Below are 142,897 nucleotides of genomic sequence, written 5' to 3'. Positions count from 1 at the left end.
GCGTGACCGCCTCTCGGCTATTACGAATGGGGTGGTGGAGGGTAGTTCCTGTCGACGCAGAGAACGGTCAACTGGGCATGCGCGAAATGCCTCCGCCGTCGCATCCGCACGCCCCGCTAGGATTCTTAAGGAAGACCCGCCCCTACTCTGCGTCCGATTGGCTAACTTTAACCCTAACCCCGCCCCAACCCTAACCTACCCAAACGACGGAGGCGACGAGTACTTGCGCATGCTCAGTTGACCGTCCTCTGCATCGCTGGGGACTAGCCTCTACCGTTATGAGCGATGGCCCCGGCAAACTAACTGGTTTTAGGGGGCGAGGTGGGTACGGATGTGGACGTCTGTGAGGTCTGGATGGGTTCTGTCGGAGCAGGGGGCAGCGCGGATGTGCGGTACGTTGGCGTCTCTGTCCGGTTCAGGGTGGGGGGCATGAGGGGGTCCTGTTTGTTGCGAGTGGCCTCCACTGCGGTGTCCGGCGGAAGGGCGTGGGCTAGGGTGGGCTGCGTGTCTCTGCAGCCGCCCGTGTAGCAGCCTTTAATGGTGATGGGCTTGGGCATGTGCATGCAGAGCAGTGGGCTGAGAGGCTCGGGATTAGAGGGCCCCCTGCAGGACACAGGTCGGGACTGGATCCCATAGCCGCAGGACACCGAACACTGGCAAACAAAACAAAACAAAACAAAATCTCTCTTTAACAAAACTTTTGCATTTACCCATTTAGCAAATACTCTTATCCAAAGCAACTTACAAAAGAGTCAGTAGGTAGCTGACTAACTGGTATCACAAAGTTTTATATATATATGTGTGTGTGTGTGTGTGTATGTATATATATACACATATACATATATATATATGTGTGTATACATATACATATAGTATATATATATGTGTGTATATATATATATATACATATATACACACACACACACACATATATATATATATAAAATCTCAAACCATCAATGGTGTTGGTAAGAGTGCTCAACAAATGAGGAGCGGAATATTGAGATAGTTGTAGGAAATAAAAACGTTAATTATAATCAATGATAACTTTAATTCATAATTTCATTCATAACTTTAATTCATAACTCTGATTAATTTTCCCACATCTGTCTTAGATGTAGGGGAAAATGAATTAGTTATGAATTACAAATAAAATATAAAAAATATAAACATATTATGAATATATGAATTAAAGTTATGATATATATATACACTACCGTTCAAAAGTTTGGGATCACATTGAAATGTCCATATTTTTGAAGGAAAAGCACTGTACTGTTCAATGAAGATAACTTTAAACTAGTCTTAACTTTAAAGAAATACACTCTATACATTGCTAATGTGGTAAATGACTATTCTAGCTGCAAATGTCTGGTTTTTGGTGCAATATCTACATAGGTGTATAGAGGCCCATTTCAGCAACTATCACTCCAGTGTTCTAATGGTACAATGTGTTTGCTCATTGGCTCAGAAGGCTAATTGATGATTAGAAAACCCTTGTGCAATCATGTTCACACATCTGAAAACAGTTTAGCTCGTTACAGAAGCTACAAAACTGACCTTCCTTTGAGCAGATTGAGTTTCTGGAGCATCACATTTGTGGGGTCAATTAAACGCTCAAAATGGCCAGAAAAAGAGAACTTTCATCTGAAACTCGACAGTCTATTCTTGTTCTTAGAAATGAAGGCTATTCCATGCGAGAAATTGCTAAGAAATTGAAGATTTCCTACACCGGTGTGTACTACTCCCTTCAGAGGACAGCACAAACAGGCTCTAACCAGAGTAGAAAAAGAAGTGGGAGGCCGCGTTGCACAACTGAGCAAGAAGATAAGTACATTAGAGTCTCTAGTTTGAGAAACAGACGCCTCACAGGTCCCCAACTGGCATCTTCATTAAATAGTACCCGCAAAACACCAGTGTCAACATCTACAGTGAAGAGGCGGCTGCGGGATTCTGGGCTTCAGGGCAGAGTGGCAAAGAAAAAGCCATATCTGAGACTGACCAATAAAAGAAAAAGATTAAGATGGGCAAAAGAACACAGACATTGGACAGAGGAAGACTGGAAAAAAGTGTTTTGGACAGATGAATCCAAGTTTGAGGTGTTTGGATCACAAAGAAGAACGTTTGTGAGACGCAGAACAAATGAAAAGATGCTGGAAGAATGCCTGACGCCATCTGTTAAGCATGGTGGAGGTAATGTGATGGTCTGGGGTTGCTTTGGTGCTGGTAAGGTGGGAGATTTGTACAGGGTAAAAGGGATTCTGAATAAGGAAGGCTATCACTCCATTTTGCAACGCCATGCCATACCCAGTGGACAGCGCTTGATTGGAGCCAATTTCATCCTACAACAGGACAATGACCCTAAACACACCTCCAAATTGTGCAAGAACTATTTAGAGCAGAAGCAGGCAGCTGGTATTCTATCGGTAATGGAGTGGCCAGCGCAGTCACCAGATCTGAACCCCATTGAGCTGTTGTGGGAGCAGCTTGACCGTATGGTACGCAAGAAGTGCCCATCCAACCAATCCAACTTGTGGGAGCTGCTTCTGGAAGCGTGGGGTGCAATTTCTCCAGATTACCTCAACAAATTAACAGCTAGAATGCCAAAGGTCTGCAATGCTGTAATTGCTGCAAATGGAGGATTCTTTGACGAAAGCAAAGTTTGATGTAAAAAAAATCTTATTTCAAATACAAATCATTATTTCTAACCTTGTCAATGTCTTGACTCTATTTTCTATTCATTTCACAACATATGGTGGTGAATAAGTGTGACTTTTCATGGAAAACACAAAATTGTTTGGGTGATCCCAAACTTTTGAACGGTAGTGTATATATATATAGTGCATGTCATGTTGAATGTGTTTAATTCGCCTTGGGTCATCAAGAGAGAGAAATAGGGAGGTCGAAATACAAAATAGATTAATATTGCCACAAAACAGCAAAAATTAAGAAATTCTACCATGAGCTCATAAAAAGGGCAAGTGCAAGTAGAAAAGGGCTCATGGACAGCGGTAATGAAGATGTTTAAGTATGAAAGGGTACAATAATAACAGCCGGCACCAGTTCGTAGCAGTCATTGCAAACTGCCACCGGAAACCATTTAAGGATCAAGGTAGATGTTGAAGAGCATCATTTCTAGGCTTTTCTCGAAAGAAGCGAGGAAGTCAGTAGCCCTGGTGGAGGCCGGCAGTTTGTTTCACCCTTTTGGGTCCAGGCGGGAGAAAAGTCTGGATCTAGAGCTTTTGACTTTTGCAGAGGATAAAGATAATAGTCTACCAGAGGGAGATTTTGTATACAAGCAGGTTCAGTTTTGGGTACGTCAGAGACACTCAACATGGCCGTTCATATTTCATCTGGCATTGTTTCTCCCCAACTCTGCCAACCTTACCTGGCTCCACTCTTTCACCTCCCATCTGAAGGTGCAGACCTGGACCAGGCAGGGCACGGTGGTGGTGGGTTTGGTGGCTGTATGGCATTTTACCTCAGGCACCACACATTCCTTGCCATGGATGAATTGGACGCAGGACACTGTCCTCTGGGCTACCCCCAGGTCACAGGACACCGAGCAGGGCGATGTTCTCAAAACCTTCCACCTGGACAGATTACATTGACAGTATGGTATTATGTCCGTGTGTGTGTGTGTGTGGGTGTGTGTGTGTGTGTAAGTGTGTGAGAGATTTACAGAACCTTGCTGGGCAGCTGTTGGTGTTACACGTGACCACAGCTGTGGGTTTTGGGAAGGCATTGCACTCTGCATCCTCCACCACCACCTCTTCCTCTTCCACCTCTCGAGCGCAGTACAGCACTCTGTTAGCCACCCCCCCGCCACATGTCACGCTGCAGACTCCTTGCTTAGACCGCCATCTGGTGGGCAAAAATATACCTTGTTATAATTGTCGTTGATCATTATTTTCCACTGTGTCTGCGTTAATACATGGGTGTAGCCAGTCTAGTAAAAGGGGTGGATCTTTTTTCCCTCAAAAAATGGACCTTTTTATTCTGACCTTATTACATAAGGCATTCTGAGGGATACCTTATGCAACCATGGCTACAAATACACTATATTGTATACATAAACTTGTAGTTGAAGGATCACCATATAACAGATCACATGGTTGTGACTTTGGGCATATTTTGTTTCTTAGCTAACTGCTGCTTGGTTTCATTGAAAACACATTAGTTAGGACTTTTGGGATTTTTCATTTTTGTGGGGTCGGTCCAAGCCCCCCCCCCCTCGGCTCGGTTACACCCATGTAAAATAGACAGCATATGCTATTAATAACAAGAGCATATAAGTTGTATACATTGTATACATGCATGAAGCCATTATAGATAAGAAATATTAATTGCATGTGAGCTCACGTGGGAGGGCAGGGAGATGTGTTGCAGGCCTCCGTGTGAGGCTGTGGTTTGCTTGCGCCATCACAGTGGAAATCAGGCACTCCGAGCTTAGTCTGGTGGTCCACACAGGAAAACCAGACCTGCAGCGATCCTACACAAAAACCAGGCTTTGGTTGACCTTATCTGTCGAGGGCACGGCTGTCTCTGAACGGACATGAGCAAAAAGTCCTCGCTTACCGTTGCCACAGCTCTTCGAACACTGGCTAACAAGCGGACTCCAGACGTAAACAGGGAGCTGTTTATAGCGCCGCATCAAACCAGATGACCCAAGAACGGGTCGATCCTGGATAACCAAAACAACATTGTGTCCGAGCTTCTCACACCTTGGGAAATAGATTTTTTTTTCTTCCAAACAGGCCTTCAGTACATGCAGTGTAATGTCTTTTTAATCTAATTTTACCTGTCCCTTAGATTCCCAGCCAATTGGACATACATCCACCACACAAGGAACAAAGTCAGGGGGTCTGATTTCCTTTGAACAGAAGCTCTGATCCACCTCAACCTCCTGACCGCCTTGGGGCCGGATGCATGACACCGTGCGCTTCGCCTCTCCTGGCCCACACACTGCTAAACATTCACCCGGCTCAGACACCTGCCATCTGCAAAATACCAAAAAAAAAAAAAAAGAAGAAGAAGCATATCCAAATCCATTCATTTCATAAAGGCATATCTTTCTGATTTGAGAGCGAGACCACATGACAACAGTTGGAAAAAAACCGCAAGTTCACATTCTCACAGTGGCCAGGCACCAAGTCTTTTTAACTATTTTAACTTTCCGATCCCTGCTGTTGACTGCCTGTAAATTTTGATGATTCAGGAATTTGGTCTCATTTCACCGTTGCACGAATCCTAAGTTGCTCTAAGAACAAGCAACTTAGGATTCAACTTAGGAGGTGAGCTAACCACTTAAAAAGTAAATGATGGGGCGTCCGGGTAGTGTGGCGGTCTATTCCGTTGCCTACCAACGCGGGGATCGCTGGTTCGAATCCCTGTGTTACTGCCAGCTTGGTCGGGCGTCCCTGCAGACACAATTGGTCGTGTCTGCGGGTAGGAAGCCGGGTGTGGGTATGTGTCCTGGTTGCTGCACTAGCGCCTCCTTTGTTCGGTCGGGGCGCCTGTTCGGGGGGGAGGGGGAACTGGGGGGAACAGTGTGATCCTCCCATGCGCTACGCCCCCCCCCCCCCCCAGATAGCATCTGGATGTGGGACACTTCAGGCAATGATGCGGCACTGATGGCCTTCTGGCCCTGACATAATGGATGTGAGCCTGAAGTGGCCCACATGTGTAACAGCAAATATGGCCCAGATATGCCAAATCAAAAGTGGGCCTTTTTTTGGCAAAGACGCGGTGCTCTCGGCAACATGTAATCTGGATGTGACCCTGAAGTGGCCCCGTGTGGTAAATGGCGAATATGGCCCAAATATCACAAAACAAATATGGGCCACCTTTGGCAAATATGTGGCACATGCGGCATTGCTATGGCTCGGTTCTGGCCCAGATCTGGCAAACAGGAGCGGACCGCCCAAGTGCCCTCATTCCGTGCGGTATGTGGGCCGGATGGAAGTGTCAATGTGGGACGGGTCCGGGCCACCGCCATTTTGCTATCTGGACCTGGTAAAACTCCCCACTGTCAGGTGAAAAGAAGCGGCTGGCGACTCCACATGTTTCGAAGGAGGCATGTGGTAGTCTGGAGCCCCCCTCGGATTGGCAGAGGGGGTGGAGCAGCGACCGGGACGGCTCGGAAGAGTGGGGTAATTGGCCGGGTACAATTGGGGGGGGGGGGGGGGGAAGCCACAAAAAAAGAGTAAATGTTGACATTTGATAAATGGATCAGTCGTCGGTAGCGTGGAGAGGACGGTATACCTGGCAGGACAGTGTTGAAGGTTACACTTTTCCACCGATTCGGGGGCTGAATCAGGCGGGCATTCGGATACTGGAACCTCAGCAAACTCAGCTCCTCGTCTCTGAACGCACCTCACGGGACGCGCTCTCTCTCCTCCGCCGCAGGAGGCACCGCATGGTCCAAAATCCCCCGCGTGCCACCTGGGAAGGGGGGAGACGGCGATGATTGATATTACCCGTTTGCAACCGGCGTGCCCGTGTCAGCTGAGTATTGGGTGAATATGAGCTTCACCTGGGGGGACAGGCCGGGAGCTGGCAGGTCGTCTGCCGCGGTACAGACGAAGGAGGTGAACCGCAGTACTTTTCCTCCAAGTGGTCATGGGACTCTTCATCTACACAGACGTGTACATGCTTCTGTACGCCTGCAAGAAACCATTACCAGCAAGGATTACCATTATCCACCCATTGCCCGACCCATTATCCTGCTCTCAGGGATGCTGGAGCCTATTCCAGCAGTCATTGGGCGGCAGGCGAGGAGATGCCCTGGACAGGCCATCACACACACACACACACACACACATTCACACCTAGGGGGCAATTGAGTACGGCTGATTCACCTGACCTACATGTCTTTGGACTGTGGGAGGAAACCCACGCAGACACAGGGAGAACATGCAAACTCCACACAGAGGACGACCCCCCCCCCAAGGTTGGACTACCCCGGGGCTCGAACCCACAACCTTCTTGCTGTGAGGCGACCGCGCCACCGTGCCGCCCATAATCGTTGGTCCAATAAGAATTTCCTTTCAAATTGAAAATTTTTATTTTTATTTTGGGGAAATTTTCTCCATTGCGGAGGTGGGGGGGGGGTGATTTGGGGCAAGATCCCTCCCTTACATGCTCAGAAATGGAGGCTGCTCTAGATAGTGAGAAGTTTTGGAGGATTGAAATACAGTATATAACACCACACATCCCTCCGTACGGCTTACGTTGCAGTTGAGAAGCTTATATTACGAGGGAGCCGCATGTGTAAACAAGGTGTCCCGACGGTCTGCTTTAGTTTATACGCTCTTTCTGCTTACTCGGTACAACGTGAGCTCGGGGTTTGTTTTAAGAAGGCGCTGCTGTGATAACCTCTGCAGCCAGCAGAACTCAGACAAAATAAGCTTGTCTATACTGAATACAGCGATGTCCTTAAGATAGATTATCATGTCTGGGATAAAAGCATACAGTAATCATTAACAGTGTCAACTATTACCCCCCCCCCTCCTCCTGCATACTTTGCTTCGAATACTATTTGTTCGGGAACTTAAATCCAAAGGTATTCCCCTGAAATGAACAAGGAGGGTGTTTATTTATGACATTGGGTTGATAGGGACATCTTTTGGCAGTGAAATTAAACCGTTTTGTTGTTATTTTTGTGTGTTTCTGTGCAGCCTGCGTCTTACCTGGGCCACACGTGACGGAGCAGGGTGTTGCAAGGGCGACCCATTTACTCCTGGGTTCGGCTTCTGTCAGGTCAGTATCACTGGCGGGTACATAGTACTGGTAGCTGATGTTGGGGTCGGTTTTCCCTCCATACTCTTTCCCATATTTACGATAAACCTGCAAGGAGGAATACACGGTGGTGTGACTCTGACATTATATTACGGCACATCACGTCATATCAACGTCAGACCAAAACCAGTCGTCAGATTTCACTTTTCACGTCTTCAAACCTTGTACATGGCATAATAAAAGATTCAGGAATATTTTTTTCAATTTGCAAAGGACAAATATTTTTCATTTATTTATCCAGAACTGCTCTCGGCTGTCTCAAGAACTGTGCAGCAGTAGTCTAGTCCTCATTAATATTCATGAGCTGGCATTTGAGTGACAAGTGCAAGGGGTTGTAATTAAGCCTCACCAAAAGGTACGCCACTCCGAATGTGGCCACTAGGGGCGCTCAAAGCACAGTAGGTGTAAAGTGAGTATAGAGGGGTTGATGGGCAAATTTCACAAAATCACAAACCATGCCAGTTTTACAGAATTAGCTTTCTATTAGCTGTCTAGATTTTGCTCGTTCCTCTAAATACTAGATAATTTTCATTAAATGCAACTGACATATAACTTATATGCATAGAAAATCAGCTTTTATTCTCTCTTATTGCACAGGTGACGCCATCGCGTCTCACATAAAGTCGTTGAAATGTTGATTTTGATTGCGCCCTGTCCAACCAACACGGCCAAGCGAGCAGTTTTTAGAAGCAAGCGTCTGAAAACGTGTAAGGTTGAGACTCGTGTGGCCTCGTTGATTCATGGCGCTTGAGTGTATTTGGACATAGCATCTTCCAGAACCTAAAGAGAGTATATGAGATGGACGGTTGTAGAGTTAAGCATGTTTTTAGCCATGTAGTCGTGCCTCAGCCCTATTTCGCCCATTCACTTTCGGTGCGGTTTGAACTTACTAGTGGTTAAGTGTGCTCGCAATTGAGCAATTGATGATATCAGGAGCATCGGGAAGAAAAAAAAAAGACTGGCTGAGAGAAGCTGAAGAAGGGGGGGCTCTTTTTAAAAGGGAAGTAGGAAATCTGAATTCCACCTTTTATACTTTTAGGTACGGCCCTGTGATGGCCGGGCGGCCTGTCCGGAGTGTCTCCCCGCCTGCCGCCCAGTGACTGCTGGGATGGGCTCCCGCGTCCCCGCGACCCTGAGAGCAGGATAAGCGGTTTGGGTAATAGATGGATGGATGGATGCTTTTTGATGTATTTCTTCTCTCAGTAGAAAGAGTGCAAAGTGCGTGACAGTTAACGAGACAAGCGATGTCCAGTTTTGGTGTGATGATAAGTGAGCCCTCTATGTCGCTGTACAGTTGTTTGGTTACGATGAATTTGTCCTCCGCATTTAACCCGTCCTATTGTATCGGAGCGGTGGGCAGCTGCAGCGCCCGGGGACCAACTCCCGTTCTTCTTACCACTGCCTTGCTCAGGGGCGCAGGCAGGAGCATTAACCCTAACATGCATGTCTTTTTGATGGCGGGAGGAAATCGGAGCACCCGGGGGAAACCCACGCAGACACGGGGAGAACATGCCAACTCCACACAGAAAGGGACCCGGGACGGCCCGGGGGTCCGAAACCAGGACCTTCGTGCTGCGAGGCAACAGTGGTAACCACTGGGCCACCGTGCCGCCCGTAATCGTTGGACCAGGGGGGGTCCGGCTGTTTCTGCTGACCTGTATATGCATCTCCCGTTGCACCGGTCCGGCTAGCAGCAGCTCCTCCATCCGGGGCAGAAAGTCAGGGCTCAGGAAGAGACGGTACTCCAGCCGGCCGTCGTCCAGCAGGGAGGGGTGGGTCACATTCAGCGCCATGTCGCCATCCCCGGCCACGACGTACTGATCCCCGACCATCACAGCTGCGAGCGAGAAGAGCAAACGCGACTCCTGTTACTCGCCTCACTGATCCCGCGCCATGCGCTAAACCTGAACCTCCTGTAAGCCGATAGGTCTTACCGATATGTGTGAAGACGGGCGCATTGTTAACAACGCGCACTTGCGTGGCGTTCAGTGGCAGGGAGAGGAAGGTGATGTACTCTGACCAAAATAGAGGATGACGTTAAAAACAGGTGGTCGAACAGGAAACTGACACGAGCACACAGGCGTACTTGTCATTTTAATACCAGCTGGCGTGAAAATACGAGAGCGATTTCGCAATTAAAATAAACGAGGGACTAAAAATAACTTGAAAGGAGGGGGAAAAAAAAGCAACGGAAAAATGGGTCTGTGTGACAGCGGGGATCCCTCGCACAAACCATGACGCGCCACGAAAAGCATTTTTAATAACTTTTAAATTGATTTGAGGCTTAAAATGCTGCGCTTACTTGTATTCACGACCGCTCGTAACTCAATTTAATGGTTTTTAATTATCATTACGCAAGTGCAACGACACCGAGTCTGCAACTCCGAAAGAGAAATTTAGAAATACGTATAAAGTTTAAATCATCTAGTACTGAATTAAAACTAGGAAAAGATACAACAAAAATGTTGTGATGTTGAGAATAGCTCAAATATTGCAGATTATTCGAGGTAGCAGGGTGTATTCTGCACTAGTGTTGTGCCACACGTGCTAAAACATGTTCAAGTCACATCCCTGGCGGGCGTTAGATAGATAGGCTGCTGCATGTTGCAGGAAATAACGAACGCCTCGGTAAGATGTCGGTATGCATGCTCGGTAATCCACGAAAGACCTGAGTAAAACGTTTTGATTAACGGAAAATGTTGCTTTATCTTCTACCTCTGGCCTGACCGCCGCTGTAGGAGTTGGAGGTTAAAGTGCAGGATGAGCCATCTCCTCCACACACTCCGCAGACGTCCTCTACTTTGCCAGAATGCAACACGCCATCACACCCGAACAGCTGACAAGACAGACAGACAGAGAGAGAGAGAGACCAGGACCGTGACCCCCCTCAAGTATTCAAAAAGGCAATCTGATGACATCTAATCCCATCTCATCCCGGTCTTCACCTCGCATTTGCCTCTCAGACAGGCAGCTGTGGATCCCAGGGTAGCCGGGCCATCTGGCTCACACCGAGTCCCGTCCACAAACTGAGAGCCGCGGCTCACGATGAAGTTTTCCCCGTCTGACTGGCATACGTATTTACATTGCTCGTCCCCTGTGCATGACGGGCAATATGGCAGAAACAAGACAAAAGAAGTTAATACAATACCGACAATGTTTGCCCTGTTATTATCGTGAGACTGCGAAAGGTTGACATGTGGCAGGCTGTAGTCAGCCTGCTAAAAGAGGAGGCCCCCCCCACCCCCCCACCCCCAAACAGTACACCTTTTTATTCTGAGCACAGGAGGCTTCATGCAAGCCGGCCTTTGGCCTAGTATGGCAACGGACACACTATGCTAAAACTTCTAATCTAGTGAAAGGATCAGCACATTGTGGATCAACGAAGGTTGAATCGGTTCATCTGGACACATCTGGACACATCTGGAACCGATTCAACCTCCTTTGATTTTCTTACCTGGGTTATTGAGCATGCGTCAAGACACATTATGGATGTTTCAAACGAGCTTATTTTATTCCCCATTTTCTTCCCAATTATACCCGGCCAATTACCCCATTCTTTTGAGCCGTCCTGGTCCGCTGCCCCACCCCCTCTGCCGATCCGGGGAGGGCTGAAGACTACCACCATGCCTCCTCCGATACATGTGGAGTCGCCAGCCGCCTCTTCTCACCTGACAGTGAGGAGTTTCGCCAGGGGAATGTAGCACGTGGCAGGATCACATTATCTCCCCCCCCCCTTGTTCCCCCTCTCCCCTGAACAGGCGCCCTGACTCCAGAGGAGGCGCTAGTGCAACGACCAGGACACACACCCACATCCGGCTTCCTACCCACAGACACGGCCAGTTATATCTGTAGGGACGCCCGACCAAGCCGGCAGTAACGTGGGGATTCGAACCAGCGATCCCCGTGTTGGTCAGCAACGGAATAGACCGCTGCGCCACCCAGACGCCGCTTGTTTTGCTCCTGATGTAACTGCTGTTTGCTTTCACTGAATACACTTCAGTGAGACTTTTTGGAGCCTTCGTTTTAATGGTAAGGTCAGACAACCCCCGCCCCCCGGCCCCCCCGCCTCACCTCTGACAAAACCTACGGCAGGGATCCAGGTATAGAACGAGGCACTGTTGGGCAATAGGTGGAGTGGCTTGGGGTCTGTTTGGGAGCACTGCTCCGCCATGAAGTCTAGCTGGGTGCGCTCGCATAGCTGCAATACAAGAAACGGGAAGATTTTCACTTTTACAGTGCTGACACAATGTGTGCCCATTGTAGTGCCTCTGGCAACAGGTTCACAATCTTTTTTTCCCTCCCCGGTCCCCTTCGTTTCCCAGGCTAGATGTGCATCAGTTCAGCTGGCTTAGACGCCATGTAGTCTAGCATAGCTCTCCCCTTATCTGAAGCTGTATCTGAAATACTTATGCGCTGCTCACCGGGCTCATCTTTAAATCATCCTTCTGAATTTCCGAGGCCTCTTATCTCGTGGTATCCCCCCTGATATCGTTCAAGGCAACCCAAGCATGTTTAGCCCCCCGGTTGTGAACCACTGGCCTATTTAATAATCATTGAAACTGGGAGGATGATCCACTGTGCAAACAGTGCTGACCTACTGTATGGAGGCCCACGGTAAACAGTGAAAACTAACCTCCCGGTGACAAAGTTCAGCCTCCATATCCCGACCCTCACACTCCTTCCCTCCGAAAGCGGGTCTGGGATATGACAAAGGGAGAGGGAAAATATACGGATGTTCACATAATCAATATTGAACATTTCCGGTCACGGAAGATTAAAATCCTGGACATTTGAATCTCTCGATGCTCGCGTCATATTCGTTACCTTGGGTTGTTGCATTGTCTCGTGCGGTAGCTGACCCCGCCGCCGCACGTCCGCGAGCAGGGGGAGAACCCGGACCAGCTGGACCAAGAGCCGTGCACCACCACCGAGGAGCTGAGCTGCTCCGGGGACACGCAGCGCCCCTTCAGACACCACTGTCGGGGACGGTGCCATCTGATTATGCCGCCGCTGTGACTTAAGTGGCTCATAAGTAATACGACTTGCCCAAAAGGAAGGCCGACCTTCGCGGCTTATCGGCAGGGCGTTACCTGATTGGGCGCGCACTCCGTTCCATCCAGCAGCGGGACCAGGAGCCGTTTGCAGGTGCTGTCATCATTAGGGTTAATGTGACAGGAGAGGACGCGGCACACTGGCTAACAGGAAAGACCAGCACCGTTAATGCAATAAACACGACTGGTTTGATATTCAGGATGTAAAGTCCCACGCGGCAGCGTTAAGCTAGCGTAGCGGGTCTCTTACCATGTCGGGGTTGGTGAAAGAGCAAGCTCTAGCGGTGCTTCCAAAAGCGATGCGGCACTGGTCGTCAATACCGTAGTACAGGCCTGGCTTCCAGTCTTGCAGGGAGCCTCCCAGTACAGGAAGGTCTTTCGCACATTCGGCCTTCCCTTCGCTAGTAACCCCATTACATAGCGTAGCACGTCATTCACCAGGCTCAGAAAGTAAGAGACTCACGTACTGTAGTATATCGCAATAACGTAGTCTACGGTAGTGTCGGATGACAATAAATGGGAAGAAATCACAGCCCAACACTTCAGGAAACGCATAGAAATATAGTATTTAAGTCATTAGATGTGTACTCAGAGCAAATCGCGTTAATTGTAATGGAAATTTTTTTTTTCAATTTAGAAAAAGTGTTTAAATCCAAGATTGAGACAAAAAAAAAACTGCGCTTGTAACCAACGAGGTAGTCACACAGGACTTTTCTGATCACCGATTTCAGGGCTGTGTGACTCCTCAGAAGGGGGCTGTATTCATGCACGGCTGCAACTAACCCGGCGGGGCCCACCTGAAGAACGTGACGAGCTCCTGTCTGCTGCACTGGGACCAGGTCAGATCCACACTGTTGTAGCCGCCGTCCGAGGCCATGATGAAGCCACTCCTGCCGCAGGTGTTCGCCTCGCCGTCGTGGATTAACCCGAAACTGAGGAAGAAGAACGGACGCTTAAAACGGATCCGCTGGGAAAAAGAAAGCGTGGCGCCGCCCGAGCGGGCCGTGCCTCACCTGTGGCCGATTTCGTGAGCGATGGTGATGCCGAGGTCAAAGCCCGTGTCCTCCGTGATGACACAGTTCTCCTCGCTGGAGCAAACTCTGCCCAGATGCGTCACGCCCCTCACCAGTTTGTTCCCGTTGGGCAACACCAGGTCGTACCTGAGTGGGGGTTAAGACGTCGTGTTAAAACATGACATGCGTTTCCCCGTACAGCATCGGGCATCTCGTCGGCCTCCCCACAGCGCACCTTGTGATGTACAGCAGAAGGTCGGCGTGTAATGGATCGGTGTCATTGGTGGGGTTGATCCTGCGGCCCCAGTCACACACACTCGTAAGAGAAGAGGTGATGTTGGTGGACATTTGGATCTCTGGCTAGAATAGAAACCACAGTGGTGAGAGGGATGGCACATGTTTAGGACAGCTAAGCGTGTAGAAGAACCGTCATGGTACACAGGGGGACTCCTTATAAAGACCTTAAAGTAATAGGCTTGGATAGAGCTCATCATCACCATAACCACTGACTGCTGCCTCGTCCACCGTGTCCATCGACAACCACGTAGCCCTCTTAAGTGTTCTGACTAGACTCTTCTTCCTGGTTATCCAATAGTGAGGTGTTCTTGCATTTCAATTGGGACAGAAGAGTCACCTGCTATCTTCCAGCTTAAGCTTGAAATGTCCATCCATCCATCCATCCATTAGCCGAACCACTTATCCTGCTCTCAGGGTTGCGGCGATGCTGGAGCCTATCCCAGCTGTCATTGGGCAGCAGGCGGGGAGACACCCTGGACAGGCTGCCAGTCCATCACAGGGCCCACACACACACACACACACACACACATATTCACACCGAGGGACAATTTAGTACGGCCGATTCACCTGACCTGCATGTCTTTGGACTGTGGGAGGAAACCCACACAGACACAGGGAGAACACGCAAACTGAACACAGAGGACGACCCGGGACGACCCCTAAGGTTGGACTACCCCAGGGCTCGAACCCAGGACCTTCTTGCTGTGAGCCGACTGCGCCACCGTGCCGCCCTGACATGTGCATCCACTCAATAATAGTACTGAAGAAAAACACTGTGACTGCTATCCCTAATCTGACTTCCATCGCTTCCTGTCTTGCATGCTTAATCAACGGCGACACGGGTATTTTGTCACACCTTTCCTCAGGGTGCCATGGCCTAGACCCCATCACTACACACCACCGACCCCCCGGAAACATTTAGCATTTAGTAATCTAGTGTTTCTTCGACTGTTGTTGGGGGGGGGAAAAGCCTTGGCTGAATGCCTGGATTGAAATGTAATGTACCAGGGTTTCTACACCACACAAAGAAACCACTCGCGTGAATGTCACCGGGCGGGGGGGTTTTTTTTCTTTCAAGTTTTCCTCAAGGAGCTATTGACCTCTGGTTCTGACAAGATGATCATGCGGACCAGATGCACCCTCATGTTGGCCCCCAAGGTTTTGTCCCTCAACAGCTCCGAGGCCTGAGGAGATACGGGACATAAACACATTGCAGAAGATGAGCACTCGGTTGGACTTCACCGTTGGCTATACAGTAAGGGCATTTTCAAAAAAATTTTTTTTTTATCTCAACACGGCGAAACTCCCCGGGTCACCATGACCCCATATAACAGTCAATGATATTTCAACTGAACTTAAACTCCAATGAAAACGACTCCATTTTATTATTGTTATTTTCATTTCAGGCCCGTCATGGTGGCGTCAGCATGTACATACGTAGCTATGGCATGTTCTACCAGGCTACGACCACCAGGTTAGCCATACACAGATTCCCTCAGTCGTGAAAGGGTAGTTTGCTTGCATACTCACAATGTTGAGGTTGGTGAGGACATATTTTTCAGTGTCCTGTTTGTGGACCTGCTGGACATCTGGCCCCACCACCACCATCAGTTCCAGGTGGGTGATGTCGGGCATCGGAGCCGAGCGACGCGCCCGCTTGTCACCTGCAGATTGAGAGAAAAGGCACCGTGCATATAAGGGCTGGGTGGCACCTTACGATAAGACACACTTTATAAAGGCTCTGTAAGTGGTTAATTACTTCATTAACGCTTAATAACTCAACGCATTACAAATCAGTTATAAGATATTAGGGCCCATTGACTTTGGGTTGTCAGGTTTGGTGCCCACATTTTCTCAGTATGAGAGGATCTCCATAGACAGTCCATCAGAGGGGTTGTCGGGTCACATTCTCAGAGAGGCGTATGAGTAGCATAGCTCGAAAAGGAAGTGTAGTGCATATGCAGATGTCAGGCTTGGCACAGCAGTGATAGTGACTAAAGTTACAGTGGTGAAGTTGAGGGTTAAGGTTGGGTAAAGGTAGTGGCTAGTGAAGCTGCCATACAACGATTCAGCTATCTTCATCTAATCATATATATATATATACATATATATAGTAACACTTTAGTATGGGGAACGTAGTCACCATTAATTAGGTGCTTATTAGCATGCAAATTAGCAACACATTGGCTCTTAATTGGTCATTATGTACTCATTAATGCCTTATTCTGCAGGGCCTTATTATACAACCAGTAAGCCATTAACTATGAGTTGTCCCTCTATAACCTCAGAAGTATTGCTTATTAGTAGTACCATCTCAATATGCTTTGCTTAGTATGGCCTTTATAAGGTGGTAGTACCAAAAGAAGAGTTATTCTCCCTTACTAACACTTAATGAATATGGTCTGTTCCTACATAACAACACACAAAACTACAAGTGTTCATAGTGTTAAATTACTGTAAATTAAGTTTTTGTTGCTTAGAATATGTTCCCCATACTAAAGTGAGATCTTGATCATTACTAATTCACTAGTAATTAAGTTTTTGTTACTTAGAATATGTTCCCCATACTAAAGTGACATCTTGATCATTACTAATTCACTAGTAATTAAGTTTTTGTTACTTAGAATATGCTCCCCATACTAAAGTGACATCTTGATCATTACTAATTCACTAGTAATTAAGTTTTTGTTACTTAGAATATGTTCCCCATACTAAAGTGACATCTTGATCATTACTAATTCACTAGTAATTAAGTTTTTTTTATGTTCCCCATACTAAAGTGTTACCATATATATATATATATATTATTTATTTATTTATTTTTTGAGAAATTGTTTATGGAGACCCTCCCCCACATGGGCTCCAGACACGACAACCCCAAAAAAGTGCATTTATCAATGCATTTTAACATTTCCCTCCCTGTTTGCAACCCATTTGTGAATGATTAAATCATGAAGTAATTATGAACCCCTCGTAAAGCACACCTTGTTGTTAAGCGCCACCGAAGCGTGTGGACGACTCTTACTGCATTTCAGTTATTATGACCAGAAAGAGCTGGGCTGCGTAAATTTGTCACACATGGGAGCATGGGACTTCATTTCACGACACAAAACAAACAAACATGCAAAAAAAAAACTAAATTAAACCATGGCACTACACCACACAAATGGTTGTTCATTGCACCACCCTTACCATAGGGCAGTGTTTCTCAACCCAGTCCTCAAGGACCCTCCCTATCCTGCATATTTTCTTTGCAACCCTGAGTAGGTACCTGTTTGTAGTTATTCAACCAATCAGCAATGAATTTTGTCAGACGTTGCACACCTTGCATAATTAAGTGCTGCGAGATGATTGGTCGAGTAAGTACAAGCGGGGCTACCTATGCAGGGTTACCATGAAAATCTGCAGGATAGGGGGTCCTTGAGGACTGGGTTGAGAAACACTGCCATAGGGCAGGGGTAACATGACACTTGCCCCCTAGCTCTGACTTGTACAGTAACACTGTGACTTGTGGAGTTGGTTGTCCCCATTTGGACGCGAACGTGTACCTGAAACAACCGACGTGGTCGCAGCAAAGGCAAGCGTGTCCCTCTGACTCGGGGAGTGACGAAGGAGCTTTAGAGGACACAAAATGAGGACACGGGTCTTTGAGATCTTCAGACACAACAACAGCATTTGACTCATTCTTGCTCGTCGTGACTAATTGCAGGCCTCCGGGCCCATATTCCTAACAGTAGCTTCTTGCCACGGGGTATCTGAGGAACTTCCCTGCCCCGTGTCTTCATATGAGCTTGTAAAACATGATTACGACCCTCTATGGGCTCGGGTACCGAGAGGATGAGAAACAGTTGGAAGAGTTCAATGTGTTTTGCAGATGTCCGAAGCGAACGAATCACTAACCCACGGTGCTCCTGAACACCCCCTCCCCCAGTATTTTCCACCTACCTCCTTCAGTGGAGATCTCATTAGAGCACCAGAGGCAGGCGCGAGTGACATCAGATAAAGCAGTGTCATAAATACCATGTTTCCCCCTCTCCCCGTAGGCCTGGCAGGCCTCCTCAGACGCCCGGAGACGCTCGGAAGCACAACGGGACCCATCTAGTAACTCGGCTGAATTTGCCACATGTGTCAAGCGTGTTTACATAGAAACCAAGGGGGGCAAAGTTGATGAGTGACGCGTCGTGCGCGCGTGCATTGCTTCCCCCGCCCCCGCTCCCCCCCCTGGCCCCCAATAATCTGATAACGTCACAGGTCACCTTCCTGCTTGATTTCGTTGTTTCAAACCGAGCCACTCCATGTGACATGTGGTCTAGTCAGAAAGGCGCGAACTGATGAATTCCTCTGGACGACTATGACCCGGATGAATGAGAACGTTCACAGACACTCGCATGTATGCTTACTCGTCCTCGAGATTGCGTGTCGTGTCGTTGTCATCATCGGCCGCTAGAGGGCGGAAGTGATCCGGTTTTTGCTGTGCCCCTGTTGCTCACGTTGCAAAAACGAAAAACTGGGAGGGAGCGGAAGTGTGGCGGCCTACTCTCCCCACGCTTAAGTGTACCCTCCCAGAAGCAGGACCTGCAGCCTCGGTTCTGAGCTTTTTAAGGCGCAGCGGACCCACGTGACTCGGTAAAAGCCACGATAATGGAGCCAGAGGCGAAGCTGGCTTCCGTTGTGTCTTGTGGGCCGTAGGTTAGCGGTAATTGTTCCCCCCAAACTGGGTCAGACGAGAGAGGGTCTCGTTTCTCTCTAGAGAGTATTTTGTTTATAATTTGGAGAGCGAAACATAATTGGACACCCCCACCCCATTAGTTGTCTGCTCTTTAGCACGAGCGCTATCTGTACCCTTGAAGATGGGTAAACATGCCCGGCCTGATAGAGCTCAGGACCTCCTTTAGAGTGTTTGGCTGTGGGTACGTCACTGGCCTAGTTTCTGGACCGTCTCAAAGAATCTGGTTCGCTGTCCTAGGAAAGAATACACAAGCCCCTCGTAGAAGATGCCCCCTCCTGCTCCCCATCAACACTTGCAGAAATGATAAGTCAAACAGCCAAGCTGTTGTGTTGTTTTCACGTAGACATTTCAAAGTTGTAAAACTGTGTTGGGGATATTGGTCATCCCCCTCCTCCTCCCCTTCCTGCTTTCTCTCTGTTTCTCTCCATCCAGTCCTTCCTGGGGGCGTATAATTTATCTCCATAAAGCTGGGATTCAAGGCCCATCTGCCATTAGTCTGCCAGATATCTGGCCGTTGTCAGTCCGAATTAACAGCTGGGTGTCTCATGCATTAAACCAGCATCTCTGCTGTACTAAAACCTCGGTGCCCCGCTGGATTTGCAGAGCACAACAGACTGGGGGGGAAAGTGTCGTTTGGATCCTCATACCCATTTCCGTGACCAGGAGGCCAGGGATTGTGTATTCATGATTCTCTGAATTATACATAGAGACATATGGGATACTCAAGTGGGTCCAAAAGATACTTCCCCTTTCCCTCTCACAAAACATGTTGTTAGGTTGCGATGGCTGCGGGGGGAGAAAGTTCTTCTCGGGCTGAAGTTAATCACGGTTAACTAGCGTGCCTTTTGCATGATATTCTCGCACAGACATTTGCCCCGACCGACACTCTTAAACGTCGGTGTCAGGGCTTTTAAAGGAAACGGTCCTCGCGTCGCAGATTTATTTGTCAACCGGTCAGAGCAACGTCTGAGACGCTTCCTCGTGTTTTTATAACGAGTCGTAGGCCCACGAACCGTGTGCAAACATGTGAGGCAAGCCATGAAAGTGTTGTTTTAAAGTCAGTTTATCTTGACATATGGTGATACATTTATGTGGAGGGGATTTGACTTGACCATAAAGTGGTCCCCATTCATCGTCTGCCCTTATTTACTCCCCCCTCCCCCCCCATCTGTCACACAGGTGCAGACCATCCACGGACCCGGAAACCCTGAAAGCGCAACTTACTTTTCATATCGCTTAATCTCTTTGGCATTTTTATAATGTGTGGATTGTAAAAAACCAATGCCAGCCACAACGGTTATTTCTTTCTGTGCAATCTCGTTGGATCCATGTGGAAAAAAAGAGTATTATTTGAGCAGTTGACGCGTGTGGCCTGCCAGACACAGAGCTGCCACAAGTAGAACCAAAAGTCAAGGATCAAATCCCTCTGCTTCCCACGCTTAGTCTTCGTTTCGCCGTTTAAATGCTCAGATTCGCTCGGTTTTTATCGGATGTGTTTGTTTTAGGGACACTCTTGTCAAGTTGTAATACGAAGAATCAAACCACAAAAAAAAAAGCCCCATGAAGGGGAATCTTTGCAATATTTCTTGCAGCTTTGTGTGTATGAGCTGAGTGTTAGCTGAACTAATGCAGCATTGATCCGGTGGTAGCAGTACAGCTTTGGACCATATGCGAGTCTATCGCAGTGGTAGAGGGACAACAAGAGGGAATTAGTAATGCTGTGTGCTGACTGGCAAATTGGAAAAATAATTATTCACAGGCAGGGCCTTCTGTAATTTGTGCCTGTATGAGAGACTAGGGCTAGAGAGAGAGAGGGGGAGAGAGAGAGAGAGAGAGAGAGAGAGAGAGAGAGAGAGAGAGAGAGATGGGGGGATTACTTCGTTAGCATTGACCTTGTATGTTGATTTGTCAAGATAATGCCTCTCTTTCATGAAACGGGTTGTTAAGGTGGGCCTGTGCCATGAAAATAGCCCAGAAAACCAACAATACAGGGACGAAAGTGTAATTTCCTCCAACGACACTGTTTTGCGTTAAATTACAGTGATTTTGCCCTCAACGGGACAGATTTTGCATTCCCCCCCCCCCCATTCATCTGTTAAGCGCTGTGGCCACATTTTGCTGATTTCTGTGCCAGCTGCTGAAGAACTAAGCCACACGCCACACGCTCCAGTTCTACCAGGTGCAGAAGAAGAAGAAGAAAAAAGGTTTTCAGACCAACCAATGTTCTTGAAATCACGCGAAAAATCTTCTGTTTACTCCACATTTCTGACTTGGCCTCGTGCTCCCGTGCTCGGTCTATTCCTGCACAGCACCCCATCAGCAGTTGGCTGCAGCGAGGGGCTGCAGAAAAGGCCACAGAATACGAAGACTACATTTATAGATGCCCGATATGTACTCTCCCCCCCCCCTCACCTCCCCTCCCCCTCCCCCTCCTCTCATGAATGGGTGGAGAGATTCCTTGCAGCCTATAGGGTTACAGTGCAGCACTTGTTAACGGACAAATCCTATGACTGGACGTCCGTTGGCATCCTGCTGACTTGCGTTTAAGTGCATGACGGGATGAGAATTTTAATTGGCAAGCCGTGAATGGGTCTAATAGCGATGGGTGGGGGGAGCAGACCGGGAGTCAGGCGGAGTCCCCTCAGAGCTCCTCGGTGTGACTCTAATGGAGGAGACTCGAACGTCGGCGTGTTCCAGCACTTCTGCCCGTTTACCTGTCAACATAAATATGCACAGTGTTTTTATACTCCCGTGCCCTCCCCCCCACCCCACCCCCCCCACCCCCCGATTCACCCCCCTGGGTGTCGGTAGGGTTTGTAATCAGATTCGACTCGCTGCCTCCTCGTCATCTTCTTCACCTGCACGTGAGGCCTGGGAGTGACTCGGTTGGAAATTTGTAATTGATTTTTTTTTTTTGCAAGCCCGGTCCGTCACTTAGTCTGAGGAGAGGGCCACAAAAAAAAAGAAAGAAAAAGGCATAAACAAACTTTCCCCCCCTCCTCTAATTCTTATTTCGACTGAAAGTGTTTCATTGTGAAACATCCTGTAAAACTACCTGAATATAGACAAATAACATCGGCTTTTGCGAGATGCTCAGCAGCAGCCCGGGGTAAAATACGCACGATGGGATGAAAGAGGGTGAACTGAGTCGTGGTAACCAATAGCAACGCAAGCCATTTTCCGGTTGTTTTTTTTTTGGGGAAATAGAAAGGAAGCGTATTCTCAAAAAGACCGAAGATCAGGATGGGAGGGGGGAGAGGGGGATATGGGGGGGGTGACTGAACGACGCCAATCTCATCTGGAAGCAAGTTCAAGCCCGCGACGTCACCGGAGCGGCGGCGGCGGCGGCGGCGGCGGCAGGAAGCCGTTCTGGCGGAGGCGGCGCTCAGCGGGCGGGTCGGGCGGACGTGCAGCCGGCGAGCTCCTGCCGAAGACGGGACGGCGACTTCCTCTCCGCTAGGAGAAGAGGTAAACGGCTACTGTTGATCCCGAAACGTGGACGGGTTTGCTTTGTTTTTATTTTTTATTTTTTTTTTTGAGGGGGGTGGGTTTGTTTTCCGAACGCAAAGACCGATTTCCGCACCGGAACCAGCTCCAGACCTCCGCTGACCGTAGCGACCCGCGCGGTTGCCAACGCCGCGCCGCCGCGCAAAGAGCCCGTGCTGTTGCCATGGCGCCGCCGCGGTCGCTAACGTCCCACCTGCCGCTGCGGCGCAGCGGGTACCTGAAGCGGACGCGGGGACGCCGAACAAAAGAGCCGCTGCCGTTGTTCGAGCAACAAACAAACAAAAGTGAGATAAGACGCGTTTCTGCCGGCAACTTCTCTCCGCGGCCGTCGGCTGTTTCCAGCTGAGCCGAACGCGCTCACGGGTTGAGGGGAGACGCAGGAGTGAAGACGTCTCCCCCCCCCAGCCGAGAGAATGCGTCGTTAATACGGCCGTGGGTAGTAGCGGCGCCTCGGCTGCCCCACCTCCTCCCTTGCCTTCTGGCCGCGGCGGACGGTCAAAAGTCATGTTCGTCTGTTCAGTCTTTTCCCATTCAAGTGCTCACGCTGGCTGTGGTCTTAAGTGAAGAACGCGGCTCAGGAACGGGAGGGCACGGTAGTACTGCGCTTGTTATAACTGCTCTGTGTCTCCTTCCCTCCCCTCCAGCATCTGAACCATAGCCAGGACCTCAGAGCTGGACCGTCACAAAATGCCGATTACCACAGTGGCCTGCGTGAGGACAGTCTTGGCCACGGGAAGAGAAAACACCAGACGTTTGGAGTGAAGGTGCCTAGTACATGTTCTCCCCCCCCCCACCACCCCTGTTTTGTGGCTAGGGCAGTCGCTGTGGTTGTGTGTCAAGGTGTGCCGGCACCAAGCCTGTGCCACAGAAACTCCATTACTCCTCCCCTCCAGCATCTGAACTATAGCCAGGACCTCAGAGCTGAGCCGTCACAAAATGCCGATTACCACAGTGGCCTGCGTGAGGACAGTCTTGGCCACGGGAGGAGAAAACACCAGACGTTTGGAGTGAAGGTGCCTAGTACATGTTCTCCCCCCCCCCACCACCCCTGTTTTGTGGCTAGGGCAGTCGCTGTGGTTGTGTGTCAAGGTGTGCCGGCACCAAGCCTGTGCCACAGAAACTCCATTACTCCTCCCCTCCAGCATCTGAACTATATCCAGGACCTCAGAGCTGAGCCGTCACAAAATGCCGATTACCACAGTGGCCTGTGTGAGGACAGTCTTGGCCATGGGAAGAGAAAACACCAGACGTTTGGAGTGAAGGTGCCTAGTACATGTTCTCTCTCCCCCCCCCACCCCTGTTTTGTGGCTAGGGCAGTCGCTGTGGTTGTGTGTCAAGGTGTGCCGGCACCAAGCCTGTGCCACAGAAACTCCATTACTCCTCCCCTCCAGCATCTGAACTATATCCAGGACCTCAGAGCTGAGCCGTCACAAAATGCCGATTACTACAGTGGCCTGCGTGAGGACAGTCTTGGCCACGGGAGGAGAAAACACCAGACGTTTGGAGTGAAGGTGCCTAGTACATGTCCCCCCCCTGTTTTGTGGCTAGGGCAGTCGCTGTGGTTGTGTGTCAAGGTGTGCCGGCACCAAGCCTGTGCCACAGAAACTCCATTACTCCTCCCCTCCAGCATCTGAACTATAGCCAGGACCTCAGAGCTGAGCCGTCACAAAATGCCGATTACCACAGTGGCCTGCGTGAGGACAGTCTTGGCCACGGGAAGAGAAAACACCAGACGTTTGGAGTGAAGGTGCCTAGTACATGTTCTCTCCCCCCCCCTGTTTTGTGGCTAGGGCAGTCGCTGTGGTTGTGTGTCAAGGTGTGCCGGTACCAAGCCTGTGCCACAGAAACTCCATTACTCCTCCCCTCCAGCCTGCTGTGACAGAGAAGATGAAACTGTCATGGGGTGCTGCCGTGAGGCCAGGAAGGAGGGAGAATTATGACTCAGAATGGAGGGAGAAAAAAAACAGAACTGTCACTCTTTAAATCCCTCCGCCTGTAAGACGGGCAGACGGCTCACGCGCTTATTTTGGGAAGTAGACCAGATCTGTTTTACCGCCGTTGAATTGGCATCTAAAACTGGATTTATAGTTCTTCTTCTTATGGCTTTTGATAAATTGTTACTCAAAACCCCGCTCTTGCTCTCTCCTTAAGTGATTATGTCTCTATGAATTCCAGGGATTAGAGTCGAAGCGGAGTGAGTGCAAAGTGCGGGCGGGTTCATCCTAGGGATGCTCTGTTCATTGTATTTTAGTTTACACATCCCCTTATCGGAGCTGTCAGAGGGAGGATTCTCCTCCACAGTGAGATACCCGGAGCAATAGAGATAGCAGTGGGGGGGGGGAGAGAGGGTGAGAGGAGGAGAAAAGAGGATGAAGGAGGAGTGAAAACAGAATAACTGCGAGGAGGTGAGCGTGCACAACCCAGCCACTGAGAGACTCCTACATCCAAGGACGAAGGTACCGTCGCATCCCTAACGCCGCTCTTCCCCGTGGACTGCTGCGAAGAGAGGAGAGGCAGACAGACACAGACGGACAGGCACTCGGCACTCAAACAGAATCAACAACCTCTTAGCTCCTCTTCGTAGGGCCTCTGGGGTTCGACCTAGCCCTTAGGAAGATCGAGGCCGAAGACTGAACAGATCATGACCACATCCAGGGAGGAATTACTTTGAACGATAGCTGTATTTGGCTTGAGTTGGACTTCTGCCTGTTTCCGGAAAACTGAAGATAAAAAAATAATTTAAAACACTAAGTAGAAAAAAAAATTCAGGGCATTCTCATCATGCTAATTTGCTGTCCTTGCGCCTAAACTGGCACGCGTTTGTGTATGTGTTTGACAGAAGAGCAGTCTGGAGAGGAGGGAGTAACCGGTGCTGTGTGCCAAGCTGGATTTGGAGGTGTGGAGGAGAGGTGCAGACCATGGGTAAATCAAACAGCAAGCTCAAGCCAGAGGTGGTGGAAGAGTTGACTAGGAAAACGTACTGTAAGTACCTTCTGGATTTTTCCTTGAAGATATCTTATAGATAAGATCAAGAAAATGTTGTTCAGACCCTATTTTTCAGTTACGGTGGGAGCTATTTAGGGAACATTCCATCCACAAATAGAAGACATCATGTTAATGATATCTAAAATATGAAATTTTTTTACCTGAAATTCAATTTACCAAACCATTATTGTTGCCCTTCCACGTACAGACAGAATAGTAAATAGCCTTGTCTGCTCTCATATGTTGAGATTATATACCAGTTTCTTTTTATCCACAGACCCATGGTACGATCTAAACGTCAGCTTGGAATAGGCTGCCGGTTTGATTTACATTTCAGTGCTGTGTAACAAATTGTGATTGGCTCCGGTCTTGCAGAAGTTGTAATCAGCGTCTTCATTTGACGCTGAAGTGCTCTATGAATATTGAGGTTCATAAGAGAGTTTTTTTCAATTATCAAGCTGCGGGCTCGCTATTAATTACAATCTCATTTCTAGTTCCTCGGCTTTAAAGAGCTCTTTTGCGGGAATGCTCTGGCGAGTTGGGGTGCAGCTGAATTCAAATCTGCTTTGAGCCAATTAAGCTGACTCGACAGGTGCGACCGCACCCCACTCGCCACAAATGCATTCACAGCATCTCTGCTCTGTCCTCCATTATTCTGAAGAGTCTTACGATAAAGATGGGACAGAGAGAGGGAATGAACCTGATTGCAAGGTGGAGACCATGATAATGAAGCACATGGACCACGTTGCATTGTTGATGCAACACATGGATTGTGTTAAGAACTTGTCCGTTTCACATTGTCTTGGAGTATATCGTTTGTTTCCTTCCAAAACTAAAATGCGCCTCTCCCATGCCTAGATTCCTAAATCTAAAACATAAACTGTAAAAACAAAATTATCATTTGAGAAGTGCCGTGTGCAGGTGTGGAGGGGAGCTGACAGCCGGTGCCTGTGTAATGACAGCATTATTGGTGTGGTGGGTCCTTCCGTGGCAGAACCAAGGAAGGCTGTTGTAGCACGAAATTGCTGTGGGGGAAGATTGGTTATCATGCTGGGCTGGGCTGCGTCCTTTTCTCTCACCCCTTCGCTTCCCTTTTTCTCTCATGCTCTTTCACGTTCTCTCCCCCTCTCTCGCTTTCTTTTTCGCTCCCTCTCTCCCTCTCTCCCTCTCTTTATCCCCTAATTGCCCCCTTTGAGCAGGGAATGGAATAGTATAATTAGGATCTTATCTGGTTAGCATTGCTTAGAGGGACACCAAGCTTTTTCTCCCTGCATGATCATTCTCCCTCATTCTGCTCTTGCTTTCTTGAGACTCTTATCATCTCTCCCTTCATCTTGTTGCCTCTTTTCTCCCTCCTTCATGAGAGGGTTCGTCTGCACTAAGGTTTCTTTTGGTTGTTGACAGATTGGGGACTTAGTCAATGCCTGCCCATGTGTGGCGTCGTTTGAAGCGGTGGTAAAAGTACATTAAGCTTCAGTTTTTCCCAGTGATTAATAACCTCTGTTGATGGCCAACTAAACAAGGCCTGGAAAAAGTTTCAGGCATGTTAAGCTTAGCCGTTCCTCTCAGAATTGTCTGTGAGCTCAGATGTAATTTAACTTCCTTGGTGGTTGTGCGGTAGAGAATCCGAGGATGCTTTTTATAGGTTTGGAAAATGCTTAGGACATTCATTATTAGCCAAGATGTTAATCATTACAGCATTGAGCTTGTCAGCCAGAGAGAGCGAGCTAAGCTAAGCCATGAATGGCCAGCTTATATTTTCCCGTAAACAGCGAAAACAGTTTGGGAAGCGGTAAGAGTGTAACTTGTACTGGAAGCCAGACTAAATGAGCCTCAGAAATGTGACTGGTCGGGAATCAAATTGAAAGTCCAACAATCCTATTAACATTCCTGCAGGATGTAGTCAAAGCCCACGTATTAGTGTGCTGATTTTGTAAGTTGTTAGAGCCACTTGAGGAAGTTCGGTGTGACAAAGTTGGATATGTTCAAGTAGCCCTGGCTATCTCCTGCATGGCCTGACTGCATGACTGCCCGTTGCCTCCAATGTAGTTGCGTAACAATTTTTCTTTATTAAATCATGGCCATGGTAAATTGCCTCAATCTTTCATCTGCATTGACTTTTGGGGCCGATTTAATGGTCGCTTGGCTTCGACAGTGTGTGATTGACCCTGACATTTATGCCCTGGGAATGGGTCAGAAAATGGGTTTCGCATTGAAATGCCGAGCATAGTAAATTGGGGTTGAAAGGTATGCCGACATGGACTGCCCGACCTGACAACCTTTTTTATATCCACTGTATTGTGCTGCTATTACCCTACATCCGAGGTATTATGAAGTGCATTGAGTAAAATAGCTCAGTTGGTCCAAGGCCTGGGGGTAAATACCCTAATAGCCTATGTATTTCTGCTCAGATGAACCGGACCAGTATAGTGTGTTTCTCTCTTTTTGTTGTCAGTGGGTGCTGGATGCAGTTGTAATTTTCCATGTAAAACTTTCAAGACAAGTAAAAGCCTTGAACTTGAGATTATGACATTTTCATTTACAGTGATCATTACTACTACGCTACCCCACACTTAGTTACTATGTTACCCCACAGTAACATACTGAAGACATCATAAATTAGGCTGCTGTTGTATTTTGTGGTCACCAAAGCCATTTTTTATAGCCTAGGTCATCTAGGGGTTGTAATGATGGATTTTTATCCTTAGATCTGTAATGTGCGTTCATGGAGTATCTTCCCTGGGACAACCGGGTTCAATTAACGCAATTGGTTTCAGGCTCGTGTTTTCAGCGGTAACCCCAGGGGTTGAGAAGATGGAAATTGCTTTGGTTACTTGAGAGAGAGAGTAAAGAGACCAGGGAGATCCATAAGGGATCGACTGGATGCTGGTATATAATAATGTTTTTGCGGGCACGATAACACATCTTGCTCCCTGGATGGTCTATTGTTAATCTTCTTGACCAGCCACATGGCTTTTCACCCTCTTTTCTGTGTTTTATCCCTACTTGTACCCTGGCATAGATAAATTATTAACTCATCCTCTGTAAAACTATCACAGAATAGGGGAAATCTAAATTTGAAAAGATGAGGTCATTGTCTTTGCCCTAGTTGCGTATCAAAGCTGCTTCTCAGTTTTTGGTCTAGATTGAGTGTGAAGATGGGTGTAAAACAGGATTAGGTCAAAATGGTCAATGGCTATACTACTTGGGACTTTTGCACCTAAGAGTAGCAAGCTGCTTTTTTTTTTTTATAAGCCACCAAAAGTTCATTTTCTTTCTCTCTACTGATGCCACTTTTCCCTCTCTTACAGTTACAGAGAAAGAGGTGCAGCAGTGGTAAGTCTCAGTCATTCATTTTTCACAATAATTTCTCCATTCCTGATGTGAGGCCAGTCATAGCTTAGGCTATGCGTAGTTACAGAGGACTCTCACAAGTAGCAGGGCACCCTGTCTTGACCCAATTGCAAAACCTACTTTTGATATTTGCTGCCCAAAAATGTTGTTTCGGAAGTCCACGTATAGAATATTTAAAGTTGGTTTGATACTGTACTTGAAGCCAGCAGTCTTCAGCGTTGCACTGCCCCGAAGACAGTCGAGCTCTGAAAATAGAAATGACTTTGAAGCCTGATGATACTAAGACAGAGTGACTTTGAAGCCTGATAAAAAACGGTTCCATCATACATTCCTCAACAGCCTCTCTGCTGCGCAATTTGCAAGTGGTATTTCTGATAATAGAAGAATGGAGGGGGGGCAAAGGGTCGTTTTACTCCAAGGCCCTTAATGACCACACGGCGATAGTGCCTCCGCAAGGTTGTCCATGACTTATCTGACCTGTGAAATTCGTAATGACGCCATTAATCTGTGTGACACACCGGGTGGTTGCAGCATCGCTTTCCTTTCTGAGCCTGCGCTTATTGTAACACGTACGCTGGTCTGTCTGGCCAGAGCAGGTCACATAATCAGGGCCACTGAGGGGAATAATTTCCGTTTCGCATTTCTGAGTGTACATTTTGTCAGTCACAAGCGAGTGGATGAGAGGCAATACATCCTGACGACTTGAGCCCGGGTCCATCCACTACTGTGCTGTTAGTTGTTTCTGTGTGAATGAAAGGGAAAAAAAGCCAATAGAGGAGGAAGCATGTAATGAAGTGATAATTCTTCCATACTCACACTCCAATTCTCCAGCTTTGGTTGCCTTTCACAGCCTAATTCGGCATGCATGAAAAGAGCAGTGCCTCGTGAGCTCGTAGCGCTTCATGCCCCCAGTTAGAGGGTTATAAAGTGGAAGGAGCCAGGTCACGTTCACAGCCACAGAGCAGCAGCACCAGCGGCAGCATTAGACACCACTGGGCATAGGCAGGTCCAAAGCCTCAGAGCTGTGCTGTCCAAGGGGCTGCCTGGGTGCACTGGGGTAGAATATCCCTCTGGCTGTGCAGCCAGATCACCAACACTCCGTGTTTGCATGAGCCTTCACTTTAAGATTGGCAGCAATCAACGCGGCTGAGTGTGGGGAGGATGAGGGAGAATTTTACCAGGGGTAATGCCAGATGGTGTGTAATTAGAGCACAGGCGCAGACACACAAGAATTAGCAGGGTTAGATAAATGTCTGTGTTGTGCATTAAATTTGCTCCTCATTCTAATTTTGCTCTGAGGGAACATCATTAGTATGCTTGGAGCTCACTTGAAATCAATAACAGAATGCCAAGGCTGTGTGATGTTCCTGCCAGTTAAGCAGGGGCAAGAGAAACGTACTGCACAACACTTCAGCAACCACGGGGGTTGATGCCAAGTTGTAGAAGCCATTGCCAGTAATAAATACTTTATCTTCAAGATGGCTCCCTGACTTGTTCTGACGCACGTTGTCACGTATCTACTTTGTCAGTATGAATATAGTGATCACAGTAATGATGTTAAGCCTGCAGTTAGCTGATACTTGGTAAACATTTTTAGGTTGTTTCTGCACCACACTGCTGTGCTGCATCTGTAACACCACTTATGAAACATGATCCGTTACTCAGCTTCACAGGTGTCTATGGGTGTCCTAGGTTAGACGTTTGAGTTAGAAAGGATAAAATACACTTTCACTATCCCTGGAAGGAAAAGCAGGTGGGGTCAGATATTGTCACAGTCACAGATGTAATTAAATTCAGATCCTAAACAGATTAATGTGACCTGCAGGCCTGGTAAATCTAAAAAAAAGTCAGATGAAATGGGTCGACTTTTGCATTACAATATGCATTGTATATCCTTTACTATAACTACCAGTTAGATTGAATTCTGCATTGAAGAAGACCAGGCTTTCATTTCCATGCATATCTCCAGATAATGCAAATGTAAGGATTACATGGTTCTCGTCTCCTCTCGCCGAACCTTTCTTAGCCGTTTCACTGAGCCACTCTCCATCTCTTTGAGTAAGAGGCTGGCTTCATTATCTGTGAGGCAGATTAAAAATAAAGAGTTTTAGAACGAGGAGCCAAAGTGTGAGAGATCTGTCTTGGGCTTCGCTCTCCTTTAATTACAGTCTCGCTTCATTTTGAACAACCTTGACTGAATCAAAGATGAGCAAGTTGTGCAACCAACTGTCAGCTCTCGTTATTGATGAAGAGAATGCACTTCTTATGGCCAGGGTTATTTTCTATCTGTTTTGTTTAGGCTAGCAGCCGCTTTCTTGCTCCTCGAACCGTCAAGGTCTTGTTGTTAGTGGACTCTAAAGCGGTGTTTCTTTATCGAGCTTTACAAAATAAAATAAATGGCCCACCTTTTGAGTGACTGCGCTTGAAATTGCTTATGAAACGCTTCTATATTTAGGCTAACTGAGATGTTAAGTCACTCTCTAGATACGTCATCTCCAGAGGCTAGAGGAAGCTCTCAGACTCATCTATCAGTTATGCATATTATCAAAAGAGGACGGGAGAGTAATTTGATTAGAGTTAAACACTCTCCACGCCTGCTATTGGATTAAGCCCATCGTCTTATCTCATAACAAGACAAATAGCTCTGCACTGTACTTTTTTGATCTGGCATGCTCTTTCAAACCGGATCACTGACATGGTAGCAAGTGACTGAAGTCTGAATCATTTATCGCTAATTTATCTCCAGTCCTTTCATGATTCTGTACGCTTTTGCACAAAAAAGATGTTGATTGACCAGTTTTCACGGGGGACTGTGTTGTTTTTCTCAGGTACAAAGGCTTCATTAAGGATTGTCCAAGTGGGCAGCTCGATGCTGTGGGCTTCCAGAAGATCTACAAGCAATTCTTCCCCTTCGGAGACCCCACCAAGTTTGCCTCCTTTGTTTTCAACGTCTTTGATGAAAATAAGGTTGTTGTTTTTTTTTTTTTATCTTTTCTATTACTTATGTAAGAAGTGACTGTTAGTAAAGCCTTGAGGGTGGAGTTTATCTATAGGTTTTGAATTAGAGGTCGAGTCAGTCCAGGGAAACAAGAGCCCCTTATATCTGGTCAGCCAGTGGGGGGAAAAAAAATACACAATGCTATTGCTGTTCTATATAAGTATAGACATTCTACTCATTGAATGCTTCAAATATTTGTTTTGGCCCTTTTGGTTTCAACGGGGTTGAAGCCATTTTGCCCCAACCACTTGAAGAGGCATGGGACTGTGTTGAGGATGTAGTTCAAAGCTTATTCACTATAACAAATCTAATGTGGTAGCATTTGGAAGTGCTGTGTCAGGTCTGATTTACAGTTTTACTGTGGAATTGTGGATCTAAGCATTTCCAACTTGAGAATACACTTTTAGGGGCATCCGGGTGGCGTGGCGGTCGATTCCGTTGCCTACCAACACAGGGATCTCTGGTTCGAATCCCCCTGTTGCCCCCGGCTTCGTCGGGCGTGCCTACAAACACAATTGGCTATGTCTGCGGGTGGGAATCTGGATGTGGGTACGTGTCCTGGTTGCTGCACTAGCGCCTCCTCTAGTCGGCCAGGGCACCTGTTTGCGGAGGGGCTGGGGGGAATAGCGTGATCCTCCCACGCGGCACATCCCCCTGGTGAAACTCCTCACTGTCAGGTGAAAAGAAGCAGCTGGCGACTCCACATGTATGGGAGGAGGCATGTGGTAGTCTGCAGCCCTCCCCGGATCGGCAGAGGGGGTGGAGCAGAGACTGGGACAGCTCGGAAGAGTGGGGTAATTGCCCGGGTACAATTGGGGAGAGAAAGGGGGGGGAAATCCCCCCCCCAAAAAAGAATACACTTTTGCATTGCACAATTGTTTATTGTTTTTGTCCATTTGGGTGACCATTTCGTAAGTGTGATTCTTTTTTTTTAATATACAAAGTGCTTCTATATTTTTCAACCACCATAGTAACTCATGATGTTTTTGACCACTTTCCTTCAAAATGCTGCATCCCCATTTTGCAGTAAAATGTCCCCTTTATTATCGACAGTTTCACTGTAAAAACAAGCAATTCTATTACACGAGTATTTTGCTGGAAGGATCTCAAGATGACTCATGCATTCATTCAGCAGCAACCCATACTTTCATGCCAGCAGCCATTTTTGTAAAGTGCCGTGGTTTGGAAAAGGCGGATCTCTTGTTTTGGAAAGAGACCCGCTTTTATTATGCAAGCATATTCTTGGTAGCAGGATCGCAGGATGTAGCACGGTTCAACTAGGCGTAACGCTCGACGGCTAGATGTGTCAGAGCAACACACCCAAGTCGACGGACAACACAAGCGTTTTTGATTCAAAAGATAAGCTACGGATGAACATCTCCTGACAGGCCAGTGACCCCCCCCCCTCCCAGGGGTTTATTGATTTTGGGGTAAGAGGCTTTGAGTTAGGGAGATCAGAGCGCTCCTTTGTCTGATGTTTATCTCTGACCTTCATTAGCGTTCGCCACCCTGTAGTTAGAGACGCCATTGATCTCAGTAGTTTTTCCTGGCCTGTGTAATCAGGATGAATTCTCAACGCAGCGTCTCTTTTGCATTGCCGGGCCGGTGAGGTGTCTGGCTGAGATTTAGCTAACCTACCCCGAGGCCATAAAAAGCATTTGGTACACCTACCGAAACAAGGCAGCCGCGACTTACGCTGGACTCGATGCGTCCGGGTCATGTGACGAGGATTGTAGGATGCAGAGATAGCCTTTGTGATGATCAATAATGGCGTCACTACCAAATAGTACACTTACATGGGCTGCTAGTGGTGCATGAGTTGTTGCTTCGACACACAATACAGATGGCGTTGCTGTTTTAAGGGGTAAGCTCTCGCCGAAGGGTATGTCTTACTGATGCTCTGAGCTCCGAACTTGGTTAGTCCAAATTAGCGGTCTGTTTTCACAAGTAGTGCCTGTCTGTTTTATTTTTAATATACCATTATCTGTGTCAGCAGACGTTTTTATTTGCTACGCAGAACGAGGCCTCACGGCGCTCTCGTAGTCATGCGCTGCAGGCTACAATTCCAGGAAGATAATTGGAAATGTATTACTGCTGTGATATGCTGTGGCATGCCAGTAAAGCTGCGAGAAAAGAAATGTGCCAGGACGAAAGGTTTTTTTAACCTTGCAAGACTTTCAGCGGCAAAGTCTATTCATGGTGCACGATCGCCGAGAACCTGTGAGACATTTTACCTCCAATACTTGTGTGTGTGTGTGTGTGTGCTGTAACTTTCAAAGTATGAGCCCGCAGCATCCATCTTACTAATGACTGAAGGTGACATATTTCTGCCTTAGGAGAGAGCCAGGTGCAGGGGCAGAAATAGCAGCTGACTCGGAGCCAGCGTCTGACCCCATTTTTTTGCAGGATACAACAAGGTGTTTCAAAAGTACAGCGAGTGTAAAGTAAAATGCCCACCCTCTCTCTCCGGGCCACTGACGCTGACCTTCCTCTAACTCACGTTCTCTCTTTTTGCCTCGCTAAAGGACGGACGTATCGAGTTCTCCGAGTTCATCCAGGCCTTGTCGGTCACCTCTCGGGGAACCCTGGATGAGAAGCTCAGATGTAAGGAGGCGACCTCTCCCATTAGGCGCCGACCCCCGGTTGCAGTTTGACACTCAAATAACAGGATTTAAGGTTGATTGTTATGCACTGCATGACAAAGAGGATTGGCAGACTCCTAGAGGACAGCAAATAAACGATTGTTAGACAAGCTACTGCAGGATTTCACAGCCTTGGGGGTCAAGACCCCACATGTGGGTCACTTGTTTAATGTTTGGGGTCCGTAGCAAAACCTATGATCAAACTAAAATGTCTGTGACAGCGTGTGATTGTGAGTTTAGTCGACCCTCTAACAGATTGTTAATGTAGTTTGGTAAATGACGCTGCCTGTGCGACGGGCCACTAGATTAATGACAGGATGGCCTGATGTCCTCCAGCCGCTCACATGTGGGTACAGCGGGTCAGGACATGGTTTAAGGTAATTGTTTGAGTTGGTCTCTTCTAAAATTCAGTGATAAAGTGCCTCTGCAGTTTGTGCTGGTCCCCTTCAGGGATGAGACACCCTCTTAATACGCTCTGTCATAAAAGTGAACAAAGTTTTCATTTGTTTTAAATGATGTTGTCACAGGATTTTTTCACCTACTTAATGTAATGATAATAATAATAATAATAATAATAATAATAATGATAATAATAGCAGCTTTCCAGAACAAGGTTTACAAGGTGCTTTATAGGATAAAAACAACAAAACACCAGGGGCCTCGTGTATCAGTCGTTACTATGGGCAAATTTGTGCGTACACACCCATGGAATTTTTGAGCCCTCAAGGTTGTGTGACCGGCCGTTTGTGTGACCGGCCGTAAAGCATGATGGTTATTTGTAATTCCTTCCTCCTCACAGCTGTTGTCTACCTCTTGCACCCAGGCCTGCAGAGACATCGGTGTTAACCAACCGGTGTCTCAATCCAGGGGTTACCCAGGTTCTACACCGGCCTCTGAGACAAACTTCAGGGCTAAAAAAAACCCCATGCGTGTGTAGAACAGATTTGCCCACAGTAACGACTGATACATGAGGCCCCAGGAACCATGAAAGTGTAATCATAGCAACAATGAGAACAATAGCGCCATCGGCAAAACAGCAAATGGAACAAAGCAATAAAACACAGTAATGAAACTTAATAAAAAATTAAAACAACAAAACAAATGGTGTGGGAAGATAAAAGGCTCACAGGTGCGTTTTAAGAAGGGACGTAAATGAAGAGATGTAGAAATACGGAGTCACCTAGGAACAAACAAAACTGAACACCCGAGCAGTACCGTGCCGTTAAACCTCACCTGTTTTGAATGTTTTTCTCTACACAGGGGCTTTTAAGTTGTATGACCTTGATAACGACGGCTACATCACCCGTGATGAGATGCTGAACATCGTAGATGCCATATACCAGATGGTGGTAAGCTATACCAATTATCTCCTCATTATCATTCATACCTACCTACAGTCATTGGAACAGCCTACTCAGCCGTGGCATTATGTCTCAGGGGAACACCGTCGAGTTGCCGGAAGAAGAGAATACGCCAGAAAAGCGGGTGGACCGCATTTTTGCCATGATGGACAAGGTATTTTTTCATGTCTTAATGATAAAATACAAAGGACTGAAGTACTATTACTGATGACACACAGAAGCCGCACACATACCAGATGTTGCTCTCCAGATTGTAAGGCTCTTTACAAGCTACAAATTCAGGCGATGCTTTTATATGAGTGCAGTAACGGGTCCTTGTACTTGACTGTTGAAGGGGGACTAAATGTGCCTCGTTGCCACCCTTGGGGCTTCCGATGCAGAGGCACTATAAAGTCTAGAGCTGTTAGCTGTACCCAGTGCAGCGTCACTAACGCCGCACGCAGTCTATAAACATCCTAGACAAACTCCTCCACCGCCAATGCTGCCCAGGGATAATGGCAACTCCCTCAGCTCTCAGATCCTCCCTCCGTCCTCGCTTTGGTGAAAGATGAGAAGGAGCCTGCTCGGGTGCGCTTGTCAGCCACATTCTCGCTGGTGCCAAGAGCGACCCACTGGACTAGCTGTACAGCACAGCAGCGCTCAGTCATTTGTATTGGCAGAGGAGAGGGGCTGCTATCCAACTTCATTGAACTACATCAGTCAGTCCAAACGGTGTTTACTCAAGAGCCTTTCGCCCCCTGCTGGCAATGCGTTGTAAAAGCATCCCAATCAATCAGGCCTCGCTTTCACTGTGTCCTGTTTCTGTTCCAGAATTCCGATGGCAAGCTGACCCTGCAGGAGTTTCAGGAGGGTTCAAAGGCAGACCCCTCTATTGTTCAGGCTTTGTCTCTCTATGATGGACTTGTGTAAGAATGCAAGGTGAGTTGGCATACGAATGATCAAGTCGCTGCGTAATTCTCAGCTTTGATTTCGTTCCATTCCAGGCCGTGCTTTCATTCTAGACAATACTGATAGGCTCTTAACGTGTCTGAGGGAAATAAAAGAAATGAAATTCAGGCCGGAGGCCGGGAAAAAAAAGAAAGAAGCGGCGTCGCCATTGTCTGCTCCCAGCTTGTCCTTATGAATTATTCAAACTTCCTACTTGATCGCTGGCAATCAAACAGTTTGCATTGCTCAGTAAAGCGAGAACCAGCTTTTCTCCTCCCATCACTTAATTCAATACGCTGCCCGCTGCTATGTGTTGCTGACATCCTGCTCAACATGTGGCCGGCTCAGCGGGGAGCTCGTGAAGACACGCTTTAATAATGTGGTAGCACTGTTTCGTATGTAGCTTTAGAAAAAAAAACCCAATGAAATAAGAACTATTTTGTGTTTATAAAGGTTAGCAATGCTATTGACATGCACAGGCTTTGTTAGATAACTCTGCACAATCAATTCTGCTTATTGACCAAAATGGCAATTTCTCAGATGGTTCCGGCTCCGCATCTTCAACCCTGTAATATTCCAGTCCAGTGCCATCACAGCTGTAATGGGCCGAAGCCTCCAACATAACTGCTCACCAGGAGATGGATCGCCTCTAGCCGGGTTTTATCGCACTCCCATGCAGCATTCAGTGTCAGCAACTGCAAATCTACATTTCTACCGAGAATTGTGAACAAGTCTGTATCCTCTGATGTCGAGGAGAGTCGAACCCCGTCGGCCAACTCCCGAGTCTCTGTATCCATGCTTCTAAACTATGTGGCACTGCGTACACCGTTAAGTGTTGTGGACTACGTGAGAGCGTTTGTGCAAAGAAAGGTGGCGCGGCAACATCACACAGACGCTCATAAAGGACTCCCGCAGAGGTGGTGTCGTATGTTTGTTTCGCGTCACCCTGGAGATGTGTGTGGACTGATCAGAACTGTGCCGCGCTGCCGCGTCCTCCCTCGGAGGGACGCTGGAGTTGGGGGGGCATCTGGGGTAATGCACCGTCTGCTGAGGTTGTGCAGACTAACTTGCGAGTTTGAAAGCCGTATCGTGTAAATTGTACAATGTAAATACGATGGTGATGTTTTCTTTTCTGCTTCGCTTCATTTGTGATTGTTCATAAGAATGGGATGAAGTTTGCAGTTTTTGTTTTTCATCCAAACGTGTATTGCATTCTGTATTTCAGTATTATCATCACTCTGTCCCCCTTGTGTTTGTTTTTTTCTTTTCCTTGAGAAAAATGACCCGTTTTGTTCAAAGAAGGACGTTGAAGGCGTTTTGTGAGGGCATGTTGGCGACCACTTCGTCCTGTCGTGCTTTCCCTCCCCAGTTCACGCCGGTTTCTAACGTGCCCCGATGTCGCACAACCCCGTCCTGAACGGCCACCACCAAGCAACACCACGAACCCCCACAGCGGGCCCTTGCCACGAGGCTCCTTATCTGTTTCGAGGGCCTTTTGCTGCAGCCCCCTGCACACAGAGCACCGGTCACCGGGGCACAAACAGGCATCGGTTCTGCTTGTAAAGCTTTTGCGAGCCACGCGGTTGCAACCGTCCTTTGTGCGTGTTGTGACGGAGGCTCAGGTTGTTTCAGTCTAAGCATCGAGATGTTTCACCCGCTTCACTGAATTTAGCCTTACGCCGACGGCGATCTACTAAGAGACGCGTGTCCTTTACCTTACTATAAGAGCACAGACTAATGCATTTATGTGGCTAACTTTTCAAAACAAGGTCGCCTTTAACTCCGCATTGCAAGTCGAAAGGAACCAGTTTTATTTATTGTTTTTTGTTCCGTTTGTACACCTCAGTTTGTAATTCTCTCCCGGTCGTTTTGTGGAAGTGGAAAATGACGACAGCTCCGGTATACGTTTGCAAAATGATAAACTACCTACAGCGCTAATCAACGCAAAGTAATCAGTGACGGCGCTCAACCCAATGCTTTGTAACTGTTGTTACAGTGTTGCACTGCAGTGTTGCAATGTAACGCTAAGCTTCGGTTTGTGTTTCATTCTTTGCAAATACAGAATCTCCAAACGACTCTCCTGTGTGACCTCTGCACTGTATTACGCTTGTATGAAGACCAATGAAGCGTGTAGGCTGAATGTTCTGGCACGGCGCTGACCGTCACAGGGATGGGGTATCTCTCTCCGAGGGCCCCGGCGTCTTGATGAAAAGAAGTTACCGGGTCTCTCTGTTCTGCAGGCCTATCCGTCCGCCCGCTCAGCTCTGCTTTACTCTTCATTCCCATCCCGGTTGGGTGCGCGTCACACGGCACCCGATAACAGTGTGCACCCACTTGACAGCTTTTCATTTAACCTGTTGCAAAGGGTCCACACACCTGAGGGTTTTAGTGCCGCTATGGTTTGACGGTTCTGTTTCTTTTGATTGCTTTGCACCACACACTGCTTGGACTTTAAGGCTCGATCCGCAACATTCCCCGATAGCACCCGGATGTGGGCCACTTCGGGCAACAATGCGGCACCGGCGGCCTTCTTCTGGCCCTGACAAAATGGATGTGAGCCTGAAGTGGCCCACATGTATAGCAGCAAATATGGCCCAGATATGCCAAATCAAATGTGGGCCCTTTTTTGGCAAAGATGCGGTGCTCTGGGCAACATGTCATCTGGATGTGGCCCGGGTGGTAAATGGTGAACATGGCCCAAATATCCCAAAACAAATACGGGCCACCTTTGGCAAATATGTGGCACTTTGCTACGGCTCGGTTCTGGCCCAGATCTGGCGAACAGGAGCGGACGGCCCAAGTGCCATCACTCCACGCGGTATGCGGGCCGGATGGAAGTGTCGGGTGTGGGACGGGTCCGGGCCACAGCACTACTGCTATCTGGGTTGACCTTTGATCTTTGCAAAAGTTTTAAATAGTTTTTTTTCTTCTCCATTCACACGAGGCCGGTACGAGCGAACACTCGACCCACACGAAACAGAATAGTGCATAGTGCAAAAAACCGCATCGAAACAAACTCTTCAGACGTCTCCTCTCTGGCAGCCCCCCCCCCCCACATAAACCTCGATTCTACCCCGAGCGCGACAACAGCCACTTGCATGGTTCTATGTGTGCGCGCTGTGTCTGTTTCCACGCGCCATGTTGCGTCATAAGGCCGGTGGACACATTGTGTCCATATTGCCAGTCGCGGAAAAGAGGAGCAGTTTATTTGCGGCGTGCCAGCCATCCTTTCATACGCCATTTCTCCGCGGGAGGCGTGCGTAAAATTAGACGTGTGCCAGCTGAATATAAACGTGGGCTATTTATAATAAGAAAAAAGAAAAAAGTGGTGAGGGGGTTGTTGAGGGGGTTATTGAGGGAGTTAGTGAGGGGGTTGTTGGGGGAGTTATTGAGGGGGTTGTTGGGGGGAGTTATTGAGGGGGTTACTGAGGGGGTTGTTGGGGGGGTTCTCGGCTCATCGACTCCACACTTCAGCGGTTCGGTGCGTAAAAGTCGCCGCGGTAAAGGCGCCGCGGCTGCGCCGGAGCCACGCGGAACGATCGCGGATGAACTGTTAAATGGAAGGGCGAGCCGCTTAAACGTCGGAAGCCGCCGGTGGGTCGTGTTACACGTGAGCGCGCGCGCCCTCGCGCGCTCACACGCGCATACAAAAAATCAGGTTGGTCGTCGGGACCCCTTTTTAATACCCATCCCCGCCCCCGTCTGAAGCGTCAGCGGAGCGGTTCTCAGGGGGGCTCTCCGCTACAGACTGTGCGGAGCAAGTCCACCAGAGTCCCTCCAAAGTTTGCGCACCGGATGCACAGCCAAGGGAGAGTTGTTTTATTTATATTGGTTTTTTTGCGCAGGATTTTACTGACTTCTCACTTGAACAATTTCTTTTTTTTTTTGACGGATATCCGAGAACAACCCCACACTTTTACAGACTTGTTTGAACTTAAGTGAAAAAAATTTTTTTTTTTTCACTCCCCAAAAATCGCCCGATAGCAGCTCCACCGATGCGCACAGATGTAAAAATGAGCGGTGCTGTGATTCACTGCCTGGTGCTGGGCCTCTGCGCCGGCGTGCTCGGGGTCGCGGCTGTCCCCCGGGTCGAGGAGGATGTCGGGTCCGGTGACAGCGCCTCCACCCTGGCCTTTGTCTTCGATGTCACCGGCTCCATGTACGACGATCTGAAACAGGTGATAGACGGCGCCTCCCGGATCCTGGAGAAGACGCTGAGCCGGAGGACTCGACCCATCAGCAACTTCGTGCTGGTCCCCTTCCACGACCCAGGTAGCGTTTGGCTTAAGACAAAAAAAAAGAGAAGTGCTAAATACATCACTTTGAGCACATTAAGTTTTAAGTAAAAATAAAAGCATGGTTGAATAACTTAAGTTTTAACACTTAGTTAAATTTTTTTCTAACAAAGTGGGTAAGTTCAGTTTTGGTTTGACAATTTGTTGTCGACATGTAGGGGCTATTTTTTGTGTGTGCGTGTGCATAATGTTTGTTCAGTCAGTCTAATTTGCATAATAAGGCTCATCTTCAACTAAACCATTAAGGTCGAAACCCATTAAGCTAATTGCCCCAGATTGCCCCGAGGGCCAACTTAACATATTTCCAAAATGTTACAAATTAAACATATAAAGGAGGGGGGGGGAAATCAGCCAAAATGTTGAAAACACCACCTTGGGGCTCACTTAGACTGGACGATTTAAAAAAAAGCAGAAGAAGAAGAAGAAGAAGAAGAAGAAGATAGGAGGCCAGACGTTTTCCTGCAGTTTGTTTCGGCTACATGAGAGATCATATGACATTATCAAAGGGTTGCCATGCCACTCAGTGAAGCCAGCGCATGAGAGCGTGTGGATGGGGGCATCAGGGCAGGTAAGGCTGCCCCCCCCCCCAGTATCCGTCTGCCACCGGGCCGGCTACATGGCAACGCTGGAGCTTGGAAATAAGAGTGCTCTAATAGGGGGGGAGGGGTGTTTGAAGGCTGATGAGAAGCATATGCTGTCTGCTTGTGTGTAATTACCCCAATCACCCCACCCCAACCCCCACCCCCACCCCCGCTCGTCCGAGCCTCCGGAAAGCCTCGCAGCCCGAGTTAGGAGAGCTGGGGGTGGGGTGGGGTGAGGGGGGGTGGTGCAGTACTAACACCACACATCCACACATTCTGTCCGTGTTTAGTGTACCCTGCCCTCGGGGGACCTTGTAAACTTTCGGGGTTTGCAGAGACGATGAGGGACTGACAAAAAAGGCGTGACGGCGGTGTGGGTGCTTTACAGGCTCTCGTGAGTGGGAGACAAAGGACATGAAAGCCTTGGCTCCTCAGAGACAGATTAGAGAAGGAGTGGGGAAGTATCGTCAACTCGACTTGCGCGCCGAAGGCCCCGTGTGTCATCAGTTTTGTAACGTTGCGTTGACCTAGCGAGATGTGGAAACAGTCTTCAGTGGCCAAAACCTTCAACCCCTCCCTGCACAGCAAACAGAGGGGGGGTCACATGTCTTAATACATGCTCAGTAATCCAGGTAAGGAAGTCCCGGAAAGTTGGATCAGTTCATCTGATTCAGGGTCACGGAGTTCAACCCTGCCTAATCGTGTTTGACGTTGAAAGATTTTTTTTTTTTTGTTGCCTGGTGCCCATCAGGGTATGTTCTCTGTGCACTGATTGATCTTCACCGCCGCATCGATCAGCAGCAGAGGGATTCACAATAGGTGCCACCTCCCGGGATGCCCCATCGATTAGTCCCGCTGCTCTCTGAGGTGTGAGGTCACCGACCGACTACAGCAGCAGGCACCGACGAAGAGATCCCCTCGTCGTCCCAAGTTTGCAATTTTGGACATGTTCTCGATACAAATGTTTAACCGGGTTGCAGTTTACGGTCGCAGTGCTATAATGCGGGTTCTCTTTTACTTGCACTGCATGCATAATCGTGACATTAATTTCGCACACAAAATCTACGGGGCATCGCCCTGAAGCCGAGCGTAGACACCGGCGGTGTTCCTCTTTTCGTTCTCAGTCTGCAGACAATGAAACGTTCCCAACCCAGATAGCATCCGGATGTGGGCCACTTCAGGCAATGACGGCCTTCTTCTGGCCCTGACAGAATGGATGTGACCCTGAAGTGACCCATGTGGTAAATGGTAAATATGGCCCAAATATCACAAAACAAATACGGGCCCCACCTCTGTGGCACATGCGGCATTGCTATGGCTTGGTTCTGGCCCAGATCTGGCAAACAGGAGCGGACCGCCCAAGTGCCGTCATTCCACGTGGTATGTGGGCCGGATGAAAGTATCGGGTGTGGAACCGGTCCGGGCCCCAGCAATTTTGCTATCTGGGGAGGATTGTTGACAGTGTATAATGTTAACGCCCCATCCGTGTCATGTTTCCATCAAGACATCGGCCCTGTGTCCATCACCACTGACCCCAAGAAGTTCCAGCAGGATCTGCAAGAGCTATTTGTTCAGGTAGGCACGAAAAAACACAAGCCAGAATTAACCAGTGCATGTAAATTGGTCCATACTAATACCACGAATGGCCGCTGGGCACAGCTAAACATGCCATGTTCTGCACATGGACTGATGGAGATTTTGGATCGATGCTGTTGGAGCCACTTCGTGTTGTTGATATTTTTATGAGTGTGACACAACTCTGTGAGATTCACTGAAAAGAAATTCGAGTTGACTCCCTTCCCTGCTTCGGATGACTGCAAAATTTATGAATTCGGGTTCCCATTTCCCCGTGTCTGGAGTTGATCAACTCTTAGTCAGTTAATCCCTCAAAAACAAACACAGAGTTAAAGAGATTCAAAGTACATTCAATTCTCCCCTGGGGAGAGTCGATCCGTAGCATGTTTGATTCTCTCGCCCAGGGTGGAGGAGACTGCCCTGAGATGAGCATAGGAGCCATAAAGAAGGCCTTGGAGGTCTCCCTGCCTGGATCCTTTATCTACGTCTTCACCGACGCCAGGGCCAAGGACTACCGCCTCAAACGAGACGTGCTGCAGCTGGTGCAGCTCCGTCAGTCACAGGTACTCAGCCGTCGTAAAGGGTCGTCCATGCTAGTGCACACACCCCGCAGGATGTTTTCCTACGGTTTCCATCCCAAGTTGGCAATATTCCTGCTTCACTTCATCATGTTTTTATCGTCTTTCATCAGTTTTTCATCATTTTTATGCACGCAAAGCAAACTTATTTTAGGAAAACAGCAGGCGGCATACCTAATGTGATAAGTATGAATACAGATAAACATGGAAACCTTGGGGTGTCCGGGCAGCGTAGGGGTCTATTCCGTTGCCTACCAACACGGGGATCACCGGTTTGAATCCCCGTGTTGCCCCCGGCTTGGCCAGGCTTCCTACAATACACAATTGGCCGTGTCTGCGGGCGGGAAGCCGGTGTGGGTTCCGTTTCTGCTTGGGTACAATATCGACTCGGGGTCCTTCGACTACATATGACATTACGGATTATGTTGCTAGCTAGCGTTGTTTAATGTTAGCTTCATAGTTATTTAGCTGTGTGCTTTTTACAATCCACGATTCCACTTTGACATAGGGTTGGTCAGTAAAGGTGCGAGGGCCGAAGGCCCGAGCTGCGTTTAAGGAGCGAGGCCGCAGGCTCAGGACCCCCCCTGGACAAGTGACCGCATGCGAGGGCCGAAGGTCCGAGCTGCATCTAACATCACTCTACTCTTTCCCGCTGTTCCTAAACTAAGCTAGCCCCTACCCAAGCCCTTACCCAATCATAATGTGTGAAGTAGTGATGTCATCTGTAGTCGCAGGACCCCGAGCACATCCGGTAGGGCGAGTAGATCAAGTACTGGTCGCTGCACTAGCGCCTCCTGTGGTCGGTTGGGCACCTGGTCGGTTGGGGAGGATGGGAACTGGGGGGGGGGGGTAGCGTGATCCTCCCACGCACTACGCCCCCCCTGGCGAAACTCCTCACTGTCAGGTGAAAAGAAGCGGCTTGTGACTCCACATGTATGGGAGGAGGCATGTGGTAGTCTGCAGCCCTCCCCGGATCGGCAGAGGGGGTGGAGCAGCGAAGAGTGGGGTAATTGGCCGGATACAACTGATTGAATTGGATTTCGATCCAAAAGGTACGTTTTAAACATGACGTCTCGTAGCAGGTGATTAAACTGTTAAGCGGCCTGATATAATTTTCACAAAAGGCACAGGGACATTTTCTTTCGCACTTTTCAATCAGTCAGTGCGTTCACATGCGCCGTTAAGTCGAGCTACCGTTATGGTAGACGCTAGTTCCCGTCGATGCAGAGAACGGTCAACTGAGCATGCGCAAGTACTCGTTGCCTCCGTTTGGGTAGGTTAAGGTTAGGGCGGGGTTAGGGTTAAAGTTAGCCAATCAGACGCAGAGTAGGGGTGGGTCTTCCTAGAATCCTAGCGCCTGGTTGCTACGCGGGGCGTGTGGAGGCGTGGTAGAGGCATTTCGCGCATGCTCAGTTGACCGTTCTCTACTCCATTTCCGTTACGGTTATCGCTCCCCAGTATACAAGAACCGGGGGGGGGGGGGGGTCGCTTTATTGACGGAAGTATGTCCTACCCCGGTACGGTAGGTGGCGATATGCCCCCTTCCAGCTGGTCACTAGCGGACGATTAGACAGCCGCGGGAACTATGGAGCATGCGCAGAACACCTAGGCCAGCTCGGGGCCGATTGAAGCGTAGACATCTCAGAGTAAGTCGATCCCCAACCGCGTTATCTAGGTGTGTTAGTCCGACTTCGAGAAATTCGATTAATCAGTCGAACTAACACGTTTACATGTATTTTAAAAGTCCAGTTTTAGTCGGACTAACACAATAAATCGACTTGTGCTGACGTCATGTAAAGGTACCGAGTTAACTCCTCTTCGTAGCTGTTCCCCGTGCGGGATCGGACGAGTTAGCCGTGTTTTCCCGTGTATGTGAGGCGTGATATAGTGAGCGTAAATCATTCGGACGATAGGGAAAAAAGGGGGCCTGTAAGTGTTAAACGCAGGGTAAATGGTATAACCGAGCTATTTTCTTGCCCGGTTCGGGATTTGATACAGGGTGTACTGCACCGCAGGGCGACATCACTAACTGCTCGGCTAAAGGGTCAGACCCGTTAGCTAGGGGCTAACGTGTCTTATTAGTAGTTTACAGTCGTCACCCGCTCCCGGAAGCGCGCCCTCTGTCATTCCCGCGCTCCGAGGAGACTTCTGAGGATCTGCACACTTCCGGATCCCACCGCTGCCACCGGTTATTTTCTTGCCTGGTGCGGGATTCAATACGGGGTGTACCGCACCACAAGGCGACATCGCTAACCGCTCGGCTAAAGGGTCAGACCCGTTAGCTAGGGGCTAACGTGTCTTATTAGTAGTTTACACACGTTAGCCCCTAGCTAACGGGTCTGACCCTTGAGCCGAGCGGTCAGCGACGTCGCCTTGCGGTGCAGTACCCGCCGTATCGAATCCCGCACCGGGCGAGAAAATAACCGGTTCCACGTGTCTTATTAGTAGTTTACAGCGGTTAATCGTCTCGACTCCGCCGCCCTCTTTCCTCTTTGCAGGTGGTGTTCGTGTTGACGGGTGACTGCGGAGACCGGTCCCAGCCCGGCTACAGGGTCTACGAGGAGATCGCCGCCACTTCCTCCGGCCAGATCTTCCACCTTGACAAGCAGCAAGTCAACGAGGTGAGAGAACGACACGCCGCGATCCGGATCCGCCACAGCGGCCTTGCGCACGGCGAGTGATATCTTCATGCCTTTTAAATAGAAAACGGTTTCCATTTCGCGATGGCGGCGATAATAAGCCCCACAGCAGGGAGAGCACGAACCGGATATGACCCGCTGATGCGAGAGGTTTCATAGGCTGTGGCGGTAGGGGGTTCAGACGCTGATGTTAAACTGACCCTTCATAAGATGTGGGAGAGGAGGGGGGGGTCCTCTTTTTTTAATAGCACGAACACCGTGAAACAGAAACCGGGGTCTTGTGAAGCTGGTGCGAGATGGGCTCGCTGACACCCCCCCCCACCCCCCCAGGCAGACTTAAAAGAAGCCAGAGTTTCCTCTGGGAGAGACACGCCGGCATCCTGCGTGTCAACACAGGAGATTGCTCGCCTTAGGAATGGGCAGCTCTGAGCCGGAGCCAAGCAGTACTGCTCGCTGGTGTCCCAGTGAACCTCTGAACCCGGGTGTGTGTGAGGGCGCCTGTGTGTGTGTGTGTGTGTGTGTGTGTGTGTGTGTGTGTGTGTGTGTGTGTGTGTGTGTTACGGCTCTGTTTTCTCTCAACCCAACCTCTGTGTGTGTGTGTGTGTGTGTGTGTGTGTGTGTGTGTGTGTGTGTGTGTGTGTGTGTGTGTGTGTGTGTGTGTGTGTGTGTGTAACAAGCCGCTGTCCTCCCAGTTGTTTAAAAACCTGTTTGAGTGCCACGGCTGTGTTACATAGAGAGAAATTGCAGTGGCCTTTTGCAGAGGGAATAGCGAACCCACTTTCTCCCTCCGGTCCTCGCACCTCGGTCCCAGCGCCAGCTGACCAAAGTGTCGCCGGTGCGAGGCTAGCCCGGAGGGTCTTTACATGTACTTGGAAATGTGCATTCTGCCGAACGAGCTTCCCACTTTCTCCGCTCCCATTCGAGCCAGCGCGCGTCAGTTGCGTTCGGACCTGGATGACTGCGCCTCTTTGGGTGGCACGCTTTCACCAAATTAATGCAAATCCTTTAATCCTTAAAAACCTCTCAAGTGCTACAGTATGAACCTTACCAAAATATTTCCTCTTAATAGCAGTTTCATAAAGTGCAGCCAAATCAAATATACGCAGCCTTTTTTTGGTCGTGGAGGAAGGTGGGGGGGGGTGGTGGTTAGGGGGTTGAGAGAAAACAGACTGCTTGTTTTACCCTCTAATCCCAGGATATGATCTGTCATGGCTCCCCTCCCTCCAACACAGCTGCCCAGTAGAGCTGGCTCCAAGTCATCGCACAACAGCTCATTGTCAGGTCCGTGTATCATGCCTCCTTGCTCTCTGTAATTTTGACTGGTTTTAGTCAAAGAGTCGATTTGCTAACGAGCCCCAAGGCCAGGGAACAACACCGATGTGATGTCAAAGTTGGACCGTAGCCTCAACGTTGTTAATGGTAATGCAGACCATCCGCAGTTGCTTGTATGATGACGAGCGGGTCAAAAAAATCGTCGGGGACCGGGGCTGGCCTCTATTCAGGTCCAGACTCTAATCCAACATTTAGGATGTGATGTCAGCCTGCAGACCGAAATAGGGTGATAAAGAAATGTTTTATGAAGACACACGTTTTCAGAGTGGGATCTGGCATGTGTGACTAGTTTATGGCTTCATCGGCAGGCCACCCATTGCACCCGACCCGCTGCACATACGCTTAGCCTGAGTGCCTTATCTGCTGTTTCACAGGAGAGTCATTTGAAAACTGCCCTTATGGTGCCCTCATTTTGTTGATAAAGTCGGTTGGTAAAGGTCACCGCTGTTCATCTGTAGTGCCGGGCAATAATGTAATATTATCGTTTAGCGTCTTTCAATGGTGTTGTATTGAGATGAAATTCAGATATTGTCATATCATAATACTACTCAGTTTTGTTGTCGAAATTAATAACAACAGCGAGAATATTGTGACGTTACTTTATTAGAACGTGAGGAAGGCTAGAGGGAGTAAATAAACTTCAAAATAAAAATACTCTTCTCACGTTCTAATAAAGTAACGTCACAAATATAGTACCAAACATTTATCGCAAATTGAGATCTGAATTATGTGAGGGAGGCAGCACAGTGGCCCAGTGGTTAGTAGTGTTGCCTCACAGCAAGAAGGTCCTGGGTTCGAACCCCAGGCCGCCCCAGGGGCCTCTCATATCGGTTGCTACTATGGGCAAATGTGTTCTTACACACCCATGGGATTTTTTTAGCCCTGAAGTTTGTCTCAGAGACCAGTGTAGAAGAGGAGTAACCCCTGAATTTAGACACCAATTGGCTAACACGGATGTCTTTGCAGGCCTGGGTGACTGCTCATCGCAAGCGGTAGACAATAGATGTTAGGAGGAAGGAATTACAAATAACCATCATGCTTTGCCACTGACTGTCAGACAAACTTGAGGGCTAAAAAAGTCCATGCGTGTATAAGAACAAATTTGCCCATAGTAATGATTGATACATAAGGCCCCAGGTCCTTTCTGTGTGGAGTTTGCATGTTCTCGCTGTGTATATGCGGGTTTCCTCCGGGTGCTCCGGTTTCCTCCCACCATCAAAAAGGCATGCATGCTAGGGTTAATACTGCTGTCTGTGCCCCTGAGCAAGGCAATGGAAAGAGAACCGGAGTTGGTCCCCGGGTGCTGCAGCTGCCCACTGCTCCTACACAATAGGATGGGTTAAATGCAGAAAACAAATTTTGTTGTATATATGTACAATGACGAGTAATGAAGTTTCTTCTTCTTCTTCTTCTACTATTTGAAAACTAATTTTGGTTGGATATTCAACTTTGCATTACCAAGTTTAGCGTGACGAACCTCAATTACGTCCTTCAAGACGGCATTTTTGCTTGTTAGTGGATATAATGCTATGGTGAAATTCCTTATGATTAGTCGGTGTGTTTACATGCACATTAGTATCTCGGTTATGCGTGGGCTTTGGAAGTATCCTGTTTATGTGTTCGTGCGTGTATGCATCATAAAAAGCGTCATAAAGGAAACTGCCATCTGCAGAGGTGCAGCACATCACTGGCCCCCCCGAGTGACGTAGTAGGAAAGCCCACGTTGGCAGCAGTTGCAGCAAAGGCCTCCGACTTCTGGAGCGACGACAAAACGGAGTTTTGAGTTTAATTAGGTAGCTCAGATAGGAAAAGGTGTCGTAATGCCGCCCTTGCCTGCGATCAACCAAGTTAGCTTAATCCTTAATTGTCATTTAAGCAAGCCAACATTATCTCAGTGGGTTGGCGTTAGGCAATATGAGAGAAACGGGAAAAGTAGGTAAAGAAATGACAGATGCTTGTGTGGTTGTCAAAAAGGCGGGGAGCGATTAAACGGAGTAGACAGTTTAATCATGTGTACAGGCATGTGAATAACCAATTTACAATATACTGCAAATAAACATCATATCCCGAATATGACCAAAGCTGGGATACGACTCATAAATGGGATACTAGTGTGCTTGTAATGGCAATATGTTCAATATCGCCCAGCACTATTTGTCAGAAATAAGATGAAAACGTTTTAACCCGTATCCTTGTCTTATCCGTCAACTAAACAAAGATGGAATCTGTTGTCAGCCCGCCTCTCTCAGACACAGTAAGAAAGAACTGGTGGGGTCCTGCTGATTCCTCTAACAAGGGAGACTGAACAAGTGTTTGGGAACCCCCATTGAGAACAGGTAGGGAGTCCATCTGGTACTGATTTGCCCTAGTAAGCCTGATTCCTGGCATCATATCTACCCGCAAATGGTGGTAGTTGTGATGTTGAAACCCAGGCTAATTAGGTTCCCCCCCTGCCCTACAAGGAGGTCGATAGCTGCGGTGTCCTGACAAACCTCGGCACGACCACCGAGTTCTCTACACGCTTCCTTTCTGCTGAGGGAGTCAAACCTGCGACGGATCCCTAAAGGCAGCAGGGGAAAATATCACCCCAGCCTTAGCTGACCCTCCTTGTCCCATTCTTCTTTCATACTTCCCAGAATAGTGGTGGGGGTCCTTCCTGCCACACAACCCCCATAAGGTTGTCTCGCCGGATGAGGTTTCACGGTGCTGCAGATCCTCTGTGTTCCCTCTGGTCGAGTCAAGGAGAGGCCAAACGTAGAGTGCTCATTGGCCCACGGCAGTCCCATCTCTTATATATACACCCGAGATCTGAAAGCAGGTCAATGCCCACTTCTTTCCTAACACTGTGGATGAAATGGATACTATCCTGGGGCAGATGTAGCAGTTTCCTCCTCTGCCGGGGATGGCTTCACATGTGGCAGACATTACAGCTGTTTTCAGCTGTAAACGGGCGAGAGGAACCAGCTGCTGTCAGCACCTAGTAGAGCCGATACACAGGAAAGAAAGGCCTGCTAATTAAATTATCAAAGGCTTTTACTTGTTCGGATTTTCCCTTTCTCTAACACGTATTGAAATGTTTGGTAGTAGGCAGCATCTCAGAGGCTCCGCTAAGGCAGTAGTTTTGCCTTGTTCCGTTATCATCACACCACGACCATAATGCCGCCTCTCTCGATTGTGAAGCATTGGGAAAATTGAAGACGTTTGTGCAATGTAGCTACTGACATACGGCTGATTTGACGGGTTTGCTCTGTTACTCTTGCACCTGAAATAGAAATGACAGGGAGGTCTATTCTGTTGTCTACCAACACGGGGATCGCCGGTTCGAATCACTGCGTTACCTCCGGCTTGGTCAGGCGTCCCTACAGACACAATTGGCAGTGTCTACAGGTGGGAAGCCGGATGTGGGTACGTGTCCTGGTCGCTGCACTATCACCTCCTCTGGTCGATCGGGGCACCTGTTCGGGGGGAGGGGGAACTGGGGGGAATAGTGTGCTACGTCTCCCTGGAGAAACTCCTCACTGTCAGGTGAAAAGAAGCGGCTGGCGACCCCACGTGTACCGGAGGAGGCATGAGGTAGTCTGCAGCCATCCCCGCATCGACAGAGGGAGTGGAGCAGCCACCGGGGCGGCTCGGAAGAGTGGGGTAGTTTGCTGCATACAATTGGGGAGAAAAGGGGGGCGGGGTAGAAATGACAATGATCGTTCAAAGCTCAGAGAAATGCAAACGCTGAAACATTATATCGTCAAATAATGCTTTTGAAATAGTCACTTGAGGAAATCATACTCCAAGTGATGATTACTTTTGCCATTAGATATAATCAAGCTGTCGTCTCGTATTTCAGGCTTTGGGTAATCTTTCCTCTGAGTGGTAGATAATGTCTCTCATTTGGGAGTGGTCCTCTTCCAATCCCAACACGTCACTCCTCATTGGCCTCGTTAGCTATTTCAAGATGGCCCAACTGGTCAGAGAGGAAAGTAGCAAAGAGACTGCCGTTTTATCCCACACATCGGTCTGCTTGACAATGAGGAATATGCAGGGGAATGACTTGTATAGTGGCATACCCCCGCTACACACCCACTGCTGCTTTTTATTCCAGGGAGCAAGCAGTGTGATTCATGAAGGCTGTATTTCAGGAGGACGACGGCTGCCTGACAGACTTCCACTGTGACGGGCACCCTTGGGAATTTTGTGCTTGAGAGTGCAGAAAACTGTATGTTATCATTTTGACAGTTGAGCTGTTTCAGTTTCCTTTTGTTTAGGCAAAATCCCCTTGAGGAATACTTCAGCGATGAAAGAATAGTCTGACGATAAAGACCAGCCTGCTGGTTTCGATGAAGGGGGAAGAAAATTTCAGGGAAAGGTCACAGTCAAATCCTTCCTGTCTCGGCCCCGTCTCTGTAGGTTGAGATGGGATCCCTGACAGTTTGTTTTTCGAAAGGCCCCTGCCTTGACCACCAACCAGCATCTCCACTCCAGCTGTGAGTGAAATGCTGCTTTGTCACAATGTTTTTCTCCCCCCGGCAGGTTTTGAAGTGGGTCGAGGTGACGGTTCAGGCCCTCAAGGTCCACCTGCTGTCCTCCAACCACGACAGCGCCCAGGAGAACACGTGGGAGGTGCCCTTTGACCCCAGCCTCAGAGAGGTCACTGTGTCACTCAGTGGACCTGCACCACAGATAGAATTAAGAGACCCCTTGGGTAGACAACACATTCATACCGTTTTCTTTCTTTCCCTCTACAACAATGGGGGATGTCCCATGAAGGAGAACAAGACTCCCTTTCATTGACAACATCGTTTCCTGTTCTTTGTTTTACTAGGTCGTGTTGTTGGTGTGGAGCAAGGGCTGACGGAGCTTTTGAACATCCCCAACTCAGCCCGTGTTGTCAACCTGAAGTTCCCCAGACCTGGAGCCTGGAATTTAAAGGTGATGCGAAAAAGAAATTGGCCATTTATTTTTGTTTTGTGGTGGTCAATGCAAGCCACTTCATCACACTGAGGCAGCTGAATGCCTTTGCTTTTTGTCCAGGTGGGATGCAGTGGTCGCCATACTCTCAGGGTCACAGGAGTCAGTAATCTAGACTTCCGAGCGGGATTCTCCAGTGTACCTGTTTCTGAGTTCAACCACACCAGAGAGAGGCCCATAAAAGGTTCTGTGCATGCAATGATCTCTGTCTACCTCTCTCAATTCTGGTTTGACTGAGATGACTCACGGTGGTCTTCCATACTCTTTCAGGAGTGCCAGCCCACATTTTGCTAAAATGTACAGGCCTAAAGCCCCCAGGCCAGCTGAGCCACATGGAACTAATGTCCGGTTCAGGTCGCCCCTTACGCACTCTGTCCATACCTATGCCCTCTGACCTGGGCAGGCGAGGGCTGTGGAACCTCCCTGAGTTTCGCACACCCTCCCAGAGCTTCTTCATCAAGGTAGTCGGAAAGGATGAGGAGGGCTACCGCTTCCAGAGGCTGTCCAGTGTATCCTACACCAACGTCATTCCGGGCAAGTCAACCCCCCCCCCCCCGCCAAGACCCTACACACCTCACGAGAGACACTCTCCAGTGTCTCCAGCACGTCATTAGTCTTTCTTGCAACCCTTGACCTTTGTTTCCTTTCTTTCATAGCTCCCCCAGCTGTTAGCATGCCTGCTGTGGTGCAGGGCCTCTACATGCAGCCCGCTGTCATTGGCTGCTCGGTGGAGAGCGACATTCCCTACCGGCTAAGATTCACGAGGAGTGGGATTACTTTGGGAGAGGAGAAGTTCTTTCAGTAAGTTCGATCCTTCCGTAACATTTGAATCATCCCCTCCTTTACATTACAGCTTCATGCACCCATTGGCGAGAGTAAAAAAAAAAAAAAATTAATCAGGTCACTCGGTATCACGTACTCTCTTACCGGTTAGGAGGTCTGTAAAGCGTTAGCGCTGAGTTTCTCTGCTGCCTTTTATTAGGTCAACATTCAGGAAACAGGTATACACAGCCAATTTTGTTTACGTTACATATTCGATTGTGTCATCCTGAAAAATTGATGAAGCACCTTCCTTTCCTTGACCTTGACTCTCTGTTTTGAATTATATTGATTAAGGGAAACTGACCTGTGGTGAAAGATATTCCTAGTGTGTGCCAGATATAGAATTGTATGCGATGTAATATAGGATACTCTTTTTTTTTTTTTTTTTACCTTTTTCCCCTTTTTTCTCCCCAATTTTATCCGGCCAATTACCTACATTAGCTGCTCCACCCCCTCTGCTGATCCGGGGGCGGGGGGGTGGGGGGGCTGCAGACTACCACATGCCTCCTCTGATACATGTGGAGTCGCCAGCCGGTCTTTTTACCTGACAGTGAGGAGTTTCACCAGGGGGGCGTAGCGCGTGGGAGGATCATGCTATTCCCCCCAGTTCCCCCTCCCCCCCGAACAGGTGCCCCGACCAACCAGAGGAGGCGCTAGTGCAGCGACCAGGACACATACCCACATCCGGCTTCCTACCCGCAGACACGGCCACTTGTGTCTGTAGGAATGCCCGACCAAGCTAACACGGGAATTCGAACTGGCGATCCCCGTGTTGATAGGCAACGGAATAGACCACTACGCTACCCGGACGCTGCTGCCCCCCCCGAGTAAAATAGGATACTCTTGCCTTTGCTAGATGCCAGTCAACTGTTCCTATCTTTATTTCAGGACCTCTACCAAAGCATCATGGGAGATCGCCCATGCCTCCGGTGAGGATGAGGGTCCTTATGAGTGTATAGCACAGAGTAGTGCAGGACAAGGACATGCATTAACGGAGCTGACTGTGAGAGGTATGTCTCTCATGCATGACTGACACCCCCCCCCCCACACACACACACACATATAGCGCAAGACAAGGACATGCATTAACAGAGCTGACTGTGAAAGGTATGTCTCTCATGCATGACTGACCCCCCCCCCACACACATACACACACACATAGACACACATACACACAGGAAGACACAGGCATACACACAAACGGAATCAACCAGACAAATGAGTACATTATTTATATGTATACACTTGACTCAAACACACACGCACACGCACACACACAAACATACACACGCATGCAAACCCACACAGGTTCAGACCCTTGCACTTCCTCACTACCCTCATGTACTCATATGTCACTATCATAGTAAAACTTTGAAATGTATTCCAACAATCCTTAACTCAGATTTATAGCTAAAACATTAACTTGATGTGAAGCATGCCAGTTCAAACATTTGTGGTTAGAATAAACTATTTATGCACTGTTTGTTCACTGCTGATGGTGGTCTTTTGATGTTATGGTTGTGTTTTCAATGTGTTTACAAAAAAAAAAAACAGAGCCCCCTCCTGTCCTGAAGGCCCCCGTCAACGTGAGCTCATCGGTGGGAGCTGTGGCCGTGCTGTCCTGCCAGGTGGAAGGCTCCATGCGCCACAATCTGACATGGGTTCAGGCGGGTCATACCATTACGGCTCGCACAGGGAGGATGAAGCTGCTGCCCGACTCCTCCTTGCAGATCAGTGGTGTTCAGCTTCAGGATGCTGGGGAGTACCACTGTGTGGCCACCAACACCCACGGAGATAGCAGAGCTGCTGTGTGGCTCCTTGTCCCAGGTACTGCAGATGAAACCTACGTATTGTCTGCTTAATCACTTAACACACTGGGGCCTCATACCTCATGCTGGCCACCATCATCTGGTTCTCATTACTGGCCCAACCTCCCTTGCAGTAAGACCTAGCCCCTTCCTACTCAGAGCATGTTTCACATCAGAAAAATTGATGCAAGTTGAAAATCGTGGCCTCAGTTGTGGCTGTGGATTTAGAAGTTGTTAACATTTTTGAACATGAGGAAAAACGAATTTGAAACATGTCCGTCTCTGTGATTCGTGATGTCAGGCACTCATCACCAGTGTTCACATTCTGGTCCAGTCTATCCAAGGCTTTCCATTGTTAAGCCTGATAGGAGAGATTTGCTATAAGTTGCATCATATGGCGGCAGCAAGGGCATGAGTCATTAACTGTCTCTTTCCCCTTCTTCCCGATACCGCTGCAGAGGTTCCTTCTGTGGTAGTCAGCCCCCAGAGCCAAGTCTTCTCCCAGGGGGACGAGATCCGCCTCGTCTGCTCGGCGTCCGGCTCTCCCCCTCCTCGACTCTTCTGGAGCCATGGAAACATGTTCCTCACTCATCGACCGAGGTAAAGGAAATCTCAGCCCACTCAACACCTCCAGCACAAAGGCCTCAGAGAGCCATTAAATTCCAATTGAACTACATACTAGACACAAAGAGTTGCCATTTTTTGCCAGCATAATTTTGCCAATTTACATTGAATTCAATCTAATTTGAATATTGCATCTTTTCCCAAACTATAATTGCATGACATGAGAGTTCGGATGTTTGCTGGAAGAGAATCTGTCTTAGGCTGTTCAGTACTGTTTGAGATGAATCTTGCTGGGACATCTGCACATGTAATCATGAAGAATCAACAAACGTGAATTCCGGCAGATGATGTCTGTTTTACACGATGCAGGTTCAGTCTAAGCCAACACGGACTCCTGACCATTAGAGGAGCCCTCCCAGAGGATGCTGGGAACTACACATGTCTCGCCACCAATGATGCAGGCACCGCCTCCCATTCTGTGCTGCTCACTTATGCCGGTAAATCGGGATTTGACTGTAGATTTGACGATGTGATTTGAGAAAATATTTTTTGAATTAATGGTCTTATTTGTCTGACTCGTTCGACCGAGGTGTCTCTTTTGGCATGTTTGGCAGGTCAAAGTTTAAATTTATTGGTTTCTCTCATTGGAGAGTGTGGGATTTCACAGAATATCTGAATGATTTATCGGGTCGGTTTCATTCTGGCTTTGAGTGGAACACAGTTAGACGTAGCCACATAATACCACGTCTCACACCGAGGAATGTATTTCTTTGTGGGCAGGGAGGGCTGAGGTCCATCAAGGCTATGAAGTTTTAGTCTGGGTGTCAGTTAGCGGTTGATAGAAACCTCAACCCTGATGGACCGTGGCAGCTCCCCCCTTGGGTGTACCAGTGTTATACACACTTTTTGTCCCTGGGTGTCATTTTTAACTACATTGATCCATCGAGACAGCAAGACACCCCGGCAAGATACATCATCTCATCCTTTCAGCCTGGCTATCTCTCCTTGATCTGTTGACACCCAATGTGTGTTAAATGCCAGCTCAACTTCTATTTTTACCTCAGGTCTTTGCTGCAGCCCAGTCAATTTACCGACTTGATGCTCATAAAAGGTCGCTAATATTGCCACGTGTGCGTGGTAATTAGACTAGAGTCAAAATCCTTTTCAAATGTTAATAAGTTAAGCTCCTTTGCCCCCCCCACCCCTCAGAGGTTCCCACCATCAGAGTGGTGCAACAAGTTGTGCTAGCTGCTGTGGGGGACGATGCCGCTCTACAGTGTCAAGCCTCAGGTGTTCCTACGCCCATCGTACAGTGGTACAAAGGTAAGTGATCAGACAGCATTAAATTCTTTTTGAGATATGTCGGCTAAAATGTTCCTTTCAGAGACCAATATCTTATTTTCAGTCCATGTGTGCACTGCATTTTGTGTGTGTGTGTGTGTCTGTATGTTGTGTCCCCAGGGGATCTTGAGGTGGGCTCTGCTCCTTTCGCCGAGCTGGATGTCTATCGGGGGACCCTGCAGATTCGAGGGGTCCAGGAAATAGACGCTGGAGAGTACAGCTGTGTGGCCAGCAACTCGGCCGGGACCACCTCTGGCAGGGTTATGCTGGAGGTTGGAGGTGAGAACAGCACCGTTAAAGGTGGAGGTAGTTAGGTTGCAAGTTTTACAGTTTATTTTTCTCTGACATTTTGAAACCCTTTTGTTTCCCACCACAGCTGGCCCAGTGTTTTCTGAGTCACCAGTTGACATTACAGCTAATGTAGGAGAGAATATCACCCTGCCCTGCGATGCCCGGGGATTCCCGCAGCCTACCGTGACCTGGTACCGACCAGATGGCAAACAGGTCCTCACCAGAACAGACGGCCACAGTCGAACAATGCAGCTAGAGAACGGACATCTTCTGATCCACAGTGAGTTATCCATCCAACGCTGTGACAACAACTAAAGCCTTGGCACACAAATAATACGGCATTTAATGGTTGCCCTGAACATGGCTGGCATGACTGGAATGCTTTGGCCGAAAGTTACTAGAGCAGCCCCTCAGATCGGATTCAGTAAATGTTTTATTTAGACAGCGGATGCAACATGATACGGCTGGCACCGAAACAAAAAAAATAGTATTTTGATAGTTCATTTTGGAAAGACTATACATTTCTCTATCGTTTGATTAAAAACTCAAAACAATTACAACAAAAAAAAGATTATAATGCAAGTTCCATCATTCAGTAAAACTGAACTCGAGTCATTAATTCCCCACTTTCCTATAAAGAGAGCCCTGCGTTTGTTTAATATTGGTCTGTCAGTCATCTTATGAGGGTTTGTCTTTGTTCAAATAGTGTTCAGATAGTTCAAATATAAATAATAAATTTAAATAGTGTTCAGTTAGTTTGTTCAAATAGTGGAGCTTTCATTGTCGTATTAAACTGCTCGTTTCTCATCGAGCCAGAGACAGGCTGCTGTGGGGCTTCCATGTCGAGCTGGCTGCAGCGAAGTTCAGCTGTGAACTCTGGGGGCCGTTCAGCCTACACCATAACTCATCTGGGCCAACTGAATGAGCTCTATTGTGCTACTCAGACTTTAACTGTTTGTAATGTGTGTAATATTATATTGGGGCAGAACAGTAGTATTTGCGTGGTCTGCTGGGGGTGGACGGCTTCCATCGCTGTTCCCAGCTGCGGCTGCCGCCTGACCCAATTCACTTAATCTGTTGCAGATGGCCGTCCCTCTACCTGACGTTGTTTGGGAACGGAGCCTGTCGGCGTCGCGTCGCACAAAACGCAGTCTGTCCCCTCGCCCTTTGGTCCCTTGCTCCTTACGTACTGTTTACACGCACGGTTGGGAGCTATGTAAACACGAGCGCGATGGTCTTAACGCAACAGCTGATACATGTGACGCTCGTCCAACACATGATCCCCTGAGATGTCCCCGAGTGAGACGTGTGTGTCGGCAAGCAGAGAGCCGGACCAAAATCATTAATCCCATTATGTTCTATTTATAACTCTCATTACGGTACAATCAAAGCATTAGTACAGCTGGCCCGTAAGTGATTGATTTATTGCCAGAGTGATAAATCTGTTGTTGGCTTTCAGTTGTCATCCAATCTAGATAATCAGGTTCGTTTCTCCGCGAATACAGGGATTATTCCATCTTCAAAGGGTGCATGGGATGTGGATGTGCGTGTGAGCGTGTCTGTATATGACATCGAAATCAGTTTCCCCCCGTGCTGTTAGCTTGTGCGGCTGTCCGATTTCAGGCGTCTGGCTGGACGATGAAGGACGGTACGTCTGCGAGGCCGAGAACCTGTTCGGCACCATTAGGAGCGACGCCAGAGTCAGTGTCACCGGACTGGGTAGGCTTGTCTTGCCTTTCCTTTCCCTCTGCGTTGGTATAATAGAAACCATGGCAACAGCCCGTTGGCTGGCTCTAGCCAGAAATAAATAGTTTCAAGTGCTCCTGCTCTATTTCCAGAGCAGCTGCCTCATATTTATATAGCTCTGCTTCTGTAATAATATCCCTGCCTTTGTCAACAGAGCCCCCTCTCTTGGCCCAGGGTGCCCCAGTCATAACTACTGGGCTCGGGCAGTCGCTGAACATTCCTTGCATGCTATTGGACGGCGTACCCCTCCCCGAAAGACATTGGACCCAAAATGGAAAACTTGTAAGAATGGGCAGCACCAAACACTCCTCTGTGTCTGTCTCATAAAATATACATACATGTTGGTTTTTGTTTGACAATCGTCATTTATTCGTCGTAGGTAAAGTCGAATGGGAGAGCCTTTCTGAGGAGTGATGGCAGCTTGCACATCGACAGAGCCGGCCCAGAGGATGCTGGGACATATGTCTGCACCGCCGTTAATGTAGTTGGAAGCGCAAACATCACGGTCAACCTGGAGGTTCATGGTGAGTCCTTGCTCAAGAGACTCGAGAGCGCTGTCCTACCCGGACACACACCGCTCAAGTATGCGGTGACTCAGCATGGAAAACAACACGTCGATGAGTTGACCACCTGCTTTCATTATAGTGAACAAGTTTCATTTACCACATGCCTTAATGAACAGAGTCGGTCTCTTCATAGGGCCATAATGACAGACAAGACAGATTATGGCTCATCAGTTTGTAATGAAGAAATGCCTTGAGCGCTGATACTGCTGTCTAACTAAGGCCAGCGCTAATTCTATGGGCCTGCTTGATAAGGGCCAGTCAGACAGCTGTATGTGTGACCTACTTCTTCCATAGTGCCTCCTGAGATCAACGCTGGCCCCTACCATTACGTAGCCAACGAGGGCGTAGCCATCACCCTATCATGTGAGTCCAGTGGCGTTCCCAAGCCAACTGTCGTCTGGTCCAAGGTAGGTTGTCACGCTTTTCACTCCAGATCTACTTTTCCTAATGACCATTTTGGCCACAACCCACATATTCATCCCCGACAAATGGACTTGTTCTGTATTCCACAACAGAATTTAGGTCGAATTGCGTTAAAAGACACTATAATCAGTGGTGAATTTATAAGAAAAAAAATCAAGTGGGATGGTTAGGGACAACAGTGTTGGTGGAGGGCGGAGGATACTCAAAAAAAAAAGCCACAGTCACCTTTTAAACTGTAGCCATGGGGCCTACATATTCTAAATGATGAGAGATTTTCTACACCAAGAGCATTAAACATGTCCGATCTTATAGTTTAGTATTTTCATTAGACCCTTTTGTTTGAATTATTATGCTTACAAGTCCATACATACAAGTCCATTATATGAGTCCATTTGTCAGGGATGAATACATGGGATGTGGCCAAAATGGTCATAAGGAAAAGCAGCCCAGCATAATAACCCAGCATAATTTTTTAAAGTATTTCTATACTTATTATACTTTTGACTGTTAAGCATTCATTTTATTACCATATTCGATCACCACCTTGTCTCTTGGCTGTTTAAATGGATAAATGGACTGCGTTTATGTCGCGCTTTTCTAGTCTACCGACTGCTCAAAGTGCTTTTCGGTGTATGCCTCACACACGCACACATTCATACACTGATGGCGGAGGCAGCCATGCAAGGCGCCAGCCTGCTCATCAGGAGCAGTTAAAGGTTCAGTGTCTTGCTCAAGGACACTTCGACATGCTCTCTGCGGGAGCCGGGAATCGAACTAGTAAACTTCCTGATTACTAAACAACCCGCTCTACTTCCTGAGCCATGCCGCCTCATATAGCACATTATATGCCATGCAACTCGTGATCCTCGTGCCGTAAAAACACATGCTGCATGTCAGATCTGAGGGATTTAGTTACGTGTAAAGCTGACAGTTTAACACAAAGGGAATGGAAAGGTGGGTGGCAGTTTTACAAAGGATCCTGTTTCCCCTTTCAAACTGACCTCGGCTGTGAGTTATATGTGAAATCATAACTATATTTTACAGGCAAAACTAGAGCAACAGGGTGTGCGGGTGGCGTGGCTGTCTATTCCGTTGCCTACCAACATGGGGACCGCCGGTTCGAATCCCCGTGTTACCTCCAGCTTGGTCGGGTGTCCCAACAGACACAATTGGCCGTGTCTGCGGGTGGGAAGCCGGATGCGCCTCCTCTGCTTGGTTAGGGCGCCTGTTCGGGAGGGGGGACTGGGGGGAATAGCGTGACCCTCCCATACGCTACGCCCCCCTGGCGAAACTCCTCACTGTCAGGTGAAAAGAAGTGGCTGGCGACGCTACATGTATCGGAGGAGGCATGTGGTAGTCTGCAGCCCTCCCTGGATCAGCAGAGGGGGTGGAGCAGCGACCGGGACTGCTCGGGAGAGTGGGGTAATTGGCCGGATACAATTGGGGGAGAAAAAGGGGAGAAAAAAACCCCAACCAAAAGCAGCAGCCATCATCGTGAAAGATATTGGTAGTTTTGCACTGGTGTGAAACACATTTTTTAAGATATACCAGTTAACCATTACTCGCATAATAATTCTGAATGGTTATCTTCATCCTCTAGTGTAATGCGTGTCTTATGCTAAAAGGGAAACCAAGGAGTAAAGAGTGCAGTGTAGAGGCATTGTTAGCCCAGAACCAGGGCTATAATGACAGAACCAGGGAATTGTTGTGCCTACCTTGACAGCATCGGATTTGTCATTGAAAATGATTGCAGCGTGACTCTTATCCCAGCTATGCCAGTTAGGTTGCTATGACACTGTCGACTGCTGGTTAACGGATGATGTCCTTCAGAGTGACGGGCGCTCCTGTTAACAATGCAGGAGTGAGGAGTAGGTGACTCGAGGAGCATTGTAATAGTGACAGAAATATCCCGTCTGTTGAATGAGGAGCTATGATGTGACATGAGCATTTATGTAAGTAAGCATGTTAGATTCTTCACTCTATACCATTGTCAGTAGGGATTAGCATTTATTTACACGGTGCACTGTAGATAAGTTGGTCAAAAACCTACCAGAAAAAAGCCCTAAAAAAAAAAAACCCCACACACAATAAAAAAACATCTGCACACCATCACTGAGTGGCCATTTCTCAGGGAGGCGAATACTGAACACTGTTGTTTTCTGTGTTTTAACCTCGCGTATTACAGAATAAGTCTGGGGATTTTTTTTCCCGGGCTTTTGTCCCATCGTGTTTCAGATCAGTGCTCTGGAGTCGAGTAAATTTCATGTCAGATAAAAGCGAATCTGTGAAACTCATCTTGTGTAGTGAATGTGTTTGTAGCAGGCTGTGTTCCTGTGTTTGTGTGTCAGAGGAACTTAAGGGGGGAAAGCTCTGAAATCGTGCCAGGCATTGCAAGATTAGCTCTAAACACCCAAGCCCAGTTTAGTGTCTCTCGTGTTGTAACGTGTGTGATTTCTATGTATAATGATCTCTGACTCTACCTGCTGTGCCTCCAGGGAAGGCGGCCCTTATCCAGGGAGCCCTCCTCTGTTCAGTCTGACCCTGATGGAAACCTTCGCATCCTCCACCCCACTGCTGAGGATGCAGGGATCTACAGCTGCACCGCCACCAGTCCTGTTGGCTACGCCAGCCGAGAGATCCAGCTCAGCGTCAACAGTGAGGCCCAAATGTTCAACCACACTCACCCAAACACAGAGATGTTTTCCATTGTTTTGAAAAGTCTACTGCAGACAACAGACTGCCATTGTCTACCACAGAGGTTCTTTGTCAAAATTTCCCCTTAGCTGAATGCATTGAAGAATGACAAAAGATCAGGATTCGCTGTTACAACGGCTTTATCTCCTCTCAGCCATGCCTAGGATTGTGAGCGTGAGTGGCCAAGACAACACGGTGAAGATGGCCGCCGAGGTGGGGACAGAAGTCATCCTGCCCTGTGAGGTCCAGGGCAGTCCATCTCCGTTAGTCACGTGGAGCAGAAATGGACAGCCCATCCCTCCTGTCACAGCCTGGTAAGAGGAAGTTTCATCTCACAATGTAGCGATGATGCAGTAAAAACAGGTAAAACATACAATAAAGGGCAAGGTGCTCACAGCACGTCATCTTCCGACTTAACTAAACCCACTCCTTTTTTTTACAAGGGAGTCTGATTGAAACCGGATGGGATCCAGCGTCACTGTTAACGGTTGGAGTTCATTTAGTGGTGCCTTTTGAAGGCGGGCGGGCAGGCAGTCAGAGGCAGCAAAGGCAAAGATTGTGATGCAGCGAATGCTGTTTAGCCTCTGAGGGGTAACATGTGGTCCCACATGGCTCACTGCTTCCTGGCTCTCTGGTGTGGTCACTCTGGGTGCAGGCAGACAGGCTCACTGGGGACACAGACTGGATAGATGACAGATAGACCCTCTGGGCCCGAGACCAGACTGGATGGTTCGGGGCAGATAGAGGACAGCTGTGGTAGTGACTGAATCAGATATGCCTGTGTGAGACTGAGGAAAGTATAAATGCGGGTGGGGTGGGTGGGGGGGTATGTGCCGGGAAGTACAGAGGACAACTGAGTGACAGGGGACGAGATACAAGACTCGTCTGCCTGAGGCTGGGACTCCCTGGGGTTCTTCGGCCATAAAACAACATGCTGACTCTTTAGTGGTCTTTTCTAATGAGAATAACACATCTCCACGAGCGACCCTGCCCCCCCTGCCCCCCACATCAGTCCACACATGACATGTAAAGGACCTGTGGAAACTGGCAAGCTGTGGTAAAGGAAGATCTGTTTTCTCTAGCTCTGAGAGGGTGTTTTCATCCCCTTCACATGAAAAGACCAGCGGGGGCGGTAAACTTCTGAAATAAACAGTCGATTGGTGGGAGTTCAGAGTTCTGTTGTAGCCATGCTTCATGCCTAAGTGAAAAGAGAGAGGAGCGGGGTTAGTGTGTGTGTTTGTTTTTTTTTTGGGGGGGGGGGGGCGGCAGTCATTTCGTCCCGATGTTGTATGCTGCTGCTTTTTCTCTGGCTGTTTAAAGAGGAGGGGAAGAGGCATTAATCCACATGTGCAGTTGTAAGAGAGGGCTCGCTCTGCCTCCAGATTGTCTTCGCTTGAATTAACATGTTATTGTTATAATTTAGTTGCTAAGCAGGCACACTCACATCTGCTAAAATCACAAAACTGTGTTTACTTTTTTTTGTAAGTATTTTTAGAAGTACCACACACAAACTATTCTAGAAGTGAAAGTAAAAACTTAAAGGGAAACTCCAGCATTTTTCTTTAACCCAAGCCCCGTTTTCTTATCGTTGGGAGTCTTAACAAAAAGATAGGCTGCAGAAATTGTTGAATCGATCCAGGATTGAGCAACCTCCTGTCAGCCGATTGCTGCACACCAAGATGTAACGTAATCCTTGGCCAAATCATGTCCAATAAAAGAGCTCTTTTTTGGCACTAAGATGCTCATGCTGTGTGGAGAAGTGTCTGAACACACAACACAATCCCAGTACAGTCAGTCAGCATAGTGATTTACATGCATTGTCTTCCCGTAACAACTCACTCCTCTCGGGGCTACAGTGCAAGACTTCTGCTCCAGGTTAGAGATGGATATGTATGTATATAGGCCAAGGCTCTTTAGACTCCTCTCGTAACACTCCAGGACTGTTGGTGCCTAAAAAGAGCACTCATGGAACGTTAGGGAGTAAAATTGCATCTTGGTGCACAGCTGTCTGCTGACACGAGCTTGCTCAATAGTGATTTTTTTTTAAATCTCGTTTATTGACGTTTCCATATTTAACGTGTACAAATCAAACATATTTAGAAATTTTACAAAGTAAATCCCCCTCCCTCCCTCCCCACTCCACATTCCTAGATCCACTAGATGAAATATCCATTCCATTCCATTATCCGAACCGCATTCCTGCTGTCACGGTCGCGGGGACGCTGGAGTCTATCCCAGCAGTCATTGGGCGGCAGCCGGGGAGACACCCTGGACAGGCCGCCAGGCCATCACACATGGCCAACACACACACACACACACACACACACACACACACACACATTCATACCTAGGGGCAATTTAGCATGTCCGATTCACCTGATCTACATGTCTTTGGATTGTGGGAGGAAACCAGAACACCCGGAGGAAACCCACGCAGACACGGGGAGAACATGCAAACTCCACACAGAGGACGACCCGGGATGACCCTCAAGGTTGGACTACCCCGGGGCTTGAACCCAGGACCTTCTTACTGTGAGGCGATCGCGCTAACCACTGCGTCACCGTGCCAGCCCAGCATCAACGTAATTCACCAAATATACACATCGAAGTACTCTCGTCCTACAGTTAACACATGTTGGGCCATTCCAGACCCAAATCAAGAAGCATCCCAGTTTGTTACATTGGTTAGAATATTATTAAATTACATCAGAAATAGCATGCAGCCTTTCTTGAACTTATCCTTATCACCCCTTTACGTGAATTTGATCTCCAAATTAAGATGAAACATGACATCCTTGACCCATCTGACATGGGATGGAGGTTTTGAGCTCTTCCAGTTCAAAGGTTTTTTGTTTGTTTTGTTTTTTGGACGAGTCGTCATTGTGCACAGCAATCTTGAGGATGTCTTGCTTTAGAAAGAAAGCAGTGCTGTAAGAGTGATATGCAGGTGTTTCGGTTTCTGTTAGACTAGACTCAGATGTTATGTTCACATCTCTTCAGGCCAAGACAAATTGCTTGTATGCATGTCATGCTTAGCAAAAAAATAAATTCTGATTCTATAAGGAAAATAACATTACGGCTTGAAAAAGAATTAAAAAATATTCCAGGGTAGATGTTTTTTTTTCTTATTTTACTCAGCCCTGTGATGGCCTGGCGGCCTGTCCAGGGTGTTCCCCCGCCTGCCGCCCAATGGCTGCTGGGATGGGCTCCAGCATCCCCGCGGCCCTGACAGCAGGATAAGCAGTTTGGATAATGGATGGATGGATACAGTATTTTTACTGGGATTTTCCACTGTATAGTACAGAAAACAGAAACCCATACAAAAAAAATACAAACAAACAAATCGGAAACAAAGGATGAAAGAGAATCGGGGCGTATTTAAGAAAAATAATGAATTACACTGCTGGATCGCTTGCACAACGCGTCTTAGCACTCAATGAGAGGTGGACGGCACACTGTGCATTTGGTTGCTGGTCAGGTTCGGTGTCGTACTGAGCAAGGTAATCCAGAAATGGCTGCCATATATCAGAAAATGTGTTAAGATTGGCCATCATGCCATATCCAACTGTCTCCATATGTAATATACTAGTGAGCTCAGTTAACCAAGTCTTAAACTGAGGCACAGTATCTGATTTCCAGAGCCTTAAAATTACTTTTTTTGCGATGACCATTCCGTACATAATAGTGCTTTGCACGGCGACACTATGGTTTAGTAGAGAAAGAAAAAAATCCAAGTAGTGCAACTCTCCAGATCAGGTTCAAACACACAGCCGTGCCTGTCAGAGAACCACTTGAATATGATACCGTTTGGGGCATGTCCAGAAAAAGTGGGTCAGAAGAGCCTCCTGCACATTTACATCGATCACATAGACAGGAAATTAGAATCAGAATGCACTTGTGCACATGAAATGAAACGAAATATCATTTCCCCCCAGCCCCCAGCAGTGCAACACAAAAACAAAAACACATCCAAAAACTACAAGGACACATATATCCAAACTAACACATATATCTAAATCACCGTCCAGGAGAACAAACGTCAGCCAGGATGACTGGTCGGAGCTGCCGGTCTGCATGGGCTAGCAGTTAGCTTAGCCTGCCCCGCTTCTGCATCCTGTCAGACCGCCCTCAGTTTTTCCTCTTCAGGCGCAGCTCCAGTCAGGGCCGTGGTCCTTGAACCTACAGGATTGCAGCAGACCAAGCTCCTTCAGCCGATCCAGTGCTAGCTCTCCCAGCCAGACACCTTCAACACACCTCCCCGCTCTCCACACGATGACACTAAGAACACAGTCAAGGCTAAGCAAGGCCGCCGCCAGACCTCCGTCGGTGTTATCGGAACTGCTGGTGTGCATGGGCTAGCAGTTAGCTTTGCCTGCCCTTCTTCTGCGTCCTGTCAGACCGCCCTCGGTGTTACCTCTTTGGGCACAGCTCCAGGCAGGGCCGTGGTCCCTGGGCCCACAGGGCGCAGCAGACCAAGCTCTCCCAGCTGATCCAGCGCTAGCTTTCCCAGCCATCAAATGAAGACAAACTTAGACGCAGACTTGGACAAAGACACTGCATGCATGGTACTGGGCGAGGCTGCTGCAAATGTGAATTTGCACCACCATCTTCCTACACTGGTACTGGGTGAGGCTGCTGCAAACATGAATTTGCGCCACCATCTTCCCACACCGGGAGCGGTGTGGAAATGGTAGGAAAGATTCTGTGCAATTTAGTTTTTGAACAATGAAGCCTGTGCATCACCTTGAATTGGATCAGTTGATGCCTAGCATTAATAGAACAGCTCAGTAGTGGATTAATTAAAAGCTTATACTACCAACTGCTCGCCGTGACTCCTACAAGATAAAAATAGGGCTTAAGTTAAAAAATGTTGGAGTTTTCCTTTAACAATGAGATTAACCACAACACTGAACGTGATCCAAATGTGGTTGCAAGAGTGGCACTCTGTAGATTAGAGCTTTGAAAAAATATTTTAAGTCTGAGAAAATTATCACTTTTAAACATGCCTGTTGCCACTTTAGTTCAACTGGCATTAGATGCCTTGGGAATCCATTAACTATGCTGACAGGTGCTTTGATCAAGCTTTTTTTGTTCAGTAATTGCAAAAAACATTTAGTTTATTCCTGAGAGACGTAATCTTGGACACACAACAAATATTGTGGCCGACTAGTAAATGTAAGTAAAATCTTTAGACCATATTGTCAGTAAGTAAGATCACTTGAGTGGCATTACTGTGGAAGCCAGCGGCATCTAATATTGGAAGTTGGCTATTCATGTACTATTCATTTCATTATGTGGGGGTACATAAAATGAAAAACGGCACCAAAGTGAACTGTCACTTCGAAAGCACATATATACTCCTACAATATACACAAGGCTATAGATCTTCATTGACTCATGAAGTGTTGTTTTTTTGTTCCTTCACCCTTGACCCCTAACCACCTCCCAGGTTCACTGTTTTGCCTTCAGGCTCCCTGAGGATCACTGATGTACGCTTGATTGATAGTAAACTGTACACCTGCACTGCAGCAAACCCAGCAGGCAACGCGTCCCTAAGCTACAATTTGCACGTTCAAGGTGACTCCATGAGGCTCCATTACAATGTGTAAAAACGTCCCAGAAACTTTTCAGCTTTCCATTTTTAACATGCTGTCATGTTGATAGATTTATGGGGATACATCACTGCCAAAATATGTCAAATATGTGTGCTAAATGGGTTAACACATACGGTGAGACATGTATTTTGGGTTTGTCTGTGTCTAAAGCTAAGCCTAGGATTCAGGCAGCTCCCTCCCTGCTGAAAGCCCTGATTGGCCAAACAGTGACTCTGCCCTGTGTGGTCCAGGGCGAGCCCAGCCCGGTGGTCAGCTGGTTCCACAATGGGCTTCCTGTTGAGGTCAGTGACCCTTTAGCCTTGCAGATCCAACAAGTCACCCTTGCTGACCAAGGCACCTACCAGTGTGTGGCCAAGAACAATGCTGGACAGGACACCTTGGAGATCAAACTGGAAGTTCTCGGTAAATATCCGGAGTAAGGCTTTACAGATTTACAACATTAACCCTGTTTGTTTGTTAAGTACTAGCTTGACCCTTAAATGATCTCTGGTGGTGCGGTGCAATGACTATGAATTGGCGTCGACTGTTACTATTTCGGCCTAACCTACTTAAACACCAATATTATTGCTGTCTACTATGGAGCTGCCATTTTTATGCTCTCATCATTGCATAATTTGCCTGTTTTACTCTTTTGTGGCAATATCGATCGACTTTATACTTTGATTCCCCTATTCTATACTTCTTGATGGTCTAAGGCGCTCTCTGATGCCAGTCCTGACTCTTTTAAGTTGCTTTTGATAAAAATGTCTGCCAAATGAGTCAATGTAAATGTTAATCTTAAAGGAAAACCATCACAACTGTCAACAGCATCTCTTTATGCATATATGTTGATGACACTCCTTTATCAGCAAAATTACTGAGCAGTCCTCTGTGTCACTGAAACTCAAACAAAATTGTTTCCACCAGTGGGTATCCGGGCAGCATAGTGGTCTATTCCATTGCCTACCAACATGGGGATCGCCGGTTCGAATCCCCCCCATGTTACCTCCGGCAGACACAATTGGCCGTGTCTGCGGGTGGGAAGCCTGATGTGGGTATGTGTCCTGGTCGCTGCACTAGTGCCTCCTCTGGTCAGTCGCTGCGCCTGTTTGGGGGGGGGGGACTGGGGGGAATAGCGTGATCCACCCATGCGCTACATCCCCCTGGTGAAACTCCTCACTGTCAGGTGAAAAGAAGCGGCTGGCAACACCACATTTATCGGAGGAGGCATGTGGTAGTCTGCAGCCCTCCACGAATGGGCAGAGGGGGTGGGTGGAGCAGCGACCGGGATGGCTCGGAAGAGTAGGGTAATTGGCCAAGTACAATTGGGGAGTAAAAGGGGGAAAATGTTTGTGTCCACCAGTGACATCACTGGTGGACAAGGCATGACAGTGAATACTTATTTCCTGGTTTGCTAATCGACTGCATTGTATAAGAAAATGTGAATTACAATGCTACATTACAGCTGTACGAAACAGTGCCAGCTGCATTTTCTTATACAGTTTATACAGTGTTGATAGTCGTATTTTCTCATGCAAAGGAGCCTGTTGGCAAGCCAGGAAGTAAGCTTTCACATTCTCAGAATATCCATCTGTAATGTCATGAATTATGGCTGCTGATGGAGTGTTATCCCTACAGCATATAGACATATATACGTATAAATAGATAGATTGATAGATAGATAGATAGATAGATAGATAGATAGATAGATAGATAGATAATGCTGAAAGCCATGATTGTTTGTCTTTAAGAATTGTACAGAAATACACAAGATAATTGCCAGATAAGGTACGGTTAAGCGACCTTTCCCTGCTGTGAACATTTCGGATGCTGTGCTCCAGTTTTAGCCTGTGATACAATTTTAAGAGGTTGATTCTCTTGAGGTAGCTGCACACTGCAAGAGCACAGGCAGTCCTTTAGACCACATTCTCTCTGGCAGTATGTAAGGTCAGTCTTGCAGGGGATGTGAGCGGTTGATTGAGGTGCACTCTGACCCTCAAAGGTCAGTCTGTTTGTCAAGGGATTGGTTGAAATGAAGTCCAGGCTTAAGGTTAACAAGAGAGTTGGGGGTACCGAAGTCAGTCACATTGTCAGTTCAAATGGGCCGTCATTTTCTGCTTACCTCACAGATTAACCTTTTTTTCTAATGCCTAGCTTCAGGTTAGTATTTGACGCTAGGCAGACTTGATTTAAGAGCATTCTCCTCGTTCATAAACACGGAGGATCCCTGCTAACATACTCAAGAGACCTCCAACGTTCATAAATCATTTTCTCAAGACATCGTGCGGGGATTCATTAGCGGCTTGGAGAAAGTGGACTCCTAAACACCGCAAGGCAGAACAAAATGGCAATAACTACATAAGCATTTACCAAGAACTACCCGGAGACAAGCATCAGAGGACCTGACATGACAATTTATAGAGATGGCGCAAGTCATAAAAGAGGGTCGGAGCAATTCATCATTGGCCTGTGTTCTGCAGGGAATGCAAAGGCCTACACTAAAAACTAAACCAAGCTTGATTTAAGTGTGCCAGAGATACTGTGCTCATGCAAGGTCTCGACGTCTCAAAATGTTTGGTATGATTTGATATTTAACAAATACGCTTATGTCTTAACTCTTTGACCACACAGCTGACATGCTTTATCTGTTCTCACAGAGGTACCGTCCTTTGCAGAGCCTGGAGATGCCTTCATGGAGAAAGTAGCTAACAGCAAGGTCATCATCCCCTGCCCCGCTGAAGGTAGGAAATGACTCACAGATGAGTCAGCATCCGACGGACAGATAGGGATAGGGCAGTGAAAGGCCTGGCATTTAGAAAAAGGATAATTTAAAGACTGTGACAAAACCAAGAGGCTGTAGAGGCTTTTTTTCTTCTTCTTCCAGGTACGTTTTTAGGGCCCAGTTTCTTTATTGCCACAGCAAAATCAGATAAAATGTAGGACATATCTGCGTATTTCTGCACCAGCAAAGCAAAACTCTGCTTTTGCCACAGGCTCTAAATTGTCAAAGGAGAAAAATAATCTCAATATCCTCACCATATCAAAAGGAACACCTATTTCAGCACCCAGAGACATGCTGTGCATGTGTGTTTTTTCTTAATATCAAATGTGAGAACGAGGTAGCGGTACTCAGGTGGGCGGGCAAAAAGTTGTTTTGTCAAAAAGACAAGAGCGCGGACTCATGCGCGTTCATGCATCGTGCGTTCACGTACGTCGGCGGCTGCAGCTTCGACTCTTTTGTTTCCTATTTTAGCATCTATTGAAGCCTCTCTGACAGCCCGGGTAAACAGATATTGTTTGTATGGAGGCCCGCCATGGTAACGGGCCGTGTTTGCGAAGGTGACGACTTGGACCAATGTAGAGCAACAGCTGGAACATCATTCTGCCGGCTGCCTCAGTGAGCCACATCTGCTTTCCTCTATGACGAATCCTGCTGGGAGAGGAATCCTAATTACAGGCTGCTGCTGGCAGATAATGGACAGAGCTGTCTGGGGTGCACCATGGCGCGCAGGAAGAGGAAGAGAGGGTTCCACCAGTCCCCCCCCCCCCCCGCCTCCAACCAAGTCGGACAGACGTGCAGGCAGGCTGCGAGACCCTACCGGTGTTTCTACCCACCCGTCTCCACCCACCTCCGCAGAGCCTATTCAGGGATGTTCGGAGCCCCTTGGCGCCCAGGGAGAAGCACGCAGCGTCAGAAGACAGAGGTTCCCTCAGTGATAGCCGGCGATGCACGTGTTTGGGCGAGATTAAAAAAAAAAAAAAAAATCAAACTCTGCCATCAGGATATTATTAGTGCACAAACAAGAACATTGTGCTCGGTGGAGGTAATTATTTGAGAAACACATGAAAGAAATGATCTTAGCGTTCGTCAGCCAGGGCAAATAAATTCAAAGTCTGCTAATGAGATACGTTAACATCTAAAACATAAACATATGTATGAGTTTCCTCCCAGCAATGAGATAATGAATTTGATTCAGAGTTTGTAAACACATGTTTCAAGAGGGGAACAGATTATAACAACACCTTTGACTGTCCTGAGTCTCTCGCTTTTTTCGAATACAATAGATTGGGGATGAATTGCCTGGTTTGCACCGCCTCCTCCGTGGCGTTTGTATATGTAATGCCTCTGTAAATAGGCAGAGCGGTGGCCTTTAGATGTCTGCAATGCGCTTTTATTACAACTCGCTCGAGGGGACAGGAATACTGTAGCTCTTTCCCTCTTGTCCTGGGAGCTGGCCCTGGCCATCACTCTGCTCCCCCCCCCCCCTGCCGTTTTCAACTCATTTTCTGCATGGTAATCTGTAGGCGCCTGGATGTATGCACCGGTGCTTTTGAACTGCCTGTCCAACGACTACTATTGTACTTTACAAGGCCTTCACCTCAGATTCCGGTGATAAATCTTGATACTAGCACTTTAAATCTGACATCTACCCAATATAGTATGTTTTGGCTCCTTGTGCGACTCTAACCTTGAAGTCTTGCTCTTGCGGGCGAACAGGGCTTTAACCATTTTGGCAGAGTTTCCCCCCCCTGTCCTGCTGTCCAACAGATAAATGTAGAGCCTGTTTTTTTTTTTCCCCCGGTCTGGGCTGCTTGCCCATTATGTTCTCCTGTAGGGAAGCGGAGAGATGGAAGTAACTTTTCTTTCTGCCAGATAAAGTTAATTTAAAACCTTACCACTCACTCCGCACCCCCTCTTGTCTTTGCACTTGCAGGTTCACCTCCTCCGAAGGTGCGCTGGTTCAAGAATGGCCTTGAGATACACCCTGACCAATCGGAGCTGTCCATGTTGCGGGATGGATCACTTGTTATTGCCGCAGCATCTGCCAGTCACAGTGGCGACTTCAAATGTGTGGCCACCAATGAGGCGGGCTCTGCCGAGAGGAAGACCAGATTGAAAGTGAATGGTAAGAAATCGTTTTACTCTCTTATTTTTGCTCTGAGCGTCCATGGGTATAAGTGATAAATTGTCTGGTAGTGAGAACCAACGTCTTTCTTTTTCTCCTGCGTCCCTCTAGTTCCCCCTGAGATCCAAGATGATGGCAAGCCTGTCAACCTCACCGTCACCTTGAAACAGCCTCTCACGCTTGGCTGTGATGCCTTTGGTATCCCCTCGCCGTCAATTACTTGGACTAAAGACGGTCATCCAGTAAGTCCCCTTCTCTGCATTAGTTTGTATCACACAAATACATGTTACAAGAGCATAGTTAGCTGTACGATGCCACCAAGTGGTCACCCGGCTAATCACAAAATAATGCTGTGGGTCATTTTTTTTTCTCTTTTTCTTTTTGGATCTAGGCGGAAAGTCCGGGAGTGTATCTGCAGAATGGGAAAAGACTCCTGAGAATCTACAGAGTTCAATCAGAGCACGCGGGGCAATTTACCTGCACAGCCCACAACTCGGCTGGGGAGGCCCGGAGAGAATATAACATAGTGGTACAAGGTACCTGTATGAATACACCAAGGAACCTCGAGTTGATTTGAAAGAAAATTTACAAGGGGATGGTGGCGTCCGGTGGGGACAACCGACCTGGTGGTGGGTGACTGGGGGCTTAAACCCCCCCCCCACGATCATCTTTTACTATAGCCATACATATTCTCAACCATGAAAGATTTTCTTACACCAAGTGGATTTAAAAACCATTTGAGATCGCAGAAAAAAACATGTCTCTGGTCTTACGAGTCATTTTTCTGTTTGGACTCCCCTTTTGTTTATATTATAACGGCGACAATTTTAGTAATAATTATATACTAAGTATACTGTTAAGAATTCATTTTATTACAATATTTATTCACTGCCGTGTCCACAGAACATTGTATGCCACACAGTTCATGAACTTCATTGCAAAAACACACATGCTGCGTGTCAATTTGAAGTAATTCACAACAGATGTTTTTATACGAACTAACATTCCTTGATTAAGATAAATCACATAGCACCTTTAACCCTAAGGAGATGGGAAGGGGGATGCCTGTTTTGCAAAAGGTTGGTTTTTGTCTTTTTTCTGGGGGTGGGTGGGATTTTTTTCACCCCCCCCCCCAGTTGTATCTGGCCAATTACTCCACTCTTCCGAGCCATCCTGGTCACTACTCCGCCCCCTCTGCTGATCCGGGGAGGGCTGCAGACTTCCACATGCCTCCTCCGACACATGTGGAGTCGCCAGCTGCTTCTTTTCACCTGACAGTGAGGAGTTTCACCAGGGAGATGTAGCGCATGGGAGGATCACACTAATCCCCCCCAGTCTCCCCCCCCGAAGAGGAGGTGCTAGTGCAGTGACCAGGACACATACCCACATCCAGCTTCCCACCCGCAGACACGGCCAATTGTGTCTATAGGGATGCCCGACCAACCCGGAGGCAACACTGGGATTTGAACTGGCGATCCCCATGTTGGTAGGCAACAGAATAGACTGCTATGCCACCCGGACACCCGGTTTTTGTCATTTTGTTTACTAGGTGGATGGCATCCCCTATGCATCTTTGCTCAAATCGACCCCTGAGTTACGTTGTGTGTACTATCCTATGTATGTACTGTCTGTTTATTCGCTGGCACGTGTGTCCCATCACAGCTCCACCGGTGATCTCGGGGACATCACGGCTGCAGGAGTTGGCTGTGGTTTTGGGTCAGGAGGTTGAGTTTCAGTGTCGGGTCAGTGGACGCCCAGCGCCTAGAGTAGAATGGAGCCGGGATGGAGAGTAAGTGGGAGGAAGTACTCTAACCCCCTAGCTTTCACCATTGCATGAAGAATACAGCAGGCATATGGATTTGACCCTTCTTGCCTCTCTCTCTCTCTCTCTCTCTCTAGGGTTCTGTCTCGTGATGGGGACCCCCATGTGGAGTTCCTGGAAGGTGGCCAGGTATTGAAAGTGAAGTCGGTGAGGCTGAGGGACCAGGGACTCTACCAGTGTCTGGCCAGTAACGACGCAGGGACTCAGATGCGCCAGTTCAGACTCACAGTGCAAGGTTAAGCCCCATGCTTTGATTTTTGTCCGACCCAGTTCAAATCACATCAAAATATGAGCTTCTTGTGTGGTTTCGGGGTGGTAGAGGTGCTAGTGGGTTTAGATTCAGCACTCATGGCCTTTTCTACATCCTCCCATATATCTCGCTCTCTCACCTTTCTTTTTTTGTCTACTCTGAACGCTACCTAATGAAGTATGAATTCAATGAAATATAAAACGACTTCACATTGAAAGTTAAAGCTGCTACGAGGAGTTTTGGACTTTTGTTACTTTACACATCTCAATGGATAAAAGCAGTAGTGTTAAGAACGATTTCATTTCTCATAAGCATTGCCTTGCATTGTAAGATCTGCATTCACCCTCTGGTAGTTTGTGTATTTGTTTTGAAGGGAAAAGTTGGAGATGTAGTGTTTGCAAGATGTGCAGTGATGACGTAATGCATTTCTAATTGTGACCATGTATCCCGTCTGTGTGCCTTTAATCGTTTTGTCAGATTTCCGCAGGGAATCTGACCCAGAGGCTGGCACTTAGGAATGATGATACAGCAATATTGATTTTCTTGTTGATGTTCTCATTTGCTTGTGTCGGTGATATCGAGGCATCACATTTGGATTTGTGGCTGATAAATAATCAGGTAACGACTCTGTGTAGCAGCTTTAAACGTGAACAACCTATTGTTTATCCATTGCTATTTCTGTGTCCCTATCTCTTCAGCTCCCCCGACCATCAAGGGCCCTGCTGAGACCACTGAGGTGGAGGTGGTGCTGGGTTTCTCCACAGTCCTACCCTGCAATGTGGAGGGTTCTCCCTTACCCAGTATCACCTGGCTGAAGGACAACCAGCCCATTGTGTCCAGTGCCCAGCTGACCTACACCCATGGTGGGCAGGCTCTACGGTTAGGGTCAGCACAGGGAGACAGTGCCGGCCTCTACACCTGCCGGGCCACTAACCCAGCTGGCACTGCTCTCAAACACTATTCCCTTCAAGTCCTGGGTAAGAGAGGTGCCACAGACGAGCATTGTCATTTATAACGTCTTTATGCATGCTCAATAATCCAAGTAAAGAAATCACAGAAAGGCGAATCGGTTCATGTGGACACAATGTTTCTCCCAATAAACATTGTGTCCAAATGAACCGATTCATCTAGATACAACGTTTATTGGGAGAAAAGTTTAATCACTCATCTAAGTGACCTCTTCAGTCTAAAATGGTCAACAAGGTCCTGGGTTCGAACCCCGGGGTTGTCCAACCTTGGGGGTCATCCCAGGTCGTCCTCTGTGTGGAGTTTGCATGTTCTTCCCGTGTCTGCGGTGGGTTTCCTCTGGGTGCTCTGGTTTCCCCCACCATCAAAAAAGACATGCATGTTAGGGTTAATACTCCTGTCTGTGCCCCTGACCGAGGCATGGCAAGATGAACTGGAGTTGGTCCCCGGGCGGCCACAGCGGCTCCCACTGCTCCTAGCTACACAGCTTGGATGGGTTAAATGCAGAGCATGAATTTCCCCATGGAGATTAATAAAGTATATCAAAATCAAACCAGCGTTCCTCCGCATCAAGGATGTGCACATCCTCATCCTTGAAAGAGTGGCCACTAGCCTGTAGATGGGTGTAGACTGCGGAGTCCTGGCCTGACATGTTAGCTCCTCTGTGTTCTCCCAATAAATGTTGTGTCCAGATGAAGTGATTCACCTAACTGTGTCATTTATAATGTCCATCGCTCAGACAGTAACGTGCTGGAGTCAAACTCTCACTATCTGATTCTTTGTCAGTTCCACCACAAATCGAAGGAGACTCTACATCCCTGAGTTTTGGTAGCCGGGAGGAGAAAGTACGGCTCAACGGTACCTTAACTCTAGCCTGCCTTGCCAAAGGCTTCCCTGAACCCAAGACCCAATGGTTCAAAGATGGACAGGTTGGTGTTTGAGCCTGATAAGTGCTTTCATTTAGTTATTTAGACAACCGCTGACTGCATGAGAGACAGTACGAGACAAAAATGTAGTATAATCTATAGCACATGTTTCCTTGCTTAGTTGCTGAACGGTCACTCTGTCGCGGGTATTCGAGAGAGTGGCCACCTCCTGCACATAGAGGGCGCCATGCTGTCCCATGAAGGGCAGTATACCTGTGTGGTCACCAACACTGCAGGAGAGGACAAGAGAGACTTTCATGTCACCATTCAGGGTGTGTTATCCATCAGTATTTTGTTAAATCAACTTATTTATTCTCCATAGTGGCATTGGGATCACCACTCTGAGCTCGCTCATTTGAAAAAATAAGTAAATCCAACCACACAATAATGACTGAGTATTCATTTTCAATAATTTCATCAAATTACATTATTGAGTGGCTCACTGACATCATACTGTCCGGATAGAAGAATTTTTTGAAGTAAAATTATATTTGAATTTTTGAGACAATGCTGCAGGGAATTATTTAAAATTTAGCTGACCACAGCACTGCTCTGTGGACACATACTGACTTACTAACACACAATGCTTTCATTAGTTCCCCCAGTTTTCCACCGCATGAATAACAGAGAAGCAGCCTGGGGTCTTGGTGAGGAGGATGAAGACCACAATGAAGACATGACGGATAAGAGAGAGGTGGTCCTGGGCCATCCTATCAGTCTGTCCTGTGAGAGTAATGCCATCCCCCCGCCCAAGCTCAGCTGGTACAAAGATGAGCGTCTGCTCACCACCGCTGATGGAGTTGTACTGCTTCCAGGTCAGAGAGACCTCTGGTCTTTACAATGTAAATTTAACAATTTGAATGTGTTGTTGCGGACCATAGATGCATAGATGAACTGACTGTTGTGTGGGGTTGTCCTCATAGGTGGACAGGTGCTGCAGATCCCTCGTGTGCAGGAAGAAGATGCTGGAAAATATACATGTCAGGCTGTCAATGAAGCAGGGGAGGACCGCATGCACTTCGAAGTGGAGGTCCTGGGTAGGCGTGTGCATCTTTCATATGCAGTATAACTTATTATGCATTGTAAGAAGTCGAATAAGATAAAATGTCATTTCTGTAGTGTTTGATTTTTGCCTTTAATTGTCCCAGTCCCACCTGTGATAATGGGGTCCTTGGAGGAGTTTATGGAGGAAATTGGAGCAGTGGTCAACAGTACTGTGGTTCTCCATTGTGATGTGAGAGGATACCCAACACCAGCCATCTCCTGGCTGAGGGATGGGGAGCCAGTGCACACTGACAAACAGTACCACATCAGTGAGGATGGGTCACAACTCAAGGTTAGTCAAAACAGCACAACACTATAATGTGAGGATACTACCCAACACATGTTAAAGACGTGTAATAAGAAACGTACCCTCTCAACTTTCCTTCAGCTTCTCAGTGTTCAGGTACCTGACATGGCTGGGTACCTGTGCGTGGCCAAAAACAAAGTTGGAACGGTGGAGAAACTCTTCAGTCTCACAGTGCAAGGTAGGCTAAACCCAAAAACCTTAAAATGAAGTGGCTACTTACCCTAAGTCAATTTCTCCAGTTCATTGTAAGGGCCAAAATCCTTTCATGGTGGTCTTTTATTCTAGTTTGAAATAAATGTGGCAAACCTGCTACCAAATGTCCTGTAAGTGTGTAAGTAGGCCACTGTCTTGTACCCAAGTGCCTCCCAGGATAAATGGCCAGAAGGAGGAGGAGGTGAGTGTGATCGAGGGCAACATGGTGTCCTTGCTGTGTGACGTCCAGGCCTACCCTCCTCCAGAGATCACCTGGACCAGAGACGGTCAGGTCCTTCAGTTCAGCACTGGTATCCACATTCTCCCAGGTCAGAACAGCACAACTCTAAGCCAAATGTTGTTTTTGTGTTGTGCCAGATAACCTCTAAACATTAATCAGGTTGTAAAGTAATTTCCTTTCTTGTGATTCATTTATTGCTTTCTACAATATGCTTTTACTGTTTTAAACCTGTAGGCGGCCAGATGTTGCAGCTACCCAGAGCCAGAGTGGAAGATTCAGGACAGTATGTTTGCACAGCCACCAACTCCGCTGGCCAGGACCAGAAGAGCATCTTACTTAGTGTTTATGGTGAGAAAGCCCCCACTGATGCCGTCTGTGTGATTCAACAACATTCACAGATGGCCAAATCCCAAAACCCTTCCTTCGAGAAACTCTCCTCTTCTAATGAGCAGCTCATACCTGAAGGCAATGCATCAACTATGTTTGTTTGTTCCACAAACCAGCAGGTAACAGTGGATTCAATCATAGCTATTAAAAATGAGTCATTCTGAGGGCATGTCTCCATCTTATCTGCCAAAAATACAGTCCTGCCTTCCCTGAAGCCCCGACTGGACTCTGAGTCAGAGCTGGTGACCCCTCAGGTGGGCTCCTCTGTCACCCTCCGATGCGAAGCCCAAGGCTTTCCAAAACCTGAAGTCACATGGTATAGAAATGGGTTGCAGCTGGTGCCAGGAAATGGAGTCAAGATGGATCCCCACCAGCTTGAGATTGTGGGAGTACAGGTAAATACCACTAGTTTCATTTTAATGTTAATTTTTGCAGGCTTTGGTATTGTTAAAGATCTCATTAAATTGTTATTATAATTATTTTTTAATCTGTTTCTTTTGCTGGCATCCTTTTGTGGTCCTTAGCTGGCGGACGGAGGTACGTATACCTGCAAAGTGTCCAATATGGCTGGCCAGGTGGACAGGACTTTCAGGCTGACAGTTCACGGTGAGTAATGTCTCTGCTGTGTTTTGACTTGTGCTAACACCAACAATATCTGCCCTCAAATTAAATTATAATCATATAATATATTCATAAAAATCACTTGCACAGTTCCTCCTGTCCTGGATGGGTCTCTCCATGAGTCACTGACCCAGACTCTGGGCTCCCATGTTACTCTGCTGTGTGAGGCTTCAGGGGTCCCTGTTCCCAGCGTCACCTGGCTTAAGGATGGAACTCCTATTGGTGAGAAGCGTGAAAAGGCACGAACGGCAACAACGGAAGTTATAGATAATATAATGAATATGTGTGAGAGCTGCTGTAACTGCATCTGTTTGCTGTCTAGAGAGCAGCCTGCAATGGAAGTGGTCAGTTCGAGGCAACAGACTGGAGCTGGGGCCTCTCACGCTGTCTCATGCCGGGACATACACCTGTTTGGCCAAGAACAGCGAGGGGGAGACACGGAAGGACTACACTCTCACAGTGCAGGGTAATGAAAAGTTATTTACTGATTGAGTAATATGAGGTATATGAATCTCAAGTTCCACTCTACACAACATCCATAAATTAAAAAACAAAAATGTTTTGAGTAATACCTCATTCCGTGTTTCTTTCTCCCATGACACTGGCTTTCAGTATCACCCACCATCCTGGATTCTGGCCACCCGTCCGAGCTGAGTTCTCCGGAGGGGGAGGAGGTGACCCTCACATGCAGGGCAAGTGGAGTCCCCGCACCTCATCTCAGCTGGCTGAAGGATGGAGTGACTCTAGAGGGATCAGACACTCAGCATATCGAGTAAGTCTCCTTCTTTCACACCCGCCACTTTCTGACTTGCTAGTAAATGAACTTCAGAACTTATGTATCTCGCCTTACCTAACCCGACTTCTTTTATTGCCATTTATAGTAAAATGAAATGTTGCTCTATCTCCTGTTTACATTTTTATCGACTGATATTGCGCGAGTCTGTTTATCTACTAATCTGCGTTTCATCAAGGACCACCGAGGTCTGCTGCTGTATTTGTCTACTGTTGCTAAGATGCGCTGGTCAGGTTTTTTTTTAGAATTTTCCCCCTGTCTCCCCCCATTTGTACTTGGCTAATTACCCCACTCTTCTGAGCCATCCCGGTCGCTGCGCCACCCCCTCTGTTGATCCGGGGGGCGGGGGGGGCTGCAGCCTACCACATGCCTCCTCCGATACATGTGAAGTTGCCAGCTGCTTCTCCAGGGGGACGTAGCACATGGAAGGATCACGCTTTTCCCCCCAGTTCCCTCTAACCCCCAAACAGGTGCCCCGACCGACCAGAGGAGGTGCTAGTGCAGCGACCAGGACACACACCCACATCTGGCTTCCCACCCGCAGACACAGCCAATTGTCAAGTCAAGTCAATTTTATTTGTATAGCCTAGTATCACAAATTACAAATTTGCCTCAAGGGGCAACACAACATCCTGTCCTTAGACCCTCGCATTGGATACGAAAATTGTGTCTGAAGGGACGCCCAACCAAGCCGGAGGTAACACGGGGATTCGACCCAGCGATCCCCGTGTTGGTAGGCAACGAAATAGACCGCCCCACCACCCGCACTCGCCCAACCTGTTACCAGAGCCAATCCGCCCCACCCGACCTGCTAAAATATGCGTTAATTAACCACCCAAACCTGACCTGACTCAAAACCCTCGAAATTTAGCCTAGGCTACAGCAAAGTGAGCAGTGTTGCAGTATTTCATTTTTGGGCTGTTTGCCCGGCATAACGCACCGATTGCAAGGCATGGCCTATCAGAGTTGCCAACCATGGCCGGAGTGAGATTTTGCGCCACGTGTGTGTGCTCTCGTTCACTGGTTTCATTTTTCTCTCTATTGTACACTTGACGTCGGACAGCTTATGTAAGCTAGCTAGCTGGCTGTTTACAGAGCATTTGTTCAACATGGAGATAAGCATCGCACACCAGTCAGAGAGTAATTTAAGATGCATCGCCATGGAAACACATAAAAAGACCCAGTTTTCGAATACTCGGCTGTCTTCGGGAGTCAATGTCGTTCGCATGGCGTTTTGGCATGAGATTTGTCTTGGTGATGCGAGAGTGTGAGACAGAGCCCGGGAGTGTGAGACTCATCCCAGATGCGTGAGAGCTGGAAACCACGTGTATATCTCAGCCTAATAGCGTCTGGGTCCAGCCTACTAAATAAACAGACAGATTGTCCCAAACGGTATTCTTTATTGTTGAATAGCAACAAAACAAGTACCCTGTCATTAAAGACACGAACTGTGTCTCTCTTTCTCTCTCGCACGCACGCAAGCGCACACATTCAAGCCTCTTCTTTGTGACAATAAAAAAGGGTTTTGGTGGTGTAAACAATAGCTACGGTTACCATCTAGGGAAAAACTGGTAAGGTGAGGCCTCAACACTCTGAAACACATGCACTGACCACAACTGTAAAATGATGATGAACAAGCTGCTTGTGCTCTGAGTATGTTTGAAAGAGAGACAGACAGACAGACAGACAGTGACAGAGACAGACAGACAGACAGACAGACAGACAGACAGACAGAGAGCGACTGACAGACAGACAGAGAGAGCGAGAGAGACAGCGACAGACAGACAGAATGAGAGAGAGACAGATAGAGAGAGAGACAGGCAGACAGAGATCAACAGACAGACGGACAGAGTGAGAGCCAGAGAGAGACAGAGAGAAGGAGACAGACAGAGAGAGAGAGAGAGAGAGAGAGAGAGAGACAGACAGACAGACAGATATACAGTGACAGAGACAGACAGACAGACAGACAGACAGACAGACAGAGAGCGACTGACAGACAGACAGAGAGAGCGAGAGAGACAGCGACAGACAGACAGAATGAGAGAGAGACAGATAGAGAGAGAGACAGGCAGACAGAGATCAACAGACAGACGGACAGAGTGAGAGCCAGAGAGAGACAGGCAGAGAGACAGAGAGAAGGAGACAGAGAGAGAGAGAGAGAGAGACAGACAGAGACAGACAGAGAGACAGACAGAGAGACAGATATACACTTAAATGCACTTAAATACAAGCCCAACAAATACATTGCACTTTTAAAGCTCTGAAAACCCAAGAACTGAACCCCGAAAAGAGTCCCCTGAAGCAGCTGGCTCTGAGACTCACTAACCCTTTAACAAATACGAAGACCAACCAACCTCAGGCCAGCACCGCATTCCAAACCAACATGAGGATAAATCAAACCAACGTGAGGATAAATCAAACCAACATGAGGATAAATCAGACTATAAAACAAAGCAAGAACAATTATTTGAAACATTGGAACGCTGAAATCAAAAACTCAAAACAAACTGTGATCTGGAAGAATACCTCTTAACTGTCAGAGACAGGAAGCAGCGACAGATCCTCACCAAATACAGGCTCAGTGACCACAGTCTCGCCATTGAAAAGGGGAGACACAAAAAGACGCGGTTGCCAAAAGAGCAACGAACATGTGGTCAGTGCAGGACAGATGAGGTGGAGACAGAGGGGCACTTCCTCCTTAAATGTGACAAATTTGAGCTTTTGTCGGGCTTTTGTCAAGGAACTGGAACATGTGACTCCAGAGTAGCAGGAAATGGACGACGCAGGTAAGCTGCGGGTGGTCCTGGGAGGGGGGCCAGCGGCGAGCATTGCAGCAAGATTTATATTTTCCTGCCACAACCTGAGAGACAGTGGGGGACGGCACCTATTGCTACTGTTGTTGTTTAATATCATAATCATTGTTGTTGTTGCTGTTATTATTATAATCATTGTTGTGTTGTGTCGTTTTTGTTTTACATGCTTTGGCAATATGTACACAAACGTATGTCATGCCAATAAAGCACATATTGAATTGAATTGAATTGAGTATAGAGAGACAGAGACAGACAGAGAGCAAGAGAGAGACAGACAGACAGACAGACAGAGCCAGAGAGAAAGCAACAGACAGACAGCGAGAGAGAGACAGGCAGACAGACAGAGAGAGTGAGAGAGAGACAGACAGACAGAGGGACAGAGACAGAGAGAGAGACAGACAGACAAACAGACAGAGAGAGAGCGATAGACAGAGAGACAGACAGACAGACAGAGCGAGAGAGAAAGCGACAGACAGACAGCGAGAGAGAGACAGGCAGACAGACAGAGAGAGTGAGAGAGAGACAGACAGACAGAAGGACAGAGACAGACAGACAAACGGACAGAGAGACAGACAGACAGAGAGACAGACAGACAGAGCGAGAGAGAAAGCGACAGACAGACAGCAAGAGAGAGACAGGCAGACAGACAGAGAGAGTGAGAGAGAGACAGACAGACAGAGGGACAGAGACAGACAGAGAGACAGACAGACAAACAGACAGAGAGAGAGCGATAGACAGAGAGAGACAGACAGATGGGGGGGGCAGGTAGACTAGTGATGCACAGCCTATTGCACGCAATGTTTCTGTAACTTAGAGTGCTGCTTTGTCACTTTTTGACCAACCCGCCTGACCCACGGGTCAACCCACGGACCCACGGATCCCGCTAGAGTTACTGTTATTGCACATTGTAACGGGTTGCACACAACATATGCTGAACCTTATCGCACTGCGGTTGCTTGTTGGACTGTGAAGGCAAAAAGCATGTATGATTTCAAATGTACCTGTTACATAAACTCTTGAATCCAGTGCGTGATCGCTGGAGTAAGCTGAGTGTGATTTGAATCCAGTGCATGATCGCTGGAGTAAGCTGAGTGTGATTTGAATCCAGTGCATGATCCTGGAGTAAGCTGAGTGTGATTTGAATCCAGTGCATGATCCTGGAGTAAGCTGAGTGTGATTTGAATCCAGTGCATGATTCTGGAGTAAGCTGAGTGTGATTTGAATCGAGTGCATGATCTTGGAGTAAGCTGAGTGTGATTTGAATCCAGTGCATGATCGCTGGAGTAAGCTGAGTGTGATTTGAATCCAGTGCATGATCGCTGGAGTAAGCTGAGTGTGATTTGAATCCAGTGAATGATCTTTGAGTAAGCTGAGTGTGATTTGAATCCGGTGCATGATCGCTGGAGTAAGCTGAGTGTGATTTGAATCCAGTGCATGATCCTGGAGTAAGCTGAGTGTGATTTGAATCCAGCGCATGATCCTGGAGTAAACTGAGTGTGATTTGAATCCAGTGCGTGATCCTGGAGTAAGCTGAGTGTGATTGAATCCAGTGCATGATCCTGGAGTAAGCTGAGTGTGATTTGAATCCAGCATGTGATTGCTTGAGTAAGCTGAGTGTGATTTGAATTCAGCGCGTGATCGCTGGAGTAAGCAGAGTGTGATTTGTTTTGAACGTTGGGCAGTATCACCCCAGATGGCAGCACGTTAACCTTACTGAGGCTGACGCCCGAGGATTCAGGAATATACACCTGTCAGGCCGTCAGCCCCACTGGCCAGGACACCAGAATCTACACCCTCTTTGTACTAGGTCAGTTTTTTATTTGATTTGAATTCTGATTTGAACTTGATTTGAATTCTAATTTAAATGAACTCTGATTTTGATTTGATTGCTATCACTTGATGGCTCTATATCCTCTTTGTACAAGGCCGTTTATTTGACATGAATTCATTTGGGCTGATTTGAATTGATCCCATCTGATTTGATTCGGTGGGCTCGATGGACTTGGTTTGTTTGATTTGACAAGATTCGATTTCGGTTGATTTTGATTGTTTCCTTTTGAATTGATTTGATGCGATGGTTTTGATTTGATTTGACCTTTCACAGTCCCCCCATCTATCTCTGGTGAGACGACCGTACCCAGAGAGGTGCAGACAACGGAGGACAGCGTTGTGACCCTGGAGTGTCAGGCGGCCGGCAGCCCTCCACCCCAGATCAGCTGGCTGAAGAATGGACGACCTCTCCTCCTTTCTCCCCGGTCACGGCTCCTCTCTGGTGACTCTGTGCTCAGGTCAGTTTTGATTTAAGAAAAAAGAAAGGATGATTAACACTGCTCCTTTACCAATCGGAGGATGTTTGCACTGTTGTTCGGATGAGGTGGTGATGATTGTGTCTCCCCCCCCCCTGCCTATAGGATCTCTCCTGTACAGTTGTCTGATTCTGGAGTTTACACGTGCGTGGCCCGCAGTCGCGCCGGTCTCGCTGAGCTCAGCTACGATGTCCAGGTCCAAGGTAAAATCTTAACCCTGCTTTCTTCGTTCAATTTTTATTTTTTTACTGTATTTCAAAGCTGTTTATATGCGGTGTTTTGATCTGATCTGGTACAAGATGTTACCTCTGCTCTTACAAACGGTGCAAAACTTCAACAACACAAAGGTTGAAGCCCATGTGAAGAGATTTGGAGGGACGGGTGGGAACGTAAACGGGCGGCACGGTGGCGCGGTGGTTAGCGCGGTCGCCTCACAGCAAAAAGGTCCCGGGTTCGAGCCTCAGGGTAGTCCAACCTTGGGGATCGTCCCGGGTCGTCCTCTGTGTGGAGTTTGCATGTTCTCCCGTGTCTGTGTGGGGTTCCTCTGGGTGCTCCGGTTTCCTCCCACGGTACAAAGACATATAGGTCAGGTGGATCGGCCGTACTAAATTGTCCGTAGGTGTGAATGTGAGTGTGAGTGTGTGTGTGTGTGTGTGTGTGTGTGTCGGCCCTGTGTGATGGCCTGGCGGCCTGTCCAGGCTGTTGCCCCGCCTGCCGCCCAATGACTGCTGAGATAGGCTGCAGCATCCCTGCGACCCTGAGAGCAGGATAAGTGGTTCGGGGGATGGTGGATGGGTAGGAATGTAGTTGGCACCTTTAACAGATCAGAATTTATGAAGCAAAAATAAACAGGAATACAAAAAATTGTATCGTATCTTTCAAAACCACCGATACAATGTAATTTTACAAAAAAAAGAATCCAACACGGGGCTCACCGGTTCGAATCCCTGTGTTGCCCCCGGCTTGGTCAGGCGTCCCTTCAGACACAACTAGCCGCGTCTGGGGATGGGAAGCCAAATGTGGGTATGTGTCCTGGTCGCTGCACTAGCGCCTCCTCTGATCGGTCGGGGCACCTATTTGGAGGGGAGGGGGAACTGGGGGGCATGGCGTGATCCTCCCACGCGCTACGTTCCCCTGGTGAAACTCCACACTGTCAGGTGAAAAGAAGCAGCTGGCGACTCCACATGTATGGGAGGAGGCATGTGGTAGTCTGCAGCCCTCCCCGGATGGGCGGAGGGGGTGGAGCAGCGACCGGGACGGCTCGGGAGAGTGGGGTAATTGGCCGAGTACAATAGCTTGTTTGCATATGACGCGCGAACTGTAGGTGGAGGGCAGGAAGTGATGTTCTACACAGGAAGCACTATCGCAAACTCTCCAGAACCAAAAGCTGTTGTTGGTAAGGGGCGGAAATACAAGAAATTGACCGAAGAGGCCGGGAAAAAATGGCCTGCGAACACGTCGTCTGCGGTGGCGAGGAGCGGAGCGGGATAAGGCAGTGACCACTTCCAGTTTCACGCGGCGGTGTTTATGTAGCTTAATGTCCCCTTACTTTGTAACGCTGAAGTTGTTTTTCTTTGCGTTCCCTCCATCTCGTCCGTTCTGCTTTTCACTCCCCGACCTCCATCTGAGTCTCGCGCGTCACCAGAATCACGTGACTGCAAACAAGCTGTTGGGGAGGAAAAAAGAGTACATTGATTAAAGACCAATATAAAGACAGATGAAGTATTTTGACGAGAGTAGAATAGCAGAAATAATAAGTTAAAGGCATGCTTATTTCATGCAATATATTTTAATGTCCTCTGTGAAACTAAAAACAGCGCCACCTTCTGATTATTTAGTGGGAACCCAAAGAGAAACAGACAAGTTAATGTCTTCATGAACTGATGTAGTTTTATATGTTCTGAGTCTAAACATAAATGATGACCTGAAGGAGATGATTGTCTCTTCCAAATTGACATTTCGAAAAGGACATTTTGTCATTAAAAGCTGTGTGTGTGTGTGTGTGTGTGTGTATGTGTGTGTGTGTGTGTGTGTGTGTGTGTGTGTGTGTGTGTGTGTGTCTTGTTCCACAGTGCCTCCAGGTGTGGATCACGTTGAACCAGTTGAGCCGGTCACTGTGGTCCAAGGGTCCTTGGTGACATTGACCTGTGAGGCGCGGGGCGTGCCCCCTCCCACGCTGACCTGGATGAAGGAGGGCCAGCCGCTTTCCCTGCACCGCAACCTCCTGCTGGACGGGCAGGAGACGCGCCTCCAGCTGCCCAACGTGGCGCCGTCAGACGCGGGGCTCTACAGCTGCGTGGCCAGTAACCAGGCCGGAAGCAGCACCAAAAGCTTTAACCTCACCGTGCTAGGTATCGCACAATCATCTGTTTTAGCAACGCTACTGAAGAGGCACTTTCAACACCATGGAAATACTGTTTTTATTCCACTCATTTAAAATGAAAATAAGGCGTCCGGCTTGCGTGGCGTTCTATTCCGTTGCCTACCAAAATGGGGATCGCCGGTTCGAATCCCTGTGTTACCCCCGGCTTGGTCGGGCGTCCCAACAGACACAATTGGCCGTGTTTGCGGGTGGGAAGCCGGATGTGGGTATGTGTCCTGGGCGCTGCACTAGCATCTCCTCTGGTCGGTTGGGGCGGCTGTCGTGGGGGGGGGGGGGTGACTGGAACTGGGGGAATAGCGTGATCCTCCCACGAGCTACGTCCTCCTGGGGAAACTCCTCACTGTCAGGTGAAAAGAAGCGGCTAGCACATGTATCCGAGAAGGTATGTGGTAGTCTGCAGCCCTCCCCAGATCGGCAGAGGGGGGTGGAGCAGTGACCGGGATGGCTCGGAAGAGTGGGTTTAATTGGCCGGATACGATTGGGGAGAAAAAGAGGGAAAAGAAAAAAGAAAAGAAAAGAAAAATGAAACACTATAATAATACTATATTATACTATAATTGTGGCATGGTGGCGCAGTAAGTTAACATGGTCACCTTACAGCAAGAAGGTGCTGAGTTTGAGTCCCGGGGTTGTCCAACCTTGGGGGTCGTCCCAGGTCGTCCTCTGTGTTGAGTTTGCATGTTGTCTGCGTGGGTTTCCTCTGGGTGCTCCGTTTCCCTCCCACAGTCCAAACACATGTAGGTCAGGTGAATCGGCCGTACTAAATTGTCCCTAGGTATGAGTGTGTGTGTGTGTGTGTGTGTGTGTGTGTGGGGGGGGGGGCTGTGATGGCCTGTTGGCTTGTCCAGGTTGTCTCCCCGACTGCTGGGATAGGCTCCAGCATCCCCGTGACCCTGAGAGCAGGATAAGCAGTTCGGATAATGGATGGATTACACTACAGTTATTATATTACACTATAATAATTGTCTTTGCACTGGCTATAATATTTACATAGTAATGAGACGAAAGAAATCACAGGAAATAAGATGGTAATTGTTATGGTTCATTTATATATACTTCATTTTCGTGTGAGAATCAATATTGCAATACATAAAGCATAAATGCATGCACAGAAATGTGCATTTAATATACATATAGAAGAAACCACAACAAAAAAATGTACAAAAAATATACTAAAAGGTTGAATACAACACAACGCTGGTTAAGATATTGGCCAAGTATGCAGGCTGGCATGGTGACGTGTCATTTGGTGACTAGCTGAGTCAAATCCTAATGACATAGTTGGATGATGATGATGATGGTGATGATGAGGTAGATATGCAATAATCTGCTTTCTAATCCAGAACCCCCAAAGATATCCAGCTCCAGCTCTCCTGACGAACTGACCATAGCGGTGAACGGAGCTCTGGAGCTGGAGTGTTCAGCCGTCGGGGTGCCCCCTCCCACCCTCAGCTGGCTTAAAGATGGGCGCCCCCTAGAGGCGACTGACGTCATACAGCAAGAGGGACGCTTTGTCAAAATTAACAAAGTACAGGTAAATGAAAAACCTCCAATACTTTGTGTTTTAAAATGTTAAAGGCCTGTTTCATGCTTGAGGACCACACATATTGTAAGACTGTAAAAAGGTTTGTTTGTATTATGAAGATACACGATGTGTCTTGAGTTTTGAAAAACTTTATTTTATTTAAGAGCGTGAGCAGCAGTACCAAAATCAAGATGGTCAAAGTTGACAAAAAAAAAAAAAGTTTTTACAGCTTTAACAATGAAAACCAACTGTTTGGCATTGTTGTGCAGAAAACACTCAACATGATTGATGTTGTGTTTTTAAAGGTCCAGGATGCAGGTCTGTACACCTGTCTGGCCAGCAGCCCAGCTGGAGAGGATGGAAAGAACCACTGGGTCCGGGTCCAAGGTGACACATTCTCATCTAGCTTCTGTTCATTGCAGACCATTCAGGAAATATGTCTTACCCCCCTCTCCCCCACCTATCTCCTCTACCTACCCTCTAATTTTGCATCTGCCTTCATCTTTTGTTGTGTAGCTTTTATTTCTCTTTGCTTGCACTGGCACTTTTCTTTCAATTTAACTCTCGGAAGTCATTTTGCTTAATCTGTCGTCTGGGTGCTGTGGATTTGGATTTTGGATTCATTGCTACTGGATATCTACAATGTTAGTAATCAAGGACTCTAAACTGAAGTCTTGAGCGTAAACGTACTTGTATCACCTTATTAAAGTCTGGTCCATTATAATTCCTGGTTATATCACCTGATTCCAGTCCCACCGACTCTTCTTGGCTCCAGTGATGTGAGGACAGTGACAGTGCCGTCTCAGGGACATCTGACATTGGAGTGCCTGGCTGACAGCGACCCCCCTCCCAATATAGAGTGGTACAAGGATGAGGTCAAACTGCAGGTACAGACTCATATCAACAATGCCCTCATATTTATCTTTTCTTTTGGATTTTGGATTTTTCTCCCAACCAATTACCCCACTCTTCCGAGCCGTCCTGGTCACTGCTCCATCCCCTCTGCCGATCCGGGAAGGGGCCGCAGATTACCACATGCCTCCTCCGATGCATGTGGAGTCGCCAGCGGCTTCTTTCCACCTGACAGCGAGGCGTTTCGCCGGGGGGAAGTAGCGCATGGGAGGATTACGCTGTTCCCCCTCCCCCCCGACCAGGCGCCCTGACCGACCAGAGGAAGCCCTAGTTCAGCAACCGGGACACATACCCACATCCGGCTTCCCACCTGCAGACAGAGCCAATTGTGTCTGTAGGGACGCCCGACCAAGCCGGGGGTAACATAGGGATTTGAACTGGCGATCCCCATGTTGGTATGCAACGGAATAGACCATTACACTACCCAGACACCTCTATCATATTTGGTAAATAGATTTTTTTTTCTCCCGGTAACAAACAGACATCAACCTGGTATGCATAACAGCCGCATACTGAATAATATACTGCAACATGTACAGTAACTAACAGCTTTGAAGTATTGCAGTTATTGGTTGACACTTTTAACAATTTTTGCATTGAAAACGAACAATCTGTGGACTCTTGTGGGAGAACGCATGACCAGTCTTGGCTTGATTGTGTTGCTCACTGTGGAAACTTACTTATGTATGTTTATGCAACCTTCGGCACCAATATGCACTGTTAGTACAGACGTTATTGATCCCGTTGGTACATCCCACATCAGTGCCGGTACCCATCCCTACCTATATGTCATCTCATCTAGCTATCCTCCCTCTTTTTCTACTCCTGCTGACATCTGCCTCTCCCCCCCTCTTATGTCAGCTGGGTGGTCGTGTCCAGCAGCTGGCAGGGGGTCAGTACTTGGAGATACAGGACGTCCGGCCCGAGGACAGCGGTCAGTACAGCTGTGTGGTCACCAACATGGCCGGAAGCACCAGCCTCTTTTTCACTGTGGAGATTCTTTGTAAGTCAATCTGATCACCCACAAAATACCTGATATACGAAGGTGAACCAAAACCATAGCATTAATGCTTAATGTCATTTTCACTCTTCTAGTACCGCCGGTAATTAAGGAGAGCAGTTCAGTGGTGACAGCACACCTCAGTCAGGATGCCATTTTACCTTGTGAGGTTGAAGGGAACGTTTCTCCGACGGTCATGTGGAGGAAAGATGGCTTCCCCGTGGTTCACGATAACAATAAGTAGGTCCCAGCAATCTGCTTTTTGAGTCAACTCTGTGCAGCTCAGTGTTGTCCACCGTGTGTCTGATTGTGTTTGCTGAGCTGATTCACACGAAGTGTGCAAAATATTGGGATCTCCTTCCACATGTTGGAGTGCAAACCCTTTAAAAGTGACATCAATAAGGAGGGGTATTTTTTTTTCACTCAGCTAATTGCTTGTGTTGTAGGTACACCATGCTATCAGTGGGCTCGCTGCGTATACAAGGGGTTCAGCTGAGTGACGCCGGCCGCTACTACTGCACTGTGTCCAACCAGGCTGGTTCAGATCACCGGGGAATTGACCTACGGGTGTTTGGTGAATAAAGCACTCAAAAATACAGAGCTACTTTATCACTCACAGTGTTGCATTTGTGATTTTATATATCAAAGTAGCTGGGAATAATCCTAGTTTTGTTCTCAAATTTGTGCCTGGCTTTGTCGCAGACATACTTAGGACACTTAATCAAACAAATAGCTAGCTAGTTAGCTAGCTAGATAGATGGACAGTTGATTGATTGATTGATTAATGTGGAGGACACACTACTCAGACTTACGTATTACAATCCGATTCCTCACAAACAGTTGCAGTCAGTCTTGGTCTTCAAAATTTGGTGTCAGTTTTGACTTGTCCACCTGAAACTGTGTTTTCTTCTATCAGTGGGTCCTTCGATCAGCGCAGGTCCATTTAACGTGACAGTAACCACGGGAGTTAGAGCTGTGCTCAGTTGTGAGACCACTGGTTTACCTGCCCCTCAAGTGTCCTGGAAAAGGAACGGCACGCCACTAGAGCTCAACCAGCAGCCGGGACAATACAGGTTTGGGATAGAGTTATGCATGTGCCTTGTTTGATAAGTGCAACTATGTCTTGAGTTTACCGTCATAAATCTTTAAAGCTGATGTAGGTATTTATTTTTTTCCCTTTTTTTTCAGGTTGCTCTCTTCTGGATCCTTGGTTCTTTCCTCTCCATCCAGTGAGGATGAGGGTTACTTTGAGTGCACTGCTGTTAATGAGGTTGGAGAGGAGCGCAGGGTCATCGAGGTCTTCTTGCAAGGTACTGCTTTTGAATTTTGTATGCTGAACTGCTGCATCTGTAGGGAGCTGTTTCAAAATATATGAGTGAGACTTTTTTTTTTTCTCCTTGCAGTCCCACCGTCTATTGAAGATGATGTCACCACTGTCACCGCTGTGAAAATGTCACCCGTGGTGCTGCCTTGTCATGTTCAGGGGCGTCCTCAGCCCACTGTCACCTGGACCAAGGGTGGCGCAAAGCTGGGGTCTAGAGGAGGGAGCTATCGTGTCCTACCAACTGGTCAGATACTTTTCTTAGTGAACCATTGTCCTTTTGATTGCCACATAGTGGTGCCATAGCATCTATGGCGCCAGTATGATGCTGATTGTGATGCTCACTATGCTATCTTAATATAAGAATTGACTCCACAGCTTGACAAATATAGTTTTGTTTCCCAAATATGACAATAACATCATGTTTTAATGTCTGTTTAGGAGTTTTGGAGATAATTGCTGTTGTTCCAAGTCATGCTGGCAGGTACACCTGCTCAGCCCGTAACCCTGCCGGGGTGGCCCACAAACACATCTCACTTTCTGTTCAAGGTGGGTTTTGGAGTAGCTGTAAGATACCCCAGGGATTTAAAAAACAGTTTATCTGCTGGGATGCTCAAGGTAAACATCTTAATTCAGTATTTTAATTCACTTAGAGCCCCCTGAGATTAGGCCAATGGCAGAGGAAGTACAAGTGGTGTTGCATCATGGGACCGTTCTTCCCTGTGAGGTTCAAGGCTTCCCCAGACCTTCCATCACCTGGCAAAGAGAGGGAGTTCCCATTTCAGCAGGTGAGACTATGTTATAATGGCGTAACTGAATATTTTTATTTATTTATTTTTAATGTATAAATGCAGTTACTTTACTTTAGCCCTGTAAATGACTAAATTGTTGATGTTGCATCACAGGTCACAGGCTGGCTGTGCTTTCAAATGGAGCTCTGAAGTTTTCTCGAGTCACTCTGGGTGATGCAGGTACCTACCAGTGCCTGGCACAGAACGACGCCGGCACAGTCATGGGCAGGACCAAACTAGTCCTTCAAGGTAAGATTGATTGGATATCATTGAGTGAAAGACAACAGTGCGTACTAAATACTGCGGTCAGGTCATCCTGGTAGTTAGAGACACGACATCATCCCATGAATAGAAGCTGACAGGTTAACTCTAGCCAGTCTGTTAAAAAGCCCTTTCACCTGACTCCAAATCCTCCATCAAGTGCACCATACCATTTCCTCACCTGCAGAGCCAGAGTCCTCCACATACTTGTGAATGCATTTTTCACATGTCTGAATGAGGGTGGCACAGTGGTTGGCGCGGTCGCCTCACATCAAGAAGGTCCTGGGTTCGAGTCCCGGAATAGTCCAACCTTGGGGGTCATCCTGTGTGTGGAGTTTGCATGTTCTCCCCGTGTCTGCATGGGTTTCCTCCAGATGCTCTGGTTTCCTCCCACAGTCCAAAGACTTATAGGTCAGCTGAATCGACCATACTAAATTGTCCCTAGGTGTGAATTTGTGTGTGCGTGTCGGCCCTGTGATGGTCTGGCAGCCTGTCAAGGGTGTCTCCTCGTCTGCTACCCAATGACTGCTGGGATAAGCTCCAGCGTTCCCGCGACCCTGAGAGCAGGATAAGCAGTTTAGATAATGGATGGATGGATGTCTGAATGAATCTATGAGTCTATGAATATGTCTCTCCAGTCCCACCAGTGCTGAGTGTGCCTCGTGTGGAGTACACGGCTGTACTAGGCCAACCTGTCAGTTTGGAGTGTGTTGCTGATGGACAGCCACAACCTGACGTTACCTGGCAAAAAGAGACGAGGCCGGTAGTAGAGGGCACTCACATACGGGTCTTTGCCAACGGATCCCTGATAATCACCTCCACCCAGCGCAGTGATGCGGGTATCTACACCTGTACTGCCAAAAACCTCGCTGGCAGAGCGAGCCACGATATGAGGCTTGTTATCCACGGTTAGTCGGAAATCTTCTTATTTACATTGTTTAAAGAGAAAATCTGGTGTGAAACAGTGGCCTCGAAAGTATTTTATGATGTTGTATTTGGGTGGAACCACCAGGTGGAGGTTCCTCACCACAGTGCCCCCCCCCCCACACACACACACACACAACCTTTTCAGTGCACCTCCCCTCACACTTCAAAACCAGCACTTTCCAGCACCAGAGATCTTCATGTTTGACTTATATAGGGATCAAAATCAAGTTGTCCCCCACCCTTGGCCCATTACCCACTCTTCCAAGCCATCCTAGTCGCTGCTCCATCCCCTCTGCCGATCTGGGGAGGGCTGCAGACTACCACATGCCTCCTCTGATACATGTGGAGTCGCCAGCCGCTTCTTTTCACCTGACAGTGAGGTGTTTCGCCAGGGGGACATAGCTCACACTATTTCCCCCAGTTCCCCCTCGAACAGGCACCCCAACCAGGACACCTACCCACATCCAGCTTCCCACCCGCAGATACAGTCAATTGTGTCTGTAAGGACACCTGACCAAGCCGGAGTTAACACGGGGATTTGAACCGGCGATCCCCATGTTGGTAGGCAACGGAATAGACCGCCACGCCACCCAGACGCCCAAGTTGTCTTTTACTTGCAGAGTAATATGCTCTAAATGCAGCGTGGCTTGGGAATCCTCTTTTGGTTTAAACATATTTCCATTTCGGGGAAGCGTATCCATTATTTATAGTGACGAGAAAGGTCGTGGGCTTTGTATGCCTTCCAGGTGAGGATTCTTTCCCTTGTCTGCCATTGTGAAAAGTGTCCTCCCACACTCTGAAATGCCAACCCTCACCCCCACTATTTCCACTCAACTCAAACACACACATGCCCAGACCAGGACACACAAAAAAAAGAAAGAAAAGAAAGCAAAGCACTAACCAAGTTGGGCTCATTTGCCAAGAGGCCACTGTTTGACACCGTTACAAAGACCAAGAGTAAAATGTCAAATGTTTGTGTTAAATGTGTTGACGAATCAGAAACTCTCGTTTCAGTCCCACCCATGATTCCTACTGGTCAGCCAGAGCTGTCAGTCATCCAGGGATTCCAGGCCTTGCTGCCGTGTGCTGCTCAGGGTTCACCAGAACCCAGAGTGTCCTGGGAGAAGGATGGGGCCTTTATTCCAAATCGTCCAGGCAAATTTACTGTCTTGCGATCAGGGGAGCTGATCATTGAAAGGGCAGAGGTTAGACATACCATAATATATATATTTATATATATTGCCTCTGTGTGATCTGCGGTCTTTGTATAGAAAGTGATTACTTTGAGTAACAGAAAAAGCCTGGTTGGTTTTCCTCCTCAGCCCGGGGACGGTGGTGTGTTCACCTGTGTGGCCACAAACGCAGCCGGCACCGTGAGACAAGACATCCGTCTGTCAGTCAACATGAGGCCCGCCTTCAAGGAGTTACCCGGCGATGTGACGCTGAACAAAGGGCAGAGTCTATCCTTGTCCTGCCATGCTCAAGGGACACCTACCCCTGTGATCTCCTGGACCACCAATAACGTTCCCTACGCAGGTACTGAGCTGCACATGGCCTACAATGCCCACCCTTTGTGCACCGCTCAGGACAGTTGTGCTTCATCTGGTACAGTATTGTCAGGTAAAAACGGTGGTATTGTGACAAGTTGATTCACTTGCAAAGCTTAACGTGAGCAATGTCCAAACTTCAGGTGCCACTGTAGATGAGGCCGGCAGGAGTACCATTTTTATTGAGAATGTAACCAGGAGCGATGCCGGGACCTACGTGTGTGTAGCAGAAAATACCGTGGGCTCCATCCGGGCGCTCTCATTCATCCGTATCAGAGGTAAGCCGTCAGTGCGTCAAAGAATTTACCGTCATTTACCGAATTTTCATAACGTCGACGGATAATTCCAAATGCCAGCCATCATTTTGACAGCGTCAGCATAGCAAAATTGGCTTTTGTTGGCTTGTTGGGGAAACTCTGACTTATATTCCTGTTAATTGCAGTGCAGATACGTAACAAAACTTGCGCAAACGATAGGCGAATGTTGCCCCACAGAGGCCAGTCAAGTAATTTCATATGACGTAGCAATAATGTCTGTAAAATTTGTGTCCCTTCTGACATCCTCTGATCAAATACACATCTAGCCCATCAGTTTGAACTATACCCAAGTGATACCACGTCAGCATCAGTAAACGAGAAAACAAATATGCATCGTCGGTGATAAGTAAAGGCCGTTTCCGTAACTTTTCTTCCGAGTTGACGTGTTTCTGAGACTATATACTCTTATGTATTATGTGTGCCGTCAATAATTTCTACAGAGCCTCCAGTGTTGAAGGGCGAGGCCCATCTGTCTCAGACAGTCATCCAAGGTGGCTCCACTATGCTAGAATGCCCCGTCCAGGGAGACCCCACCCCTGTCTTCCGCTGGCTTCGGGATGGAAGACCCATCCTGCGCTCCCTCCGACTGCAAACCCTTCACAACGGTTCCTTGGTTATCTACAGCATCACAGTAAATATGAACCTCCCGCGTCTCCTCTTTTCCCTCCTTTTTTGCAACACAATAGTTGGGTTGTAGGCAAAGTCAGCCACAAGAAATTCTGAAAGTTACAGAAAGGCTTCTTGAAAGCAAAATACATGAACAAACGTCTTATTTTTTTTTCTCCTTTGGGATCAGTGGAGCAGAATTTAAATGAGTATAAAAGTGACGTGAAACCTCATCTGCAGTCCCCTTGGGCAGAGGAACAGCGCGTGACTGTCCTGTGGTGTCCTGCTCCTGTCTAAATCAGATTGGAGGCCGCTGTGGCAGAGAGGCTAACAGCATTAGCAGCCGAGAGAGGAAGAGGACAGAGAGCTGGATGTTCCCAGTCTCTGCTCCTCTCTCCTCAGCCCGTAACCTCATTAACTTTCCAACTGCTGCTGTAATTGTGAAGCCTGCAGCTGAGACTTTACCACGGACAGATGACTCTCCTTCCCATAGAGAGAGAGAGAGAGAGGCCTGATCTCAAACTCTCTTTCCCTGTCCCATTAGTAACAGTCATGACAAATGGTTTAACTGGATAAATCTACAAGTATCCTTATAACAATGCAAGCTTTTAGTTTAAAAATTTGGAGCTGTTGGGGGCATCCAGGTAGCGTAGCAGTCTGTTCCGTTGCCTACCAACACGGGGCTCACTGGTTCGAATCCCTGTGTTACCTCCGGCTTGGTTGGGCGTCCCTATAGACACAATTAGCCGTGTCTGCAGGTGGGAAGCCGAATGTGGGTATGTGTCCTGGTCGCTGCACTAGCGCCTCCTCTGGTCAGTCGGGGGGGCCTGTCCGGGGGGAGGGGGAACTGGGGGGAATAGTGTGAGCTATATCCCCCTGGCGAAACACCTCACTGTCAGGTGAAAAGAAGCGGCTGGCGACCCCACATGTATCGGAGGAGGCATGTGGTACTCTGCAGCCCTCCCCGGATTGGCAGCGGGGGTGGAGCAGCGACCAGGACGGCTCGGAAGGGTGGGGTAATTGGCCAAGTACAATTGGGGAGAAAGGGGGGGCGGGATTGGAGCTGTTGTTCATATTCTCTTATCATTTTTTTCTCTTGTAGGTCTGTGACTCCATTAGAGTCAGTGTCAGTCTTTGGATTTAAACTCTCCGTCTCTATTTCTGCCCCGTGTCTGACAGGCTGGAGATGCGGGAGAGTACCAGTGTGTTGCAGAGAGCGAAGCTGGATTAGCTGAGAGGACCATCACCCTCAAAGTCCAGGGTTAGTTAATCATTAATAAAAACATTGTGATGAAAAACAAACAAACACACACACACACACACACACACACACACACACACACACAGCCTTTTAAAAGTGTGTAGCAGCAGTTTCAAATTGCTTGAGTTTCTTTCAGTCTCCATTTTATTTTATTATGCATTTTGTTGATTTTATGTTTCCTGCATTCACTGTTAATACCAGTTAACTTTTTTCCTGTCTCATTGAAATCTTTTTTTTTCTTTTCATTTTGTTTCTTTTGTGGTGAAATATATTTATAATCCCTTTGGGGTTGTTTTGCCTTGACTGCACAGTTTGAAGCTCTTTCATTATAAAAAATTTTCCTCCCATTTATTTTTATCATTTCCTTGGGCAAATAAACTGAATGTAAAATTCTAAAGCAATTATTACTACACCCCCCCCCCCTTCTCTCATTCTCTCTCTTTCATAACGTAGTTAATGGAGGCTACTCTAACTGGGAAGAGTGGGGACCATGCAGCAGCACCTGCGGACAAGGTTTCCAGGAGAGGATCAGGTTATGCAACAACCCAGAACCAGTCAACGGGGGGCGGTTGTGTGATGGTCCCAGTATTGACTCCAGGAAGTGTCAAACTGGGCTCTGCCCGGGTATGACCTACTTTCCTATCTATCTATCTATCTGTCTATCTATATCGGTCTGTCTGTCTATCTATTTACCTGTCTGTCTATATCTATCTATCTATCTATCTATCTATCTATCTATCTATCTATCTATCTATCTATCTATCTATCTATCTATCTATCTATCTATCTATCTATCTATCTATCTATCTATCTATCTATCTATCTATCTATCTAGCCATCTGTCTGCTTGCCTGTCTGTATCTATATCTATCCATTTGTATCTATCTATCTGTGTCTGTGTGTCTGTCTGCCTGTCTGTATCTATGTATCTATGTATCTATGTATCTATGTATCTATCTATCTGTCTGTCTGTCTGTCTGTCTGTCTGTCTGTCTGTCTGTCTGTCTATCTATCTATCTATCTATCTATCTATCTATCTATCTATCTATCTATCTATCTATCTATCTATCTATCTATCTATCTATCTATCTATCTATCTATCTATCTATCTATCTATCTATCTATCTATCTATCTATCTGTCTATCTGTCTGTCTGTCTGTCTGTCTGTCTGTCCATAACACAAATGTTCATATGTTAATGTCTTTGCTTCAGTATTTCATAATTAGTGCTTCATATCCCAGTTTAGGTCACATTTTTAGAGAAGTCACTTTTTCAGCGTTTTTATATTCTGACTGAAAATGTACATGTATGGTGTTTACATGCACCAATACAAGCATGGAAATCCAGGGTATCACAAATTATAACATGATATTATTGTGCATATATAAACTCGTTCAAAAAGTGAATATGCTGATGGCTTCTCGGTCTCGTGTCCCTTGTGGTCAAAAGGCGAGGTGCCCCGTAGGGCCAGGGGCAGCCTGATAGGTATGGTGAACGAGAGGGAGTTTGGCATCTCCTTCTTGGAGGCCAACGTCACAGACAACGAGGTGGAGGGCACCAGTACTCTGCAGGCCCAGCTGAACAATATCCCTCCCAGCGTGGGTGAGTAAGCAAACGTCCGTCTCTCGGGACGAGAGACATGTAAACGGCACAGTTTAAAGTTTTCTTAGGATTTACTCCATGGGGTTCCCAGGAAACAAACATGTCAGTTAGAGAACATCAGTTTGTATGGGTGAATAAAAAATTAGGACCAGCCTCTCTCTCTCTCTGTGTGAGATACAGTAAACTGATCAGGTAGACGTCACAACTGCTTAAGGAAAGCAAGCTGACATATCAGAAACACTTAAAAAGTTGTATCAAAAGATTGATTTGTTGAGCACAGTTAAGGTAATAGAGCACGTCTCACTTTTATCTGTGTCGATGGAGTTTCTGTGAAATCCTACCTCAAAGGAAACCACGTGGGCGATGCCAAGTGATAGAATACGAAGGAGAGGCAAATAGAGAATAGTGGTGGGGATGCAGGAAAAAAAAGAAGTATGTTGCCACTTTTCTTACCAGAGAAGAAAAAAGACACAAACTTTCAAGGTCCGACAACAGCATATATCTTTTGGATGTGTTCACTCTCAAACATTTTGGTACAGATGGTACAACTGAACGTGAGACTTAATGTAGATTTGTGAGTGAACGAGTTAAAAGCCAGGTTCGCGAGGTGCGCCACATCTAAAAAGAGGAAGGTCGAAGGGGGAATTTTAAAATATGAGATCTTGGATTTGACATTAGATTCTGAAAAGGGGGCTGCAACTCAGTATTAGGAGGAGGGTCCTGATATTGTGTAGACGGTGTATCTCTCCTTATGCTCATGGAGCTCTGATGCTGTTGTGTTTTAGGTCCCTTGCTGCGGGTGCTAGTGTCTGTGTTTGCCCCCATCTACTGGACCACTGTGCTGCAGAGTGGGGCATCTAAAAATGGATATGCTTTCACCCAGGGTGTGTTCAGACAGGAGTCTCAGCTGGAGTTTGAAACTGGTGAGTATTACACTTTAAGCAATTACCCTATTTAAGGTTGCATGTGAGTATAGTTGTAATAGGCCATATGTATCTTTGCTAGCATTGGATTTGTCAATATATTCCATATTTTAAGCATTACCACTGGACACACTTGGAGATTCTCCTTTACTTCTGTAGTTCACAAAATGGCCAGCAGGTGGCAGTGCTATCTATCAGTAATATATGTGTAAGGCAAAAGTCTTAAGTAATGGTTTGTACAGTATGTTTTCTTGTAATTGTAAATAATTGATGATTTAATATTTTTTTGTTTTGTTTCTATAATCAACCAGGGGAAATCCTTCGACTCACCCACGTTGCCAGAGGTCTGGATTCAGAGGGCGCTTTGTTAATCGACATTGTAATCAACGGATTTGTTCCTCCTTCATTATCAACTCCTCATCTGAGTCTGCAGGTGTGCTCTCATTAAAACAGTGTTGTCGTACTATTGTTATTACAATGGAATAAAGCCCTCCAACATTTATCACCGAAAGTTAAAAGGAATTCGTTGCTCAGATGGTTTCTCTTCATCATCCTCATTGGGCAAGGACAGACTGATTTATTGATGTCTGTCATGTAGGAGTTTGATGAGTCGTACGTGCAGACAGGCCAAGGGCAGCTGTTCTCGTGGTCCTCCCAGACACACCAGAGAGGAGGGAGCGCCATGGTGCTGCGCTGTAACCACACCATCATATACGAGGGCCAGGAGGAGCGCCAGGGGCCCCTGCTTCAGCTGCTGAGGGTCTCGGGGATGAAGAGCGTCTACAGCGTGTTCAGCCTCAGCTTGGACTTCCACATCACTACCAGCCTCCTCATACCAGGTCTGGGGTAGAAGTATCTAACCGTTTCCCGTTTGAACAGGACGTTAGCGTTGGCTCATACCGTAGTCGATCAATGAACAACTGAATGAATGGAGCCAATCAAACAAACAATTAATTTGCTATTTACATAGCAAATTTCATGCATACAAATGCATTTCAATGACAACAGTGGAAAAAAAGAAGAGATCCTTTGTGTATGTTTTATTAGGAAAAATTGAACCCCGGTCAGGAAAAGCACTGTGAATGTACGTATTTATGAACGGAAATGAGCGTGGTAATTAATGGAGGTCATGCGGCGGAAAGCAAAGTTGGCGTAAGGAAGGGGTGGTTGGGGTTTGGGTTGACCTCAGTTGACCCCAGCTGACCCCATCCCTGGTGAATGAACCTATTAGAATATGATCCTCTTTGTCTGTAGATGGCAATGGAGACACATGCCCTAAAGGATTCATTTTGGACACAGCCTCGTACTGTGCTGGTGAGTTTTCTCTCTTTCCTTATGTTTTTATCCTGCGTTGGACCTTTAATGTATAACACGCCATCAAACGTGTCATCGTTATCAGATGAAGATGAGTGTGCGCTCCAGTCGCCATGCTCCCATTCGTGCAACAACATCATGGGAGGTTTCTCCTGTTCCTGTCCTTCGGGCTTCACCGTCTCCACTGAGTCCAACACCTGCCAAGGTGAGAGAACTAAAACATATCTGTTTTTTTTTGTTTTGTTAAAAAAAGATGTTGTAAAGATGTAAAAAATGAAGTTCGTTATCATTTATTACTCATTAATACTGTGCTTATTTACACAGTACGGCACATCTACATGTCTCCATTCGACATGAGGGGAATGAATAGAAAAACAAACATGCAATGAGTTAATGGAAAAAAAAAAAAAAACCCCAGCTCTCTGTATGCCCTCATCCTTTATTCCCCCCAATTAATTCCCGACTCCAAGAAGATTTGAATCTTGCATTTAGCCTCATTTATGTGTCACGGTTCAGATATCGACGAGTGCGCTCAGGGCTCCCATATGTGCCACTATAACCAGCAGTGTGTGAACACAGTGGGCACATACCGCTGCCAGGCCAAGTGCGGCCCGGGGTTTAAGCCCAACTCCATGGGAACCAGCTGTGAAGGCAAGTGTTGTTAATCACCGCCGAGCTATCCGCTTAACACTTTGTATGTATATATAAATTCTTCAGCCCCACGGCAGAGCAGTAAAGCCTCAGTCTGTCAATGCTGTATTTCAGATGTGGACGAGTGCCAGGAGTCCTCTCTCTCCCCCTGCCAGCACCACTGCCTAAACACCCTGGGCTCCTTCCGCTGCGTCTGCCACCCTGGATATCATCTCTCGGGCCAACGCTGCCTCGGTGGGTTAGCGAACCGCAAAACTTAAGCTTTGAATCATGAGTCATGGTTTGTGTAACTGTTGATGACTTGTTAACATTTCAAAGGATTGGAAAAATTAGTTTCTAGCGTTGCACCAGAATGGTCGAGAGAAAATGAAGTAATACTTTGTAAATTGCAAACTTTTTGGCCGCACGTAATTTGCTTATGCGATTCGAATAACAGATAAATTGAAAACAAAGACCAACGCTGGCTGCAGGGGATCTATTGTGATCTTACCGGTATTTCGTTAGGGAACGCACAGTCACTGACAGGGAGGTCTCGCAAGTTCACCGCGTGGATTGCAAAGCGGCTGTGATCCACTGGCATTCGCAAGATGACAGGGGACGACAGCTGCCAGGTTTATTGTTGCGTTTGCCCGTTCACAGACATCAACGAGTGCACGAGGAACGTGTGCCCAGCCCATCAGCAGTGCCGTAACACCGAGGGGGGATACCAGTGTTTCGACAGTTGCCCAGCTGGCATGACCAAAGCCGAGAATGGGGCCTGCGTGGGTCGGTGGCTGCGATACCGCTCTCTTTTCACTTTCTCTATTTGATATCAGACCAGTTTTAGGGTTTTAGGGAGCTTTCTTGTCTTAGACTTTTTGTCGATGTGTGTGTTTCAGACATTGACGAGTGTCAGGATGGAAGCCACATGTGTCGCTACACTCAGATTTGTCAGAACACTGTCGGAGGTTATGGCTGTGTTTGTCCTCGGGGTTACCGATCCCAGGGAGTAGGCCTCCCCTGTCTGGGTAGGAAGCATGTCTGTCTCCTGTAACAATGGCGTCATAACTGGTCACACGTGGGAAATGAAAACCTGAACCCGAGTCTTGTTTTGCCTCACAGACATTGACGAGTGCCTGCAGACGCCGAGCCCCTGTGCCCACCAGTGTCGCAACGTCCCCGGCAGCTTTAGGTGCCTGTGCCCCCCCGGCACTGTTCTGCTCGGGGATGGGCGGTCTTGTGCTGGGTTAGAGAGAGGGCAGACCTTCACCAACGGTACCCGTGTCAGGGCCAGACTGCGCCCCCAACTGGTGTCATCTCTGGGCAGGCCCATCCTGTCCCGTTCTCATGGGGTATCCCGCATCACTAGACAGAGCTGTCCCATAGGATACACCAACAGAGATGGCACATGTGTTGGTGAGTAGCTATCTTAAGTGTGTAAACTCATGGACCACCCTGGTATTTGATGGGTTGTTTTAATTCATTAGTAACCAGTCTCATAATGTGTTTAGCTGTACGAGATCGGTGGCGACACGGTGGTGCAATGGTTAGTGCAGTCACCTCACAGCAAGAAGGTCCTGGGTTTGAGCCCCGGGGTTGTCCAACCGTGGTGGGTCATCCCAGGTCGTCCTTTGCGTGGAGTTTGCATGTTCTCCCCATGTCTGTGTGGGTTTCCTCCGGGTGCCCCAGTTTCCTCCCACAGTCCAAAGACATGTAGCTCAGGTGAATCGGCCGTACTGAATTGTCCCTAGGTGTGAATGTGTTGGCCCTGTGATGGACTGGCGGCCTGTCCCGGGTGTCTCCCCGCCTGCCGCCCAGTGGCTTCTGGGATAGGCTCCAGCATCCCACAACTCTGCTCAGGATAAGCGGCTTGGATAATGGATGGATGGATGGATGTACAAGATTGCTATTTCTTACCTTTCTCTTCTCTGTTGAAAGGGGAGCAAAGTACAAAAACATGTAAAAGTGCATTGTCAATAACATCATGATAGGCTGACAAAAAAATTAATTAATTAATTTTTAAAAAAATAGATGAATACATGTGGAGATTGGTTAGCCAGCATTCTGAAAACAATCTGGATGGGAATCAATAAGCTGGTGTATTTTACATTATTTTTCTTTTTAACACCTCTCTGTATCTCTATATGCATGCAAGTCAGTTAACCAAGCAAAACTACAGATCTTGACTTCTCATTAAGAGTAACTCATATACTACAGCACCGGTATGAGTTTCTGTCAGTTACCTTTCTATGCGGTCATCCTGTAAACAGATGTGGATGAGTGTATGCTGAGGAAGCCCTGTCAGCATGAATGCCAAAATACCATTGGCAGTTTCCAGTGCCTCTGTCCCCCAGGTTATCAGCTTTTACCCAACGGCAGGAGCTGTAAAGGTAAGAGCTTAACTAAATCGTATATAGCTGGCTGTTGTATCGTGATTAATTTCCTCCACTAATCCGGTATTCTGCCTCCAGACATAGATGAGTGTGCAGTACAAGGTATCCAGTGTGGACACAACCAGATGTGCTTTAACACCCGGGGAGGATATCAGTGCCTGGATACACCCTGCCCAACATCCTATCAGAAAGGAGGGAGCCCGGGGTAAATGGGCCTGAATTTAATCTGAACTTTAATGGGAAGGCAGAGTATATGTAAAGCAATAAACAGCTCGATATAGCTTTTCTGTGCTAATGAAAAGATGCATAATTTGTAGCTACACAATAGCTGTGTATGCTATGGTGGAGGTATTGCTGCGTCGGTGGGTGATCTTTTTCTCTTGTGCTGTCAATATTTAACAGGACCTGCTACAGGCCGTGCTCCTTGGACTGCACCACAGGCGGCTCTCCGCTGCTCTTACAGTACAAGCTGCTCACGCTGCCGTTCGGCATCCCCGCCAATCAAAACGTGGTGCGGCTTTCAGCCTTCTCCGAGTCGGGGGTCCTGCAGGAACGTACGTCCTTTACCGTCCTAGAGCAGGAAGGGGAAACGGGGGTAATCAGTCAGCTGTTTGGCATCAGGGACGAGGCGGGCAGGGGCATCATTTTCACCCTGCGGGCCTTGGACAGAGCAGGACTGGTACGTCTAAAGGTGCAGGCCACCACGCTTTCGGTTCAGGGCCGAATCACCTACCAGAGCATCTTCATCATCTACATCTCCATCTCCAGATACCCCTACTGAGTCTACTGAGCTGTTTGAAAACTGACTCTGCCCCTAAGTGGCCTTTGAATGCCTTTCACTCACCGAGGCAATGCCCCCGAACCCTGGTTGCGAGGGAAACAACAGGCCATGCCATAAAGCACTAATAATTAACAAGATAAAGCAAAGCATAGAGGATTTTTAAAGGATTATACTGAGATTTATACCCTCATTTGTGACTGAAATGAAATTCTGGGAACAATTTTGTAAAAGAAAGTAATCTCTCTTGAGAATTCTGCATTCAACACGTTTTGTTATACCAGCAGAGCTTCATCCATCCAAGACAGCCGAACGGACTTTTTTAAGTAAATAGGCCGGATGAGCAAAATATATGTTTGTTCAGTTTTGTTTCTTTAGGGACCTCTAAATCCATTTTGGGTAGAAAAAAAAACAGATGAAGTACAGGAAAAAAATGTTCTCTATAATTTTGTGGTGTTTATCACTTCGAAAGAGGTGTCCCTTTTTCCCGAACGATGGATGCCAAATTCCGGGTACAGAACACTGGTATGAGAAAATTTATTCCATTTAAAAAAAAAAAAAAAAAAGCTGGAGGTGGAAATTCTCTAAATGCTCACACATAATTAGATGACGTGTTATGAAATTCATTCTGTGTGCACCGTATATAATTTTCCCAACGTTTTGACTGATAGATTTCATTGACTTCGAATGCCCTCCGGTCACGGAAAGTTCTGTTGTAATTACAAACCTGCAGTGATCTCATGGTTGTGGCTTGCGGCGGTTTGAAAATGTGACAGGTCTGGCACCGTTTCATGAAGCTCACCTCTTTTTTTTTCGGTTCTTTTCCAAAATTTATTTTCATTTTGTGAAAAAAAAAATTATAAGGTGCTATTCTGAATGTACTTGAGTGTTTAAGAGCTGGTGCCATTTGCTTCACAGATGCAGTTCGGTGTACGTTGCTGCGAGCTGTTGAAGGGGTAAAAAAAAAAAAAAGAAAAGAAAAGAAGTCGCCAGGAACTTGTTTGTTGTCAATATTTACTCGGCCTTTTACTTTTACCTTGGCTGGATGAAGGGACCGCCGTACGAAGAGGCAGAGTTCGATTGCACTTATTTGGCTCTGCGGCGCAGCGTTAAAGCTGCAGCAGGTGCAGCTGCGGCACACTAGACATGGATACCAGACAACAACATCAAAAACGCTGTTTGGAGGGAGCAGACAAACGCCGACCCCCCCAAGCCACTTTGCAGAAAAACCTTCCTGTTACATATCTTGTTAATTCTGCAGTACGTCCTGTTTGTGATGTGTCGAGTGAATTGTAGAAACGATGTACAGTACGTAGATGTGCCAGATGCTGCGGTGACAAATATGCTGTATTTTTATTTTATTTATTTTCTTATTTTTCCTCTTTTTTTATTTTCATCAGTATTGGCTAAATTCATTAAATTCCGTTCATTAAGACACTATGACTGTGGGAATGATTGCACTTGACTTCTGCAACGTCATCATCATCATAACGTTATCCATGTCATTCGTATACTTTACAATACAGTATTCTTTCTAGCTCTGTGGGCGGCACGGTGGTGCAGTGGTTGGCACAGTTGCCTCACAGCAAGAAGGTCCCGGGTTCGAGCCTCGGGGTAATCCGACCTTGGGGGTCGTCCTCTGTGGAGTTTGCATGTTCTCCCTGTGTCTGCGTGGGTTTCCTCCCACAGTCCAAAGACATGTAGGTCAGGTGACTCGGCCGTACTAAATTGCCCCTAGGTACGAATGTGTGTGTGTGTGTGTGATGGACTGGCGGCCTGTCCAGGGTGTCTCCCGGTCTGCCGCCCAATGACTGCTGGGATAGAATCCAGCGACCCTGAGAGCAGGATAAGCGGTTCGGATAGATGGCTAAGCTCAATTAATTACACTACCACAAGTACTACTACTTCAACAATACTGCAAATACTACTGCCGCAACTGTTACCAGGCTTAACTCCTACAACAGAAAAACCAGTACGTACGAAAATGCATTGACCAAAAACGTTGTTAAGACTGTAAAGCGCCTTTCAGATTTCAGTAAAAGAAAGAAAAACAACGTTTCCCAACATACACACAGATACGTTTAACGGCAGGATGACGCAATGCATCGTTAGGCCTTCACAGGAGTTTAAATAGCAACTCCTTATTCAATAAAACAGAAACACAACGCAGTCACAATCCTCCTCTAGGTCAACACACTGCCAAGTTTTGAATCAGAGTTAAAAATCCCACTGACTTTTGTTTTCCACTTGCAGCTGGTGCTCGGTCAAGCTCGCCCCGGACAGGAACTCTTGACGTCCAGTTTGAAGAGTTGCACAGCGCCGCTCGTGTGAAGGGTTCGATGACACCTTCCGCCGTTGTCTTCGTTAAGCCGTGCACTGGTGTGTGCTGTGCGTGTCGAGCACTGATCACTAGCTGAGGATGGGGATGACCTCAGCGGCGCGATGAAGCGGCATGTGGTCGGACCGGTGCAGGTTTCTGTTCACGAGTTCATTCGGCGTGGTCCGCTGCCTGCGGCACTGGAGATCACGTGGGTGTTGTGGAAAATTCAGTTTTCAGACGTGTTGAGGAAATGATCGCTTGGATCGTGCTCTATAATTCACCCCCGCAACACATGCTGGTATTGTAGATCACCTCTCACTGTACACCCAAGCAGAGGCGCAACGGGGGAGGGGGGAGGGGGGGGTGCAGAGGGTGCAATGCACGCAGGCACCGCTTCAGCGGGGGTGCCAAAAGTACAGTGTACAGTAAACAATTTCTGGTGATAGGCCTATTTGTTTTTTAAAAGTTTTAGTATTTATAAATATTACTTAGATGAGAATTTTGGATTAGAATATATAGTTACATGGTCTATTTTTTAATTATAATAAAAAAAATTTGCGTAGTCTTTCGGCGCCCCCGCTGATGCTGCCGCCTGTGTGCATTGCACCCCCACCCCCTGTTGCGCCCCTGCACCCAAGACTTTGTATTCTTCTGTAGTTTGGACAAAAATGGACCAAAATAGGACCAGATAGTTCAGAGATTCATTCGGTGAATAATGCCATGCTTAATTTAAAAAACATTTTTTTATCCCTCCCCCTCCTCAATTGTATCCGGCCAATTACCCCTCTCTTCCAAGCCGTCCCGGTTGCTGTTCCACCCCCTCTGCTAATCCAAGGAGGGCTGCAGACTACCACATGCCTCCTCCAATACATGTGGTGTCGCCAGCCGCTTCTTTTCACCTGACTGAGGCGTTTCACCAGGGGGACGTAGCCCGTGGGAAGATCACGCTACTCCCCCTAGCCCCCACCCCCTAACAGGTGCCCCGACCGACCAGAGGAGGCCCTAGTGCAGCGACCAGGCCTGCCCATCACTGTCAGTAGTGGATGAAAGAGGTGAAAGCACGCAGCTTTAAAACAGCCAGCAGCAGTGAGAGGCACCGCACAGCTGACGGAGGCCTGAGTGAAGTGATTCCTAGGAAAACAGGCTAGTGATTCCTAGGAAAACAGGCTAGTGATTCCTAGGAAAACAGACTAGTGATTCCTAGGAAAACAGGCTAGTGATTCCTAGGAAAACAATAACGATTCCTAGGAAAACGATAGTGATTCCTAGGAAAACAGGCTAGTGATTCCTAGGAAAACAGACTAGTGAGTCCTAGGAAAACAGGCTAGTGATTCCTAGGAAAACAGGCTAGTGATTCCTAGGAAAACGATAGTGATTCCTAGGAAAACAGACTGCCGTGCTGTAGGAGAGGAGTCACAATAACAAGGCCAGGATAGTGATACTAGTGTATGTCTGTGAATGTTCCCATTCACAGACATACACTAGCCCACTTAACAAAATCTGGTGTCAGAGCACCATAGCGGACGAAAACATAATCTGTACATAAATAAATAAATTCTACTTACGGGCCTCCGGGTGGCGTAGTGGTCTATTCCGTTGCCTACCAACACGGGGATCTTCGGTTCGAATCCCTGTATTACCTCCGGCTTGGTCGGGCGTCCCTACAGATGTGGGTATGTGTCCTGGTCGCTGCACTAGCGCCTCCTCTGGTCGGTCGGTCTCGGGGCAGGGCTAGGAGGAGTAGCGTGGTCTTCCCATGCGCTACGTCCCCCTGGTGAAACTCGTCAGTCAGGGGAAACTCCTCACTGTCAGGTGAAAAGAAGCGGCTGGCGACTCCACATGTATGGGAGGACGCACGTGGTAGTCTGCAGCCCTCCCCGGTTCAGCAGGTGGGGGGGGTGGAGCATCGACCGGGACGGCTCAGAGAGCGGGGCGATTGGCCAGGTACAACTGGGGAGAAAACAAAAGGGGGGGGGGGGTCTGGTGTCAGAGCACCATAACCGATGAAAACATAATTGGTCACGGCGCACCCGCACGTAGAAAACATTATTAGGCCTTATAAACACAAAACACAAGTGTGTAGGTTAGTCAAATAAATAATAACTAAATTCTACTTACGTCATAGGCGCCCTACTAGCCAATCAGAGGCAGAGTTCCCGGAATGCGGGTGGGGAAAAAACAAGGCACATTGCGCAGCGTTATTATGAAACCCACTGCTTTTCTGGGCACTCTGTCTCTGATTGGCCAGTACTCGTACCCGTTTTTCGCGAACTCTGCCTCTGATTGGCTAGTATTCGTCGCCTCCGTTGGTTAGGTTGGTTAAGGTTAGGGTTAGGGTGGGGTTAGGGATAGGGTTAGCCAGTCAGAGATAGAGTAGGGGCGGGTCTTCCTATTCTTGCCCAGAAAAGCAGTGGGATCCATAATAACGCCATCGTGCAGCATGGATGGCTTCCGGCGTCTCTTCCTGTTTCCCTGTATGTCACTTCCTTTCTTACTACGCAACAACGCTTCTGGTAAAATAATACTTCAAAGCTACAGTGACATCTAGTGGTTCAAATGAAAATACAACTAAATAATAATACAAGCATTAGAGGACCTAACAGTTCCCACATGCATGGGACTGATGTCATATTTGTAAATGTGGCGGGAGTGAAAAGTACCCGCATGTTGGTACGTTGAAGTTCGTCAAAACGTTGTGTTGTTCTCAAGGGAGTAATGTTCTAGTGACCTTTAATTGTAAAGACGTTTTGTTGTATTCCTGGCGCCCTCTTGTGGTGTTGGCTGGCACCGGCTGTAATCGCGAAACGTCACTAGTGCTTTTTCTCGCGATCGCTGACGAGAGCGAGCGAGGGGTTGAGGAGGCGAGTTTTGGAGAGATGCGTTGGCTTTGTTGAAAAAGTAGTGCCAAAAGTTTCGAGTAGCGTTCACACCAAGTTGTGGACCATTTCCTGGACTGTCACCTCGACATGCTGCGGGGGGAGGGGGTGATGTCTGCCTGTTCCGTGAGCAGCGGATGAATCCGACACGGAGTTTTGCGTAACGCTAGCTAATTAAGTAGCATAGTAAGCTACACAGCGCATTAATTAGCAGAGTGGCTGGACAACAGGCCACCCATTAGCTAACGAAGCTAACCGAGAGGAAGCATACAGCATTTTCAACGCGGAAACGCCGAAGAGAACTAGACAGGAAACGCCGAGGAGGGCTAGACAGAAAACGCCGAGGAGAGCTAGACAGGAAACGCCGAGGAGAGCTAGACAGGAAACGCAGAGGAGAGCTAGACAGGAAACACCGTAGACAGGAAACGCCGAGGAGAACTAGAAAGGAAACGCCGAGGAGAGCTAGACAGGAAACGCCGAGGAGAACTAGACAGGAAACGCTGAGGAGAGCTAGACAGGAAACGCCGAGGAGAACTAGACAGGAAACGCCGAGGAGAACTAGACAGGAAACGCTGAGGAGAGCTAGACAGGAAACGCCGAGGAGAGCTAGACAGGAAACGCCGAGGAGAGCTAGACAGGAAACGCAGAGGAGAGCTAGACAGGAAACACCGTAGACAGGAAACGCCGAGGAGAACTAGACAGGAAACGCTGAGGAGAGCTAGACAGGAAACGCCGAGGAGAGCTAGACAGGAAACGCAGAGGAGAACTAGACAGGAAACGCTGAGGAGAGCTAGACAGGAAACGCCGAGGAGAACTAGACAGGAAACGCTGAGGAGAACTAGACAGGAAACGCTGAGGAGAGCTAGACAGGAAACGCCGAGGAGAACTAGACAGGAAACGCTGAGGAGAGCTAGACAGGAAACGCCGAGGACAGAAAACGCCGAGGAGAGCTAGACAGGAAACGCCGAGGAGAGCTAGACAGGAAACTCCGAGGAGAGCTAGACAGGAAACGCCGTAGACAGGAAACGCCGAGGAGAACTAGACAGGAAACGTCGTAGACAGGAAACGCCGAGGAGAACTAGACAGGAAGCACCGAGGAGAGCTAGACAGGAAACTCCAAGGAGAGCTAGACAGGAAACGCAGAGGAGAGCTAGACAGGAAGCGCCGAGGAGAGCTAGACAGGAAACGCAGAGGAGCGCTAGACAGGAAACGCTGAGGAGAGCTAGACAGGAAACGCCGAGGAGAGCTAGAAAGGAAACGCCGTAGACAGGAAACGCAGAGGAGAGCTAGACAGGAAACGCCGTAGACAGGAAACGCCGAGGAGAACTAGACAGGAAGCACCGAGGAGAGCTAGACAGGAAACGCCGAGGAGAGCTAGACAGGAAACGCAGAGGAGAGCTAGACAGGAAACGCTGAGGAGAGCTAGACAGGAAATGCCGAGGAGAGCTAGACAGGAAACGCCGTAGACAGGAAACGCAGAGGAGAGCTAGACAGGAAACGCCGTAGACAGGAAACGCAGAGGAGCGCTAGACAGGAAACGCAGAGGAGAGCTAGACAGGAAGCGCCGAGGAGAGCTAGACAGGAAACGCTGAGGAGAGCTAGACAGGAAGCACCGAGGAGAGCTAGACAGGAAACGCAGAGGAGAGCTAGACAGGAAGCGCCGAGGAGAGCTAGACAGGAAACGCTGAGGAGAGCTAGACAGGAAGCGCCGAGGAGAGCTAGACAGGAAACGCTGAGGAGAGCTAGACAGGAAGCACCGAGGAGAGCTAGACAGGAAACGCAGAGGAGAGCTAGACAGGAAGCGCCGAGGAGAGCTAGACAGGAAGCGCCGAGGAGAGCTAGACAGGAAACGCTGAGGAGAGCTAGGCAGCACCCTGAGCCACCAGGCCGCTCCGAGTCCCTCCGGTCACGTCGAGTAACGGACGCAGGAGGCTCGTCTCTCTTCTTCCACCAGGGTTCCGCCGGCACACGGACACCGACACCCCGCTCCAACAGACGCGGACTGACGGACGCCATAAGAACGCACGTGTGCATGAGGGTCACCGCCGGACGGGTCGTTTGCTGCTGCACAACACGCAGACGGAAGACGAGGGGCTGCATAAAACGATAAGTAACCGAGTGATTTGGTTTGTTTTGGGGTTTGTTTTTTTTTGCAACAGCACTGATTTGGTGCATCATTCTAACGTTCAGCAAACGCTGCTGATAGTCACTATTCCTACTTTTCTTCACAAAAGCTGAAATATTACACATGGCACCATTAAAATTTAATAGACCATCTTATTCCCCTCTCTAATTTTTCGAGGTTCATATTTATTGGGTGACCCTGGCCCAGATCGCAGAGCTGTGCTTTTATCTGCTTGACGTCCATTTCCTGTCATTAAATACCCTTATGAGAGGAAAAAAAGGACAGAGAGAGAGAGAGAGAGGCCGGCCCATATTTCATCATGACATGTAGTGTGTCCAACTCACCTTTTAGCATCTGAGAATATGAGTAAACTGGAAATGGAAACTAGTTAAGTGTTTAATAAAGCAGACATCTTTCGGATGTAGGAGGGACGGCACTCTCCTTTGGCCGGGTCTCAACGTTATGACCCAGGCTTTGCAATCATCTCAGCTGCTGCAGTTAGTTAGACACTGTCCATGCCAGGAAACACACTGTTCATCATCATCGGCAGTCAATCGGGGTCGAGTGTGACTGTCCTCCTTATAGGTCCTTGTGGGGCTTCAGATGGGCGTAGAGGCTGATCCTGGAACCGCATGTTTTAGGGGCAAGTTTGGGCCTTTTTGGTAAGTCGCTCCTTTCTGAGTCTGCACTTGTTTTCAGTAGCACGGTGGAGGTCATGGTTGTAGCACCCAGCATCCTCACGGACAGCCAGTCTCCAGGCCCCCTGTTTGTTGTTGCTTGTTGAGGTCAATGCCAAACGTTTTGATGTGGGCCTTGATGTTATCTTTATATCGCTTCTTTTGTCCTCCTGGGGCATGGCGTCCTGTCATGAACTGAGAGTAAAGGACTTGTTTTGGGAGGCAAGAGCCAGACATGCAGAAGACATGGCCAGTCCATCTCAGCTGATGTTGTGCGATGGTGGCAGTTATAGTAAGCATGTTGGCCTCCTCAAGGACTCTGAGGTTGGTGTGCTTATCCTCTTAAGGATCTTCCTGAGGTAGCGCTGTTGGTATGCTTCAAGTGCCTTCAGGTGCCTGCTTTATGTGGTCCAGGTTTTTGACCCATGCAGTAGGGTGGGCAGCACTGCCGCTTTGTACACCAGAATTTTTGTCCTGGCCTGAAGGTCGAGGTTTTCAAAAACCCTTTTGCTCACTCTTGAGCAGGCCCGGCCGACACAACTGAGACGATGGTGTATTTCAATGCTAACGTTGGCTTTGGAGGAGAGAAGGCTGCCAAGATATGGGAACTGTTCCACGTTTTCGAGTCTGGTGTTGTCTACAGAGATGGATGGGGGCAGAGCAGGCATATTTCTGTTGGGCTGGGGTTGGTAGAGGATATGGGTCTTTTTTATGTTATGGCCAGGCCAAGCTGCTTGTACGCCTTTGCAAAGACGTACAGTACGTTCTGTAGTTCCTCCTGTACAAGGGACACTAAGGCGTTGTCATCGGCGTACTGCAGCTCAATGATGGGTGTGGTGTTGGTTTTACCTTTCGCTCTGAATCTGTGAATGTTCAGAAGATTCCCATCAGTTCTGTACATGATCTTGACTCCCTGAGGCAGGTTGGGACCCATGAGGTGGAGGATGGTGGCAATGAAGACAGACAACAAGGTTGTTAGCAGACATGTATTACTTACCCTCTTACCACAGCACGACTTTTTACCCCGCGAATGAGACTGTAACTAACACAGAACAAGAATGAGATGTTCAAACACCCAAAAGAGCAGCTACTGTACATTGCAGCTTCATACCAAGTAGAAACTTGCAGGAAACCACGGAATAAAGAGAGGAGGGGGGGGGCTTAGAGGGAGAGGTTAGCAAAATGAATGCTTGTGTGCCCCATCATTCCATCACATCATCACATCTCGCCATATCCGTGGAATATCATCATATCACTATTATGGCTGAACACCTGGGTAGCAAGCATGTCGAGGCTTGACAGGAGACCAGCCTCTTGTGTTACAAGTGTTTAAATGAGTGTTTTTTCCACCGTTCAAAATATTCGACATGCATCGTAGGCAAAACGATCGTTGGCTTGAAAGGGAAACTCGGTCTAATGAAATTGATGTCATCTTCTGTCTTGCCACCTTTATTCTATTATTCTACTATTATTACAGTAGCATTTTATATTTTGTTATGGGTCTTTTTTCCCCCCCTAAATTCAGCAATAACAATAACATACGATTATTTTGGTTCCCAAAATGAATATGCGGCATTTCGGGAATTGAAGTCGAACGTTTATTGTGATCTATTTCTGTTCTGTTACAGCCCGACTAGACCCTTCATTTACATGTGGGTTCCTGATGTTTTCCATATAGGTGCCCAAACACAAGGAGGCCCTACAGCCACTTCCTCCAAACGGCATTTCTAAACAAACAACCATAAAACTTAATCTAATTTGACTATGGTACATGTGAGCCCAATTAAAACAATCTGTGCTGAGAAGTCTATAATAACCCTGAACTAGACGAGTAGTGTCATTAGCATTTTAACAGTTACACTTAAATGGTGCAGGAAAGAGGCAGAGAGTAATTAAACGATCGCCGCTCAAGGAAACAAAAACAGCATTTCTGCACATCAGCAAAGTCACGAACCGAAAATCTCATCGTTCGTGAACGTTTCGGGAACGGTTCATTAATTCCCCACTCGCAAAGGTTTTATACTGTAAGGCAGGCTGGAGGCATTTTTCCCCTTTACAATAAAACACAAAAGTGTGCGTGGAAATGAATGTTTAGGGCTGAGCAACGGCTCTGAGTCCCACCTCCCCTACTGCTTTACACAGTCAGGATGTCAGGAGAGATGGGGACTTGCTGTGCTCCGTGCACTAATGAGCACAACGCTGAAGCCCATTAAACGGCATAAGCAATGGAGCCCTGACCGTAGCCATCATTACCAAAATAAAACCGCGAACAAAAGATTTCTCCTGGTTGTGGTCCTGTCTGACATTCCAGCGTCTTGAAACACACGAGTCCTCTTACACACCGACGCTGCCTGTGCAAAGTTTGGAGACCCCTTTCCCTTTCCCTTTCTTTTAAAAATTTTTTTTCTTCTATTTAGTTCCCCGAGTAATGTTTGATTTTCTGTGCTACTTTTCAATTAAGCCTGATAACGTTTTGGGTTTTGATAAAACATTTATATTATAAAACTTTTTTTCTTGCTTTGTATTAAAACTTTTTTCCTGCATCTGTATTTATATATACATATATATATACACATATATATACACATATATATATACATACATACCTACATACATACATACATACATACATATATACATATATACATATATATATATATGTATATATATATATACACATATATATATATTTCTCCATCCATTCAGTATCCAGGCCGCTTTTCCTGCTCTCGTGTGTGTGTTTGTGTGTGTGTGTGTATATATATATATATATATATATACATCCATATAGTATATAAATGTGTAAAATGAAACACTCAACGTAGGAAAAGTGCTCAACAAATAAGGAGCAAAATAATGTGTGTATATATATATATATATATATATATATATTGCTGATGATGATGCTGATGATTGGTTATGGCATGAAACAGGCTTGTACTGTCTCCTAAAGAATTTACAAAAGTTTGTTCCTACATCTGTCTTTATATATATAAATATATATCCATCCATTATCCAAACTGCTTATCCTGCTCTCAGGGTGGCGGGGATGCTGGAGCCTATCCCAGCAGCCCCTGGGCAGCAGGCGGGGAGACACCCTGGACAGGCCGCCAGGCCATCACACACACACACACACACACACACACACACACACATTCCCACCTAGGGATAATTTAGTACGGCTTATTGACCTGACCTGCATGTCTTTGGACTGTGGGAGGAAACCGCAGCCCCCGGAGGAAATACACATCATATATTTATATGATAAGACATGAAGGTTTTCATAAAACAGCCATTTTCATGAATAATTTGGACGTATTTACGCAGAGCTCAGATTCATGTTCATCAAGGCGTCGTCCTCGGTACGAGCAGCAGATTTTGCTAAAATAACGATTTGACAGTTTTTTCGCTGAATAATTAAGTGTGCATATAGAAAACCTTAATTCCGAAAAAAAATGGGTTTCAAACCCTGAAAGGTAGCCAATAATGAGTGCTGACAAGGCTATAAAATGTCAGGGGAGCGGGCGGGCGGGGGGGGAGGGGTCATTTTTAACAAGGTAGTGCCTTTCTCAGTTGTTCCTTCAGTTTTGTAAGAGCAGAATAAAAATAAATCTATTTCTCGACCACAGCACCAAGTAGTCTCAGCAAACAAAATGCAGTCATCAGAAAAACAAAACAAACAAACATAACACAACATAAAACCTTTTTTTTTTAACCTAAGAATTTGGATCGACGTTTCACAGGGTCCTTTTTCCCCCCTCGGACCTTGCATAAAAGAAGTGTTGGTGAAAGGAACAACACTAACACTTTCTCGACTGGAATCCAAACCAGTAGTGCGTATGAGTAATGCCCGGGCTCAGACTATCGTAAGGTTGCTGTCTGCAGCTCGGTGTGGGGAGAGTGAGTAATACTGTGATGTGGTGACAGGGCGGTAGAGGTGGGACAGGAGTGGGGGTGGGGGTGGGGGGGGGGATGTGAACGGGGGCTGCCCAGTCTCCATTAACGGTAGCCTGATTAGTGTAAATGTCACTGTGGAGAACAATAAATGCACTTACGGAGGAGCGCGCTCATCAGCGAAGGGAAAGTTTTCCAAATTGTTTTCTGTTATATAACCCGAGAGGGAGGTCGTGCTCCTCGATAGCCGTTCGGCTGTCTCTCTCCGTCATACCTGGACCCCCTCCAATGTACAGTCAATGACTGAAGTCCATGATGTGGCCCGTAAAGCACGCCGAATGGCTTTGCGGTGCACCGCCCTGTCCTGTTGTTGAAAGGTCGCAGGTTTGATCCTAGCTAGTTTCGCAGCACACGGGAGTATGGACCCCGGTCTGCAATTCAAAGGTATCGATCTTGCCTCGGACCTTACGGCAAAATGACTCGGTGGGCTCGTGATAAGTTTTCCAGACCGGTCAAGAACAAGACTTGGCTTTTTTTCTCTAATGAATATCAAACATTCCATGAGGAGATCAGGAAAGTGCAATCTAATCTGATTTTTGTCCTTTTTGTTATTCGATTATGTCTGCTAGACTTTGGAAAATTGGAATGTGAAACGTTCTTTCCTTGGTGGAGGAAGGAAAAACCCTAAACAGTTACAGTGTAGGGAAGCTTTTACTTTTACTATGATAATAGACTATTATAGTTGTGGTTTTAATTGGACTTGCACGGTTCTGGTGTCAGTCTTGCAAAAGTTTTGGCCCCACTGGTCTTGAGTTGGACTCACCAACTTGGAGTCTTGGACTTGACTCAGACTTGATAAGCTTCGGTCTCAGTCTTTTTTTTGGGGGGTGGGGGGTTCCCTCCTTTTTCTCCCCAATTGTATCCGGCCAATTACCCCACTCTTCTGAGCCATCCCGATCACTGCTCCACCCCCCTCTGCTGATCCGTGGAGGACTGCAGATGACCACATGCCTCCTCCGATACACGTGGAGTCGCCAGCCACTTCTTTTCACCTGACAGTGCGGAGTTTCACCAGGGGGACATAGCACATGGGAGGATCACGCTATTCCCCCCCGTTCCCAGACAGCATCCGAATGTGGGCCACTTCAGGCAGTGATGCGGCACTGATGGCCTTCTTCTGGCCCTGACAAAATGGATGTGAGCCTGAAGTGGCCCACATGTATAATAGCAAATATGGCCCAAATATGCCAAATCAAATGTGGGCCTTTTTTGGCAAAGATGCGGTGATCTCGGAAAACATGTAATCTGGATGTGACCCTGAAGCGGCCCGTGTGGTCAATGGTGAATATGGCCCAAATATCCCAAAACAAATGTGGGCCACCTTTGGCAAATATGTGGCACATGCAGCATTGCTATGGCTTAGTTCTGGCCCTGATCTGGCAAACAGCAGCGGACCGCCCAAGTGCCATCGTTCCACGCGGTATGTGGGCCGGATGAAAGTGTCGGGTGTGGGACGGGTCCGGGCCCCAGCAATTTTGCTATCCAGGAAAGGAATAGACCGCCACACCACCCTGTACGCCCGCTTCGGTCTCAGTCTTGACTCCAACCCCCCCCCCCCCCAAAAAAAAAAAAACTTGGTCTGGATTTGGTCTCTCGCCTTGGGTGGTCTTAGCTACAAAGCTAATCCTTGCAACAGTCACATGTCCCTTTTGAGTTGTCCGTCCTCGAGCAAGACTGTGACCCCCCTACCTGCTCGTTCGGGTTGCTGTGAAGGGTGTCTGCTAAACGGCTAAAATGTAAATCACGTAATCCGATCTTACACCGTCATGAGTGCGCCCATGAACATGAAGCCGTTGGAAACATGTCTTAGCACCATTAACTTGATTTGCAAGCACACGTTTTGTCAACACTTGAGCCCGGAGACAAATTTATGGAACCATATTATATTTTCCAGATGACATAATTTCCCCACTTTTTTTCTAATTATGCTCCTAATAAATGTGATAATCAACACATGTGGCACGTTCTTTACCCAGACCATTACCCTATTCCCTGCTGGAAATTACTTGTACTTAGATGAAAAGGATGAGATGATAATATTTACTTGTCACCATGGCAGCTGTAAAAAAATATCTATAAAAAAAAAGCAACTTTGAAAGTAGGTCACTGAAAAAAAAAAATGGAGTGTGAAATACCTCAGAGCACACATACAGTACTGCACCTCGAATGTGTATATCACAAAGCCAAATGGGTTATTGTTTAATCTGATGGCGGATTAGTTTACTTAACGTAAAATTATTTAATGGATTTTATTATTTTTTTTACACTGTTTATCCCAACTGGTGTTGGCGTTGACGAAGAGGCCGCCATCCGTCGGGTTATCTGTTATGATGTCATCCGCTTTCCTTTTCGACGTCCAAAAAGCCATACATCGAAAAACACTGTAGTACTGTATACGCACGAAAAAAAAAAAAAAATTCTTGTGTTGTATGGCTTTATGAGAGTTGTGCTTTTTTTTTGCATGCCGAACTTTTTAGATTTTTATTGTTTGTCTGTTTTCAATCATCGGCAACTGAGACAAAAAAAAAAAAAAAGCCAGAAAATTGGTTGGAGCAATGGATTTATATGGTAAAGACTGCCCGCTCATGAGCTCATATGGTATGCACTGACAGAACAACATATAACGCCAGAGCAGTGCTAGCGTGAAATAATGCTTAGGGTAAACTGGAACCCGCCACACGCTAGACAACATCTCAACAGAGCAATAAAAAGGCACCAGCGTGTGGGATGTGCCTTGACATCACTGTTGTCACCTTGGCAGATTGACCATATTTCCTCAAGCGTAAGGGAATCGCTTGCCAAAAACATCAGTGAGTTTCTGGGTCAGCATTTACCTTTTACAGCCCTGTATAAGACCTCATATGGCTGCATGCAGAATATGTAGCCAGTGATGTCATCACTAGCGCTTGCTGGGAAAGTCTTTCTCTAACAGCCACCCACTACGCACACTCCTTCTTCCATTTGTTCATTGTAGTCTTCCCTGGGAAAAATGCGAGGAGACATCAGGTTGTCAGTTCGTTTGCATGGAGTGCTCGTGATTTACTTGAAGCGTGCTGGCTTTTCGACCGGTGTTGGGAGTACAAAAGCTTGGGTGGGTTTTTCATGTGGGCCAGACGTTGACTTCATTGCCACAGTGCTTGCCGCGTAAGTCCCATCCATCCTGCTTCCCATCCTGCCAGCCAGCTGCTGCTTCCTACCATTACTTTCTAGGACATCAGATGGGGGGAAAAAGAGACTCATATCAAAACCTCAGATTCGGCTGCAACAAGGAGAGAAGGTTGGAAAGACCACGAAACATTCAAAACATATTTTGTTGGTTTCATCCCATAATCAGTTTCAGAGCTACTGTTTGGGTTCGATTCTATAGTTAATGTCAGGCGGGCAGTTATTACTCAGACGATACAAGGAAATATGCACATGCCAAATGTTTTTCCATCCTCGGTAGCTTTCCAAGCAGGAAGATTTTTCTAGATTTTAATGGATGATAATTATATCATTGCATCAAAGATACATTTAAACGGGAGACACCTGGCTCTAATAAATCACAGAGAAGAGCAAAACCAACAGCGATAACTTACAGTGGTAATGGTTGAGAGGCCCATACTGTAGCAACCAAAGCTGAGCTGATTTCATACAAAAACTCAATAACTCTTCTGCAAGCTATGAATCACATGTCGAAATAAAAAATGACAAGTTGAGCCAGAAAGAAAAATGAAGGAAATGAGCGAGCCCATGTTGATATAATTTATATCGTCAGAGACTTTGCAAATGACTTGCACATCCGCCACATCTATTGCCAGTGTCAGACGTCTAATGAGGAAAAGTAGAACACACACATCCCAAAAACTATAAATCAGGCACTAGCCCAATAAGAAAAAAATTAAGGTGAATGAAGGTCTGTAGCTCCCTAATATGCAATTTATTAAGACAAGTGCCAGATGTCTAGCAGAGCACGTAGCAAGTTTGCTGCCCCCTCAGGATATTTTAGGTGTGCTCTATTAGCGAGGAAAAAGCTTTCATTTGCAAGCCCTTCAGTTGTTCACTAATCACTCTGTTGAGATTTACAGCCATGTTGGACAGATAATTGTCCATGTTGCAGTAGTAATTACTCTCCGACAAGCCCCTTGCTGTGTACAACTGGTGGTGAGAGCTGCTTTCTCACGCCAAAGGTAAAGGCACCAACAACATGTTGAGAGCACCTAAGGCTATTAAAAAAAAAAATCACCATCATGGCCACATAACAACATGACATGTCGACTCAAGTCAATTCTATTTGTAGCCCAATATCACAAATTACAAATTTGCCTCAGGGGCTTTACAGCAATACAACATCCTGTCCTTAGACCCTCACATCAGATAAGGAACAACTCCATAAAAAACCCTTTGACAGGGAGAAAAATAGGGTGAAACCTCAGGGAGAGCAACAGAGGAGGGATCTCTCTCCCAAGATGGACAGATGTGCAATGGATGTTGTGTGTACAGAATAAAACACAATTTGCAGAATACAACACTGAAAGAAGATAACAGAATTATAATGGAATTATAAAATACATGAAGAATATGATGAGGAGGATGCCAAGCAGTGTCCAGATGCTACCGGAACAACCTAGGACCTAAGCCACATGTCTACCATCACCATGTAGATCTGACACAGCCTACACATACACACAAGAGAGACTCACATCACACTGGCATACACGAGAGAACAGACAGGAGATGACATCATTCAGAGAGAGAGAGAAAAGACGTGAGAGAAAAGAGAACAGTTGCAATAGTAAAAAAAATCTATATTCATGGGCAGAACCGTTCTTGGTAAATTCACTGAGACAGAAACCGATCCGCCATGCAGTACAGGTCGTGAAGTACTCAATTTAAAGGCAACTAATTGTAGGTTAAGGCTTCAACATGACTTTTAACTTTGGATTTAAAGGACTCAACAAACTGATTGTCAGGTGACAAGAGGCAGGTTATTCCACAAGAACGGGGCCCTGAGAGGAAAAAGGCCTGCCACCAGCTGACTTCTTTTTAACTTTGGTACACACAGGAGCCCTGTATTTTGAGAATGGAGAGCTGGAGATGGAATGTATGGTTTAAGGAGAATAGACAGGTATGATGGGGCAAGCCCATTTAAGATTTTATAAGTCAGCAGAAGCACCTTGAAGTCTGATCTAAGATGGATAGGAAGCCAATGAAGAGAGGCAAGAATTGGTGTAAAACAGTCAATTTTTCTAGTTTTAGTTAGGATTCTAGCTGCAGCATTTTGAACCATGTGAAGACTTTTAGTAATAGCATGTGGCAGACCTGAAAACACAACATTACAGTAATCAAGTCTGGATGAAACAAGTGCATGTATTAAAGTCTTTGTGTCAGCCATGGACAGGAAAGACTGAATTTGAGCTATGTTACGTAGTGCAAAAAGGCAGTCTTGTCAATTTCTTAGATGTGCTTATCAAAGGAAAGGCTGGGATCAAACGTAATACCAAGAGTTTTGGCGGCCACACTGTGAAATCACAGAGTTGTCGAGCATTACTGCTACAGTACGGTGATTAGCCGATTGCTGTTGCCTCACAGCAAGAAGGTCCTGGGTTCAAACCCCAGACCGTCCTAGGTCTTTTCTGTGTGGAGTTTCCTTGTTTTCCCCATGTCCATGTGGGTTTCCTCCGGGTGTTCCAGTTTCCTCCCACCATCAAAAGACACGCATAGGTTAATACTCCTGTCTGTACCCCTGACCAAGGCATGGCAAGAAGAACTGGAGTTGGTGGACAGCCCTGGACACTGCCCATTGCTCCTAGCTACAGTATGTTTTGGGATGGGTTGGAGACAGAGGAGGAATTTCCCCACGCGGATTAATGAAGTACATGTTAATCTTAATCTTATTTGATCAAATTAGTGTCTGTGTCTAGCAGGGTCAATGACCAGCATCTCAGATTTGTCCAAATTAGTGTCAGGAAATTTAGCGACATCCAGTTTTTTCACAGCAGTCAAGCAGGCTCTAAATTAGTCATTTTAGTATGATCATTAGCCCTTATAGGCACATACAGCTAATCCATCCATCCATCCATCTGTCCATCCATATAATTTGACCAAGTGGTGAAATATAAAGGGAGAAAAGTAGAGGACTAAGAACCGAGCCCTGAGGTACGCCATATTTAACATCCGAGAATTTCAATGTAATATTATTATAGCAGAAACAGTGTTCTTCCAGATAAGTATAACTTAAGGCAAGAGAGAGCTAGGCCAGACACCAAAATTACAATTTATTCCACCTAATAGTATACAGTTATCAATAATATCAAAGGTTGCCCTGAGGTCCAGTAGTAGAAGCACTGAGGTGGAATCAGAGTCCATAGCAAGTAGAAGATCTGGTCAGAGCAGCTTCAATGGAGTGACGGGGCCTGAAAGCTGATTAAAAATGTTCATGTAGATAGATACACAACTCTCTCTAGTACTTCAGAAAAGAATGGAAGATTAGAGACTGATCAGTAGTTATTAAGGTCCCTTTCACACTTGAAAGTCCAAACCAAGGTCTGAACCAGAGTCTGGTTCTGGTGCTTTCACATCTGTTATTTTATAGTCATTAGGTTCAGGACTTTTGCTTTCATACCAGCGGACCTTGACTTGAACTTTTGGCTCGTTGTTGCCGCCAGGTGCGCTCGTTGTTGCCAGGTGCGCTCGTTGTTGCCAGGCGCGCTCGCTGTTGCTAGGTGTTACTGTTTGTGTTTGTTTTATCACTTCCTATGATTGATCCGAAAGTCCGAACCTTTGATTTCACATTAGACATTCATGAACCTTGGTCTGAACCGAGACTACCTCCTTAGCTTGGACCAAAGACCGAGTCTTTGATCCCTGTACCCTGGTCCAAGAGGTTTCACACCTGGCAATCTGGTTCGGACTATTCTGGAAAGTCTGAAAGTCTGGACTAAACAACATAAGTGTGAAAGGGCCCTTAGAGACCCTGGATCAAGGTGCAGTTTCTTAAGTAGGGACTTGATCACAGCTGTCTTAAAATTGCTTGGAACAAGCCAGTAGTAAGTGATAAATTAACAATGTCCAGCATTGTAGGTCCCAGGAAAGGTCAGAAGTTAGTTTAGAAGCTAACAAGAGCTTAGTCAAAGTATCAAGAGAGATAATCTCCAAAGCTGTAATAACAGGGACTATCAGTGGCTCATTGTATAGTTATTCATGGGCCATGTATGGTGAGCAGCTAACAGACAGCTGCTTTTTAGTAAATTTAGCTACGGTGCCAAATCTAGGATTATGTGTATAAATATTGATTAAACAAGAGAGATACGCTGCTTTCGCAGCAGATAAAGCATGCTTGTATTTCAATAAACACTCAAGCCAAGGTAGGCAAAAAAAACTTCCAATTTTGATTTTTGCCATTTACGTTCCAGTCTCCTGCAGGCCCACTTAAGAGCAGGTGTCATATCGTTGAACCAGGACATAGGCCTTTTAAGTCTCCCAGCTCTGGTAGTGAGAGGTGCAACTGAATCGAGGAGAATAGAGAGGGCTACATTTAAGTCACTAGTGAAATTTTCAACAGAGTCTATCTCTACAGGGAAAGGAGCCAAGACCTCAGGCAGCTGCTGGCCAAATGTAACTACAGTGACGGACCAAAGTGGCGATCTGTGCCGACATTAACTGGACAGGCCAGTGATGTTTCAAATTTAACGAGAAAATGATCTGACACAGCAGATGTGGTTGGCAAGACAGTCAGATCAGAAACAGCTATCCCTTTAATAAAACCAAATCAAGGGTGCAATGAGTCGCTTCTAGAACAAACTGAGTGAACCCAACTAGCACCAGAAAGGCTTTACTTAGAGGATCAGCAGTCTTATTCAGGTGAATATTGAAATCGCTAAAAATTAGAATCTCATCAGAATAAGACCTTAGATAAATTCTCTAAATTCTTCATGAAATATTTAGTAAGGGCCAGGAGGTCGATAGAGTATTGCAATGTGGACTGAGCAGAGTCTGTTTGTGGCTGAGGGAGATGGACTCAGAATAAGAGTATCAAAGGTTTTGAAGTTAATTTCAAGTGCTAGTGCTAACAATAACAGGCCTGCTGTCAGGCTGCTAAGCTAGGCTAAGATCAAAGCTGGTAAACAGACTAGGAACGAAAGGTTGCCCTCTAACTCAAGAGTCATTTGAAAAAGAAATCTGGTGTGAACTAAGCACAGAAAATGGCTAAGTCAGTTGGACAAATAAAGAGGTAAGAGTAGAATATAGAGGAGAAGAGAGGGTATGAGGATAAACAGCAGTTATCCCAGATAGAAAAATTGCTGTTGCCCGGACCCGTCCTTCATCCAGCCCACATACCGTGTGAAATGATAGCACTTGGATGGTCCGCTCCTGTTTGCCAGATCTGGGCCAGAACCAAGGCATAACAATGCCGCATGTGCCACATACGTATTTGCCGAAGGTTGCCCATATTTGTTTTGTGATATTTGGGCCGTATTCAGCATTTACCACACGGGCCACTTAAGGGTCACATCCAGATTACATCTTGCTGTAAGCACCGCATCTTTGCCAAAAAAGGCCCACATTTGATTTGGCATATTTGGGCCATACATGTAGGCCACTTCAGGCTCACATCCATTTTGTCAGGGCCAGAAGAAGGCCATCAGTGCCGCATCATTGCCTGAAGTGGCCCACATCCGGATGCTATCTGGGATCGATCTCACGAAGCGGAAACTCGAGAAGGCAGAAACCGGAAAAGAACGAAGGTCATTCTTCACACATCATAAAGAAAGTAAATAAAAGGGTGATGTTATGTGGCAAACAATTTGCGCTCTCTAAAGAAAAGTTTAATAATAAGGAGACAGATGTTCCCAGATATTTAGCATCCAATAACTAAAATTCATTTCTAGGATTGATAACATGGTAAAAATACCATATAAACTCTCTCAGCATATTATGTTGCCGGCCATTTATAAATATGGATTTAGAACTATTTGTGAGAAACGTGGTAAAGAAGAAAACTAATTAATCTTAAAACAGCGGCTTTGATCTGTGACAACAAGGCTCCCAAGACGCTCTTTCTTCCCACCGTTCAACCACATGCCTGGCTAGCCCATGCCTGTAATCACACTCTTGTAAAATGATTTTTTTTTTTGAGCTTGGGTTGGTCATAGCAAGTGTTTGACAGCTGTTCCCCAATTCTCCCAACATTTGCATAACTTTTGAGACTTGCATTTCACAGTGTCACGGGGTTCTATTTCAAACAAAATTGGAAAAACACAGGCGTAGTCGGAAAATATGACGATGGTGTGATCTATTATGCCGGCCTCCCAAGGTGCAGACAGTGAGAACATTTACAAAAAAAAAAAGTGCAAAAAGATGAAAAACAGAAAAACATAATACTCTATACACAGGATTGCAAATACTACAAAAGGGAGCTGCTCAGTAATTCAAATATCTTTAAAAAAAAAACAATGAAAAAACCCCAAAATTTTATATATAAAGAATTTACAACAGTACTACAATCACTGTACCAAAGCAAAGTAACTGTTACCTCCTGTGTAACCAAACTAAGTCTGACTCCACCAGGGCCGAAGGCAGCCCTTTTAAACTGGTAGCTTAATAAATATAGGCTTAATAATAATAATAATGACGATGATGATGATAGGCTTAATAATTACATAAAAATACAATTAGCACATTTTAAACAAGGATTATCCATAGCTTCATAAACGTTCTCCTTAAACCAAAACAAGTTATCTGCAGCAAAAATGAACATTACCATCAAGGAACACAGTTATGCAGATCATGTGACCATGAAAGTGCACGAGAACATATTTAACAGAGAAAAATGTTACGCCCCTGTTTTGCCAACCGAACTTGTTGATGGGACACAGCGTTATGATTATGCAACGCACAGCAACAAATGGTAACTACCAAGTGTTCACCCTTGGTTGCTCTACCGAAACGGAGAAGGAAAGCGGGATAATAACGAGGTTTATTACAGTTTTTCACAATTGCTTAAACCCATTTCCAGATAGACTACCTCACTTTCTCAAAACCCTAAACGCAAATCACAAAACTCACACGCAAAATGCAGAATCCTACACTTCTCTTGCAAAAGCACACTTTGCCCTCAAAACAGTGTTAACTCTTCACTAAATGGTATTTTCTTTTCAAATGACAAACACATAGTACATCATATGAGTAGACATCTCTAAGCACCCATTGAACACTGGTGTGCAGTATGGAAAACACCATAGTATGAATGGAAAACACTATATGAACGCTTTATCAGTAGAATCGTGCCTTTGTATGTTCAGTGTTACACTTTCACCTGTTGGATGTAAAATATTACCATATAATGTTTTTATGTATGCTCAGCCTCCCTCATGGCCAAACCATGGTTGACCACATGATCAATGACAGTGGCCCTAATCTCATCAGAGATTATGGTTCTTCTCCTTCCTCCTCCTTGTCCTCCTCCTCCTTGTCCTCTTCCTCCTCCTCTTCCTCCTCTGCCTTGCTGCTCACCTCTCTCTTCAATGTTGCCACCATCCATTGTTCTCCAAACAAACCAGGAGCCCATCTGTGACCCTTCAATGGCAAATTGCTGATTGCAAATTGCACAACAGCCTTTGGAGTTTAGAAATGTGATTGGCAGTGTGCTCTGTGTGAACACCAAGAGAGGGAATTCAGGAAGAGTGTGCAAAATATAGAGAATTGTGTGTAGTGTTGTGAAAAATGTGTGGTATGGAATGGGAATATGAGTCTAAAGCAGAAAATGGGCTTGGCGTTCAGCAGAACTGGTTTAGGCAGTTGGTACGTGAGTTTCAGGTTGTGCACATTGTGTCTGATGTTCCAGTTAATGTGTTTAAACAATTGTGAAAAACTGTAACTACTTAGCGAGAATGGAAGGGAGCGGGGAATGGGTGGTGTGTGTATATGTGTGTGCAGTCAGTGACGGAGCCGCTCCTTCACACCATCCCCCTCCCCGCGGAGGTTGGCGATGTGCGGCAACCTGGAAAGGTAATCTGCTACCACGTCGGCCTTGCCTGATCGGTGTCGAATGGTGAACCTGAAGGGCAGGAGAGTGAGAGGTACCATCGGGTAAGGCAGCTGTTGTGGTCCTTCATGGAGTTGATCCAGGTGAGCGCTCGGTGGTCAGTTTCTAGATCACACTCCTGTTCAAGCAAGTAGTATTGCAGGTTCTCCAGCGCACACTTAATAGCCAGGCCATCTTTTTCCACAGTGGAATACCTGGTCTCATTTGGCTGCAGCTTGCGGCTCAAGTATGGGATCGGATGTTCTTCTCCAGGGTCTTCTTGGGCCAGGACTGCTCCAATTAGGCCGACTGCGGATGCGTCCAGCTGTACCATAAATCTTCTGTTGAAGTCTGGACTGTTGAGGACAGGGGAAGAACACAGATAGGCTTTCAAATTGTTGAGGGCTGTTTTGCAGTCATCTGACCATATTACGGGGTTCCTCTGGTCAGTGCTGTGAGTGGTTGTCACAATGGTCATAAACTGGGGCACAAACCATCTGTACCAGCCAGCCAGTTCCAGGAAGGACCGTAGCTGCTTCTTGGTGTGAGGTCAAGGGCAGTTTTGGATAGCTTCCACCTTATCCACTTGCAGACGCACCTCATATTTAACTATGAAGTCTTTCAAAACATTAGCATCAGCAAATCCCAATTTAGCTCATTCTTAACCCTCTTAATCAATGACTCACGGGTCGATAGCACCCAAAGGAATATATATTGCTATGGTGGAAGATTTTCTGTCGACCATAAAAATAATTTTTAAGGCAGCTTCATGCTTTTGAATATGATAAAAACAAATCATTAACAGAAGGTAACATGTAAAAGTCCAAAAAAATTTCCACTTGGATGTTTGAGACTCCAGCTTGACAGGCCTGTTTTAGGCATTAGAATAAAGATGGAAATCTGAGACTTCTACCACCTCAGAAATAGCAGCGTGGCTGTGGATTAGGGAAACACCAGGAATGACCCTATCGCCAGCATGGCCTCCCTGCACGGTGACTCCATGACCCCCCACGATCTGCTGCACCGGGATTACACTCAGCAGTGGAACAGTGCCACTGAGACAGAGCAAACCAACAAAAAAACAGTCAAGAAATTAAAAACGTCCTGCTTTGCCGATTTCAATAAGTGGAAGTGTAATCCTTGCAAATAGCCTCATGTGCCATTACAAGCCAAACGTTTAAGGATTATTTACTTTTGTAGAAGCAAAATCAGCATGTAGAGCGTACTAGCTGAATACTTGAGGCGCTGTATAGGGTAAAGCATGGCCCCAATACTGCTCATGTCAGGAAGTAAATTCCCATTTGGGGCCACTGGTGCTGGAAAAAAAATGCCTGTGTGCCTGTGAAGTAGGTTAAAAATGTCTGGCACTGACTGTATATGTTGGATTCAGTCCAGAATGACTGTTAAAAAGTCATTATTTTTTATGTCCAAACCGAAAAACTTGCTCAAATGCAGACAGAAGTAAAAGCCTGAGTAATATCTGTTGAGGAAAAAGCGCGGAATCGAAAAGGAAAATGCTGCGAAAGCTAGTTGCTCTTCAAAGCTACTCGAGCACAGAAACGACTGTATTTTTTATGCTTTATTTTAGCCTTTGATAGCAAGCCATACAGCCAATGATAAATGCCCTTGTGGCAAAATGCATAGCGAAGCTCTCATTAAGTGACTATTGACTAAAAAAAAAAAAAAACGCAGGGTGACGTAACCACGTAAACCCCACATAATTACTAGCAGAATTAGCCTCAGAAAAAAGAGAATGGCCCTTTGTAGCGAAACTGAAAATACGTCCAATAAAGGCATGTTTTACCACTTCTAAGACTTAGTCACTGCAGTATATTTTTCAGTGAAATGTTGGGGGAAACCTACAAGAGAGCATTCCCAGCACTGCTTGTCTTGGCAGAATCGCCACTAGGTTATCACCGGTCCAACAATCACATTTCATCTGCGCTGGTCCTACTTGGGCTCTGCTTGACAGTTTATGAGTGTTGAGGATGTATCGGATGGGGGGTTTTTTCTTCCTGGAACGGAGAATGCTGATGGCTAACTTCGAGAGAGCCGCGGCCTCCAGCAGGGCGACCCCAGGAGACGGTGCAGCGCTGGCGGCTGACAGCCATCTATCAAAGCCGGCGCCCGGGCCTTTCTCTCCGAGCGCTGACCATCACAGACTCCACGCTTGTGCTTCTTGAAACCCAATACGCGCTTATATTTAGCCTGTCCTTTCTCGATTTTGCAGCACAGACCAAGCCAACAAATGCCCATGACTCTGGAAAGGAACAGGCGCTGACTGTTGCATGAAATACGACAGCGCAAGGCAATAAAATCTAACTGCATCTCTCCTTCTTTGTCGGAGCCATTTAGCGACCGGTGCCAAAAAAGACATGGGGTTATCAAGGCAGGGGAGCAATCATTTCTGCACACTTCTATCATATAAAACATTTTGTTTTGGCTGATAAATGACAGTCAGCTGCGGAAAAGAAATAAAGACGTTTGGTTAATGACTTGGGAATTTTATATTTCTGCAGAACAGATGGTATTGTCTTCACTATTTTACTCAGGTCGAAGTGTTTATATCTTTCTTCTTCAACCTTTTCGTTTTTATTTTCTCGTGATATTTTGGGTTTTATCCGTCTGTTTTCCGCCCATTTCCCTATTAGCCATCTACTTTTTTTTTATCCGAGCACTTTGACATAATATTAAGCGCATTGCAAATCGCATTGTAATGTACAAAATGTGCTATAGTATGAATAAAGTGTAATTGATCGATTGATTGATTACTTTTTGGGGGGGGGCGATCGTATCACGTATCAAGATTGTCGCACAGTAACAGCCGATATATCTCGTGAAAAGGTGGAAGATCTCTGTCATTGAATCTATTTATAACTTGTCATTCATGCCCTTTTTTGGCAACACAATACTTCACATTAATCTTATTATAGCCAAACACCCGGCAGCAGCCCAGCGAAATCAAAGTCTTTCACTTCTTGCCAGTGAGCAGCTTCGCTGCAGAGGTGGGATCATGAACTTTGCTCAAATCGCTTCAGCAGCCGTTTTTAAAGGAGGACACGTAAATCCATTAATTTCCCTGTCACAAACCCACTTTGATAGGCTTGACATTCTGGGGCGAATATAACCATGTTGAAAGTCTGAACGACAAATCTATTAAGTTGTTGTCAAGCAAACAAACAAGGAAAGACAGATTTCCAGTACAGACCAGGAATGTCAGTCCAAAGTGAAGGTCAACGAGTTTTATGTTTGCAAGAGAATAACGCAAAACTGGCAACGTCACAGATGTTTTCATGCCGAATAAATCCCGATACAAAATTGTTACAACCAAGACGCGCCGAACAACCCTTGATTTCCCTTTTTGCATCCATGGCTTCCCCTGGGTCAAGTTACTGAATACATTCAAAGAGTGCTGGCGAGGGAGCGAGAGCAGCCCCATACCTCCGGAGACTCCATATTCATAGATATTTGGCAGAACAGCTGAGAGTGAAGTAATTCAAGCGCTTTCTCTGTATGGTTTAAAGAAAAGGAAAGTTTCAAATGCAAGGCTCAAAACAAACAGGTTAAGTACTTTGACCTGACTTTTACTTCACTCTCTGGGACATTCCACCCAAATGACCTCATGTGGGACAGCAGGACTGGAAAGTAATAAAGTTGGTCTCACTGGAGATGGCTTTTCCATCAGCTCCCTGGCTTCAATTGTCCAGGCCAGTGGTTTCCATCCTGGGGTCCACGACCCCCGTGGGGTGGCTCCAAAGACCTGATGGGAAATGGGGTACGAGGCCTTAGAGAATTTGAGGTATAGGAATCACATGAGAGGAAGATAAAAGAGCCGAGGACAAAATCAGCAGCCTTTTATGACCCAATCATTGTCAGGTATTTTTATAGTGCAGTACCTGATGCAAATGTCGTGAAATGCAATTTTCATTGACTTTTGCGGGTATGAATTATGTGACGTATGTGTTTGAAAGGGTGTATGAATGACCTTGTGTGTGTGTGTGGGCTCTGCAACAGACTGGCGACTTGTCCAGGGTGTCTACTCTGCATTCTACCCAACGCCTGCTAGCAAGTCTCCAGCACCATGCGACCTCAATTTGAAAGCAATTATACATGATAAATGAATGAATAAATGTGTTTAGGCCTCATTCATGAGGACTGGAGGAAGGGGAGGGTAGAATGGCTCAGCAGCGAGTTTGATGATCATAAAGAACAAGGACACAACGTTAAGAGATGTGAAGCAGAACACTTGAAAAAAACTGTATGTCTGTCATCAAGGATTTTGAGAACTTTTGAGACTACACATACAAGACCTGTCGCCTCATAAATGTACACACAAACACACACCAAAACAGTCCTTCGTAGTCCTTTATAGTGGTTGTGTGACTTTGTTGTGAACGGAACGATACAGGATCCTTGTCTCGAGTTTGTACTTGGAGGTAGGCCTCGACTTAACTGCACATTTCCAGTTAAGCGGCAAACGCTACTTATTATTTCCACAATATACTGATTGAACACTTAACATTGATGTTGTAAAGTAGATGCTTTTGCACTGGCACAGTGGAGCTGGCTCAGTTCAACAGTTCAACAGTTGGCTCATCTGAGTCATGTTTTTAGCTGAACCAACAACCCAGAAAAGCAAGCAGACAAATCAGAAACACTCGAAAACTGTTATCAAATGATAGATTTGACTGAGCACATTAAAGGTGATAGAGCATGTCTCTGTCGATGGAGTTTCTGTGAAATCCTACTTTGAATGAAACCGCATGGGGAATACCAAGCGACAGAACGCATGGGAGGGGTGAAGAGATTGGGGTGCAGGAAAATACATTTAGCTAATTTTCCTACCAATGAGGATTACAGTGTAATGTGTTGCTACAGTATATATTTTAAGATGCACTCGCAAATATTTTTTGAGGGAGTCGCGATCCTCCACCCCCCCCTCCCTTCAAGTCTGCACAGATGGTACAGCTAAACATGAGACTGAACGTTAGCTTGTTAGCGTGAAAGAGTTAAAAGCCCTGTTGACAAGGTGCTTCGTATCTAAAAAGGACTCTTACATAAACTGCAGGCCTGTAGGTATCCTACTAAGTAAACACATCGACTAGACCAGCCCACTCACTCTATTCTTTCACGTTTGTGGTTTCCTGACAGCACTAAAGGTATCATGAGACCGGGGGCCAGTGTCACGACATTACCCCGCTATCATCAGTAATCCCGCTTTGTGATACAGTCTCCGCCGGTAAAGTGGATGTAAACATGCAAGTGTGTTTTCGCGTTGGCGCGTCATCACTTTGCATTTCCATCATCTGGGTACGGTCTCCCAACAGTCAGACTGGTGTTGTAACGTCTGTCTAGGACTCTGCACTTTCAAACGGGGGACCGCTTAGCATGGCCAGCGGAAAGAGCTGACTAAACACTAGCTTAACTGTCAAAATTAAACATTGGCCGGAGAGCATGGAAGTTATGACTGACCACTGTTAGGTAACCGTGTGCCTTTCCTTTCACTTTAAGGTACTTGGAGTTGGCGAGTGACATAAGATATCAAAATGTAATAGGCTCTTCAGTTGAAAGCGGGAGCCAATCCTCTGGTCATGCTGGGCGCTTAAAATAATCTATAAATTATGTTCACCTGCCGTTGCCAAGTTGAATTAACTCGAGATTTGGATACACTGTATCTTTCAAAAAAGCTTTCTCTCTCAAGAGACCCTTAGTGCAAGATGAAATCTGTCGTAAATGTAGCTGCAAAAATGGGAGCTTAGCTTTGATTCGGTGTGCGAGTGCAGAAACGCGCCGATTATGTGCAGAACAAAACAGCTTTTGAGGGGATACTTAGCTAATTGTTACCTTAAGATCATCCAGGCAGGGATCATGCCTCTCGGAAAAGTAGTCTGACTGAGGGGATGGCTGTGGTTAAACAGCTCGTATTATAAAGTCTTACCTATGAGAGAATCGCATCAACAAGCCCCCTATTGTTCCTGGTTCCTGGTGAAGCTGGCTGCTACTTTTGCTGCAGGAAACCAATAAAATATTATATTTGAATACTGTTACAGGGTAAATGTTAGTTTTACGCACTTTCGACGGGTGTTTTATGTCCCAATATCAAGTCCACACCAATGATACTTGGCATTTACTGCGACCTGTCAAAGGGAAATTAATCCGCCACTTGGTGAAAATGAAACACTTGATACTTGTCGAAGTGTGCTGCATGTACAGTACACACATCTGAGGGTTTGATGAGAATCGGGTAACATTTCACCAGTGAATGGTGCGCATTTCAGAGCCTCATTGACCTTGGCCCCACATAATGTTGCATACTGATGAATGGGCCTATGCCTGGGGGTGCTTCCGGATGAGGGTGGAGGTTAATGAGAACAACTTTCCCAGCCTAGGTCTGAGCCGCCGTTCAAGCCCGAATGATAAATTACGATGCAGTTGTTGCAGTAAATTATAAAAAGGAACCGTTATGAAGGCCTTTTTTTTTTTTCCAAGGGCCAGGTCACGCACTGAATACAACATCCTAGCTTAGGTGCAACCAGTTACACGGGAGAAAGCCACGTGTCGCCTCACTTTAACACGTTTCTAATGCATTTCTACTCTCGTCAAAAGTCTCTTTCACGTCTTCAGCTTCTACAATGTACAGTGACCAACGCGGGGCCAAGCTGAAAACAACGCACTAACCTGTTAAGCTTAGAATGAATTTCAAGATTTGACTGATAACTTTTAAGCAGGGTTAGGTCAGGCTGCAGGCTATACCCCGGACCTCTCAACCCTTTATGGGCCAGATCTGCAGATAGGGAGGGCCCTTCCAGCTATTCAAGCTAGTCTAAGCTTGTGGTTAAAGTCGACAGGGCCTTTGCCATCAGGTCTTCTGCACTTTAAAATGACCCGTGTGCATGCTCAATAGTCCAGATAAGGAAATCCAAGAAAGTTGAATCATTTCATCTGGACACAACATCTGGACAGTGTCTTGTAAGAGAAATGTTTCATCACTCATCTAAGTGACCTCTTCAGTCTAAACTGTTTGTTTTTGTTTTCCTCCCCAATTGTATCTGGCTAATTACCCGACTCTTCCGAGCCATCCTGGTCGCTGCTCCACCCTCCGCTGCCGATCCGGGGAGGGCTGTAGCCTACCGCACGCCTCCTCCCATACACGTGGAGTCGCCAGCCGCTTCTTTCCACCTGACAATGAGGAGTTTCTCCAGGGGGGAAGTAGCACGTGGGAGGATCACACTATTCCCCCCCAGTTCCCCCCCTCCCCGACCGACCAGAGGAGGCGCTAGTGCAACGACCAAGACACACCCACATCTGGCTTCCCACCTGCAGACATGGCCAGTTGTGTTTGTAGGGACACCCGGCCAAGCCAGAGGCAACACGGGGGTTCGAACCGGCGACCCCCCCGTGTCGGTAGGCAACGGAGTAGACCGCCACGTCACCACCCGGGCGCCCCCTTCAGTCGCCACAGTCGAGACTGAAGAGGTCCCTTAGATGAGCGACGAAATGTTTCTTTTGTCATCCCGATCCTTTTCTTCTCGTCATGGTTCCGCCCCCTTTTGTCCTGCGGCGCTTGTGTTCGTCGTATTCGCTGCGATGTGCAGTAATGCCATGTTTGCTTTCCACCAAGTGCTCTGATTGCCACAAAACTGCCATATAAACAAAAGTTTGTTCTTATGATTGACCGGCGTTATATAACCAGTTTATTCGCTCAACACTTTGGGAATTGGAAGAACTGACGGATAAGAGCTTACATGATTCCAAAAATGTTTTTCAGGCAAGCCCAGAAAAAGCAAAAAAGCAAAAAGGATTGTTTGTGTCCGGAGGAGGAGGAGGAGGAGGAGTGCATGGCCAGTCTTTTTCTGTACTCTGCTTGTATGGTACAAAGAGCCTGCAGACACACAGCCAAATTATGAGCTCAACACAGGCCACTGGAAGCAGCCGGCGCTGTGGGGACGTCATTAAGTGTATGCATGTGTTTGCTCAGAAGCGTGGGGCATTACAGTTGTCTAGTTTTCTGATGTGGTCCAGGAAATGCCTTGCTGCTCCAGCTAAGCCATGTTTAGGTTTGGAGCTGTAAACATTGTGTAGCCGGATTGCTCCACGGCACAGAACATCCCCCTTTTAAACCTTTCCAAAGGCATCTACTCATGACATTAAATTGAAACCCCAAAGTAGTATTACATAATTGTAAATATTGCTTTTGAGTGTAATTGGCCGCAGATGGAAGTCTTCATCAGGTTCTCCATCAATAACACAGCGGGAGTGAAATCATCCCTGGCAACTCGCAGTGTTGATGAGAAGCGGTTACATGACTTTTCGGTGCCGAGCACACGTCGGCTCTCTCAAAACCCGAGCCGTGAAAAAAAACGGAAACGACGCTGGGGTTTGTCGGCGACTAAACCCGAGCGGGGACGCAACTCTTTGCGCGTTATCTCAACACGCCGTTGAAAAAGTTATTTCCATTTTGTGGTACCTATGGTTTCCCCCCCCACCCCGCACACACAAAATGGACCCTGCCTATGGAGTAGGGGCTAGGAGCACGCTTTAATCTGGAAAATATTACCAAGGGGTGGAAGAACATGGGAAACAATAACACAAGGAGGATTCCACTTCCATCCTCTGGGACGCTCTGATTTTTCGAGATATGCTGTAGTCGGCGGTTTTTTTTTTGCCCACCACAGCTACTACCACTTGGCCCCCGACCTCAGCTATTCTTTTTCCACCTCGTTCTAAAGTGGTCTTTTGTCTAGCTGGGCTCAAAAAGTAAGATGTGCAAAAAAACCAACTCTGCAGGGGGGGGGGGGATCGCATTAATTCCACTAGTCACAGTTTCGTCATTTGCCCGGAGAGACGCTGTTGCTTCTCTGCGTCGTTTCAAAGACAAACGCTCCCATTTAAGCCTTCGGGTGAGTTCACCTCCTCCTGCCGGGGGAGGCTGCAGTAGATGACATTGGCCTGTTACGAGGTCTTGCCACGCTGCAGCGGAGAGCTCCTCCTGGTCAGTGGAGGACTTCCTCTTAACACATGGTGAAGTGCTCAAGAGGCTGAGGCTAATGGTGCAAGTAGTTGTTGCTTCAAAGCGAAGTGATCCCCTTCTGTTTTTGACATCGAGACGGCCAGGGCCTTCCGGCAACTGATTAACTACTGTTTTCACAGAGGAAACCATCACAGATGATTTGTATGCTGTTGTCTCACAAAAATCACCAACGGGGACACAGTGAGTGGAAAATCTAATCTCCCTTTTCCTGGTGGGGAAAATTATGGGATACATCTCAGTAAACGGTGGAAAAAAAAAAAAGAAGGAAGGAATGACTTGGAAAGAACTGGGTCTTTTTCTTTTTTTTTTTTACGTCCGTGACACGTAACATAGTAATTCTACCGAGAAGCACTTGACAAACATTGTATAATGTCGTTTCTGGGCTTTAAAAGCCCGGTGCAGACGCGAAGATCAACACATGACTCACTCTCGGGCGGTTGTTTGTGCTGAGAATCTGCATGTGTGGGGGATGACTGACAAAGGTCTGGTTTTGGCTAAAACCTGCAGTGAGTGACTGGACTAGAAGTCATCTTGCAAGCTTTCTGCTGTTTACTGGAGTCACGATGATCCAACACAAGACAAGGCGGCGCTGAGTGTGTGGTCCCTGTCCTTTTGTTTGACATCAGAGCCGGTGCCTCCTGTTATACCCTGCTCACAAAGGCTTTTCATGTGGGCTGGCCCCGAAGCCCGTGTGAGTGTGCAGTGACAATCCACAGAGGCAAATACACACATTTTATTGCTAAGATGACTGAATCTGGGACAAATACTACAACGGCGTATTAGGGCCACTGGGGGAAAATAATGATGGAGATGGGGGGAGGGGGGTAATATTCCGAGAAAAAAACTCACAAATTTACGAGAAGAAGAAAAAAAACTGGGAATTTATTTATTTATTTATTTTTTTGGTCGATGAACAACGTCGCCTCGCTTTGCAAGTGTGAGTACAAATCAAAGGGAATTGGTGTTATTTTTTTTGGGGGGGGGGGTTGCCCCCCGCCCCCCCCCTTTTTTTTTTCTCCCCAATTGTTTCTGGCCAGTTAACCCACTCTTCCGACTCCGAGCCGTCCCGGTCGCTGCTCCGCCCTCCTCTGCCAATCCGGGGAGGGCTGCAGACTACCACACGCCTCCTCCGATACATGAGGAGTCATCCACCGCTTCTTTTCACCTGACAGTGAGGAGTTTCACCGGGGGGACGTAGCGCGTGGGAGGATCACGCTATTCCCCCCCCCAGTTCCCCCTCCCCCCTGAACAGGCGCCCCGACCGACCAGAGGAGGCGCTAGTGTAGCAACCAGGACACACACCCACATCCGGCTTCCCACCCGCAGACACAGCTAGTTGTGTCTGTAGGCACGCCCGACCAAGCCGGCCCCCAGATAACAAAATTGCTGTGGCCCGGACCCGTCCCACACCCGACACTTTCATCCGGCCCTCATACCGTGTGGAATGATGGAACTTGGGCGGTCCTCTCCTATTAGCCATATCTGGGCCAGAACCAAGCCATAGCAATACTGCATGTGCCACATATTTACCGAAGGTGGCCCATATTTGTTTTGGGATATTTGGGCCATATTCACCATTTACCACACAGGCCACTTCAGGGTCACATCCAGATTACATGTTGCCGAGAGCACCGCATCTTTGCCAAAAAAGGCCCACATTTGATTTGGCGTATTTGCTGCTATACATGTGGGCCACTTCAGGCTCACATCCATGTTGTCAGGGCCAGAAGAAGGCCATCAGTGCCGCATCATTGCCTGAAGCGGCCCACATCCGGATGCTATCTGGAGGAGGTAACACGGGGATTTGAACCGGCGATCCCCATGTTGGTAGGCAACGGAATAGACCGCACGCTACCCAGACGCCCGGGCGTTGGTGTTTTATGAAGATGTCCAGCAGGCCGTATTCCCTTTACAACAAAGGTTACCATGCAGGGATTCGGGATATTGCAAAGCTATAATAAAGTTGTCGAGGTTAAATAGCTGCCTTTGGTGTCCATTCCAGTCAGTGTTGGAAGGGAACATATGCTGTATTTGAAATAAACCGGCTTTTACAAGCAGCTACACCAGGCTGGGGAAAATTCTCCTTAAAAAAAAAAACCCCAAAAAACTGGCTGGTTTGTCAGCTGTGTCAAGGCAGGCCTTCTGCACACTTTTGTTTGGAGCGGTGAAAAGGACCACGAGAGGATGAGAGCAACGCACGCGTGTCCACAAAATGCCAGACTCTTCATTCATAGTAGGGTCCCAGAAAACGCCGATACCTTTCTCCGACGCAGGAATGGAAAGGGCCACACTTGACTGAGTTTGGCCGCGCGGACCCGGAGCGAGTGCTCCCCCGGCGTTTCAGGTCAACGGGATTTCACTCGGAAAGTCGCTCATTAAATGGGAAATTTTCGAAATAGAAATCATAGATGGCTGCAGCTGGAGACAAAAGGCCCGATTCATGCAGTCGTAGCTTTGGGGTGTTTTGTCAGATGGGAGATCTGTTTTGATTAGTTCTATTATTCCTCGTCGAGGGAAAACAAAAACAAAATCTCTTCAGACCGGTGACTTTGATTGACACGGATTCGAGCGTCCCCACCGATTTCCCTCCGATACCTTGGTTTTAATGACGGGACGCTTTCCCAGGGCTAATGAGAAGCAGCGCAGCGCGTAAACAAGGATTTTACAAGTTATGTTGGTATGTGCTCCCAGAATCATAATGCTGCCAGACTTTACCAATCAGCTTAGTCCGGCGTTTCTGGTTCTCCCGTTTTCTTTTACAACCTTTTACCGTGGCCCAAGATTGTAGACAGCAAAACAGCTGAAGTTGCATGATGGGGTTATGACACAGCCTCTATTTTCAGTAGCTGTATTTTATCTCAGTAAAACTCCTTATTATTGGTGGCTGGCAGCTTCTGCTGGCTTCACCCGGCTTCATCCATGTCAGACCAGTATCGGATAGCGCCGGACAAGGGTGCGTCGTCTACTGTCGGAAGGTTCTGCAGGCTGGGGGCGACCAGAAGCTCCCTGAGCTCGAGGGAAATGAGCAATGGCTTAGCTTGCGTCTGGGTGGGTGCTAGGCCCGTGTTTCCCACCAGGCCGTCCATACCCCGGGACGTAAATCATAAAACCCTGCAGACCCGAACCTAAATAGACAGCAACAGAACGCACCTTGTGCTCCGCGGTCAAGTGGCTGAAGCCAGGGGGAAGTAGGCTTTGAGTTCGGCGTTAACATGGTTATAGTGTCTCACACCCGACTTTAAAGCTGGCTTGTTCAACAGCAACAAAAAAGAGAAATGATACCTGCTCGGATTCCCTTTTAACGAGCCAACCTGATTTTATAGATCCCGTGCACGCGTACTTTAAAAGACTAATCTTTACCGTCGTAAAAAAGAAAAAGAAAAAAGCTGTCATATAAATTTGCTGTATCGCTATAGTCACATAGCGGACATGTCAGGGTCCCAGATGTGGGCGTGTTGTGTCATCGTCCCCTAAACAGGAACTGCCCACAGACTTGGTGTTGGTGAAATCCAAAACGCAGATGAAAGTCGCTTGCTTACGCGAGCGCCGCCGAGGGTCGCGGACTTCACTCCGAGCTGGGTTGCCTGAAACCCGAACTCTACCGTTGACAGCGTCACCCTGACGACTGAGCCTCCACTATGTGTCTACCGCGAAAACCTGAGGCCTCCCCGGTATTTCCACCCCCGTGAGATGACAGGCCTTCGGGCTGCCGCGAGGAATCCCCTCGCATATAATATTCATATAGAACAGCTGCCATTGCCTTTCATCCCCCCATTAGATCACACATCATTATCGTCTCAAGTGGAGCGATCCTCTCCCATGGCACAGGCCCTCTGTTTGTTGTTCTGCTCCTCTAATGCGGATCTGAAGACGGCGCTCTTGTTAAAAAGCCCGTACCTGCTGACCACCGTCCTCTGGATTCTTTCCAGCTGAAGTAAAAGAACCGCTGTCGTAAAACATGTCTGGAAACCATAAGGTGAAACGTTAGGAGTCATGACATACAGGTAATGCGGCCTTGATCTTTCAATTTCATGGTACAAGGCGAGATGTCAGACGTAATGTATGTGGGGGACAAGTGAATTGGGTCAACCATAAGGGCTCCTTCGATATCCACAGAAACGGGCAACAGTGGGATGCGCTGCATGGAAATATCATTAAGACATCTGAAGTATCCAAGGGTTACTCTTTTCTCAAGTGAAAGGCCAACTTTCCAAAAGGGTTGTTTGCGACTTCAGCAATCTTTGCGGTCTATCACTTAATCATCTGGACACACGTTTCTGCAAAGTGATTTCAGATGAGGCCACACAGACGGCTCATACGGTCAAAATCAGACTAATAAAGTCTGAATGAAATCCCGTTCCTCGTAC

At 47.1% G+C, this 142,897-nt stretch overlaps 3 protein-coding genes across 3 annotated transcripts in view; 2 read left to right on the top strand and 1 right to left on the bottom strand.

Moving 5' to 3' along the window:
• Window positions 1-17,845, bottom strand: part of adamts13 (ADAM metallopeptidase with thrombospondin type 1 motif, 13) — a 21,167-nt gene extending 3,322 nt beyond the window's left edge. The window contains exons 1-24 of the mRNA XM_056280127.1: window positions 17,710-17,845; window positions 15,692-15,825; window positions 15,262-15,345; window positions 14,100-14,224; window positions 13,865-14,011; window positions 13,649-13,783; window positions 13,102-13,252; window positions 12,891-12,995; window positions 12,625-12,776; window positions 12,434-12,497; window positions 11,872-11,998; window positions 10,746-10,894; window positions 10,516-10,636; window positions 9,735-9,815; window positions 9,456-9,637; window positions 7,692-7,848; window positions 6,536-6,665; window positions 6,265-6,444; window positions 4,802-5,000; window positions 4,579-4,684; window positions 4,363-4,492; window positions 3,688-3,864; window positions 3,389-3,593; window positions 305-653 (exon numbers count right to left, since the gene is read on the bottom strand). Of these exons, the coding sequence (XP_056136102.1) occupies window positions 305-653; window positions 3,389-3,593; window positions 3,688-3,864; window positions 4,363-4,492; window positions 4,579-4,684; window positions 4,802-5,000; window positions 6,265-6,444; window positions 6,536-6,665; window positions 7,692-7,848; window positions 9,456-9,637; window positions 9,735-9,815; window positions 10,516-10,636; window positions 10,746-10,894; window positions 11,872-11,998; window positions 12,434-12,497; window positions 12,625-12,776; window positions 12,891-12,995; window positions 13,102-13,252; window positions 13,649-13,783; window positions 13,865-14,011; window positions 14,100-14,224; window positions 15,262-15,345; window positions 15,692-15,825; window positions 17,710-17,845 (3,526 nt within the window). The remainder of the gene's footprint in view (window positions 1-304; window positions 654-3,388; window positions 3,594-3,687; window positions 3,865-4,362; window positions 4,493-4,578; window positions 4,685-4,801; window positions 5,001-6,264; window positions 6,445-6,535; window positions 6,666-7,691; window positions 7,849-9,455; window positions 9,638-9,734; window positions 9,816-10,515; window positions 10,637-10,745; window positions 10,895-11,871; window positions 11,999-12,433; window positions 12,498-12,624; window positions 12,777-12,890; window positions 12,996-13,101; window positions 13,253-13,648; window positions 13,784-13,864; window positions 14,012-14,099; window positions 14,225-15,261; window positions 15,346-15,691; window positions 15,826-17,709) is intronic.
• A 4,434-nt stretch (window positions 17,846-22,279) lies between these two features.
• On the top strand, window positions 22,280-38,734 carry ncs1b (neuronal calcium sensor 1b). Its single transcript, XM_056280563.1, has 9 exons — window positions 22,280-22,358; window positions 25,237-25,379; window positions 28,694-28,718; window positions 31,565-31,703; window positions 34,260-34,338; window positions 35,637-35,725; window positions 35,814-35,891; window positions 36,548-36,655; window positions 37,205-38,734. Exons 2-8 carry the CDS (start codon window positions 25,316-25,318, stop codon window positions 36,644-36,646), a joined length of 573 nt encoding a protein of 190 aa, XP_056136538.1. The 5' UTR covers window positions 22,280-22,358; window positions 25,237-25,315; the 3' UTR covers window positions 36,647-36,655; window positions 37,205-38,734.
• Window positions 38,735-40,677: 1,943 nt separating this feature from the next.
• hmcn2 (hemicentin 2) lies at window positions 40,678-107,971 on the top strand. Its single transcript, XM_056276068.1, has 81 exons — window positions 40,678-40,936; window positions 43,045-43,115; window positions 43,520-43,678; window positions 46,192-46,314; window positions 52,189-52,360; window positions 52,481-52,587; window positions 52,690-52,810; window positions 52,897-53,160; window positions 53,283-53,427; window positions 54,337-54,458; window positions 55,003-55,275; window positions 55,715-55,856; window positions 56,190-56,317; window positions 57,030-57,143; window positions 57,282-57,440; window positions 57,538-57,732; window positions 59,076-59,171; window positions 59,353-59,480; window positions 59,578-59,722; window positions 60,059-60,171; window positions 62,683-62,842; window positions 63,036-63,195; window positions 68,331-68,458; window positions 68,647-68,898; window positions 71,133-71,216; window positions 73,191-73,382; window positions 73,494-73,624; window positions 73,774-73,918; window positions 75,045-75,171; window positions 75,282-75,439; window positions 76,153-76,431; window positions 77,207-77,349; window positions 77,468-77,618; window positions 77,943-78,161; window positions 78,270-78,383; window positions 78,495-78,682; window positions 78,779-78,875; window positions 79,057-79,218; window positions 79,365-79,478; window positions 79,716-79,912; window positions 80,042-80,123; window positions 80,229-80,360; window positions 80,461-80,604; window positions 80,751-80,910; window positions 85,427-85,551; window positions 85,849-86,032; window positions 86,156-86,253; window positions 88,123-88,401; window positions 89,777-89,967; window positions 90,264-90,345; window positions 90,709-90,845; window positions 91,732-91,873; window positions 91,966-92,110; window positions 92,317-92,444; window positions 92,787-92,943; window positions 93,059-93,180; window positions 93,274-93,438; window positions 93,633-93,740; window positions 93,845-93,979; window positions 94,097-94,231; window positions 94,882-95,151; window positions 96,185-96,375; window positions 96,493-96,706; window positions 96,861-96,995; window positions 97,475-97,665; window positions 98,820-98,901; window positions 99,355-99,525; window positions 100,352-100,504; window positions 101,290-101,427; window positions 101,739-101,860; window positions 102,026-102,266; window positions 102,682-102,741; window positions 102,827-102,946; window positions 103,258-103,392; window positions 103,507-103,626; window positions 104,032-104,157; window positions 104,271-104,399; window positions 104,494-104,787; window positions 105,642-105,761; window positions 105,843-105,969; window positions 106,167-107,971. The coding sequence occupies exons 1-81, from the start codon at window positions 40,678-40,680 to the stop codon at window positions 106,543-106,545; spliced, it is 12,606 nt and encodes a 4,201-aa protein (XP_056132043.1). The 3' UTR covers window positions 106,546-107,971.
• The last annotated feature ends 34,926 nt before the right edge of the window (window positions 107,972-142,897 follow it).

The sequence above is a fragment of the Lampris incognitus genome, chromosome 1 (genome assembly GCF_029633865.1).
Source record: "Lampris incognitus isolate fLamInc1 chromosome 1, fLamInc1.hap2, whole genome shotgun sequence".
NCBI classification, from domain to species: domain Eukaryota; kingdom Metazoa; phylum Chordata; class Actinopteri; order Lampriformes; family Lampridae; genus Lampris; species Lampris incognitus.
This window is presented reverse-complemented; position numbering and strand designations above follow the sequence as displayed.

Excerpts from the sequence above, each read along its gene's own strand:
- ncs1b (XM_056280563.1), top strand. The coding sequence starts at position 25,316 with ATGGGTAAATCAAACAGCAAGCTCAAGCCAGAGGTGGTGGAAGAGTTG. Across the intron at positions 25,380-28,693 it reads GTTGACTAGGAAAACGTACT|TTACAGAGAAAGAGGTGCAG; the intron begins GTAAGTACCTTC and ends CCTCTCTTACAG. Across the intron at positions 28,719-31,564 it reads GAGAAAGAGGTGCAGCAGTG|GTACAAAGGCTTCATTAAGG; the intron begins GTAAGTCTCAGT and ends TGTTTTTCTCAG.
- hmcn2 (XM_056276068.1), top strand. The coding sequence starts at position 40,678 with ATGAGCGGTGCTGTGATTCACTGCCTGGTGCTGGGCCTCTGCGCCGGC. Across the intron at positions 52,588-52,689 it reads CTGGAGCCTGGAATTTAAAG|GTGGGATGCAGTGGTCGCCA; the intron begins GTGATGCGAAAA and ends CTTTTTGTCCAG. Across the intron at positions 102,742-102,826 it reads CACAGCCTCGTACTGTGCTG|ATGAAGATGAGTGTGCGCTC; the intron begins GTGAGTTTTCTC and ends CATCGTTATCAG.